This window comes from Anopheles marshallii, chromosome 3 (genome assembly GCF_943734725.1).
Source record: "Anopheles marshallii chromosome 3, idAnoMarsDA_429_01, whole genome shotgun sequence".
NCBI lineage: Eukaryota > Metazoa > Arthropoda > Insecta > Diptera > Culicidae > Anopheles > Anopheles marshallii.
In genome coordinates this window covers 27,762,213-27,906,391 of record NC_071327.1, presented here as the reverse complement: position 1 = coordinate 27,906,391, position 144,179 = coordinate 27,762,213, and the positions used below count along the sequence as shown (strand labels likewise).

Below are 144,179 nucleotides of genomic sequence, written 5' to 3'. Positions count from 1 at the left end.
ATGCTTCTCGTTAGTTATGAGCCGGGTTTAAGCGATTTAATCTTCCAATCTACCAAAGCCTCGTCCGAACGGGTCCCGTGCCACAAAATCGCGAAGCTCATCTCGTTCCGCGTTTTTCCAGCACGGTCGCGCAAAATGCTCGCGATTCTATAAGCGTTCCCCTTTGGCCCGTCTATGCACACGCTACTTAAATGGAGCAGCTCATTTCGAGCTACCCTTTGAAATCGAGCGTGTATTTAATCTCATCTCGAAATCGGTTGGCCCTCGGTTGGACCAGATTTTTTTTTGTTTGTGCCCTCATCTCTCTAAACCGCTTACGACCGGGTCACGAGCAATAGAAGTACTACTAGTTTTCGACAGGTCCTGTCATGGCAAAAAAAAAACCGAACTGACCAAATGGAAGCAATGCGGCACTGTACCTTCATTACCTGTGGTGGCTGAAAAATCGACCACAACGAATTCCGGCGGTTTGCAAATGTGTGCGTATGCTACACATTTTATTTCGAGGGTCTCTTACCACGATTAAGGATTGATCACAGCGCGGTTTTCCACCGGTGAATGGGTCATCATTCATTTACGGGAAATCTGAGCTGATTAGATTTGTTCGCACACTGGCCGCTTTTAAGCGGATTTGAGCTCTCGTCTGCAGCAAAGTGGTTTGGATGGTATGAAATGTAAATTTAACATTGTGATTCACTGGTAAATTGAACCAGCAGCATATAAATGCTGCAAAAAAAGTAATGCGTTTTACAGCAAAGTCCCATGATTCTACGGGAAATTCACGTATTGGGATACACTATTGTTCCGCAAGTGTGTTTGTCAATCAAATATCTGCACCAACGCTCTTTTCATTAGCTTGTCACAGTTTAACCTTTAGAAGCTCGTTTACAGAACATTATTAGCAATTGTGTGTGCGATTTTATAATTCCATCGCTAATGTATCCAAACACATTAAACATAACCAGCATGTTTGCATATAGTTCATAGCCATCATTATCCGATAATTATTTATTCTTCGTTCGAAGGGTTTACAAGCTCAAACTGTAATGATTGGATTTACTAATTAACAGAAATTTAAAACTAAATGCACAATACATCGCATACAAGAGCAAACGTATTATATTTCAATTTCAATTGCTATTGAACTACTGGAATTACTGCAACAATGTAACACTGTTGTACATCATGGGTAACGTGTATACATCGCAGCTAGGATTATTTTATTTTTCTATGTGCTGTGCAATTCACATGGAAAAAAATTAGCTCTCAAAATGGTAATTGTTTTAATTGATTAATACATTGAATAAATTGTATAACCTGAAAAGACATATTTTTACTATTCACATTTAACGGATATTACACTCATAGAACGAAATAGTAATAAAAAGATGTGAAAGTTATTTTTATAAAAGCACATAGTCACTCCAGCTTGGAATTCCCTCGAGAGTTGTTATGTAACAGTCAAGGTCAACTGCATCTAAACAATAAGCAATCACCGAGGAGAAGTTACTTAAGCTGCTGGTGAAATATTTATTTCATACGAATTGTGCTATCGAGTTCTTGACAGATGAAGCAGTCTATTAAATATCTATGCGACAAACAGACAGACCATGGGCTGTAAAAAAAAGATAAACACCGGAAGCTCCTTCACCATGTTCCACGCGAATGAACTTTAGTGATTAACGATCAACGAAAGAACGACCGCCGGAAATAGTTTCAATAAGAAGAATTCCCCAGAGAAGAGATCTTTTGAACTGACATGAGCTCACTCATCATTAAGGGAAATCGCTAAAGGAAGATGGGCGGGAGCAAATAAATTTTTTTATCAGGGTTCTTTATCCTCTCCAATGGTCCTCACATGCGACCAATAGCACTTTTAGGGACAAATCTCAGATGAAGAAACTTTTTATTTTCGAATGTTTACACGGCAATAATAGAAAAAATGCATTTATGGTATATTTATTTTAACACCTCGTTCATCATGACTGTTTTAACACGGCAAACTGCATCGTGTATGACCTTTAGTGATTGAGTGCTATTTCAAAACGAAAACATCGGGCGATGCAATAGCTGAGTGGTTTACCCGCTTTATGCTGTAAATACAGGAAAAAGGAAAAAGGAATCGTTTTCCTTAAAGGAAAACGATCAGGAAACATCTTCCCAAAAAAAAAACAAAAATAGACACTGTACGAATTCAGAATCACCCCCGTAAGCATGTTTTCGGTTTTGCATTCGAAACCACAATCCCAATTGTCGACGATCCACTGCAAACCGAATTGATTGGAATCAAAATCGCATTATTGTCAATTTACGGTTATTATCCCGAATCTGGAAACCCTTGCGTTCTTACTTTCCTGCAGGTGGCACCTACCGCGCTACCGGAATGCGTATATTTATGACCGTCGGTCACCTATATCTTCCCGAGTTTTCCTTGCATCTCGTAGCTTCCGATACCTGTTTGTGTCAATTTTTCACCAACTCGTACGAAACGGAAACCTTTCACCTTTCCACGTCTGTGATGCAACCCTAGCTGATCCAAGTAATGGCACACACCCACACAAACACACGGCCAAAGTGTCCGAGAAAAGGAAACAAAATATGCCTCCCGCATCACAACTATACGACCAGCATTCAATCCGATTTAGACCGTAAATGTAAAAATCCTCCCCGTACGTAAGCTTATTACCGGTTTCCGTCTGATGGAAACGCACACTGGAAACCGGACGTCCATCTTTCGCCCCACGCACAGCACCGAAATGGAACCCATTTTCGCCTTCCCCAGCCGTGCCTTCCTTACCGTCCGGCCCTTCCAAGTAACCAACATAACATGCCAACAATTCACCAAAGTAGCCCGTTCAATAGTGTCACGTTCGGCTGTGCGGCCGCGGTTGAACATTTTCATTTTAAATGTTTCATGGTACAGTTTCCGATCGGAAACTCTTCACCGCACTCGGAAACCAAACCACCTTCGAAGACATTGAGCACGGTTCAATCACGCTTGCCAGCACCCGAAAAAAAAAACCCGGCCAGTCCGTTTCACGTTTGATCGTTATCCTTTTTGCCGGTATTGAATTATTTAAATCCCATCACCCGGTGTAGCGGAATGAGCAGAGTAAAAAAGGAAACATATCCATTCATTCCTTCGACGAACACAGAAAAAATCCGAGGGTCACGAACAGACGGTGAAAACATTTCACGAAAGGTGTCGATTTTATGGACACTATTAAATTGGCATTGTTGAATTATTGAACGAACAAGTAGCCAACACCGTTCGGCCGGTCGTAAGGACGAGAATCGATCCGGGTGACCCGTCATGCCATTAAAAACGTAGGGGATGTTTCCGGGGTCAGCAAAGTATTGGGTGAAGATTATTCGATTAACTCTCTAGTTGGGTTTCCCTTTTTTCCGTAAGAAAGCATGGAAGTGTTAAGAAACATTTTTCAGTGAAGACATCGGTTCAACCTTTTAGTCCAATATGCATCCAATGAGCACTAATTGTCCACAACATATGACAAGGCCTATGAGATTAATTACTGATACTCGTAAAATTTGAGAGTAAATACAATTAACAAGTTGTAGTGTACATAGCGCCATCTGTGTGTCAAACGCAGGTATCAAACGCATATAAAAACGCACACTCACACATCGATAATGTTGATTAGAAAACGTAAGTTAGAGATGAGATAAGGTATCGGATCGGATGCACCGATCTGCTAGGACACTCACATTCCTGACCTGGAGCGATACACTACGGAACCGAATAAATTGTATAAGTATCGACACAACCAACAAGTGGTGACCCCGACGTGATCGGTACAAGTAAAATACAAAAGTGAACCGTTTTCATCGCCGGCACATGAACGAGTGCAACGCACCTTTATTCTATTCCGGGTGTTAATAAAAGAGCACAAACAATACCCGTGGGTACAAGCAGTAAAGACGGATAGTGAGACATGTGTGTGAAAGGGTGTATAACGTGAGTGCAATGTGAAAGCCGTCCGTAAAAAATCGCGAATACACGTCGGATTGACGCAACCACGAGGTCCGGCCATCGCGAATACACGTCGGATTGACGCTACCACGAGGTCCGGCCATCGCGAATACACGTCGGATTGACGCAACCACGAGGTCCGGCCATCGCGAATACACGTCGGATTGACGCTACCACGAGGTCCGGCCATCGCGAATACACGTCGGATTGACGCAACCACGAGGTCCGGCCATCGCGAATACACGTCGGACGGACGCTACTACGAGGTCCAGCCATCGCGAATACGTCGGAAGGACACACCCACAAGTATTCGGTTATTCCTCGGATATTCGTCGGACGGGCGAAAATCACGATCACCGCCGTCGCAGAGATACGTTGGACGGACGTAGCCTAGCGGGACAACAACCACGAGGTCTGGCTATCGCGAAAATACGTCGGACGGACGTAGTCACGCGAACGATCGTCGCAAATATACGTCGCACGGACGTTGGCACACGGGACCGCCATCGCAAAAACTCGTCGGATGGACGTTGCCATCCCGATCGGCTATCGCAAACATTCGTGGGGCGGACGTTACCACGCGGGACGGCCATCGCATTAATTCCGCAGCTAAGCAATTTTAATTTTTTTCACTTATCCTTAAAACATTTTTTTCCTTTGTCATTTTTTTCTTTTTCTCAAAATATTTAACACTCTTATTAGCAAGGGTTAGTTAGGTTTATTACTTCCATTCACATTCACACAATGAAAGATTCTCAATTAATCCTTCAATTATTAGATAATTAGATTATAAGATACAGTAAGAGTAGGTTTTATTTCAGTGAAGTGTGCATTTTGATTTCCGTTTGAAATTTTTTTTTATTCTCGTTATGACTGAAGAAAGTAGTAAAACTTCTGTAGCCGTCAGTGGGGAAACATCCAAAGCGCCGGGCGCTGGATGTTATGATGCATTTAAATCGTCTAACCCTCCACCAGCGATTGAAAAAATTTCAACAAAGCTTCCAGAATTCTGGGAGGATGCTCCGGACGTTTGGTTTGCCCAGGCAGAGGCGGAGTTTGAGGTTTCAAAAATTGTTCGAGAAAGAACGAAATACTCATATTTGTTGGGTGCCTTGCCTAAACAAATATTGGTGAAAGTGATTGACATTATTAAAAGTCCCGACACAGAACTGCCATATACCACTCTTAAAAATCACATCCTAAATAGAGTGACACAGAGTGAAGAAGCAAGATTAACCAAATTGCTTTATCATGTAGAAATTGGCGACAGAAAACCATCCGATTTATTTCGCCATATGGTGCAGTTAGCGGGAAATTCAGGGATGGTAGGATCAGCTCTCATACAGAAACTATGGAAATCAAGATTGCCAAAAGCAATTGAAACAACACTGATCGCAGTTGATACCAAAGAGCAAGAAGAACAACTGAGGATCGCGGATAGATTGTGGGAATGTTCCCAGTCTGGAGATGTGTCCGAAGTAAAAAATAGGGCTACCTCCGAAAACAATTCTGAAAATTCTACAGCTATTCTTAGAGCCGAGATCCGTGAACTTCGAGAGGCGGTAAAAAGACTAACAACCAGAGAACGAGGTAGAAGTACGTCACGATTTCATGATAATCGAACTAGGACACAGTCTAAACCTCCTCGGTCAAATTCACGGCCACGCATGTGTTGGTATCATTTCAGATTTGGTAAAGATGCCGAAAAGTGCACAGAACCGTGCACATTCAACAATGAAAATAAAAAAAACTAACCAACTCGCAGGAACTAGCGGATGTTCCGCGAGATCATGTTAACTTCTCGCCACGACTATTCGTCGAGGATGAAACGTCGAAGTTAACATTCCTGGTAGACACAGGAGCTGACGTGTCAGTTATTCCGCACACCTTGATAGGAAAAGCATTGCACAAAACTGAGGCATTGCTCACGGCAGCCAACGGAAGTTCCATCGCAACATATGGCACAATGCTGCTAAGAGTGAGCCTCGGACTACGACGTGTTTTCAACCATATTTTTATGGTAGCAGCAGTTAATCGCCCTATACTGGGAGCTGACTTTTTGTTTCGAAACGACTTATTGGTAGACCTTAAACGTCGCCGTCTAGTAGATTCATCCACTCAAATAACGGCGAGAGGTACAATTGCACAAGTCGATACGCCGACACCAAAACACTTTTCACATAAACAAACAGATTTCACAAAGGTATTGGAAGAATTTCCATCCTTACTTAAACCTCCCGATTATAACGAACCGGTCCGCCATTCGGTACAGCATTACATAGAAACCAAAGGAACCCTTCCTTTTGCGAAACCTCGGCGCCTAGACCCAAAGAAACTGAAGATCGCACAGGCAGAATTCCAACAAATGTTGGAACTAGGGATATGCCGTGTGTCATCATCTCCTGTTTCATCGCCACTACACATGGTGCCTAAACCAGATCAGGATTGGCGACCGTGTGGTGACTATCGGCGACTCAATGCAATCACTACTCCGGATCGCTATCCGATACCCCACGTTCAGGACTTTACAATGAACCTGAATGGTTGCAAATTTTTCTCAAAGCTGGACATCATCAGAGCATACCACCTGATTCCGGTTGCCGAAGAGGACATCCACAAAACGGCTATAACTACACCGTTTGGATTGTTCGAATTTGTTAGGATGCCTTTCGGGCTTAGGAACGCTGGACAGACTTTTCAACGTTTCATGAACACTATCTTCAGGGACCTAGAGTTCGTTTTTATCTATATAGACGACATTCTAATTGCCAGTCCATCAAAAGAAGAACATATGGAACATCTTCGGATAGTATTAAAACGTCTATCCACAAACGGAGTGAAAATAAAATCTAGTAAGTGCAGTCTCGGAGTAAACGAGATAGATTTTCTCAGCCACCGCATAACAGCTGAGGGAATCACTCCATGTCCGGGCAAGGTAATTGCAATTCGAAATTTTCCTACTCCGAATTCAGTTAAACAAGCTCAACGTATAGTCGGAATGGTGAACTATTACCATCGGTTTATTAAGAATGTTTCAGGAAAACTGCGTCCTATTCATCAACTAATAGCTGAGCACAGCAACAAGGAAAAGAAAAAGGATTTCGTATGGTCAGATGAATGCGAGCAAGCATTGCAATCAATAAAAAGCGACTTAGAAACCACAACATTGTTGGCCCATCCCAACAGTGATGCTGAGCTATCGGTCACAACGGATGCCTCAAACTATGCTGTGGGAGCAGTTTTGGAACAAACAGCTGATGGAAAAAGAGTGCCTTTAGCGTTTTTTTCAAAAACATTAACGCCAACGGAAACAAGGTACTCGACATTCGATCGCGAACTACTTGCGATAGTTCTTGCCATTAAACAATTTAAACATTTCCTTGAAGGACGCATTTTTACGGTATTTACGGATCATAAACCGTTGACTTCTGCTCTAACTTCAAAAACTGAGAAGTCACCGCGCCAAAGCCGGCAGCTAGATTTTATTTCTCAATACACTGCCGATATTCGGTACATTGCGGGGGATAGCAACGTAATAGCCGACGCGCTTTCGCGGATAGGAGAGACAGAAGCAATCACAAATACCTACGGAAATTTTTCGAAGGAGCAGGAAAAAGATGAGCAATTAGTGAAACTTATGAATAACACAGAAGACAAGAACACAAAATTCAGATTAGAACGACTAACCTTGCATAACACAGACTTAGTGTTCGAGTCTTCAACGGGGACTAACCGATTGTATGTTCCATCAACTCTTAGGAGACAAACTTTCGAGAGCCTCCATAATTTGGCACATCCGGGCATACGCGCCTCACGCAAGCTAGTAACGGATAGATTTTTCTGGCCGTCTATGAAAAAAGACATTGGAAATTGGACACGTTGCTGTCAAGGATGCCAAAAAGCTAAAGTAGTTCGACACATAAAATTTCCAATCGAAGAATTTAAAACAACAAAGGGAAGATTCGAGCATATACACATGGACCTCGTTGGACCATTGCCGCCGTCAGAAAACATGACATACCTGCTTACCATAGTCGATAGATTCACAAGGTGGCCAGAGTGTTACCCAATAAACGACATAACCGCATCTACAGTAGCTAGGAAATTCGTTGACGAATACATGTCACGTTTTGGCTGCCCAGCAGTTATTACCACCGACAGAGGAAGGCAATTCACATCGAAGCTATTCGACGAATTAACTCGTATATTGGGAGTACACCATATAAAAACAACGGCATACCACCCTCAATCTAACGGGATGGTAGAGCGTTTCCACCGACATCTGAAGGAAGCACTAAAGGCAAATGGAAATACCACACATTGGACGAAATGCTTGCCTTTGATTCTTTTAGGGATTAGAGTAGCTTTCAAAGAGGACCTTAAAGGTACACCAGCCGAAATGGTTTACGGCCAAAACCTTAGGTTACCTTCAGAAATATTTATCCCTTCTAAAGATGGAAACTTCACAGATCACACCGAATTCATTAAAGATTTGAAAGAGAGTTTCAAATCAATACAACCGAAGGCTCCAAGACATGATAATCAATCCAGGTTTTACGTTCCAAAGTCCATAGAGGATTGCAGACAGGTTTATGTACGGGTAGATAAAGTAAGAACAGGATTAACTGCACCATACGAGGGACCATATGATGTGATACGACGATTTCGAAAATATTACATCGTGAAAATCAATGAAAAAAATGAATCTATTTCTGTCGACCGCCTTAAACCAGCTTTCGAATCTGTAGAAAACTCAAACAACGCAACGCCACAAACCTCGGGTACGAAGGGTAATTCCAGAAAAAAGACAGTACGTTTCAGAGAATAACAAGAGTCCGCGTTTCGCGTTTGACTGCCTCATTCAAATCGTGACTGAGTCACTGGGGGAGGGTCATGTAGTGTACATAGCGCCATCTGTGTGTCAAACGCAGGTATCAAACGCATATAAAAACGCACACTCACACATCGATAATGTTGATTAGAAAACGTAAGTTAGAGATGAGATAAGGTATCGGATCGGATGCACCGATCTGCTAGGACACTCACATTCCTGACCTGGAGCGATACACTACGGAACCGAATAAATTGTATAAGTATCGACACAACCAACAAAGTATTCATAAAAAATATGTTCCTTACAATCTTACTGCTTTTTTAACAAGAAACTCCTATGTATAATTTTTCATAACACAAGTTTTAAGTTCTAATTATTTATTCTGTTTTATTCCATTCCTGTTATTTCGTAATTGTATAGCGAACTTTTAATTCTCTACCTGTACTTCAGCTTTTTGCAGCTTGACATGCAGCGGCTCCTCCGTTGTACTTCCACACACGCGTGCCTAATAATCCTTCTGAGCATCTTCCTCTCGAACGGTATCGAAACTTCATTAAGGCATGTCAAAAGTTTCTTGCGTTAAGTACCAGATTGATCGATCATTTAATATCTCTTAGTCCTGTTGTCTGCGTTTCGAATAGTCGGATAGAGTAAAGTTCTGTAAAAATTTTAATGATTCGTATAAAATTTCATTTAACTGGTCAAGTTTTGATGATACGCAATCGCATACGATGTTATGAAGTTATGTAGAAAATGGTTTATTTATTTGCTTTCCTCAGAAATCATTAAAAACTATTTAACGATCTATTTTTTATATTCTCAGTTCTGTATGAAGTCGATTTTAGAGATGATACAACATTAATTCTAGCACGATTTATGCCTACAACATGATCGGAATGTCATCTGAAGCTATAATTTAATAACACGACTCCGTGGTAAAATTAATTGAATAGTCCATTGCACTAATTAAAGTAATCCTTTACATTCTTTTTCGAAAAAGCACCTTAATTTTACCTAGAATTAAACATTGTAAATGTCGAATGCTTTTATGCTTTTATATTATAGAATAGATAAATTTTCAGACTATTTAAATTGAAATTTTGTTACAGCGCTATTCCCATTTCTGTGTATAAGCATTACATCATCGTCAGAAAACCCATAAGCTGCACTGAATGGCTATAAAATCAATTCAATGCATACGGCGTGTGCGTGTATGTTCACGTGATTGGTAAAACTATCGACATACCTGGCCCCAAAACCTCACGGATCCATGTTGTTCCATAAGCGAAATCCAATTATTCCCTCAACCGAATGATTGTGCGGGAGTAGGAATTTTGAGTGATTTATTCGACGAGTACGATTCGGCGAATTTATTACGCGCACGTGGCACACCGTAAGTCGTATATTAGTGCAGTCTACTTCCTTCCCGGCACGAACTAGGAAGTGAAAGCAGAGTACGACGCAATGTTCCTCCCAAACAGTGGGCAAAGCTTTTCCATTATTTTTCCAGCTGATTACAGAGCACAGGTTTTGCAATGGATTGTGGGGAGATGGGTTGCCATTTTTATCTCTCACCTTACAGCATAAACCCAAACCGCGTACTGAACGTACCGCTCGATAGATACGTTCAATCTGCCATAAGTAGTGCATGCAGATGCATCCCGAGTTCCAAAAAGGGGGAAATGCATAAGTGGGTGCATGTGTCTAGGAGGTGTAATGCTTGACTCGGGGACGCATCCTTTTCGAAACGACCGAAAACATATGCTCACAAGCGGCGATGCAGAACTAAATCTCTTTCCAAACCAAAGCACATAGGAGGCGGGAACACGGATGCTGATCGAGAGGCGTGTACCGAGAGGATAACAAATTGAGTTATTGTAATGCGGAATTGATATTACACCGATTTGAGGTGCATTTGGCTGGTCGCACAGTTCGGTGGTTAGGATCCGAAATTCTATCGATTTCGGCACAAGTTAGTGTTGCTGCATATGGCTGCTGAAGTACCGGGAAGCCCAACCAAAAGAAATGACGCAATTTTACAGTTCAGTTCGCGCTCCAGACATGATGCACTCGGCTTGCAGTTGCACGAGCCGGAAGCAAGCAGTAGCTCCCTTTCAAGGAACCGTCGTGCCCTGGGCAAACGCTTAAGAAAAAGACACTACGATGCTCATTAGATGCAAGCATCGCAATTGATTTACGATCTCGAAATGAAATTGTCTCATTCCGTGCGACTTTCGGTGGGTTTCGCTTCGCTGTGGCAACTGGTAAACCAAGCTTCCAAGGAGCTTCCTACTCGAGCCTGGTACCAAACGGCGGGCAACCGACCGGAAACTGATGTCGAAAGGCAACAACCAGCCAGGAAAACCACCACCCGATAGAAACAGAAACAACCGATCCGCAAATGATATTGACAACAGTGAATGCAATAGAAATTTTCCATTCGGTTTCGTCCAAATTGGAGCGACCCTATCTTGCAGTCGCGCGCGTTCTGCTGCCAGCGGAACCGAGTCGCATCGTATTCGAAGCTTTATTACGTACCATCGGTACGGACATGTAAACCGACAGCCGCTCCGATAAAGACACCAGCACCAGACTGCTGCTAGTGGGACTCAATTACAGAAATTGCATTACGGTGGGACCGAAGCTCAAAAGAAGAGAAGTGCCCGTTCGGAGCTTCCAACAGGAGCTCAAATCAGCGGAAAGCAATCAAACAGAAGCTAGACTTTATTACAGAAAAACCGAGCTAATTTGGCGTAGTTTCCAGTCAAGATACTGGTTGTTTGTACGATCGATCTAATGATGCGAATTTCATGTTTAACAATGACGCTAATTGCTACATTCCGAAATCCGAATGATATTCAGGTTGTTTGAAGCAAGCAGAAAATTCGTTTCATATTCAAATTATTGTAGACTGTTAAAAATTCGTCCACTTGAAAGCATCCATTTTCAGTATTAAAATTGATAAAAACCTAGTTTAACTGAGGTCAAAAAATCCATTTTGTCTTTCCCACAATTGCTATTCAGTAAATACTGTTTTCCAACCTGAATGTTTCGCCTAATGCAATGATTAAACTTTAAAAGCAAACGACAGCTTCACTCCTAAGCTGCATAGACACCATCTCTCAATAAAGCTTTCGTAAACTTCGTCTCCCACCGATGGTGCATTCGTTTCACCGAAGCATTGCACCATACGGGGTGAAAATCGTTTGTAAACGAGGAAAACTCCCAAACCATCCAATGTCCAATGCCGGACGTTGACCAACACTGAATGCGGTTTGTGATAGGAAGATCGCATGATTCAGGCGTAGGTATTTACATTCTCATGGAGAAATTTATTAATATTTGGTCTAGGAATGGCAATATAAGACGGTATAGCCGCCAACGAGCGTAGCCATGCGTATAAACATCAAATACAACTTTCGTTAAAGATTGAAACTTTCCAATTCGAGAAAAACAGAAAGGCAAATTGAACGATGCTGTGCAAAACTCCACCGTCCATTGCGGCGAGCTACCAACCCACACTACCGACAGAGGCCACTTGCCAGGTCTGCCCTTTTTATTCGGCTAGCTTACTTCAAACAAATACATCCCACTGCAAGCGATGGTGATGGTGATTTTCCGCCCGTTGACCATTCGAAGCTCCTACACGCAATCGGGTGGCGTTGGTGTGCTGAGGGGTTTGGGGAAATAAATTTGCAAGTACCCGAGTCTAATCGTACTTATCGATCAAAGGCAGTACCGACGATGAATCACTCAATCGGGAAAAGTTTTGCACCACAAAAGCGATGTACACGAATGCTGTGTTTCCGTGAAAAAGTGATACCGCCCGAGCGTGAAAGCTTTGCCCATTTTGGAGAGCAACTTCGTTCGGACAGTTCGTTACCATTCTGGTCAATTCAATTCCAATCAAATAATGTTATTAATTTCAATTTAAGGTGGGAGTTGAAGTTGAAATACCTTTGGACATTCATCGAACTGCACTTTTCCGTCGGCTGTGGGGATTTTGAATTTATTGATGTAATCATAATGGGAACTTGTTCTTAGTGTAGACAGGTTTTTATTCGCCCCGTTAAGCACTACGCATCACCGTCTGCGATACATTACCAAGCACAAAGATATCCTAAACGACATACCAAAAATCTCTGTTCATTTTATGACTGAAATGTGATATTTTAATTTGGAAGTTGCTCAATTTCTTCCTAAAATTCACTCACTAACTAAATTAAGTTATTGCAGCAGAGCTTCAACAATAAGCTAAAACTAGCCTTGTAAAATCTGAGCTTCATAACAATGTTGTTGATAAGTCTTGCATTGTTTTTCCTCTGTACAGATTTCGCCGTGGAAAATGATTTCGCTTCGCCCTCAACTCAATTAAATGATAAAGCAACCATTTTTGCCTAAAACAATGAGCATGTGATAAGATGTTCCACGTGAAATCCTCCTACCATGACCCGGTCCCATTCACTGCGGCCACATTTCACTTGACTTATGAACTCCCACTTACAAATTGCAGCACGCGACATTACGCAACGGCCTCGGTGGAAGGATGTGTTTTGTTTCCCTCATTTCAAACGACCGTACACCGAAACATGCGATCTTATTACGTGTAATCGCGCTCCATAAAGTACTGCCGGTACGGTGCGACTGCTCTAGCAGCATTCCGAAATCTGCTTCCCGGTCATTATCAAGCTACTTTAGCTCGTCGCCATGAGGGTAAAATGGAAGCTGAGCTTTCTCACAAGACGGCACACTCCGATTTCAAGCAGCCGTGGAGCTGAAAAGAATATGCCACCAAGCAAGAAGTACGTACACACACATTCCCACCAGACATGTACACATCCTGCCACGGCACGGTACGCTTCTTTATGCCATCCACAACCAAGGGCTTCGGTTCTTTTCATCCGTTTTCTTCGTTACCTTTTTAGTGCTATCCTGCCCCTTAAAGAGCCACCCGAGCAATGCGCAGGCACCCGTGAACGTAAACCCGCTCGGGCCTGTCCTCAAATTAAGGAAGTTTAATTTATAAAGCTTATTTAGAGGTTTATACTTTTATCTTGTTTATCAAGTTAAGCAACCGTTCCAGCAAGGGTCCCATGGCCGCAGCGCAAGCACCCGAGCGTAGAGAAACAGACAAACCCGGCCAATCGGTAAAATGCGCTACTTTGAACCGCGTAGAGGATCAGGAAGCTTTTTCGCCAGTTTCTGGAAGTGGCTTTAGAAGCTTGGGATTTGCTGCGAATGCGAGCGAATGCAAGACAACCGTAGCCAAACCGTAGGGGTGAGGAAGGAAAAAACTACATTACAACGATCAACAGAGTGGATACACTAACGAAGTAATCCTTCGATTGTCCCTCTTACCGGTCAAATGGTCGGTCGTTTGGAAAATACCTTCCTGCAATTGCACAAACTATTTTTCATCGTTTCAAACAGTCATAAAAACAAACACACACACACGAAAGCACTCGCACAGCAGTACCGCAGATGCAGCGGGAAATGTACAGCACCATAAACTCGTTGCAGTTGCATCCCATTTGGCCCCAGCGACACGTTCCACTTTCAATTATAAGTTTCTCGTCCCGGCTCCACGGTTGAGCTGCGTTCGCATAAAGGCAGGTGTGTGGTGTAGTAATCCGTGTCATTTTACTTCCTATCCCATTAGATGCAGCTGGTCAGTTGCACCGCTGGTAGCTTGGTACCGGAGCGTTACCGAGGCAATGATTGATTGATTTCGACCGTAGCTTAGCCGGCATCTGTAATCTTGACAGGAGGTTGTGGCTTAAGAAACTTGTTGTTAGGATCTTAAGAATTTATTTTATAACTTCGGTATGATATGATGCTACTATCTTATGAATAAATGTGCCTAACAAATGTTCTAACTATAGCAAATTGATGTAGACATTCTGACCTACAATATTTAGTGATCTTTCGTCATTCATCTTTCATCTCAAGAACTCTCATTTTTTTATCATAAATCTTATCCGTACATCTGTTAAATCAGGTTGGTGTTTAAGATATCTCTCTTACTAAATGTTCTGTGTCACCCAAAAGTACTGAAGTATGAATAAAATTTGCTCCTTGAAGTCTGTAACGATCGTGTCCACTACAATGTTAGACTACGTGTAATTGCAACTGAAAGTGGAATGGAGTTTCTCATTTATTTGCATCAAAAGCAGATGTTTTGCTGTTTGTTAGATGTTCGCTCAATTAACGATATACTTGTTGAGCTATCTGCCCCTAGCACTGTCCCAGAATTGTGAACTCATTCTTGTTGTCTCAACGATATTAACAAGATATCCAAATGTTTTCACGAAATTTTTATATCTAGCCGGGAAATGAGTATATTTTTCAACACGACAGGCAGATGGAATATTTTGTTTGCCAACGTCGTCTTCTGCTAAGAGTAATAACACAATAAGACTAATGATGTTATGACTAAGTAGATATATTTGAAATATTAAATTAGATAGTCTGGCCGCGTTAAAAATGGGCGAATCAAACGAAAAAATATCTTCTGATAACTATCTAATTAGGGAAAAAACATGGACCTAGCAGTTGATTAAAGAATTCAACGATTAGTTGAAAAATTACTACTTCCATGCAAAATTAGTAAACCAAAGATTTTTTGTTTGCCTTAAAAACAAGCCATCCTCCACATCCGAGCAGCTTTAGATATTTTCTATAATTAAACAATCACCTCGTTTTACTATACGCTTTCTTAAAAAAAAGAACTGTGAACCACTTGTCCAGTTGTGATTCACTCGCGTTGGCCAATCTTTTAAATAGCTACAACAGTTCAATAATATCCAAAACAAGAAACGCTTCATCTCTTATCTCTGCCGTGGCCATACTTACGAACATCTTAACACTCTCTTAAGCCACTTATCGTAAGTGCAGAATTAAATAAATACCTACCGCACTTGAACGATTTGTTTTAGCACTCTTGCTCGTATCACTGTGTATCTCACGGTTGGTTTCGCACGGAATGAAATTCCTTCAAACACGCAAATAGGCTCCGTTCGAAAAGCCTCGGCAAGTCGTGACGAGAATTGCAATCAGATACCGGATCGGTGTGCCACTCGCAAGAAGTGCCCTCTACGATATGTGATGGAACCGGGAAAAGGGGAAGGAGGGAAAGGGGAAAGAAGACAACAAACGCCTTCACGCTCTTACCAGGCACTTTCTACCCACGAGTTAGACATGCAATCGATACAAGTTGCAGAAAACTTTCTACCGGAAGCGTTCCCGTTGCAAACGAATTGAAGCAAAAGCTCTCTCTCTATCTCTCAACCCCTTTACACGTGCATACAGACACGGCCAAACGCTGGAGCTTTATTTTTCCTAGACAGGAGACGACACACATAGACACATAGCGCAAGACAAATAAACATACTGTTTGGAGGAATTTTCGCACTCAATTACCGACAACTTTCTCCTCGATATTTGTTTGCCACTTCGTCGGTGGAGCACAACATTAGAGCACGATGGTAAAAGGTGTAGGTGGATGGCAAAGAAGCGAGGAGCAGGGTATATCCTGCCGAAAAACGGCGCAACCAGATTTGGCCACAGCGAACGGTATGATTTTTCACTCCGCACGCAAATGTGCTGTGGCACGTTTGGCAAATGTTTATGCTTTTCTTCAGCTTGGCTCACCCCAAAATGCTTTGCTGTTCCGCCCCAGCATGCATGCGGCGTTTGAGCGAGCGCAAAAGGGAGTTGTATTGCTTTGGTTTCATTTTAAAAGGGGTGAAGCAGAGATATGTGCCCCGGTGTGGTGTGGGAAGGTGTGAAAAACTTTGGCGTCTAATATGCATTAAGCTCCCATTTCCAAGCGGAACGAATGTGAATGTTTTCGTGATCGTCAATAGGATACGCAACAGAGCAACAAGAGTGCGGCAAACGGCTGCGAACACGGTATAAGCATGAAACTGAAACCCTGCACTTCTCCAGGCAAGGACCTGGTGCTCCTAGGTTAGTTTTGCAGGCACGCAAACCACGCAATGCTTTGCAGTTTGACCGCACAATGCGCCGGAAAATCTGGCGATGAGATGGTGTTCGAGACGTTCTGCTAAAATCTGTTAAATAATGGAATTTTATTCCACGTAGAATCGATATTCCTCTCTCGCACATGCACGATGGGTGGTCATGCAACGCTTCAAACAAAAATGCATTACAAGATATTGGAGTACGAAGAGTCTTTCTAGAAATGTGATTGTGAGGGATTGCACTTCGACTCCCTATTAGTACCGAAAACACCCACAATAAGACGCATGGCATTAGTCAACTTCTGTAAATAACGTTCTGCCTTTCCATTTACAACCAATCGAAACCAAAACTGTCACAAACCGATTAAATATCCAGCAGTGAAGTGAAACCAAAACAGCACCAAACTCAATTTATTCCCATTTCACCACCATTCGTCCCCTTCGCTTACAACACCAGAAGGAATCCCGGTGTCCCGACGGTGTTGTTAAAATTTTATGAGAAAACTTATCCCTTTTTCATTATCGAGGCGCTTCCATCGGGGTCGGGGAACCGTGAATGGTGAGGTGAATTTGCATTCCATGAGAAAACTCCCTAAATATTTCGGCTCAACTTCACGTGTATGGGTAACATAATATACTGCAAGGAAATATTTAATTATCGAAAGCTTCAACATTCGGTGGAGCGTATAGCATACACACCTACTGGTGCCGACTCCCAGCAGGGCTGCTCAATAATTCTCTGCCAATGGTAGATGCGTGCAGATCCCTCAGGGCAAGGTAGATTTCTGGTAGATGGTTCAAAGGAAAAGACCCAGCGCTCCCATCGACACGCTTACAAACAAAAACCCGAAATATCCAGCTGGGATTTCCCCTTAAGAAGATTGAAAATTGGCAAATGGCATTAAGAGAAGAAGGCGTGTAAAAAAGTACACAAACGATCGAGCAAAGAAAACCTGTATAATGTGGTTGTGGCCCCCCATGCCACCGTTAAAATGAACGACGAAATGCTGTCCATTTCGAAAATGGAATGCAGCCGACACACACTCGGATTCGGATTCCCGTCTTTCGCGCGTTGGTTTTCACATTTTCCTTACCTTACCGTTCCCAATGTTGGTGATGCACCGTGCAGTTTTGCGCGAACAGCAGGGAACCACGATGGGAACCAATTCCTGAGCAAACCCCTCACGTTTCGCTGAGCATCCAATGCTCGTGTCTTAAATATTTTTAAGAGAAAAGTTTAAATTGAATTACTTAGAAAATTGACGCTGAAAACTTTCCATTCCCGTTCTGCCCCAACACATCCTCCTCCCCACCCCGTCTACCACCGAGAATGGTCGGATCGGTTCGGTTGTGTAGTATAGGTGTTTTTTTTGCCAACAGCACCAGCTCTCTGGCTAGTGTCGGGAATGAAGAAAGCTACATAATCAAGCGCTACCGGATGCGAGTTAGCTAAATGGAGAAAAGCTCAAAGAATTGCATGGCGTAGCGAAGGAAAGTAGTAAAAAAAGGCTACCCTTTCTTCGGCCCCCCCCCCTTTCAGTGCTGCCAATTTTTATGGCACCCGTGCACTATTCCTCCCGTTCATGCATACAGTACAACGGTGGGGAAAGTTTCAAAATAATCTATTACCGTGCAGGATGCGCTCGGTTGCATCCTTTCCGCCGGAGATGCATTTCGATGGAGCCATTTGGTGGCTAAATAAATACAGCCACCAAAACTATTCCGCCGGATGGGGAATGTTTTGAAAGTAAAAACGACGTGTATTTATTTCTATAAAATCCAACTAAACTCATGAATCTGGTGTGATGCAATTACACACCCATCCGTTCTGACCAGCTTGTATGGAGCTTCTTGTTTTTTTTTTGTGTACAGCGTTACACCAGTTGCAGCATATTACGAAACCAAATTACTTGCCATTCCCCCTTTTTTTTTTCTTTCACCCATCCTAAGCTGAACCTTAGCTTTCGGTTTAATTTATCACATCTTAATCCAGGATTGTGTGGCAGCGATTCGTTCTCTCTTTCTCGTTCGCTCCAGTAACCATGAAAAAGGGGAACGAAATCCCAAATACGGCAAAAAGGGATATGACCATCTTCTATGTACCACGGTTCACATTAATCATCTCGTTGAACAGTACTCGGAGGTTAAGCTCAAACTTCGGAAACGTAAAGAATTGTTTCTCAATTGCGCCCGTACTGGTCCGTTCCTGCCATTGCAAATGCTCCAACGCGGCTCGATGAACTACCGGGCGCCTCCATTTCGAAGCACCAAAACGCCTGCCCTTCAATTCCACTGATCCTGCCAAAACATCGAATTTCCGTTCAACCAGTAGCCTATCGGTTGTGTACTTGTGTGCATTGTTTCCCGTTTGTGTTTACCGAGAAGAATGCAAGAGCGAGAAAAACAAACCTTCAAATGTCTATTGCCTCGGAAGCCTTGTACCTTGTGGCATAAAACCTCGAAAGGATTTGTTCGACAGAATCGAAGCACACAAATCGTTTCAATTTTGCAAACTGTACTCACTGCTGTAAAGGAGGGAATGGAGTTTCTTGGCTGCCTGCAGCTTAATACGACAACAGTTTGCGTGGAAAGCACACGACAAACAAATCCCGGAAAATTCGCCCAAGCCTTGGACTAAGCACAGTGCTTGAGAGTAAACGAGAAAAATGGACTTAAGCTGTTCAGTGAATCCTTTCTTGTAGAAAAGAAATAAAACAATAGCTCACATAACGATTGGAAAAGGCATTTTTGTTAGAAACAGGAGGAGTTGAGAAAATAAGATATGGAACTGTTTCTGATAAATGATACAAAACTATCAACAAGTGATTTAAGGTTTTCGATTATAAAAGAAAACAATAAAACTATTCACTTTAATATAGCTTTTAATTCGTTCGAAAACGGTAAGATCATTTATCTAAAACGACAGAATATTTAAATTCAGACATTTTAAATTATTTATTCATTTCGTTTAGCAAAAGATCTATGTTTATACTACTTATTTAAAAATTGTTGATCCGAATTGTTCTGCAAAGCTATTTTTTCTTAACAATTACTGTAAACGAATCTTATTTGTTTGTGTAAAACTGTTATTGCTTTAGTCAAACTACACGGTCACGTAGAACAGTATTTTCTAAATGGCACGACAAATACACGCCGGCTAAACACAGTTCGTGACGCTAGGACACAGCTTGGGAACTCTGCCATGCCTAACTTCATACTGGTGCCGGGATAAAGAAGGAACCGAATCGTCCTGATTCATTTATTCCTTGGATGGTTTAGATTTCGACTTACGATTAGTGGCCAAACACGGGCCAACTAAACGTGCACACGACAACCTCGGCATGCATGTTGCGGTGTCTTGCACTGTCGTGCTCCCCTATACACCCCAAGATAGCTTAAAGGCGTTCCAGGAATGCTTCAAAGATCAACCCATGACCTTCGGACAAATGCTGCAAAGATAGTACGGCTTGAAACGAAAGTTCAATTGCAGGTTCACGGGACTATCACAAGACCCGAAATTCTGAACAGTTGCGAATTGGCCCGATGTGTACCGACTGCTGACCCGAGATGTTAGGCCAGTTTTGGTCAGGCTTAGGCTATTGGTATCATACCGGTGCAGCTATCGCCTCGTCTCGAAACCGAAATCCCGAACGAACAAACGGCCAAAAATGCAATCTTCCGAAAGAGGTAGCCTCTGAGCAGAAACAATGAAAGATTAAAGTATTAGGCAGGATTTTGTTCCATTTCGTGTCGCACCATATCTGTACGACAATGAGTGGAAAGTTGAGGATTACAGCCCGAACATTACATTTATCGATTCCGCTGTGCAACCGTTCCTGCTAATGCGATGGTTTTGTATTTGTTTCCTCCGACGGTTGTAGCACAACAGTTCCCAAAAACCCAAAGCACCCAAACCCAATGCGAATGCACAACCCTACACGCGCTAGAAGTTTCTTATTTCTTGCCCTGCCATGCCATCGATCGTGACGGGAGACTCGTTTAAGTGTGCGGAACACGTGTGCAAAACTTCTAAATCCTGCGGTGTAGGAAAGCGTCACCTGCAACCAGTGCGGTCGTCCAGGTGAGGTCTGTAGGTTGTAAGTGTAACTTTGCAAATTCCCGAATTGCACAACTAATTGGCACAAACACAGGCACCCCAATACTTCGAGCGTGAAAAAGACTTCTCATCTACCAGCGAGGAACTGTGCCAAGGGACTGAGTCGTTGGTCTTCAGAACTGACAAAGGTTAAATGTAAACTATTTTCACAAATTTCCAACAGATATAAAAATAATGTACATAACAATGATAGAAATATTCATTATTTCAATAACTTTGCATATAAATTTATTTTTATTTATTTTTATTGCATAGAAAATTATTAAATTACCTAATTATAAGACCTTTAATACATTAAACTAATTTACTTTTTTCATTGTTATCAAACAAATTCACTGTAAAAAAAGCTATCCATTTGTCTTATTACGATTATAATTACATGACAGAACGGTGGAAAACAAAAAAATAAAATGTTTGAATGAAAGTACAACAATGAATGAGGAAATTAGGCTTTAATTCGAGTTTATGGGCAATTATGCGGTTGAAAATGATAAGATTCAATTTAAGAACAATTTTAAAGCAGCTAATTGTTGTGCCAAATGTATAATTTGCTTATCTACTTCCAGAATCTATTGAAATTTATAGACATTTACAGATGTAACAAAGCAATTTACAGATTTAACGTTAAATTTACCTGTTTTCATAATGCTCATAGACATGGTGAGGTTAAATGTAATTAAGTGTAGAATATAACTAAAATGGTTGACTTTCCACAGTGCATATTCATGTATTTTCAGCAACAGCTAAAACCTTCCAACCAAAGGAATACAAAAGGCTACAAGAATTGGATTGTACCGTCACTTCGACCACCACCAATCAATAGAGTTGATAAATGTGTAACAAACTCAAACACACAGTGGAATATGTTTGAGGAGGGAAAAAAACCGGCCACCCATTTGTCTCTACGTCCGACAATAGATGATGGTGCTAAAATTCGATAAAATCACACAAAAACTCACCCAAAAGTGGTGTTTCTCTTCGTAGCTTTTTTTTAAATGGTAGACGCAACAGATTTTCTGCCAGACCGTCCGAGCAAAGTGTCGTGGAGTTGGATAAAACTCAATTAACACACTTCACATCATGTCGCGACCATTTGTAGTTGTCGATGTGCGGATTGTGAGCTTGCTGTGATCTGTTTTTGTTTTTTTTTTTTTTCATTCTGTTGTTGCTTTGCGTTGCCAAGGGAACCGATCTGTGAACAAATACCAAGGTTCAATCGACACTGGTCATTGATTTATCCTCGAGCACCGTCCGGGACCAGCGTGCTTGAGCAAAGATACACAATCAGACCCTGTTAGTCATTGCAAAACATTAGAACTGATAGATTGGCCGAACGAACAAATCCTGGATTGGATCCATAACAACAGTATTTCCGCAAAATCCATCCTCGGCCACGATTCCGGACGGTGGGGACCGACCGTTTCCGCTTGCTTTCCCAAGCGAATGGCAGGGAGCGGAGGATCAGCTTCAAATCTCAACAACATCCTTTTTCCAGCTACCTGTGAATGGAATCCTCGCCGGAAGCGTTTGGTACACAATTCCGGAAAATGCCATATGTTTCACTAAACTACTGCCATCCGTTGGTATACCGTGATGGTACACCAATTTACCGAACCAATGACCCTATGATATCAATGTATGCAAGGATGCATCGAGACAACAGCGATACCCATACGCATACCGCCAACCATCTGTAAAACAAAATTTAAAAAATTGGGTTTTATTGTTGTTTCCGTGAACAGTTTTTAAAAACGCACCTAAACGTTAGAGAAGTTAGAACAATATTAAATGTAAAATTATGTTTATATGTGTTACATGCTTATTTGATGTTTCTGTTGAGTGCATTTTAATGCACAAAGAATTAAAAAAACTAATTTTTTTTAATAAAATTGTTGATAAAATTCTTTAGAACCTAAAGTTGTTTATGTAAAACACAATTTTTATTGAGATGGCACAAAAATCAACCTCAAAGGCAATCATAACTTTTATTCACATTAAAACAAAATTGTTGGCTTAATATTGAAATTTTGTCAAATTCTGCGAATCAAATTTAATTACAAAAACCTTAAATTAAATCAAATACTTCACAAACCCCTTGACATCATATTTACTATGTAATATACCTTTAAAATTAACTTACTTATTGCTGAAATTATTAAAATTTTTGCAGTCGTTGACAGCTTTAAAATTTTAATTTGATCCCATTTTAAGGGTTTTGATTAAGCACACCAAAAAATAATAAAACAATACGTTAAAATATAATTCCACAATTGTAACATTCGTCGTACACACTCTCAAGCACGCAAAACTGCAAACCCAAAAACCGATCATTGACACTTCCGGCACATCATAAACGCCGAACAACAGATTCTGTCACAACAAAAAAAAAGTTCATTACCTTAATCGACATTCCTTTCAGGATTTTGTTTGCGGGACACGACTGAGTTCGCCCCGCCCTTTACTACAACCACGGTCACGATTAGGCGCCAGCTGGCTGTGAACAAGTCGCGTTGACACAAAATTCAGGAACAATCGACTTTAATTTGTCCCCAAAATAAGAAACTTTCCGCACTGGTGTACCGGCTGCTAACCCTGGTGGAAAAGTCAATCCTCCGCATAACGAATGCTGTAAAAAAAAGAAGCATATAAACTCCGGTATGTGGTGAAACGATTTTTCCGACCGCTTTTTTTTCTCCCTGCTACATGCCCTTTCCAGGAAGGGTGGATTGAGCGAAGAAAAAAAGAACACGGAAAAAGTGAAACAACTCCAACCTGAACCTCGTCAACATATGTTGCAAATTATGTTAAAATATACACATCCCATTAAGATTGTTATCGTTGATAAACTCTTCCTCCGGGCAGGGTTTTGTCAGCAGGCAAACCCCGAACACGATGAAACTGAAAATCTTTCCCCAAAGGCACAGTCCCAACCTACAGTCACATCGCGCTGTACGCCACCGGTAAATGTTTCGACGGAATTTCACCGGGAATTGGTAAAGTGTGGAAAGCCGGTGAAGGAAGACGCAGAGACCAAATTGTTTAAACTAAGTTAGATGGGGGAAAACAGTCGGCCTGATACAAGTTGCTTCGTGTGTTTTTTTTTTGTCTCGTATTACGTGTCGTAGGTTTTATTTTTGTGACATTGTACGTATTCGGCGCATTTTGTTAACCTTTCGCATTATGAATGGAACTTTTCAGGGAAAACGCACAGTCTATCTCACATATGCCATCAACAGCACGCTTTACCTGATCATACAATGCGTAAGATTACGCAGAAAAAAAGTTTCAAGTACAACACTGAATTTCAATTGAGCAAAAACGTGTCCGATGTTGGAGAGAATCTAGAGAACTAAATGATTTATCACTATTTGATGATTTTTGATCAAGTAGACCACTTGATGACTTGGTGATTTCAAACTACCACAGAAATCTTAGTGAAGGCGTAAACCTTTAACCAAGATGACCTAGTCTAGTTTAAGCATGCTAAGGGTATATAATAAAGGACTTGTCTATAACAACTTTAAATAGCTTCCATGGTGCAGAACACTTTTTACAGGGATTTATCATCACGTTGGAAAACCAATGTGATCTTGTCCTGGGTACTGCCGGAATCTTATCGTCGAAGACCACCTCGGACTTTTAACATATAACACAACGAGATTACCGACTAGGGTATTACTGAATTGTTGCGTAACCTTGTAAGTCAATAAAACGCGTCAAAAAGGCGCCGCACTATTACATCTTCAATAGGGCATTTGGAGTGTTAATACAATATCGTTTGCTGTACAAGCTAGTACCTCATTGATGACGTACTACCTCCAGCGGTACTACAGAGTTGTACCAGACAGGTCTTTACAGTATACTGCAGAGCACTCAAGTACTTCAGTTCCTGTTTTGTGAAAAGAATGCGTCATTTCTGAGGACGAACCACCTGATCTTGATGATCCCAATAGCCGGGATGTATCTTATGCCATTTCTAGAACGACAACTCCTATTCTATTGCCTTACGTTCTTAAAATCCTTGTATGATGGGTCGGCACTGAGCATGACACATTGCGCTTTCCAAACTCTGGATATGCTACTATCCTAGCAACCATACAACAAGAGTTTAACGAGGTCGTTTGAACAAAGGAAGGTCCTTCTAGGAAGGACTAAAGGACTCTCCGATGAACCTGTTGATCCATCAAGTATGTGAAGATGATTGCCTCTTATCACACTTTTGCGGCAACAATTTCATCGATTCTCCAACACATTCCTCAAGAATGCAACGAAAGTCGCACTCGTTGAATAACTAAACCAAACTACGTAAGAGTACTCTCTTTGTAGTTTATAATTGTGTCACCGGTGGCGATACTGCTCACCTACCTTACACAATGTGTGATGACCAGAATGTACTGAGTATTCTCGAGCTACGAGTCTCGAGTCTCGGATTTGCTACAAAATGGCGGTCTTTGTTACGGAGGTACGTTACGAATGAATTTTGATGCTGGTTCTGTTTTGTGAAACACTGATGCCGATACCAGCTACACCTCCCGACTGCTTTTTAGAGGATTAACTTTTTATAATGAAATTAATATCTCAATAATGGATTTCCCTTAGATTAAATCCTTTATTTCTTCTCTAAGCGCTATTTATCTACAGATGTTTTTATTCTTTCAGATGTTTCTTTTATTGTACATTCTAAGGTACATTAACGTACAACTTGTATTTACCAGCAAACTTTTACCATATGTATCACATTAAAGCAAACGCCTCTTTAATATTTCATTTCACGCTATTTACATTCGTACGCTCAACAGTTTCGGTTTATCTTATTTTCGCTTCCTTCTTTTCCTACCGACACTACCCGCTTCTCCACACCCGGATAAAAACGGGTTAACGTTCAACAGACAAACAGTTTACCAGCTAACCGAAACGCTTCCCAGTTCGACCACTTCCGTTTTTCGCTACTGTATCAGATGAATCTCCTTCCGTAACATACACACGCCGTGACGCATCTCCTCCGCAAAACGGAAGATTCATCTTTCGCGAATTTGGGAAGCAAGTTGTCAGCAGATTATGACAAGATTTTCCCTCCCCGAGTTCTTGCGAACAAACACCACCGCTGGAAATTCTGCGATTCCTCCCACACAGCTTTCCCGCAGACAAGCTTTGCCGTTAGAGGAAGGCAACAAGAGCCATGGGTGGAAATGGGGTGGAAAAAAAGAGGGATAAAATTGTAACCCATTTTCTTAGCCCAGCATTTTCCACGCAGAAAAGACGTTCGGTAAAAGTTGGCAACACCAGGAAAGCCATTTCCATCCACAGTCCACAGCCCCCTTAACACAGCCAGCGTACCAGCGAACGATGAGCAATTTGTCATGTAAAACGATATAAATAAATATTGTGAAAACCTGCTAAATTAAGTTTTGTCAAAATATTTTCAAATATCCATCCTTGTACACTTGCCGCGGTCGCTTGCTGTACATCGCGGGCTGTTTCTTTTTACCTCGCTTTCATAACGCAGTTTTCCCTTCGCTGGCCGGTGTTGAACGAAAGCAAAAGTGTCTTACACGCGAAGCCTCGAGCTGGAGAATCGTTTTTTATCTCCGGTTTTTTTTTCGATGCCGTTGAAATGTTTCTCCGTCAAACTAAATCCGGCCTTTGCCGTGGTGTGAACCAGGTGAAAGTTAACTAGTCTACGTTCGTTCGCCTTTTTCCTCCACCAGTGTGTACGGCAAGATAAATCATTTCTTCCGTGCTTCGTACTGTTTCCCAGAAGTGTTGGCTAGAATGTTGGCTTCCGGCAGCTTCCCGCGCTAGAGTTGTACTGTCTGTCTTCAAAATAATTTATTTGCTTCAGCCATGCTTTCTGGCTCGTATATGCCATGTAACCTTGTTATGGTGAAATCTTTACCGGTAGGACGGCGACGGTAAGCTTCCTTGGTTTTGTTAACATATCCACATGCGATGGTAAATCAGTTCGGTTCGGAGGTGATAACGGGAGGGGAATAGTGAGAAGCTTATTTTTATTACTGTCAGAATTTATTCAAAAGGGTTGGCAGCTAAATGTGAGGCTTCGTTTCGTGTTTTAAGCATAGGAAAATAACAATACAAAATTGGGTTCAGAGAACATTTCCAACAAGCAGCGTGGTTGAAACGATCTTGTTCCATGGTCTAGTATATCGTAGATCATGAATCGAACCTCGCCTAGAACGAACCCTGCTGAGCTACTACTAGATCAAGTAAGATATTGATACAGTGCGTAACACAACTATATGTTCAGATGTTGTCGAAAACATAAAAGATTTAAAACAACACAAACTTTAATATGAAATATTAAAAAATAAGAAAGTAGATAGACCGGGCTTGATCGGTCTTAAGTGTAGTAAATTAATATAAAGAGGTAGATGTGTTCCTGAATATGGCATTTTTCTGTTTGTTTTACATGTTGTTCATAAGTTCATGTATTCTCTTTACATTAAACCCCTACAGAGAACTTCGCAAGCAATTGCTATTTATGCTTAGTTAAATAGGGTCAAACTTTTTAGAACACCCATGAATAGTTAATTCGGTGGAAAATAACCACAAACGTGGCAAAATGTGACCCCATGAGTGCCATGCCAATCACTACAAAAAACTAAACTCAATACAGGTCACTAGCTTTTGCAAACAATCGCACGGTTTTTCTGTATACTACTTGCAACCGCACGCTGCTAAAACCACACGTTCGCTCAATTGTGTTAACCACTTCTAACCATAATCCATCCATCCAGCCCAAATTACACGGCTCATTAGAAGATTGATTACCACCGGCAGTGATGCATTCGGTAGCGGTTATTACCGTAAACAAATGCCCTCAATCGCTACAATTGGCACCCGTGTTCCCATGTGCCATGTTCCCAACGACCGGTAACGGTCGTTGTCGCATGCACAACACAAAGAAAACTCATCCTTTCCCGCTTGTCAAACCTGTTCAGCTGTAAGCCATTTTATGACACCAAATTAAGGCGTCCCCGGAAGGCAATGTGGGGACACGCCACGTACCTCTTTTACCGGGGAAGCTTTTTGTCATACGAAAAAATCACAACCAGCTGTGCCACGGTGAGATCTTCTGTAAACGATATCACCGTACGCACATGCATGCCTATATACGGGTAGATAAATTTTATTTCCAACCGAAATAGATAACATCCCGGTAAGTACGGCCGTTTTCGGAACCAAGCAAACCGTCGGCTCGGTTCGACCTTCAGCAATCCGATCTAAGCCGGTAGCAGTTGGGGCCGCAACGAAAAAAAAAATCGAACCGTTACCGTCCCCAGCGCAAATCTTTGCCCCAACACTGACTAAAATGAAACCTGCTGCCACCGGCCACGCCGGTTTTCGGTGAAAATGTAGCAAGTTCAGATTCGCTGTCATAAATTGGCACAACTACGTGCCAGGAATTGAAATCAGCCACCGGACGTCTTCCGGCAGCTTCAACGCTCGAACGCCTGTTCAGTATTCGGTCGGCTTCAACACTCAGCCCCCAGGACCTGGCCGATCAGTAAGCAAAATGAAACAAATGGACAACCCATAAGTCAGGACACAGGTTGGCTTTTCTTCCACTGTTTATCTACACACCCGGCCGAATGTCGAATGCGAAACGGGGAGGGAAAATAGCAGGACAAAAGGCACCAACGCTTTTCTACTTATTTTTGGAGCATTTATTTGTGCCGCCCCTGTCGAACGTTTTTTCCGGCGCCAATTATGAGAGCCACTTTGGCACGAGATTTTCACGGTGCAGCCGTGTACGGGGGTCGTGGCGTACTGGTATCAAATTGCCGTTCCAATTGATGGCTGGATAGGTTTTGGGAGGAGAAGGTGGTCGGGCCGGGAGATTGCCTTAGGAGGATGAATTTATTGAATCCTGTCGTCAAGCATCACTGCCTGTGACAGTTTCGAGCGAACGATTTCCTATCAATTGAATTTCTACCTATTCTATTGCTCAAGTTGTATGGTAATCATTAATAACGATCAAAGTGTCTGCTTTTTAATGAGGAATAGGTGGCTTGTTATCTAGCTTACTTGAGTTTTATAACTTTAGCTATAAAAATTTGTTATTTGATTTGTGTGCATAAAGAAGCATACATATTTTCATAAAGATATATATAAAAAATATAAGCGTGGTAAAACAACTTAAACACCATTGTAAAGTGTGTAGCAGAGTGCGAGATTAGCAAGGCGTTTTTGCCTTGACAACACCAGCGACTCCGCCAACACATCTCGATCTACGCATGGGTAATGTTTAGATAAGCTACCTTTGAAGCCGTCCTATCTTGGGTCTACTGTAGTATTTTTCTTTGTTCATTGCAATTGCAATACGGCCATTTTACAACTCTAATTCTAGGAATCTTCTCAACTGAAAATACCTCTCGCGACAGAAATAAGCAGGGTCTTCAAAGAATCTATATGCTCATATACGCCTTTGAAATATGGACGAGAAGCTAAGAAGAAGTTCTTTTAGGGACATCCACGCAGACAGAGTACGCGTGTTAGACCCTGTTGACTCCGTGACTGACCCTAAGTTCGTTAAAAAAAAAACCCTGCATTCGCCAAAGACCGAGCAGCGGATCTACAGCCGATTAAACAAAATGAGAAGTAAGTAAATAAGTAAATAAGTACTAAGTTGAGAATACTAAACTTTTTGTTCAACAAATGTAAAATAAAATAAAATAATAAACCTGTGTACCTTCACATTTTATAACACAGAATAAATAGCTCAATACCAAAATAAAACACATGAAGTCAAACAGAGAAATAAATCATCAAATCGAACCAAAATGAAAGGAAAATTTGTACACTTTGAATATTTATTTTGTCACTTTTAGAACTAACTTATAAGTCTAGGAGAAACAGAACAGAGACATGTTTATCGCAGCACAAGCTACTCAACTAAACACTAGTCCCAGTCGAAACAGTCATATTTTTTCATTAAACATAAAAGTCATTGCAGCCATTGGATAATTATCACTATTTTGAATAAAACCTTTTTAATTGGGTGTAGACGGACTATTCAACTACTCTATGAAAAAAAAACACAAACAGATGGTTCAGTTTTAAGCTGAAAATGGTTTAAAATCATCTGAAATAAATAATTAAACGGTATAGAACTATAAAACTCCCTCTATTATTTACAATCTAAAATATGTTTTATTGCATTTCTTTCTACATGCCAACCGTTCAAACAATTCTATCGCTCATAATTATTCACCGTACCAATTCAATGCACTGCACTGTTGTCTTAGCAACATCACTTTTCAATCGTATTTTTTCCACCCATCTCAACAAAGAAAAACAGGTGAGCAAAGTACACCTAATAAGCCGATGATAATGGTATTTAAATAATAACATTGCCACATCGCTATGATGCAGCTTTTCTTTACAAAAATTATGTTACGCTTTGCCGTTTGGCACGTGGTTTTGTATTGTTTTATTGAAAGCGGATGGACATGAACATGAAAAAATGGTAAACACACCATAACGCTTCGTAACTTCCTTTTTTCCTCTGCTTCGCTATTGTGTGAAGCTCTTTGCATTTGTGTGTGTTTTTTTTTTTTGCATGATCCGTGCCAATTTTATTTTGTTCTTGCACTTCCACTTGCAAAAAGCGGACAAAGGACAAGCTAATGGAGCAAAAAAAGCACATCAGAACACGCTCCAGACGCGCGCCATCCAAGCGCCCAAAGCCACGCACGTATTCGCGTGTTTATGTCGCTTTGCATTAACCCCAAACCGGAGCTGCCCGGCCAGGAATGATGGAGATTCTTTCGAGCTCGGTTCTGATTCTGTTCTGTGCATCGGCAAAAGTGTGGAGGATGCAAATAAACATAACAAAAAAACAAGATATATAACAGTGTTCTACTCACCCCGCCGTCGGGATGCAACCACAACCCCTGACGTGTTTCGACGTTCGAACCAGTTGAACGCTACCAAACAGTACAATCCCCCACGGGTTATGCCATGCCACCATGTCCACCTTCGGGCCTGGTGAAATGGAAACGCAAAGTAGCAATATTAAATAAATAATAACATCGGCAGCATGATTAAAAACAACAAAATCGTACAGCCAGCCGCACACAACGCGTGCGTTTCCAATTTTTCCACATCGTCGCCTTTGGGAAAACCGTCGGCACTAGACACGGGGTGAGACACAATGCAACAGAAAAAAAACAGGAACATCATGACGTAGTAGAAAATGGAACAGTTTCTAACGGAAATAACAGTGGACACCGCGAATGGAGTTGGGTTGGGTAAGGCAAATGAAACACGACAGTGTACAGCTCAGACAGGGGTTTTTGGGGGTCGTTTTTTGGAAAAGAGTTATCCCTTTTCGACTGTTACGGAGGGTGCGTGGACTTGGAAACTTCTGCGAGATTAATCGTTTATTGGACATACCTTACCAACACACTAGTGGTGGGAATAATGGGGATTTTTAAGGAATTCTACTAGAGTGGGGAGTTAGTTAGATCAATTTTCTCATTGACTAAAATTAACGTAAACTAATTGTTGAACTCATAAAATTCTGACAAAATTTCTAACAGTATGGCCACTCACAACAATTTCAATTATGAATGATTCATTCATTTGACTTGAGACCATGATGAGTTGAAATAAATACGATGAGTAATGATGGGAAGTGGAAACGGTTGATCTAATGCGATATAAACCTTAAAAATCTTATTCGATCCAATAATATGGGACCTTGTGCTCCAGAAACACCTTTGTACGGTGAAGCCGTTCCTTTGCGTCCCACAACCACAATCAATCAATTTTTCCTCAAATCAGAAATGCCAAGAATGATCTTAGTAGGTAGTTTCGCCAATAACTACGAAAAAGAAAAGGAAGAAGAAGAATATGAAGCAAAGAAACTGATGAAAAAAGAAGAAGAAAACAAGTAATGAAGAAGGTACAAAAGAGAAAATTAAAAACATGAAGAAGAAGAAAAGGAAGAAGAAGAAGAAAGGGGGGGGGGGAAACGAGTTGAATCAACCATTACACATTTTCAGTCACATTTACCTCAATCCCAGTCAGATGTATCGAGGAAACCTTCTAACACATTTAATTTGCACAAGAATTCCATAACTTACCAAAGGTTTAAAACCGTTGTCACAGTAAAATACCAACGTCAAATGGTCGTTGTTTAACTTATTTGAGTGAAATCGCAATGATATTCACTCAAATCTCCCTGATTCGTGGGTTAGATCAACTCGCATTTAAGTTACAAACGAGTCGCAATGTATCTCACGCTTTTTTGACGTATTCATGCGACATGGAACTCATACACGATTTAAATTTCATTTGTGAGCTTTCCAAAGTTTCGTATTTTACTCGCTTATTACTAGGATTTAGCCCATTGATTCATTCTTCTTCAATATGCACATCACTAAGCCGGAACCTGATTGTGTTCCCAAAAAAAATCCAACACCACTAATACACAGGCAAACGTCATAGATTGGCCGGGAAAAAGCTGATCATCGATGTTTCATAAAGGTGGCGAAAATGCGCAATGGAAATACGCTCATTTAAATTACGACCCTATGTTGCGAACATTCCTCCCATTCCTACCCCAGGGACCACTGGCCAGTAAGCGAAATGGGGGGGGGAAACGCATGAATGGTAAATAAAATATATTAAAATTCATCTGCTACGCAGAACATTGCTGCAAGTATTGAATAAAAAAAAACACCACTTCCACCCATTCCGGTGCAACATTACTCACGTCCACATCAAACGGGCAACATCCCCTAAAGGATCGATACAAAACCAGATTTTGTGTAGCAACCACACAACAAACGGTCCAAAAAAAACATGGATCCACACACACTCAAACACCTACCCGGTAATGCTATAACTATTTTACCAGCTTTATTTCCGAACTAAATTTTTTTGTTGCTGTACTTTTCCGCTTCGCTTCCGTTCCTGTCCCTTCGATTTTCCATCCATAGGGGAAAGGGAAAATCTGATCAGATTTTTAGCACTCATTTGGATCGGCTGGTTTCTTTTTTTTTTGTCTCATTGCCACCCAATCGCTGTTCATCATTTAATGCCATCATACGCCATGTCCGTACCGGGTAGGGTAGACGCCGGAGCCGAAACCTGCCCACTTTTCATTCCATGCGTCCGCTTAGAGTTCGCATCGATAAAAGTTAATTTTCCCGTTAGGTGACCGTGTTAATTCGATTTATGAGCTGGCTGGTTCGGTGGAGTGACAGGGTCGAGAGAGAAAGAGAGAGAATTTGCAATCTACCAGATGCAACCCGAATGTCGATACATGGGAAACACAGGAAAATGGATGAAAAATTCTATCAGAAACAACAAAAAAATCCATCATCACTTTACGCACTTTTGCTGCGCTTGGAAGAGAAGCAACAAAAACACGATAAGGCACCCATAGCTCATAAAGAACCTTTTGTGTGTGTGTGTGTGTGTTCTGCGCGTTCCGCCGTGCGTGAACCGGAAGTGCAACGATGCATCGATGGATGAAAATCATTATCAGCTTCATATGATCCTCTGCTCGCTTGTTGGTTGATGAAAATTATGGTTAGAGCATTATTTTTTTCTTGTTGCTACTAACGTTTGATAAAGAAGCACGAAGGACGAATGGCACATTAGCGCTCGACAACTGGACGTGCTGCTTTGTGATCCATTTCAATTCATTTGTTTCGTACTAACTTGATGAGGCGTTGGATAAACCATCTCGCTCTTGGCTGTTTAAATTCTATTTCTTGCTGATAACTTTTCAAAAATGAATACTAGCAATAGTAGAGGAATACTCTTCAGAAACAGAAAATTCTATTGATTTTATTGTTATCGACCTAGATAATTGAGACCGTAATACCACATCCTCAGAACACATCCTCCGTAATACCACAGATCCCAGCCGCAACGAGAAAAAAACTTAAAACCAAACCTGAAAAAGATTATAACAACTGTTTCGAAGATTGGAGGCGGAGGTGCATTGCATCAGGACTGGAATTACTTTGAAGCAGGCGAAATTGATTTGATAGAGTTAATAAATAGAAGTTTATTAGATATAAATAAATAGAGAGTTTTAAAATTAAGTGCAATGTCACCTTATTTTGAGGCACAGAAATATATTTTTTTGATACATTGCTATTATTGTTTAAATATATTTTAGTTTTACTATTTACATGTTGCGATAGTACTTTATGAACATACTTAAAATCCATTACTTTTCTCATTTTTTAAATAATTTTTAGGTTAAAGGAGGAATTTAAGACTCACATTTATTTCTCCGATTTCAAAAGTGATGTCGGGGATGCTAACTTTCTGGACATTCGGGAAATAGGACCAGCCGCCACATGTACACACTTATGCAATACTACTCAAATTGTGCGTTCTTTTGGGTATCGATGCGCAAATATCATAATCACCAATATCCGCAACCAATTTGCACGCGAGAATGAATTAAAAACTCTCATTTTCAAAATCGAAATCCTGTGATCTTTTATGTTAATCAATCAATGAACCAAAACAAAAAGAAGACGACGAATCTAAAGTGAGAGATAAATGGAACAGAAATGGTTCCAGCTTTAGTAAAACCGTTCGATTATAGTTTCTTTTTGAATGCACCGTCCGACCGCGTGTGTATTGCCATCACCAGCATCAGCACGTCAAACGGTAATGACTACACTCAGTGGCTACTTCGATCGCAAAAATGTGAAGTGCAATTGAAATGGAGCAATTTTCACCGAGCACCGTTACCATGCTGCCCGTCCTTTGCCTTGCACTTCTGCGCGCAAGGTGAACGCCAAATGCTGGTGCATTAAAATGAAAAGAAAGGAAAATCCCGTCCCGCTGACAGGTGATTGATAAATTTGTACGAATTTCGTCCCATCCGCCTGCGACTCGTCCGGTTTCCTTTCCTCCAGCGTAAGGATCATGCGACGCGATGGTTGACGGGGTATCGGGAAACGTAATAAAAATGTTGTTAAATATTTTATGAACCACCAAACGAGCGCATCTCATCGCCCACTCGTGCTCGACGTCCTCCCAGTGCTCGTGTGGGGCCGGCGATGGAAACATGAAAGTTTTGTCGTGCATGCCCGGACGCTTCGTTGCACATGCACCACGCTCTTCACGTGGCGGTGTTTTATTTTTAAGGCGATTTATTAAATTTTTCGCACACACTACCAATTTTTCCGCCAACCCATTCCCACACCATTTTTGCATTGCGTTTTGTACAAAATGTTTTTTTTTTTGCGCAACATGAGCTTTAATGAAAAATATATCATCAATCGGCTAGATGCGTTCACTGTGACAAAACCAAAAAAACAACTGAACGAGCAGAAGAGAAGCAAAAACCCTCGAATCGAATCATACCCAAACGTAGACGTAGTGCGGCGAAGTGGTGCGAAGGTGATGATCGTTGATTATGATTAATATTTTATCATTATCACAGTTGGTTGATTGGAACTCGGTTCTTCGGTTGGATGCTTATCACCTTCCATCATGTCGCTCATCAAAAAGCAACTTCAGCGCCACGCAGCTGCCGTGTTGGGAATCGGAAGAAGTGGCACACTGCACAAACCCATTTATTTGATCACCCGTGGGTACCGGGATGCAATCCATGATCAATAGACTGCACACGCTCAGCTGTAAAAATCGAATAAAGTACGGTTGGGGGTGTTTTGTTTTTGCATACAATAATAATTACCCTCATTTAAAGCCCTTTCGAACATTCTTTTTTTACAAGTCATAGTATTATTTTACAATTTAATGATAAAATGTAATAAATAATCCAACTTGTTTTAAATAGCTTTGTTTAAATGTTATATTTGGTTCTTATAAAATCGAAGAAATGTCCCTGAATCGTGAGCAAGTAAACATTATGGTTTGCTAATTATTGAGACCCTGGACCGGTCTCTCGTAGTAGGAAGTAGCTCCGAAGACTAGTGTGATCTAGCAACGATCTTAATGTCAGTGTCTTAACGTCGTATTGTCAAATCGATCATTAAGTTTTCGTTTCCTCCTGCCTTTGGCGCTATAACCTCAGCAGATTTAGGCCAGAATATCTCAAATAACCTCACGTTAACAATTGAACAAGAAGGCTCTTTCGCATAATGTACGCTTTATGAAGTCTTTCCCACAGAGGAAATTATATTTTGCACCTATTCGGGAGATTCCAGAGACCTTAGTAAATTTTAAGATATGATCCTTTAGCAGATAATCTCTACTAGATACTAGATACTAGAACTCTGGGAACAATAGCTACTCTGGATTTAGAGACTTCTAGAGGCAAGAGAACTTGCGGATTTCTAGATTCTAGAGAGGTCGAATTCTCTCACAACGCCATCCTCTGACAAATGGTTACTAGTCTTGTAAGTCTCTTCATTCTTATGTCTTTTGAGCTACTTGTTACTATCATATTTCCATCTGTTATTCCTGAATATTAGTCTTCTATGCAATTGCAGTCCTACTCTAGTTCTTCATCAAGACACTGCTGGAGCATAAATCGGAACAGAATACTATTTCTAAGAGAGAAACGAAGAACTAATATTAGCTCTGTGCCACGAATGAAAAATCTAGTGCAAAGTGCTACTGAACACCATTACAATAAACTATAAAATTGACACCAGACACCAGTTGGTAACCTTCTCCTTCGACCCAGATTGATGCTCGTCTTTGGGCCCCTATAGCTCGTGCATGCAAATCTCGGAAAGGAATACATCTGATTTAGTATTGAGGATGAATTCTTTTCCTGAACCTCGCCGATACATTCTACGATCTTTCTTTACCTACCTCATGATTTTTGCTCTTTAGCTGACAGATTGGTACCCAATATACATGATCCAGTGCCAGAGAAGTCTTCACCATTTCGTTAAACTAATCATCCAATCCAAAACGATTTTAATGACCACTTCTTCGTAAGTTCATGCAAGGAGAATAACACCAATTTGGAAAACTTTCAACACATACCTTAAATAATAAGAATACTCATTTTCTGTTAATGTTATCCACTCTTAGTAATTGACTTTCCTGCTGAGGACACTTGATGTGTATTCTGTTTGAACCATACATTTAATTGCAAGTTGTGTTGAATTTGATCGCTGTGAAAAATAATTGCCGCTAACAAATGCCTTTTTCACATCTACCAATTTGATCGCTCCTGGGCAAGATATAAATAGGTGTTAATGTCGAAACATTCGTCACCGTTCGATAACCATTATCATGAAGCTTTCAATTTACACAACAAAATCACAATTTCTTTCATCTCGTTTGCAGCTACCTCTAAAGGCCAACCTAGTCAGGTGTGTAGAAATAAATAGGACCTCACAATGCAAGCTGCCGGCCACGGTAATCAATTCCTGTTTGCCCATTGACGCGCATTAGTTTGGCGCCGTGGAAGAATCGAAGTGTCGTCTGACGGCTCCTTGTGCAACTCCAGCGACAGTCCCATTTTTGGACTGCCTTTCAAGAGCGCTTCGGTCGCGCACGGACATCCTAACGAACCGGCTCACAACGTCAGATAACAACGGAACGACCTATCACGGGTGTCCTCCTGACAGCCGGCGCAAAGACGAACACCGACATTAATGATCCTTGTGCGCTTGGAAAAGGCCCCTTCCAGCCGTTTGTCGTCACGTGGAACTGCGAGAATCTGGGTTTGAACTCTCCTACTCGTAAAGGCGAGATGCTAGGGAAAACACCGTCAGCTAGGCAAGGAAAAACACTCAAACCCACACACAAAAGGGAACCGGTGCGGTGAAGCGAACCGGAAAAGTGTTGAAGAACTGTGCCGGAAGTCAATCGCCTGTAGTCACCACACGTGCGAAACCATCACTGCGACCCACCTGTGACGGGCCGGTTCCCTCCCCGCCGGTTGGATGACGTGGGGGAAAGATTATCCTTCCGAACCGTGCCCCAAAAAAAAGGAAAGTGTGTGCAACTTTTTCAGGTGGACCAGCTGCTTCCAACTTCCAAACCAGAAGGATCATGCCGGGTGCATTTGACGAAATCTCGGGAAAAGTTTTTAACGACTTTTACTAATCTCCATTTTTTGTGTGCTCTTTTTGTGTTCTGGGAGGTTTTTTTTGCGGAGAACGGAACGAAACGAGCTCGAGAGGAATGTCGTCAGTAACGAACGCCAAGAGGATGTGTAGACGTTCGAATTTCCATCCGAGTGTCCGATCTAAAAAAAACGGATCCGACTTCGTGCAATCGTCATCATTTCTTGGCCTCAGTCATCGACAACCCGTCAGAGCATCTTACAAAATGATGCAATAAGAAATGAGACAACGCCATCGTACGGCTAAAACGGCACGTTTCTACCGTTTTCCGAGATCCACCTCAAGATCTTCCGCCTTTTGTCGTAATTAATTTCAATAATCGTTTGCTCATTATTTTATTTCCACACTTTACAGCTGCACCGTTGGCATTATTTGAGACGCTGTCCGGAGGGCTTTCAGATCGCCCGGCCTCATCTTTATCCGTTTTCCGTCGCCCGTCATAGGCGGGCCGACAGCACACAGCATTGAACTTGGGTTGGGTGGGAAATTTATTCAAGCCATCAGTTTTATTTCCAAGCATAAATTGGATGAAGTGCGAAGCGTGTAAATATTGTGCATAAAATGAGCAAATGTTTTTTTGCACAACTCAGCCCGAGCGTTTGAAGGTATTGAGTAATACACTGGGTTTGAGTTGAGTATCTTTAAAACAATTCTCTTCTTTCGATTCAACTAGTTAGTTAGCAGACCGCCTACAGCGTTATGCATTAAAGAAATAAGCACTTAGCCCTAGGCTTTTATAGTCTTGAACTTTTATCTTGCGCTACTTACTCTCCGAAGACTCCATCTCGTAAGGGATGTTCTCGCGATTAGTTCTCAGACAGTGCGTTCCCAAGTTCGGCTTCTTCTGTTGCAAAATAATCCACTAATAGGTGAGTTCGAAGTATCATCTATTAAATGGTGATCCAACATGATTTTGGTTGAGGAAGTACTCATCAGCAGGAAGGTTCCACGACGACCTCTGGTTCTTAAGTAAGACTACATTCGGAAGACTTGGAAATGACCTGAAAATGAATGGTGCCGCAAACCCCAAAACTTGTATAATAATCTAATCTTTATGCAATAACATCTCCAAGCAAAGAAAAGCAGATGCAATAACATCTCCAGTCTTGATATTTCTTAACAGATGTCTACTACGTATAAAAATCACGGAAAAGCATACCAGGCGTGTAGTTCCGCATATCCTTGAAACCTTTAAGATCATGTCAATAGACAAAGGCTTCCGAATTACTACCAACACTTTTTTAGATCACAATGGATTATTATAGATCCAATAAACTCCATTTATTATTCCACTCTCCATCGCAAGAAATCCACAATTAAACTAATAAACTAACCTCACCACACTTCAGCAAACAATCGGTTTTGTATTGTTCGTTCTTCAAACATTTCGGCTCTAGATGCAAAGCGTTCCTTAGCAATTTTAACTCCTTGTTGGTTTTTGCCACAATTCTTAAATAAAAAGTTCGGGCGCAGTACCCATTTCAAGGTAGGAAATATTCACAATATCCTCTCGTATGCTTCTATTTCTTGCGATCCAATCAAAACTTAGTGGTGGCAGAGCGATTGAAATTAATAGTGAGCGTACCCACATAACTTTCAAATTACATTACTTACACTAAATAGGTTAGTGAAAAGTTTGTTTTTTTTTATGAATTGCCTCGCTTGTTCCTGCAGCGCTGCTTCCCAAACTCCAAAACCTTACGATGAGTGGTTCAAAAGATTCTTCACGCATCCGCACACGTCTTGAAAATCCCGTAGTTTTGCAAAATTTGTTCCATTCAGCAAGACACACAAAGAATATATGGAGTAAATTGATCGTGGACTATAGATATGTTAAACAACAGCCACAACACTCTTACGTGTTCCTTTAGGCACATTTCTAGCCAACAACACTTTGGTCACAAAGACGGTACAACAATGCGGTACTCCGAAGAACTCACAGATACCCTCGTAAATTAGTTTTTGTAACACATCAATTTTATTACCATTTTAATTGCATTTCTTAGTGTTTCTACTTTTGTTCACAATTTGTGTTAGCATTTTAAGGCACTTGCACATTGTACACCAACGACGGTAGTGTCTAAGTTAATTAAATTAGTTTAACAAACTATCCGAACCGTACCTGCTACAACAATAAAAGAAAGACCGTCCCAATGGGACAGTGAGTCCGTGAAACGGGGCTTAGTAAGGCTTAGTTGTTGTTAGTTGGAACATGAAACAATGTCCAATGTTCACTTTCACATTTTACTGCATTTCCATTAGCACTGGGTTAAATAATCGATCCACAATACAGACGAAGTCCTTGTAGATAATGACAAAAGTTTAAGACTTTATGATCGTGCCCGGGACGCTTTTTTACTTTTGTCCGATTTCGGTGGAAGTTCACCAGCCGATTTGCCACCCGATTGCATATGACGATTGTAGAGACTGCAAATGGACGTTAAGAAAAGTATTTATCTACCGATAGTACCCGATTAGCGTACCGGGAAACTTACATTCTGTACGCCTCCGTCTTGATGTACTCCAGCACGTGACTGATGCCAACCAGGTACTGTTCGGCAATCGCTGTCACCCAAGGATTTTCTTCCATCTTTAGCACAGACTTTGGCCCCGGCATGTCCAGATTGGCAATCTCCGGTGGCAGCACACTGAGCCGATTGTTTTGTATGTGAAGTTCGCGAATCCTTGTCAGTTCACCGATTTCCCTTGGCAGTTCCAGCAAATCATTGTCCCGCAAACCGAGCTACAAAATTACAAGAACAACCTGTACCATTCTGATCTTTGTACACAACAATCATTTCGACGTAATCCTTACAATCTGAAGGTTTTTCAAGTTTTTAACCTCCTTCGGTAAGTACTCAAACTCGTTATCACCGAGATAGAGTGCTCGTAGGGAATCTGAAAAAAGATCAATAAATAAATCACAATTCTTATATCACAAATCCCAACAATCTCAACGTACCCATCATGAAGAAATTTCCAGGCAGCACCTGCTCGTTCAAATTGTTGTACGACAAATCCAGCACCTCTAGCACGGGAAATGCGCCAAATCCACGGGGCAGTGTGTTCAGGCGATTTATCGAGCAGTTTAGAATTCGCAACTTTGGCATCGACGAAAGCGACAGTGGCAGCTCCTCCAGAACGTTATTGGAAAGGTTTAATATTTCCAAATTGATTAAATTTGCAATGCCAGGTGGAACAGCTATTGAAAACCAGAAACATTTCAATGCATGTTAAGTCAGTTACAACACACATTTTGAGATAAATGATGCACTTTGAACATAACTCAAATAACGGCTACTTCAAATTATAACGAAGCTATCAAATTCGTATTATTTGACGAAACTTTTTTCGCACGGATAAAACAGTTCACCGGAGTACCGAGGCATACGCGGTTGCTTTATAAACAAACATTTCTTCTCAAAAAACGCCTACTTTTTATCAATTTAAAATTAACATTATAACGCACTTGGAAACAGTGGTTCTTATGAACTTTTGTAACTATTACGCATCATTTCTACATTTGTCACACGTTTGACTCGCTTTTTAACAGTGTTTCGACAGCCTGAACAGGCAAATGCCACACCAATCAACACCATCTGCTATTACTCACTCTTCAATTTGTTGTGGCTCAGCGTTATTCTGGTCACAAACAGCATATTAACTGCAAGGAAACAATAAAAAGTAATAATTACGAAAAAGTTTTAACATTTATAAACCCAAAAGTAACGCATATCATCGTCTATTTACAGCACGCGATGATTCAAAACAAATCCCACCCACCCGTTTTACCGCACCCAGTCACACTGGCATGGCCGAAAAAGTAGTTTTTACCAAAATAGGAAATTCTGGTTCGCTCTAACGAAATGTGCTCCGCACCGTGCTAATACTCACGCAATCCGGGCAACTCCTCGAAGGTGGAAATGTTCCGATCCACCAGGTCAATTTCGCGATTTTTGGTCTCGCGCGCCTCATCCAGCACCTTCTTCGCTTTCGACATTTTGTTCGCAGTGACAGGCAAACAACTGACGACGGGTTGGTTTGACATTTTTGCTCTGAATTGCCGTCCCGTGAAATGCACCTAATTTTTGCGGACAAAACACGTCAACGGGTGGAACCTGTTTATGAATGAACCGTTTCGTATGCTCTCGCGACCAGCACTGCCAACGCGAAATGGTGACCGATCGCAGGAGAAGATCGAGAGAATAGTTCATATAAAACAGAAAAAAGCGGTTTGAAACGGATCTCAAACTACCTGCACACATACAATGTCAACGTGCGCGCGCATATTGAAAAGGTGCAACATTATCGAGATGATCATTTTGCGCGTAGAAGAAGTGTTCAGGGAGCGAATGAGTTCGAGTAAAACACTAAAAAATGGGAAAATAAAAAAGATCGAAGCGCCCAACGTGGGGCTCGAACCCACGACCCTGAGATTAAGAGTCTCATGCTCTACCGACTGAGCTAGCCGGGCTGTCGGGTGCCTGGTGCTTAAACGCGTTCAGTATCTTTACACCATAACCCGAAGATCCTTTCCGATGAACGCCAACCCTACGCATCTTCTTTGGTTCATCTTCATCAACATCGAGTGAATCTTCTAGCGTGCAGCATCACAATTTGCTGTACTGTTGCGGGGTGCACAAACTTCTGCATGGGAGTTTCTGAATGGATTTAGGATGTTGGAGAGTCCTGGATTGAGCTCGACACGTTGATTACCTGTTAAACCCACATTTGAGACGTGCTGCTGGCATCAAGATTGGCTGTAAGGGTCGGGTGTTCATCAGGGGATGTAGCTCAGATGGTAGAGCGCTCGCTTAGCATGTGAGAGGTACCGGGATCGATACCCGGCATCTCCAGAAAACTCTTTTTTTCTCTTTTGTGTCTGTTTGTTGTGCCAGCGTATATAAACTGAGGAATATAATACAGAAGCAGTATTCGCTAACCTTGTTAATGAGTATTGTTGCCAATATGAGTCCACAGCGTAAATACAACATGTGAAATGTGTGTTACAAAAAAAGGCAGAGTGCAGACAAAAAGTGCTGGAAGCATTGATCAATCGAATCGCAAATCACTGTTTACAATGGTAAGCATGCAACGAAACAAAAATAAAATAATTTTGGAGATGCCGGGTATCGATCCCGGTACCTCTCACATGCTAAGCGAGCGCTCTACCATCTGAGCTACATCCCCTGATGAACACCCGACCCTTACAGCCAATGTTGATGCCAGCAGCACGTCTCAAATGTGGGTTTAACAGGTAATCAACGTGTCGAGCTCAATCCAGGACTCTCCAACATCCTAAATCCATTCAGAAACTCCCATGCAGAAGTTTGTGCACCCCGCAACAGTACAGCAAATTGTGATGCTGCACGCTAGAAGATTCACTCGATGTTGATGAAGATGAACCAAAGAAGATGCGTAGGGTTGGCGTTCATCGGAAAGGATCTTCGGGTTATGGTGTAAAGATACTGAACGCGTTTAAGCACCAGGCACCCGACAGCCCGGCTAGCTCAGTCGGTAGAGCATGAGACTCTTAATCTCAGGGTCGTGGGTTCGAGCCCCACGTTGGGCGCTCTGGATCACTTTTTTGATATATAGACTTCAGTCTCAAATGTGAAGTACTCTTTACTACCGACTCCTCTCCATTCTCTTCTACCTTTTTAGATACGCAATTGTACTTCAAATTATTCACAACGTTCTCAATGTCAAGTAGGGCACTCATATTTTGCAACTGGACAATTCATTTTTCAGCAGGATTTTTTATTCTCCTTTATTGTGTTATCACTAATGCAATCATTCAGACTTTCCCCTCAGATCATCCTCATCCAGGTCAGCGATCCTAGATCCTAGCAACCTGGCTCATCTATAATGTGATCCATGTACATTGTCCTATGCTTTTGCGCGAACGCTAGAACCGGGATTTCGTTTTGTTTTTCACATGTTACTGAATCGTCTCTACCTTATTATTCCATTCCAATTCTTTTCCCTCTCTCGCTTTGCTTCAAACGCTATTTACAAACATTTACAAATAGGTACAATAATAGAAACATACTATTCTTCTTACGCCCTTTCCTTTTCCTTGTCAATATTTTACTTGCTCCTTTTTTTTTTGTTTCAGTATCGCACAACGTTCCCATATCGGTTTTTATGGACTACCTTCTTTTGCTTGTATCTAGTTTTTCACAATTCTTCCGGGAGAGGTTTTCCCTTTTTTCTTCGAGCAAATACACACACGCCGACACGGCAGAGTGTTCTGTGTTGCGTTGAATATTGGCGGTGTTTGAATTAATTCTAACCCGTTCTCCACGTCCCCTTCTTATTATGCATGTGTGTATGTTTGGCTTGTTCTTGAGTTTCATTCGACTTTTTTGCGTTTTGCAGCCTGTTTTTAATTTTACATAATCGTCTCGTTTTGCTTTTGCTTACTACCCAATTGGAAGAATGGTTTTCTGTGTAAAGTGAACGATTGCAGCAACTCATTTCCCTATCATCATACATCTCGGTGTCTTGCTAGTTTCCCTTGATATACGCTTTTTTGAGAATTTCCACTGTTCCCCTTTGAAGAAGATATATTCTAATGTTGCTGTACCGTTTTTCCGTCACTTTAACATCGCTTAAATAGGAAGATTTCGCAAATGAACAACCAAAAAATATGAACTGCTTTCCCGGACAAGCTATCGGCACGACGCTCTACACTTGTTTGTAACAATCACATCCTTTTCCACAATACAATTTAGATACTATGGAATCGTAACGAATTTAAAATAAGCTTGTATCCATTGTTTCTGTTTACGCTAATCTTTCCGAAATCTCAATACCTCCAGATCATACTTTTATACTAGTTCATCGCACACACCCGTATCGCGCACTGAAATTACAATAAAATAAATGAGATTTGATTTTCAGTTTTCAGAGTTTGCACAGTGCTAATCTTTCCCCAAATATCGTTATACTGTTTTATGTTTGTTTTTAAAGAAATTTTAATCTAGAAAAGAAATTATTGATCAAACCATAGTAAGGAATTTCTATAGAAATGCTTTCAAGATTCAGTGTTTCAGTGGTTTATGAACTATTCGTTACTGAAATTTATACTGAGCAGTTTAGAGACTTTATACTGACGTGTTGCATAGAACTAAGAATTTAATATCGGTTCTTTGAAAACATCGTTCTCTGTACTGGATAATGAATGTAATGCGTAATAAAGTGTGTGTTTGTGTGTTTTATAAAAAGATTCAAGAATATAAACAATGAACACAAGTCATGTGGCTTAACCGGAGTCATTTTCGGAGCCAAATTCTTATAATACTCGGAATGGAAAGTAAGCTACTATTATAAAGTATTGAGATAGAATGTCCACATTTGTCCAAAAACATTTAAACATTAACCTGCACAACGACACCAAGAGGAAGTATTTTGAGCATGTTTTCATTCGACGGTTCTGCTATGGGTTCATTTCTATGCTGTTCGAGTGAATGCCGGTTGTCGGTGAAGCTTTATTTGATTCGTTATCCGGTTTTGCATTATTTCACTTGTGCAATTCAAATGGATGCACTTATTTTTTGTGTGGTTTTCGTTTGTATAGTTCTCGTATGGATTCTATGATATTGGCTCTCTTGCTGTAATGGGTACTTGCATGTGTTTCTTCTTTTCACGCTAGTGTGTCGGGGCTGTGTATTATTGAGCTTTCTTTGTATCTTTGATGCGCAGTACACATTTTGGTATTGGTTGATACTATTGACATTATTTTGATCTACATTTGCTTGTTTATTGTTACATTTCGGTTCTCCCTTGCATAGTGTAGTTATTATACTCTTGCTAATATGTGTGTGTGTTGTGTTGTGAGGGTTTTTATGTCCGCATTGGTTTCTGGTTCATGTTTCCCCCCATTCAGAGTTAGTAGGTTTTCATTCATTATTTTAGAAAAATATATATATCACATGTATCCGCTTTAAATATTGTTTGTTCTACTATTTACCTCACTTTTTTTCTTTTATTATTATTTAGATCGGCTCAAGTCGGGTTTTCCTTCGTTTGCATTCGTCCCCTTTGTTTTTCGTAACAAATCAATATTTTACTAAACTATTCCCACAACACAGTGCCACATTTTGCTGCTTCAAATTTTGATTTTAAAATAGAAAAGAAATAATACCATTCCTCGAAATGATGCTAACGTTTTGATATTCTGCATTTTACATGCGCTTCAGATATCCCCCTTTTTTACATTCTTATCCAGCCCAACCGAACGAAACGAGTAATAAAGCCAACATTTCAACTAGAGTTTCATCTTCAACTTTACAGATCAAAATATTTTGTGCGTTTCAAATGCAAATTGGGAGCAAGTTTTCTAAACAAAAACTTATAAGTGGCCAAAACTCACACACACGCAACGCGAAATGAGAGGAACTTCGTACTAATTAATTGCCCATGGGAGATTGGAAGTATAATTCTCTCCACAGAGCATGGAATCGTTCTTAAGATCGCTCCCTTCGTATTTTATGTAAGTGACATGTACATGATTCGTGCAAAGTAAATAAATCTTCCTAAAACGTGCATACACACACACGTAGCATACACTCGGTTTGCTTTACTTCTTCCTCGCCCTAACAATTCAGAAAAATTTTGCTAACTTTCTTGCACCACTTCTACCTCAATACCGACTCACATTCAATCCCTATTTTGCTCATCCGCCACGTGGCGGATTTTCCCGTTGGCATCGACAATATAAATACTCTGTATTTTCTCATCCGCAAACCGTATTTCCACGACTTCCGTTTTTAAAGGAGCTTTTTTCATACTATTTTTCTCTTGTTAAGCTACAAGTGATACTTTTGACCGGTTTTTTAATGTCCTTTTAATTTCTTCTATGTTTCCACTTTTTTCGGTGAGTGTGTTTGTTTCATACATTGTTTCGCTTTGCTTAACACCTTTGCTACCGTTGTCTTTTTACAAACCCATTCCCATTTTCTGTTATTGTATGTTTTCATTACGCTTTTCTCATACGTTTTTATTGCTGGACCCAGAGATGAATAACGTGTTCTGTGTGTAAATGTAGTTTTATATCTGTTCCGTTTGTTAAGGTTTTTCATGATTTCAGACTGAATGCCGCACTTTTGACGCATTGTCATACCTACAAGACTTGCGAAACATGCAATATTTTGCATACATTTCATTCATTTGATTTTCATTTGATCCCCTGCGCGGACTGACATCAACCGAACATATCTAACGACAACCCAAAATGGTGCTATAGTCTAATCCACTTTGTTTTGCACACACTTTTTAACCCTCAACTACAATCTTATACCATAGATGGCCTTTATATTCCGCTTAAAAAGATATATTCGATACAGTCTGAGAAAAGAAGGAAAAACAAATGCGAACCATGATAACAGCCAGGCAAAAGTCACTCTTCTCTTTGCAAATGGAAAACATAGATATAAAAATGCCAAATCTGTAAAACGTTAAATGTGACAACCAATCATCATCAGTGTATTATCTTTGTCTACTGCTTTCGACGAGAGGAAAAAGTATGAGAGGGTATAAAAAGCTATAGTTCCTCTTGTTACTCAACTATCTGGCTTTTACTATCACGGTAGCTTTATAGTCCTTTTGTAAAAATGTAATTTTCTTCAACAAGCACCAAGTACAAAAAAGGAGAAAATTACATTAAATTAATTTTTAAATCCATACATGGAAAGGGAAACTTTTTTGCGTTGCATTCATTCGCTTATCGCTTCACAATATTTTGAAATCTATTCGACATCTGCAATGTGTGACAATCATTGTAGTACGGAAACGTTAAAGTTTGTTTGGAAGTTACAATTGATACCAAAATAAGGAACTAGGTGGCGATACCTTCGTCCCCCGTAGCACTATCGTTAGATTTGTTTCACGCCCTTTACTATCCATCCGTCATGCTTTTCCGTTGGATGAAACTCTTTGGAAGGAGCATGTGTGAAATGAAATCTTCAAGCAAATCGACAGCAACGATTGGAAGAAAGGGAAGAAACCGAATGCCGAAATTGAAACTAATCACACGTTTACGACGTAGTCCAACAGTAGCGGTACTGTGGATTGCACCGACGATACTGGCGTCTGGATGTTTGCGATTTGTTACGGTGGTGGTCTCGTGTTTGGCGTCGATCTTGTCAAACCTTATTATTAGCATACGGGCGTCTCGGTGGTTCGTACATTCCCCGGTCCGGATAAGCTTCCGCGTATAGCTCTGCATTGCTCATCCGGCTATAGTTCTGAGTTGGTGGTGCTGTAAAACATTACCGTAGAGAAAAAAATGTGAGAAATAAATATGTTTGGTAATCATTTTTGTGTGAAAACTAATTGTTATGTTACTGTTATGTTTTGTTATAAAATAATCGACTAATGTACGAGTACGTGTAATTGATTGACACTGAAAGATATGTTCTGTCTATAAGGATCAATATGGATGTGATAGGGTGTAAGGGTGATATGTTTAAACCCAAGCGTAACAATGCTACATAAAGGGTAGCGCGATGGTTGAGCTTGTGATGAAAAGAAAAACTTACAATAACAAAAAAAAAATAATAATATGCTTACTGTTACTTTAAATTGGCCTGCGATTGACGAAGTGTCCTTGATTTTATGACAAAAAAAAATCAATAAAGAACAGGAACGATGCGACAGGATATTACTTTGTTTCTATTAATGGATAACGAAGATAGCTGGAGAAACACAACTGAAACTGAACAGAAATTGCGAGATTTTGGCTTCATGCTGCGAATTGTACTTTTTTGCACTAAATGGAAAAGGACACTCTAACGCACCAAGGTGCCAAGGTTCGATTTGCATGTCCTTTCGTCGCTTTAGTTAAGCGCAATCTGTTCACTCTACTTCTTGTACACCACTGTGGCACTCGTCTGATTGGCTCGAACCCCTTCACGGGGATTGGAATTCGCTTTGCGGGAATGTTGCTGCTTACTGTTGTGATGGCCTACGAAACAAAAAATGAAACCAAAACATACGAAATCATAAAAACAAAACTCATAAAAGCAACAAAGATCAAAGATAGAAGATTATGAAATTGAATTGAATTGTGCATTAAAGAAAAAATGTTGATTTGAACTTGAACGAAAACGGGTAAGAGCATGAAGTCGCCAAGAAAACAGAATCAAACTATACTGAGATAGCAAAGTAAAATACTAGATTGGGTCAAACAGAGAGAACACACCTTTCGGTGGGTAGTATTGTTGGCCACGACCTTCGCCATACCCATGTGCTGGCGGACGTGAACTATTTGACGGACGGCTATTGCCGGAGGACGAAGAGTTATGGCCTGCAGGGACACTGCCATTGCGCGTATCACCATGGCCGTCACCGCGCGTCCGGCTTCCACCACCACGTCCACCTCCGTTTCGTTCCCCGCCACCTCGTCCACCACCACCGCCCCCCCTGTCTCCCGCACTTCGGGAACGTTCGTTACGTGGGACGGGGACACTGCGCGGTCCTGCTCCGTTGTGATGGTGACGGCGCTGAAAACAAGAACAAAACCACCGGTTATAAATGGAAATTCTTATTTTTTCAACGGAACACACAACCGGATACGTACCATCATACGAAGCGTGTTCATTGGACGACGCAGCGTGTCCGAAATTCGATAGGCGGCCGCTTTCTTCGGATTGGAGCTGGGTGTATGTACTGCACAGCACTTGATAAAGATACCCATCATGATGATGAAGCAAATGCCGCCGATACAAACCAAATACCATCGCTCCGTCGCCCATTCGGCCACCGTTTGGAGCGTTTTCTTGTTGAATAACAGATTCTTCAGCCGCACCAGTGCACCTTCGGCATCAACTGCACGGCATTTCAGAAACACATCACAGTAACCCTGGAAATGAATTGGTTAGCATCGCAAATACATGGTTGCTGCTAAACGGGGCATTGTTGCCTTGACCGTGTCATCTTACTTGGAAGTTATCGCATGGTGAACCGGGTCGGAGACTGTAACCACCGTCCGGCAGGCCGTACTCGCGAGCGAATTCACTCGTACTCCGGCACGTATTGGTATCGTTGCCGTTTTGACAGGCCAGCTCACACAGTTTGCGTTTGTCAATGTTCGGAATGATGTTCGACGTTAGGAAACACTCCGTCATATTCCACAACAGACAAATCGATCCGGAACATTCACCCTTAATGCACAGTTGCGTACCTGGAATACAAAAGTGTGGCCCCAACCAGTCATTAGCAAGGACGATTACCCATACAGCACACACAACACAAAACCCTTACCGTTGTTACACTTCGTCTTGTCATCGCGTGGCTTCGGTTCCGGACATTCCGGAGTCGTACCGTTGCAAGTCGAACCCCACGAACATTCCGTCTCCTCCTTGCATGTCACCTTCGCATCCGATGGGATGAAGCGACAGGTATTGCTATCGCAACACGGTCCCTGCGATGGACTGCACTGTGTTCGGGCCCGCCGTCCACAACTTTGGGCCGTCGCATTCTCGATCTTCATCGCGTCGGTCATCTCGCGCGGATAGCAGCACTTGTCCATGCACTCCTCCTCGTTGAAACCACAGTCACACTCCTCGCCAATCTCGACAATTTTGTTGCCGCAGAATGCACCCTCCGAGGCTTGGAAACAGTTGCGCTTCTTGTTTTCGTCGATCGCGTCTAGCACGTTCGAAATGTTTCGCACCGAGCACGGCGAAAATTTACCATTGTTTAACCGGATTCCACTCGTGGCACTTGCAAACATTATGTAATTGCCATTGTTACCACCCGGGCGACATTCGGCCGGATAATCATGCTAGAAAAGACAAAGGCAGAAAAAGAAGTTTACATTAGAATTTGCAAGTATCCGCTACAAGCCATCTCAAGTTACACATACCGGTGAACCGAAGTTGTGTCCAATTTCGTGAGCAAGCGTCAGTTGTGACACCTTCGGAGGAACACGCGTGTTGTAGTTTACGAACGTAATGATGCCGGTATTGAGTGAACGCTTGGTGCTCTGGTACAGACCACCAACCGTTTCGGTATAGGTCTTGTACTTTTCGCAAATGCCGCCTGACGCACCGGAAGCCGACGCAACCCAGGCCAATCCAAGCGTACCTCCGGTGAAATCTCTGCACGATGATGAAATGCAAGCCAACCGTAATATACATTAAATTCTATTTCCAGTGCAATGTCTTCATCCACAGCTTCACTTTTCTGACTCTAGATATTCGCTCGCGACTTACCTGTAGGTAAACACGTACGCCAAACAGAACGCCTCATGGTTGCCGAGCGAGTGTAGGTTGAGAAAATTGGAAACGTCGATGTTTTCCAGACACAGTGGGTTCGTATCTTCATGATGGTTTTCACCACACGATGAATCGTCGTCTATCTTCAAACGTTGGACCTGTAAATGAGGAAAATTGGGCGACCCAGTTTGTTAGCACCGATACATGCCGAAAGCTTGCCCGCGATGGAACACTCACCTCAAACCGGATGTTCCGATGTTCTACCCGACCATCAAACTTAGTATTGCGGTAGATGTAGTTTACGGCAGTGATGTGATGTATGATCAGCGACAGGATCTCTTCGCGCGTTTTCTCCTCTAGCTCGGTACGCCGCGCTCTGTGCAGATGCTGCGGAAGGGGAGGAGATCAAGTATACTTAAATTGCAGTTCTCGGCAGCACAAACGCTTCATAGCTGTACAGTTCCTGCCTCTATTAATTTTCTTCATCGTCAATTCTAACCAAACTGCGTAGAAAGAGTCACAAATATCGATCGATTTTCAAACCCGAAAGACCACCAAACGTATCGTACGTCCTGACAGTGGTGTGATTGGCACCTTCGAGCTAAACTTGGCTAATTAGTCTTCCAGAGTGTGTATGTCCAGCCTAAAGTGATCCCGTGTCACAGCAGGAGATCCGCTTGGATTTAACCATGGCGTGATTTATGGTTTGTCTATTTCAGTGTTGTCAAAGCTGAAGCTGTTAACGAATTATCAACGATAAAAGTACGTTTTCACACTAGAAGCACAGATTGTGTTTTGCTAGCAAATGAAGGCTGTTAACGTCTTAGTCATTGTAGGTCTCCAGGGACATCTGATATTCTATTTTTTGATAAAGCGTCACACCTAAACCTGATACAAGAAATTATAATTCTCATCAAAATATTATAAAACTAATTTTTATGGTACTTATTCTTATACAAACACAATTAGATTTTCCTTATATTATCTATTCCATACGTTTCGTATGATCATAGGTTTGACATCACTGATTCAGTGCCCTTTCTAAAGCAGGCGCTTGGATCGTTAAGCGTTTCGGTTGCAGTTTGTCATTGTTGAAAACCTTCTTCTGCCCGTCTATCTAACGTTGCCCGTGGTCTTTACTGATAATGAACAGAAGGCACACACAGAAGCCTTTTCTTCATTAAAGCTGATAAACAAGAGTACGATAGAGTTGTCGGAAAGAGAGAATTGTTTTGTGATCGTTCCGCACCATACAATAGATTGGACAGGCTGTGCATACATGCACGAAAACCTTTCTGTAAAGGCAGCTTTGCGTTGCAACTGCTGCATAACCGACCCAGAAAGAAGCCCCCCTTAAAGTCTGTCTACGCCGAAGTAAGTTATGGCGGCAATCAGTAATGCATTGCATTCAAGGTAGACACAGATGGGCCAACAGCTCTTCCCCTTTGTGTACTGTGGTCAGCACATGCGGTAAACAAGCGATGGTGAAGCTATGGAAGCGAAGCGGATGTTGGATTGGCCCAAGATATACGTCCAACCAGCCAGCAATTGTCGACCTTCCTCTCTTACATTGCAAAAGATTCCTTCCGCTTGCGGTCGGTAAACGACAATGAGAAGTGACACGTTCAGTGGAGTGTGTAGCCGCCCAGGCCAGTTGCCAGCGTACCACCATTCGGGACACATGGCGTGAGGTGGGGCTTTTTACGTGCGGTGCCCTAGTTGTGGTTCTTTCCACACTACTTGCCACAGGACGATGAAAAGGTGTGGTTTTTATTCGCTCTTGCCAAAAGGTCGCACGGATCCTGGTAGAAACACGCCATCATCGGCTCTTTGATGATGTGACTTTCGGGAGGAAAACCGAACAGTAATGAAACTGTTGATTACTGAGATAGATGCTAGCCCACAATGTCAGGTTAGGACTTTTATTCGCAATGCACTACCTTTTTGACGCTATGGCTGAAAGAAATAACACCAGGACTGTGGACCTCTTCACCATACTTTCGAGATGTAATTTGATAAACAGCTTAGACAAAGTGTCACTTTAGTAGAAGTCAATATCTGTAAAACAAATACTCACACTAACGATGCTGTCACGTATGTGACTCCACAGCAATGGATCAGTCTGAATGTACAGCGAGCAAGTGTTGCGATAGTCTTCCTTCGGTCGGGCCGCTCGCCGGACCCGCTCGTGTGCTTTCCAGTGCCATTCCGAGTCGGTTGCGCTTTCGCCCGCGGCTCGCCAATTGGCTGCCTTTGAGTATTTTTCGTACGGATACTTAAACTCGTACCCAGTTTCGATGGGAATTTCGTTACCGCCGATATCGGGTCGCGTGTCCTTATCGAACGATGCCGACCGTCGCTTAGCTTTGGCATTTGATTTATGCTTGTTCTGAGCTGCTAAAGGTTCTTGTTGCTGTTGTTGGCTGGAACTGCTTACGTTATGTTGCTGTCGCTGTTGCTTATCTTCCTGCACCGTTTCCTCGTCTTGTTGTGTCTGTTCCTCCTCTTCGTCATCGGGTTCATCCTCATCAACAGCCGAATTCTGGACTCGATCCATCCACTCCGAAACCTCATCGTGCACACCACATCCGGACGGATGTCCTGCAAAAGAAGAAAACGCATGAAATCAAGCAATAACTTACAATGTTACATCGTCCCCAGTGTCAGCACGTTTGGGTAATTTGAACTTAAAAATGTAGAATGTTACGGCACTCCCAGCAAAACGTACCATCCTAATCGTAATTACGTAACAATCCCCCCGAGCACTACGTATCGATCCATTTCGTTAATGTATGTTTAATTGGATTTATATTTCAAACGATTACATTTTGACGTAACACGCCTGATGTTGGTAGTGACCCTTACAGCGTATGACGGCAAAGTAAAGTTTTCGTCACCAGCCACATCACATCACTGCACCTCCACCAACCCGGTTGGGTCAATTCGGCAACAAACCAGCAGATCTTCATCATGATGGATCCTGGAGTTTGACGCAACTCATTTACTTCCTGACACCCGCATTAAAATCTCGAAATTAGTTATTGGTCTACCCGGCATACGGAGCATTAAATTTCTTTCATCCCTTTACCGCTATTTGCACAGGCACGATGCAGGAAGTTCTCCGTGATGGAAAATTAGTTTCCTTTATCGGTAATCTTCTTTCCCCGAACGATGGAGCTCATATCCCAATTGGAATCATGATGGGTACTAACACACACGCACCGTCATCATGCTAAGTGATGGACATTTGAGAGGCAACATATTCACTTTAAGAGAATGAATGAAACAACCAAGAAGTCTAACTATAATTTGGTTTTGAATGAGTAGGATAACTTCCGGACGTTTGACCAAAGTTTTTACCATGGCGAAACAAACCTTTATCGCCAATATTTTGTATTTTTCCCTTTCTTCCATCAATGGTAAATGATTCATGACTGCGTCGTACGAGGAGCTTTTGTGCGTAATCACCATAGTTAATTGCCGGACCACAGGCACACATACACTAAGTCAATGCTCTGCCAAACCAGCATCGAACCTTCCAATAACGACAGTTGATTGATTTTGTGAAGTATTTCACCGGTTGCTCTATTCTGTTCGGACAGCTAGGAGAAGCGGCCGCCCAACACGTTCACCTTAACATCACTCAGAAGCTACCGTTGGTCAGAGTTGGAGTGTTGCTTTATTTCCCAGTCCGCGTGGCCCAATTCGCTTTCGCTGCTACATCACTTGCTGCCTTGATGCCACTTTCATTCCACGGGAAAAACTTTCTCCGTGCATGCGGGGCAGAGGGATTGCGTGCTTTGGAGGTCAGCAAACACGTATACGGCTCCCTTGAATTCGCACGCCCGAAATTGAGTCGATTGATTGACGGTTCGACTGGTATCGTGCAACTGCTGACAGCTGTTGACCCTATTTTCGGCTGCGTTATGCTGAGTTCGAACTCAAAAAAACATCTCGGTACGGATTTAGTCGAAAGGGATTTTTTTTGTTTTGTAAGTTTAGATGATTTAACAAATGGATATTTTCAAAAACACATAAAAAATTGAAAAATTCGCTGAAATCATTTTTTATACATCTCGTCTTCGACAAAGAAAATTTCAAATAATATAAGGCATTTTCATATAAAACGTAAAAAGTCCTTGTCCAAGGGAACACAACATGTAAAGCAATATTTCTTCATGTTAGTCCAAGGATTTCCCAACCTTTAACCCTTATCCATTCAATTAAGTCTCAGTTCAGTGCAGAAAGCAATGTTGCTTACTTGTCAGTTACGTCATTGCATCTAGCGTATCATATCGTGTGCAAATAATTCCACCCGCGTGCGCTTGGCAAAACTTATAAAATAACTTCTGTGCAACACATTAAGCATTCCCCAAAAGCCTCCCAGTTCGGTCGGAAAACAAGAAGTTATGCGGGAAAAACTGGTGTTTGTTTTTTGAATCAGTATTTTTAACAGCGAACCCCGTTAAAAAGACAACGAAACAATGGACCAAATAATTCTATGTGTGTATCATCTGAAGCATAAATGCTATCCTCTCTCGAATGGCTAAATATCTCCTACCTTTCCTCCGGTGCCGGTAAGGATCATCCACGTGCTGTTCCTTGTAGATCACCGAATGGAACGGTGGCTCATCGTCACCGATGTGATGCAATGGATGCGTATCCGGATTGGACGATTCGCGAAAGTAATGCTTCGCCCGTTCCACATAGTACTCGTCTTCCGAGGTGATTACCTTCCCCTCGAACACGCCATCGAATATCGAACCGAATACGTAGCTACCCGGATCGTCGATCACCTCGCCATGATAGATGTGGGACGAGTCAACCTGCGCCGGTCCCTTGTCGGTGTGTATCTGCAATATGAAAAACAAACACATTAATGACTGATACTTAGACGGAATCTATACCTTTTTCGTTGTTGTAAAACTCACCTCTAACTTATCACTTATTGTGCTGAGATCGCGTTTAAGTCTAATGTTAAAATCTCGATCGTGTGCGGTAAAGCTAAGACGTACGTAATGATCTTTGGTGACCGATCGTTTTGCCCGGCTGTGACTAGCATGCAGATGCTCATGATCGTAGCTTAACTTTTCGTAGTGCGATATGTACTCGTTGAGGGGTCGGGCTGTGGAAAAAAGGGCAGAAAAAAGACAAACCATTAGAAACCAATAAAACAGAGTCCTGAAATAGCATTAAACAGATAGCTAGATAGCATTAAATAGATTGTTAGAAAGTCTTGTGCGGGCAATTAATTGTCCTTGAAAATGTCAAAAAAATGTGCTTTTATATTGGCTTTTCAAGAGATAAGCAGTTAAGTAAACCATCTTTATGAATGACACCAACGCAATGCGTCGTGCTTCCCTTATCTTCTAAATATGATTGCATTAAGGTTGCGCACTCCAAAGAGGATACTGAAAGTGCAATAATCCATGAAATGTAATGATCCCGACTCGAGGTAGATTCGCGTGGGAAATGTTTTCCTTTTCACCCTCGGTGGTATGGGGTATCTCTTTCTAAAATGCAACGTAATACCCAGTGAGCATTGGTACAGGCGACTGACCAAGAGAACTGATACCGGAAACTGTGTTATTTTCCGCCAGATTGCTTGACATTCTGAAGCGCACAAATGGAGACAAACGGAAACATTGGAATATGGGACGGAAATGTGGCAAAAAAAAACAGAGAAACGAACGAAACGAGAATCATGATTACACTGGATTCACTCTACAGCAAAAGCCCCAGGAACTGAACCATTCCACGCTAAAGAGTGCATGTTTGCTTCACGGTTGTCAATCGCAACAGAAAAATGGCTCCGGATGTTGATAGCGTGCGCCGTGCGGGTGTGGACTCCCGGGCGACATGGATGGGTTGAGCAGCCGACTGCTCCGGTGGGAGTTGTAGTAAATGTCACCGTTACAGGGATTGAAGCAGCCGAATGGCAAGTGGTAATAATATTGTGGCACGCCCTGCACGCCGGAAACATACCGTGGAAGCAGAAATACGTAATGCTCCAAGCATCGAATAGAGAGCCCTCGGGCTGCACTAGACAAACGGCATCGAATCGGAAAAGGGATGTCATTGCACGAAAGGTGCAAGGATGCACCGGTGGGGTGAGATTGCAACAGACTTGAGTGACGGTAAGCTACCGCGCCCCGTAAGGACAAGACATATCATTGCCTTCGACCAACTTTACAACACGCAAACAGGAAAACGGAACTCGACCCACACGACCGGACGTTTTGCATATCATGGTATCGGGACGGTTTTTTTTTCTACCCTGTCCCCCTTTTTTATGCTTTTCAATGTGCTCTACGAATCTCCCATTGTATCCTCCATCGAATGCTCTATCAATCGAACGTCGCTAGCATCCTTTTGCAGCTTAAAGAAATTTGCCGGAAACAAAAAAAAAAAAGAATCAAGCATTGCAATTGAAATCATGCAGCTTACAAAAAGCAATACAATTATGTGAGGAATGGATATATGAAAATGCAATTTTCCCAGAAAATCTCAACCGAACCAATCAGTTTTTACCTCCCCCAAGGGATATCAAATCGAGGCAAGTCCCGGGCGTTACAGTTCCAGCTTGTAACGAGGGTTAATGTAAATTGATTGCGCCCCGAGTACATGCGGAAGTCCGGCTCGTTTACCTTTCGCCTGATCAGCCGTGCAATCGATCCTTCTGCCCCGGTGCCAACGGCAAACAGAAAAAAGGAGTTATTGAACGCGAAAAAGGTGCTTTTCAAACACTAATATAGTTCATTACGAAGACGAAGGAAGGTTCATTTCACTCTGCTAGGAGAATGTAGCATTTTGAGTTTTGGGACCCGGGCACGGTCGTCGCATGTGCCGGTTGAGCTGCCAACTTTGAAGCTGAAGCAGAAAGGTTACTTTGTAGCTGTCCAGTAAATGCAGTTGGGATCGTGTTTCGAGCAAATAAAATGGACTTTTTTTTGTTTTGGTTTTGCTTTTTGATGCAACAATGTAGTACGATTTTTCCTTACGCTCAGTGTTTCTACCATTCGTAGCCGTATGCAACCCGCATCGCAAATTACCACGCTGCCGGAGTGTGCAAGGGTAAATTCTATTTGCCATTTTTATTACTATTTGATGGACACTAATGCACCGGGCATTACGGTGCGGCTTTGGGTTTTTGCTTAGATATCCACGCCGCTATTGAGCGGGGAGCGGAGTCATGGAGGCACACATTGGACGAAGACATATGTGAAACCGACCGAAAGGTTCTTAACGCCGGGACATGATTACATATATGTCCAATGTTGGATCTATCGTATCGAAGTCGAGGTCGGCTGCTGCTAGGCCATAAATGGGGGTCCTACCCTTGTTAGGTCATGAGTGAAACACATTTATTTTGTCCCCACTACTAATAACGACCATGTTTAACAGCCAATTCAACAGAAGGGTCTAGTATACATCTAGTATACATACACCGAGGCGACACGGTGGTGTATTGGTAGCGGCACCAGTCATCGACAGGACAGGACCGGCCCAAAATCCCATCCGGGACTAGCTCCCGTACGCATGCCTTTGTGACTATATCCACCCAAAAGTAAAAAAATAATACTTTCTATTATTTAAAAAAAAATGAGAGGAATAATGATACAACACGAAATATACTAAACAAACAGGGAAAAAAATAAATGCTCCTAAAATGTTTGTCATTTTAACGATAAAATAAATAATAAAAACAGTAATTCCCAAAACACAATATTATATCCTATTCCACTTGACGAATGGGCGTCAATCATAAATAAGACAAATAAACAAATAAATAGTAAATAAAAAATACTCCAATATGGAAACACTTGCTGAAGAAGAGCTGTCACAATTTATGATTTATATTCCATAGCAATAAAAGCTAATTAGAACATTTGTCGTGTTGATTGTTTTCCCTGTTTAATTAACCCGATAACGCGATAACATTGTGTTTTAATGATCTCTGTTGTCTTTCCGAGCGAATGTTATATGGCCACGGGCCCTAACGATATTGGATACATTGCGTCACATCTAGCCTGTGCTCATTAAATCTGCCTAGAACCTTACAATGGTAACCGAAGGGGAAGTGTGTCTTCATTTTCCAGACAGCACAAAAGCGTCAGTCTTTTTCACGGAGTCTTCTACCGGGAAAAAAAGGTGTCGTGCAGAATGAATGTCGTCTGCAGGTTCGTAAGCAATTTTTCACTTTCTCATCATCGCCGACAGGACAGAGTCCATAGACAAAGGACAGCGAGAGTATGCTGGAGCATGATAAAGAGACAGCTGATTATGTTGCGGAAGGTTCGATAGGACAAAAAAAACATACTGCCCAGAAGGGTCCGGATGTAGGATGGATTGATGGGACGAGACAGCCGCGCCCGCACTGATGAGAATGCGTCAAACAGCGTGGAATTACTCCCAAGTGGCTCTTTGGGCGGATGGAAGCCAGCCATGGGGCTGGATAAATCAACCTAGACTGAAGCGTGTCGCTGTTTCTTATGCTGCACTATTTGTGTCTGTCAAACATTAACTACCAACCCGCGGCGGAAGTAGTTTGTTACACCAAACTTTCTATGTGTTATCTGCCGACTTGTCTGCCGATAAAACGGCAAACACATATCTACGCATTTATATACTCTCCCTGTGGACTGTATGCATAAGATCGACCATGGTGTTTAAGGTTGATTTTCACCATTTTAAAATATAGACCAACTTTATTACCGATTAGCTTAGAACATACACCTTTTGCAACTTCAGCAGTTGTTGCAGCGCCGTTCAATTACTGATGCAATATGGCTTTGTACGATGGCAACGAAGATAAAGCAAAAAAAATCTCACGCTAATCATGATTTTTAAGGTAATCAAAATTGCCCTTAACTATACCTAATACAATTACCTTCATTACAGCCACAAACAATAAGTATGATAATCATAAATGATACCATAACTGCAGCAAAAGAAAACGATCTCACAACTTTTCGCACTCGCAACTAAGCACCTATCGCGTAAGTGCCGTATCTAATACGATATTAAGAAGCGAAGCGTGCTCCATCTCAACCTTCCACCATAGGCGTGTGTGCTTATTGCGCACGCATGGAGATGTGCGTTGCGTTTAACAGCAACGATCGCATCGCGATTGCACAATATCCCACTTTGGCATCTTCATGGCCATGGCGTTCATCTCGCAGCGCCAGACACCCCCGTGTGGCCATGTAGCGTGCAAAGTTAGAGTTTTCTTTATTGCCTCAGAACATGCCAATTTCATAAGCAAGATGCAACCAGCTTATTGGATGCCACAGTTATGATACGTATAATCCGATTTAACGGACAACGAAAGCTTTTAAAAATGCTTTACTGGTAAAATTGTTCCTGTGTTCAATACAAATTATGTTCAGCGCTTGGAAATAGGAAAAGTTTTCTTTTATTCTTTGTTTCAACTAGAAGATGAATTATTGATAAATTTAATCATTGATAATTTTAATTTTTTTAAACTATTAGCATCATCTATTCATATTCATCAGCATATTAATCTACAATTGATCAACACATCCGCAAGTAAAAACCATTCCAACTCAAAAGCACACGTCTAAAACTGTATTCTTGAGAAGAATAAAATGATAATAAAAGAATAAATGAATAGAATGAATAAATAAAAGAATTTATTTGTCAGTCAGTCTAACGTTTCGCTCATTCGAAGTTTCAGTTCTGTTTTCCAAGCTCAAAACAAATGTAGAAATAAAAACCGTAGCGAAAAACTGCATCGAAATAATACACCTCGTCCTCGTTGCAATGTCCTCATAAACGCTTTACTGCAGCTGTGACAAGTTGCGGCACAACCCAAAGGATCACTCCACTGTAATTCATTTTCACATTTCGCTGCAAAAGAACAGAGCCCACCGAGCGAGGGGAATGCTTCTGCACAGCCATGTTCGGCAATGTCGTGCAAAGTGTAATTGCACTTTTTTTTTGCCCTGAGTGCATTCGCAGTCCACCTCCCTTGGGTCCCCTAGCGTCCATCACACTCCCTGCTGCTGTAAGTAACTTTTTCATTCACAACTTCGACAGGTAGGTCTCCAGCGAACGAACGGGCGTTATTCACAGGTTCATTTCAATGCCCTTACTTTGCGCTACAGTGTACAGCTGCACCATCTTGCGTAACACGATGCTTTGTTTTGTGTCTCACCGCTCCACTACGGTGCAGCGCATCTCGACCAAAGCAAATGCAGCACCAAACTGCAGCAAGATGATGCATTTTTACCTTTCAGTGTTGATGACTTTTTCATTGTTGAACTGGTTCTTATCATCTGTACATAAACCCTAACAAATGTACAACACGGACACGCGGAACGGAGCCGAGGTGAGGCGCTCCAACACGGAACCGGACGGGAAATATCAGGGTCAGTGTGTCACATAACAGGGCGCCGCATCTCGTGTGCAAACGTCTGTGCAGGTGTTGGACTTATCGCCCTGTGACCTTTTACAATTTCCTTTCATTAGAATGTGCAACGGGCTGTAAACATTTCCTTGACCCATTTCCCGTCGACCCACTCGGGCAGATTGCAGCCCGGGTCTTCCGAGGGCCCCGCGTCGTTGAAGTGGAGGTTGGAATATCATCGAACCCAACCGGGTGGGCTAGCAACCGAAAAACAAACAACCGTAATCACCGAAACTATTTATTCGGCAAATTGTTTTCCAAACTGCAACCCAACCCACGTTATCAGCGACTGGATGAGTACACAACTGCCTCGACTATTCTCCACCCCCATGCATACATAATGCATTCTCATCGCCGGCGAATGTTCCACAACATATGGAGCAATGACAACATAGTTTAAAGAGTTTTTGTTTTTTTATGGTTCGGGCTTTTTTTTGTCTGTGTTGCCTGATGCTGATCCCTAAAAAGAGCACAAACTGCACAACAGCCACCGGATCGGTGTACAAACCCCTTGCTAGTGCATATTACACGCGCGAATGCGAACTCATGCAACTTTATCTCGGTCAAAGGGCACGATAGTCCCAGATAGCTCGTGTCCCACCGGAAGGTAGGAAAAAGTTTTAATGAAATTATACGAATTTAAAAATTCACACACTTTCGTCCAGTGCTCTCGGGAGGCCGCTAGTGTTCAACTTTCGCTCTGTAGCAGGTTCCTCCTACTCGTTCATGTCGAAAACTAGACACACAATTGTGCTGTAGTTCTGTCCCGACTTTTATGGCATCAGTAAAATAGCAAAAAAAAAACAATAATAATTAAGAATACTTTTGGTTGGTTGGTTGGTTTCATTATTCTGTGATACTGGGAATTAAGAACGTTTTTTTGCCTAAGGATTGTAGCTACTTACTTTGAAAAAATCATCTTAAAAAGAGATTCTAAGACTAAAAAGTCTGCAAAGAGTTGAGAATTGGCATTTAAATGCTATATTATACATTTTTTATCTTTTCAAAGTTCAGAGCATAAAACATGTGCATATAGTCAAAGCCGTTTTCCAGTTTTCAAAGTAAAAGGAAAGAAAATTACCAGTGCGGAAGGATTAACATGTTTCACTGTTAGGTTTCTCCCGATCGATAACAGAAGAAAACAACGCTAAACCCTCCCTTCGTAACATACATGTTCAAGGGCTATAAGAAGGATTAAAGTATTTTTCCACCAGCGTACATGTTTTCCCCACCCACCCTGTAGAATAACACCGCGCATTGCATAATACATTTATCAACAAATTTGCGATTGTGCGAATATTTGCCTATGCGGATTGTTGTTTGCATTGTTGGAGGAATTCAGCTTCTTCTTTAACTTTAACGTGACTTTATTTTCACGGCAGCAACTTAATCGAAGTTTTTGTATATTGAGAGTTTAACACAGGGTCTTGTGACCCTGTCTTGTGATAAACTCGCATCACTACCACTAATCCATCAGGGAAGGTAATTGCAAAGCACTATATAGGCCATTTAAGCTGACTTTAAAATTATACACAAAAATTTTTGCAAGCCATTGAAGAAAATTAGATGAAAAACAGGACATGAAAGGAGTATCGATATATTTACAATAACATTATCAATTAAATCGATATTTTTAAACTATTATTCTTACACATATCAGAATTATTCTTTTTTACATTGACAGGAACTTCTCTGGTCAACTTCAATGTCGTACTGGTCAAGTGCAGTTTGGATGAAATTTTCAATTCAATGCCTTCGAAGCCGTGAGCCGCTAGCAAAGTGCGTCTACATGGAAAGTAATGTTGCCTTGGGCCACGGAAAAGGTCACGGTTCGTAAGTGAATTTAATTACTAAACGCAATAAGTTGCGCTGCTACCGTTACTGCAACTGTACTGCCGCTGCTTTTGTGTGCAACCGTGCACACGACGCCCTCACACGCGCGCGCGCGCGCTCTCACACACGAACGAATGTCATTAGCGTGAGCATTAGAATAATTGTTCCCCGGACCCGGACCCCCGGAGTGTACGGCAGAATCGCATTCTCTTATCATGAAGAAACGTTCGTGTGCACACAGATTCTTCTTACGGCCGGTCAAGCGTTGCACGCTGCTGTCTTCAGGGGAATTATGAAGAGTGCATTACTGCCGGCACAACCCCTTTGCATATTGTTCGCAGGGCCCTGAATGCAATCTCTGATAACAGAAGTGCAATAGTTAACAAGTGCGCCGTTGTTGTCTCAAGTTAATGCTGTGAACCGAGAGTGCACGTTTTGGAGCGCCTGCACGACCACTGCCACTGCTGCATGTGCTGCCGATGGTTGCTGAATTTTTGGAATGCGAAAGTTTCCTCTAGACTCTTTGTCATTCTCCACCGACAAGTTGTTGTGCTTTGAAGCGATTTCGACACTTTGGGAAATCTAGCAATACGGACGACTCTCTGTAGCAAGTTATCCAATTAGAGGGGAGATTTTCTTGAGGATTAAACTATTCCATGAAGTTATTTAAGCTATACACTTTTGCTCTCGTCCAGTATATACGAATTCATATTTGTTTGATAGTCTTTAAATACTAAAAAAGATAACCAAAGAGGGATGATAAGCTTTTTGTTATACACGAAGCAAATCAAGGTTTCTTTGTTGTATAAACCTTGTTCTGTCGACACCATTTGTTATGTTTCACATAGTTCAAGGATAGTAAACTTTAAGCGTAAACAGATACTTCTTGCGGAGCGTGATAAACAATGTTTTTCTTTTTTGTCTTCTACTAAACCATTCTACAGGCCGAATGGCAACAAGTCTTCGTTGCTGTGAGATTGTTACGGTGCTCGTCGACTAACCGAGGCGCTTAATTCATATTTCATTCAGTTCTTCCTGTAACATTGCTCTTTCAATTTTTCTTGCTTGAATGGCAAAATACAAACATATACTTAGTTGCTGAATGAATAAACTTATACATAGAAAAACCAGCATAATAAATTAATTTCTGCTCCAGTGGCGCTAGAGCCATTCCATTGGAGAGTAATAAAAAATAAGACTGCTCATTTATCTATATTGATATGTATGAGATATGTGTACTATTAACATTCGAACATCATTATAAAGTGAAGATAACTATCAAATACATTGTATTCATAATTCTTGGACTTCTCGATGTTCATTTACTCACAGGGATGTATGGATTGAACCAAATAGCAACGACATAAACTATATGATCCAAGTTTAAAATAGCAAAGAGGCAGAAAAACAGCAAAAGTTTTCATTTGTAAAGGATAAAGCAGTACTACGGTAGCAAGGCAAAATATTTGCAACAGGTCGGACGACGATGGACCGTTTTTCCTTCGGCAGAAATAACACGACGAAACACAAAAACTACAATCCCTACGCCAACGTTTGGGCATTACCTACGGATATTTATCGAGGGTTGCCGGAGTGCCTCCGCAAAAAGGTTTTTAAGTAAGTCCAGTAAAAACAGTACACAAAAATCAACACACCAAAGGCTCCCAAGGAACGTAAATACGAAAAGCCCCAAACGGAAGCATTCGGGTTTGTGTTTTCTTCTCACCGCTGCCAAACAAGATCCCATCGCATTTTGCCCCCCGGGGGCACCGATCGATAGGGAAAAGATCCATCTTCATGCCATTTCGGAACGGGAAGATATGCATCAGATCAGAAAGACTTCACATAGACAACAGCCGCACAAAAAAAGCAATTTAAATATTCATACCAAGAAAGAAGCCCCAACGGTTGGGGTGTTGGAAAATTTGAATAAAATTATATCATCGATACGCAGACCAGTGTCACACACGCCCGCAGGACAACCGTCGTTTGGCTCACTTTCTGCACTCTTCACGTGCTAAACAGAAGCCGAACAAGCGCTACCATATTTAAATCACAACCTACAGACCGTTAAGCGTACAGCCATCGTGGAAAGCAATTTAATTTTAAAAACCTTTTTGCATCATTAGTCTCATATGTATGTGCTCGATCGTAACATCAGCACTTACTTTGGATAGGCACGTTCAGTGAAGCATCTAACGAGCATAAACTCGATTGACTCCCACAACGATCAATGTTTTATTATGCCTTTTAACATCTTTTTATTTTTCACTACGAACAAACGTTTTTTTTTTTCATGCTCAAAGCAAAGCTCTCATGGGCGCCTCACCAATATAGCATATTAGTGCAATTATTTTAAATTGATTTCATTATACCCTTGAGTACTTTACAATAGAATCCCTTCCCGTTCATCAATCGAACACATTATACGTTATTGTGTATAATGAGTATCACTTAAAAATTCCCAATTGAGCAATATCCCTACATTTTCTGAATTTTTACATCGAATTTTATAATTTGGAACACGTTTAGGACATTTTTAATATCTCTCTTAATTTTATGTTTTAATCATGTCCAAATGTTTATACATACCTTTTCTTGATTCTCTTACGTAACCTGAAAAGGAGAAATAAAACAAACGATTAGAAGACAAGCCAAAATGGGGAAAAAACAAGATCTATAATTATATTCTTCGTTCTACCGATTATCTTCATTATTTTCTCTTCATCTCTTGCTCATGGTCCAAGGGTTTCAAATTTTGGAACTTCATTTAATATGCAGTAAGACCTTACCAGACGCTGACACCACAAATCTCCACATTACAACTTGCTGTCTCGTTGAGATGTCACATTGCAACATTCAAAAACCACACTACACACTCGAGTGTACTGGAGATATTAATGGATTCACAAAGGCAAGCACAAATGGGGTTTTGCAGAATTTCACATTCAGGATAGATGTTAGAGCAGGAAATGGGGTGCAGCTTTGCATGTCCCAACGCGCGTTGCATTTGTTCTCCTCCAGAGGTGTCTCACATAGAGGCAAAGATAGAGGTTAAGTGTAAATTTCACCAACAACCGGCTGGTGAAGTTGCTCGATATTTAAAACACAAAATCCCCCGACTAAGCGGCCTGGAACAAACATGGTCGGGAAAACGCTTTATGAAAGCCACATGAAGTATGTATTTCATAAAGAAGTTCCTGGTGCCAACGGTATGGGAATGGAAAGAGAGGACTAAAATGAAAAAAAGATCCAGAACCATATGAATATGCAACGACGATGATGGAAAATGGGTGGAAGGAGACTTATGTGGAAAACGAGTACAAGCGAAATGCAACAGAAAATTTATTAGACACTAAAATGACGTAACAATCATAAATTTTGTATAATTTAATCAAATAAAATATGTGACCATACACCGGATACACAGCAATAGCTTGATTTTGGTAAAAGAATTAATGACGAAAATATAACAATGAAATGTCTAAATAATGCTCAAGAAATCAGCAAAATGCAACAAAAACTAACTGTTAACTCAAATTTTGTGACATATTTTAATGACCACCCATTGGCGAATGCAACTAACCTTACGACAGCCACTTGATTACCACTACACAACCCGCACCGTTCGCTGCCTTCCATCATAAGGAAAGTTTGTGATGGAAACGCAACACACATCCACTGTTTCGCGCGCTGTTTTGATTAATGATTTCCCCTCGTCACATTACGGCTCTGCAGTAGTCCGCCATTCCTTCCGGTAATGCAATATTGCAGCATAAAGCACAGCTCCCAATGAAACTATTTCGAAGCCGGCATCTGACAGTAGAAGAAACAAAAGCAAAGCTCTCTTGCGAAAACAAACACATACACACTCATTCACAGTAGCGGCCATGGCGTTTCCTTTATCCACCGCGTACACACAGTGAGTGTGAGCTTTTTCTTTTCTGTCTTTTGTGCATTAACACCACCCCCCAAAGATGTTTGTCCTTGGAGCATGAAGACTTAGATGAAGTACTTCGTACCAAACGTTCGTACCTAGCCGCTGGTGGCCATGGACAGTGCTGACGAAGACATTAAGCACACTCCTGGACCGGTGGCTAGGAAACTTGCCACCGGAGGAGTTTGTGAGTTAAAGCCAAAAAAATAATAATAATAAAGTTCCACCAACAATCACAGGAGCGGGAGACAAAAAGTTGATGCTGATATGATGGGACCCACCAAAAAGCAGCAGTATCATAATATTTCACCCGCGAACTTGCTGCGAGTGAGATTGTTTCGTTACCTTCTCTAAGGACAGGACTGGGAGGTTTTAACTTTGGGAACGTAAAGCATAGTACCAAAAAGTTACTCGTCTTGATGTATGAAAGAGATTTAAGGGATTGTAAAAGAATTTTCTTTTGTACCATGAAAATAAAATGCATCACCGCTTATCACCGTGGATGCCTGTAACAATGTGAACGCCAAGTTTAGGTTTGTTTGAGAATTCACATATATTCTACTGTAGAACGAATCATGAAAAATTTAGCGTAAGAAGCTTTTAGAAAAAAATATACAGCGAAACATTATGAGCACGTTTGATGTACTCTTATGAGGTTTCAACGCAAGCTAAATCGAAGGCCCCAGTGGTGTAAGTGGTAGAGGCGCCTGTTTTACCCGACAGAAACGGTACCAAATCCCATTTGGACCCGCGTCCCCTGTGTCAAGGACTTTTGACTATCTTTCCAACTATAATTTAAAATCTAGTTAGTACGAGCCTTGTTATGGAGAGGCGGCTAGTTCTAATAAAAGGTCGTTTTGTTAAGAAGGGAACATACAGATGGGTAAAAACATCCTTTGTCAAGATATTGAACAATTAATGTTGGTTATACGTTTTACCATTCGTAATAATACTTATTTTTCCTTAAGTGAATACTTAATCTGTAATTGACGAGAGAATTTTAGTAAATATACTACTTTAGATAATGTTAAAAAAAACAAAATGATAAAAATCATACCGAGATGTATAGTGAATAATTTGGCAATTAGAAAATAAACAATGTTGTCCTATAGACACAACTGTAACTTCACCCTCGGCGCGTCTCGAGCGTTTTCGTTTTGCGGCATAATCGAACGTGAATCAAAAGCACCGGAAAAGCGCACCTCAAAACGCACACACTCCCACCCCACATTTGGTTGCCAAAGACCTTGACATGGAAAAACCCCGACCGAAGGTTCCTCGCCCACCGCCTTACCCATTACGAATTTTTCATTCGTTCTTTGCTTTCCACCCGGTCCGCAGTAGGCCAAACGCGGTGGGTAAAACTGATTATGTTTTGGGCTTCGTGCGGGCCAACCCCCGGGAAGCCACCCGGGGCTGTCCGTGTGCCCGGGTTTACGCTCGCGCTGTCTATCAAAACAATGTATGTGTGGGTCCGTATGCTTCATCATCATTTCTTAAGCTTTCGAACAAATTCAAACGAAACTTCCAGCAAAAAGAAACGAAACACGCTGCACTTCGGCATCGGGCGAGAGCGTACAAAAAAAGTACAACAGCAATGGGAGGGAAAAACCGTTCGTTTTGGATTTTCTTGCCATGAAATGAAAGTATCAAACAAAAACCCCCAACAATTCAGCGTGCCCGCATACAGAGCAGAAAGGAAAGGAAATAGACGGCAAGAAGACGGCCGCTTCTGAAGTATTCTGCCGGTGTGTCGGTCTTTGCTGGTAAAACAATGTTTGTGCTAAACCTTGGCAACCGAAGGAAGAAAGTTTAATCGTCGAATTTCCATGCGCCTACACAACATACGGACACTCCACGCGTGCTGTTTGCGTAACGATCTGGGAAGGTAATTTATGTTTGTTCAACCGTTGTATCTTACCGGCGGCGGATGAATCAATCTGTACAATTCTGTGACCGGCGAATCGTCAATACTTTTAATTGGCAAACGTCGATGTAAAAGGCAAATGATCGCATCGAATGATCATTTATTTTAATTATGTTTACTTCATTGATATCATGTGATATCTCAGCAAAAATACTACATTTCATAGTAAGTTCATAAATATCTTACACACATTTAAGAGCATTGCTGCTTAATTAATACACATACCAAATAAACAATAATTAAATATAAATGAGGCATTAGGGCATGAACTAGGATGGTAGTACAATGAATCATCGTAATTAATGGAAAAAAGAGAAACAATCTGGTACAGCTGAAATAGTTGCATTTATTATGTTATCTTAACCAATAGCTCTAGTTTTCTATTAATCATTTACCAGAGTTAGTATATGAAAATTCATGAACCTATGATTTTGAAAAAATAAGTTGATAAGTCAAACAATATTTAATTTTACTGCATACATAATTGAAATTTTGGGTGGGAAATATGCTGCAGTAATAAGATTAATATTTAATGTTACAAAAAAAGAAAAACTTTACTTTATTATTACAAAATATTCACTTTTCAAATTACTTTTGCCTTGCTATTGATTATTGTCATCTACCGCCTGTCAAACATCAATACAATGGCATATAATGCATATCAATTCCATACATTCAAGACGACGAAACGGTCTCAAAAATTGATAACTATATAAAACGCGTAATTAGTATAAGTACATTGTTTTAGGTTGTGTCCGTAAAAAAAGAACTTCTGCGCCCCCGGGTGGACTCGAACCACCAACCTTTCGGTTAACAGCCGAACGCGCTAACCGATTGCGCCACGAAGGCACTTATGCCTTGCCGCCTCTAATGCCGCTACTTAAGACGGCCGTGTCGTGCTAAGCATGTGTACACTCACTAACCTCGGCCATTCTTGAAAGACAGCGAAGAAAGACAAAAAGGATAGGAACAAACTTAAACCCCTGAGACAGTCGGCGAGTATCGCGATGTACTGCCATTTGAATTCTAACCGGCTGTAAACCCTTCGTATCTTTTGTATAATGCAGATCTGCAAATAAATTGTTCAATATATCTTCTAAAGGTGAAGAGCAAACATGAAGTGAATCAACTCTCATTCTGAGTGCTTAATGTTAAAGGCAATAACCTAGCAAAAGTTAAATACAACAAATGTTACTCTCAAATAGTTAAACACTCTGTCTAGCTTTTCGGGCACAATGCGTTAAAGTTATTTTTGTTACGGCCGTATCATGCATGAGCAAAATTAAAACCGGCGCTCGACAGCACACCACATGCCGCTAGAGAAAGATTGCCACAGCAAATTGTGGTTGTTTCGTTTGTTGATGATAACATAAACTTACTCGGGGGCTTCAAGCACATTCATCCACAACAGAACACACCAAACCGAGCGGGGCAGCGTGTAATGTTGGAAAAGTCTCGAAAAAAAACCATAAAGCAAATAAAACTTTAGGGGTTTTAATTAGCGATTTCCCTCTTACCCTGCAGATGAACAACACAGCCGGGTAGTCGCGTGGGACGTGCAGATATGGCAGGAGATGATGCTGTGCTTTTGCGTTCTTTCGCTTAGAATTCGCGTTACATTACACGGTCTGCATCTGCGTATCCACTTGTTAGGTGCGGTACTGCCCGAGGAAGTTTTGACTCGTCTACAAAAACATAACTCCGTGCAATGTGGAGCGGGAAAAGTATGGATGTACGTTTGCGTTTATGCTTGGGAGCAGCAGTTCAGTTCACTTTTTTTATTGGACAACTTGGACTGCTGTTTTGAAATTTTTCACGCAGAAGTGAGTACACGAATAAATCAAACCGTGCTTTGCCTAAGAATCTTTAAGTCCACTGTATGAAGAACATCGGTTTTCAGTTATATAAGCACTTACGATACCTACCAAACTTAACAAAAACAGAGTTAAAATTTGTTTTAGAATTATCAAGTATTTTACAGGTAATAACTTTTAACAGTTCAACTAGTCCGAACATTCTATTACCTTTCTCATCCAAAAACATCTATATTATACCATTAAATCATAATCATTACACCACACCCTTGTGTATTTATTCCAACATACCGATAGGATATCTTTGTGAAACAAAGAAACTCTCCAGAGATAAATTATTTACACCACCTCTTACCAAAAATGTGTCTTCTTTTACATACACATAGCTCCTTCTTTGTACCAAACGCATGGACACGTGGACCTAAGCCACACCAACCTGCTTTCAACGACGTATCAACATCCTAATCTGCGGATAACACAAATTATGGCAAAGAAAGCCTTAGGCCGAAAGGAATCTATTTTCTCGGCAAATGCGAAATAATAAGTTACGAAGCTTGTTTGCGTTCCTAGAACAGGATAGAAATGTCCAGAGCACATGCACTAGCGGAAATATCCATCATAAGCGAAAGGAAATAATTCCAATTAACCATTGCCCAAAAGGATAAGATCAGAAACGATACGTATGGGTTATTCGCATCATGATGAAATAAGTATACCTTTCACTTTCCCGTCTGTTTTTTTTTTCTTTTGGGGCATGGTCAGTCATATTGTACATTGAAGTAGCTTACTTTAGTTGGCGATAAACTATTCAAGACATTCAACTTTACCGACACTTTCTGTATTATTCCATACTTTCAAGTTCTCTCGACTTTAGTTTTAAAACACTCCATCCGTTGTGCGAATCCAAAGAAATGGACGTCATACACCCAATAAAGTACACTATTATGAAAATCTCAAAAGACACAATGCGCTACGATACAGCTTTACTGCAAGAAAACGATACGATAAATAACGTTTTTCCCAAATTTCACATTCTTATCGCCTTTTCATTCGGTTTTCACACCGGAAGCTGCACTACTTTTGAGCGGCAATTTATCAAAGTTACTCAGTTACTTTAAGTAAACGTGAAACAGGAGATAAATAAGAAAATGGTAAAAAAAACCGAAGCACAATACTCTAGATTCCGATTTACGATGCAAGAGGAAAATAAAATATTAATCTAATCAGTAAACACCCATCCACATCGGGATCGGTTTTCTAAAATATTTATAATGCAATTTTGCGGCATCTCATAATGGGATGTGCAGCAAACGGAGCAAAGATGGTTTAAGGTGAAAAATAAATTAAACCATAAAAAATGATTTTACCCACGGAATGGTGTTTTATTTTTTCACACAAAAATGCCTCTACAGCATAACTCCGCCATATTTTAACCACCAAGCTTTTTATAGCCCTCCTTGTGTGTGTGTATGTGTGTGTCGCTAAACGATGCGCGCCCTTTTTCGGCATGCATACGCTTCTGCTCATATTTTTCCACCCACAAAAAAAATTGCGATGCAAAGAACGGAGGTGCAACATAATTCATCGATTTTGTAATGCAACCGGAACGCCAGTGGGAAACGGTATGTTGGGAAAATGTGGGACGCAAGCGAAAAAAAAGGACGTTGTTGGTAAATTTGCATATTCCCAGTGACCGCATGTGTGTGCGCCACAAGTTTCAATTTTTGCAGTCCTTTTTGACCCTCGCTAGTGGAGAACATCGACTGGAAGGATTGCCGCCACTAGCGAGAGCTCCGTACGACCGTGCAATCGAACGATCGGTGGTGATTGGTGTGTGGAGGATGGTGGTCAAACTTATAACCCAGGGCCCAGGTTTTCTTAAGGGTTAAAATAAGGGCAAAATTTATGGCTGGTCAGTTCCGGGGGTGGGTTGTCCAGAAGCTTTGTAATGGCAGGAATAAGAGCGCTCTAACTGAATGACCTAAATAGGGAAGATGGTATTATGCGAAAGATTCCAACACACGGGAGCAAAGGCAAAAACATATGGATTGCAATGCATCAAAAAACCCCCCGACCTGTCCACGATATGCACCCACCAACCGCACACACCATACGGTTGTGCAATTTATTCGTAAATGGTAAGCAAAAAAAAACTTGGCTTTCAATATACACAAAAACACGGTGGTAAAGATGAATGAAGTGTTTCGGTTCCATTCGCCGGATGGGAACAAATGGGAGTGAGGATTTTCAGCCCGATCAATGTGTGGTAACATTTTCCCAGCTTAGTCCATTTCTCGTTTTCTTTTTCATCTTCACTCTCTCTCTCTCCCAAGTGCTATTGTCGCTGACAGGCTTAACGATATGGTGACACGCGAGGCTAATAAATTCGTTATCCTTCCTGGTGAGGTGAAAACGACCGGCAAGGGAAAACCGCGCATATATACGATGTTGGCATTCAGTAGAGAATTTCCTTTTTCCTTTTTTGTGTCCTCTCCTCGCTTTCTCATCATATTTTCCTATTTGTTGCCTTAACACATTCGCTTCTTCGATCGGCAAACGTCGCAAACGTGTACTTAATGTTTTATTTATTTATTTTTTTTATATGATAAAGTGTATTGTCTTTATCTAGTTTGGTTTTGTTTTTTTTTTTTCACGCATAACTTACACCCATAATCCCTAATCCGACTTACGTCGCTGATTAACGACAAAATAAGTGACCAATAAAACACCGGTAGACGAACTTTTGCGTTTTGTTTTCGGCTCTTTGTCGAAAGATAATGAACGTCGTTCGCTTCTTGGCGAAAAAATAGCGCAAACGATCAGCGGTTTTGGTCCAAGGTGTATAGAGTAGTGGTGAGTGTGGGAGGTAATTGAAGTACATTAAGTTATGATAGCAATTTTTGTGTGCGTTATCTTAATCGGTATCATAAAAAAGGAAAACGCTTTCAGACACACACGAAGGTGTTTGGGTCGATAGGTCTACGAATTTATTACGCGAGATCTTGTTGTTATTTCTTCTATTGAAGAACTCTAATAAAAAAGAGTTCAACTACTCCAAATAGCGTGCAGTGAAACATTTTTGTTCATTTAATTCTCAACACAATTATTATTGTGAATCTTCAAAACGTGTTACATGCATGTATCGATTGTTTGATAGCTCCACTTTGTTTTTCAACACTGTTGTGCTTTTCTTCATAGCGTCCCAACACGCAACAAATAACGGCCTGCATACGAAAAACAGGAGCAAATTTATGTAAAAAGCCTTTCAACAGACGTGTCGGTAATTATGATTTATTCTAGGAACGGGAGAGAAAACCCACAACACCTCGTTAGCGTTGACCGGCAATCTCATTGGTGGGACACATTTTTCCAACCCAATGAAGCAAAGCGTGCCGTAGTAGCAAAAACATGAGAGGGGGGTGAAAACATAATGAACAATGTTTGTATTGGAAGAAACAACACATTAGCAATGGAACTCGCCAGGCTTCCACACATCCCGGGCGGCTTTTGCCGATAACGGGCGGTAACACTTCCACTGTTCGACCGATCGATGATGTGTGTTTGATTGGTAACTGTGGTTCGATAGAACTCGCCGCTTGGTTCGTTGGTCAATTGAGCAATTTCCCTTTACAAGGCCACAGGTCGGCTCCGAGCGCCCTTACACTGTTGATGACGCTGCCTGAAAACCACGTGACAAACATCCTCAATGAGGACCGTCCCAAACACCGGCATCGAACGGAGCCATTTTTATCACTGATCATCAAAAGGCTTGTACACATAATGGCAAACAAGTGATCACCCCTCCGGGAGGCAGAAGTCTTACCGGCACTACGGCAAGGGTTGTAATATGTGTCCCGATTAAACCTTTTCACAATCGGAGCGCTTCACGATTAAATTAATACGCTCCGGCGATTGCGATGTGGTTGGTCGGACCGCGGCTATTTCTTGTTGTTTCGCATGCAGAAATAAATAGCAACACACTTCCAGGCACGTACACACTCAGAGCTAATGCTGGTTCACATAGCTATGCCAGGGGCAGCGGCGGAGGTGCTGGCAAATTGTTATATGAAACATAATACCCTTGCTGATGCATTCCGAAACGGAAATCAAATGCTTAAGAAGGGGGTTTATTCAACTAGATCTTATTTCATTCCGATCAGGGGTCACAGAAATGCATCTCCCCAATGAGCGAAGACACAGGATGAACCGATTCGTAAAGCAAGAATATGCACGCCTTATGTGTATGGTTCTGCTCAACACCACTACCTTATCTAAAGTGTATTTTCTCGCACTTCATGCGAGATCTTGTTTATGGTGTGGTCAAGCGATGTTTATAAATAAAACACGCTTAGCGGAACACTGTCGATCCATGGATCAGAGGTCGGACACTACGATCACTCGGTGTGTTTCAATCGGAACCACCTTTCCTCATCTAGCCCGGCTAGCTCAGTCGGTAGAGCATGAGACTCTTAATCTCAGGGTCGTGGGTTCGAGCCCCACGTTGGGCGCTACAAAAGCTTTTTTTGGACCATCTAATAATTTTAACTTGAGCTGCCAAGTCTTTTGCGTTCCTTGACCTGCTAATTTCCAACTGTAGTTGAATTGTCTGATAGCAATTGAGTTTAGGGAAACGGTCTCGACGAGTTAGCAAATACGCATTACTTATATTTAATAACACAATTACGACAGCAGTCAATGTAATGTTGTAAATGTTTGACAAATATCCTTTAAGTTCATAGCTCTTATATAATGTATAACATTATTTAGGAAAGAGTTAATACCCAAACAATCACCTCAACCTAATGAGAATTTCATCAGTATCAACTCATCCATAATGACAAAACTGACAAAACGTCCAAACAGCTTCGATGTTTCATGTAATAACAACCATAATACACACTCCTGGCTCATAACCGACTGATAAACCTAGCTCCACTCATTGTCATTATAATGTTGCCGCTAGTTTGCTGCAGAAATAACACGAATGTGGTTAGTACCGTGTGGGCCACAAACAACCGCAATGAGCACGAGGCACGAGTTACGCATACCGGTGACCGTTAGTCTATTTCCTGTCGAGCATAGTGTTGCATACACTTCGCTTAGCAAATACCCGAGAGAATTTGAACGTGATTTGTTGTTTTATTGGTGGTTTTTTTATTAAGGAGTGGGAATGGCGGTTTGGTTTACTACAAAATCATACCCTTCATTTAAATCAACTCTAACCTTGGAATAACCATTTTGTATGATATGTTAGCATAGATTTGTGATTTGATGCATGTTGCCTGTTTGCATCATTCAATTCTGTGGTCTGCATCAGGTTAAACGCAACAAAAGGCGAATTGTAGTGGTAAACAGATATGATGTGTATCGTCCAACAGGAAGACATTCACAAGAAGTTTCTGAAAGTTAAACTGACAAGCAACGATGTGAAACAACTTGTCATAGTGCCACACTACAATCCATGCCACCTACCGAACACCGACATCCACACCATTCGCACATAAAGTTCACGCCCGTCTGATTTAGGTCAATTAGTTTAGTTTCTGGTTTATTTATTTTTCCATTTCACACACGGTTACTTTCACGGCTCCCTGTTGACAAGGTTTTGTATCATTCGCTCGTTTTCCAATGACCTTTGGTCACCGTGTATCAAAAAAAAAAAAGCGAAGAAAATTATACCTATTCGACCGAGACAAACGGTACGGAATGGTGGTAAACACAGACACAGATGTAGCAGATTGGCGACTGTGACACCCTATAGTGATTTTGTATAAAACCTCATCTGTTCGTTTAAGTTTAAAATAGAAAGAATCTAAACCAACAGACCAATTACTCTTAAGCAATTATTGGGAATAGATTCAATATGGATCTTCAATGTTGTACAAGCAAGTAATGGTAATGTTTCTTGCCCTATGTTTACATTTTAACCAGGATATAGAACAGTTAAACATCGATCCTTTGCGGTATCATCCAGAGTTCCTACCGATAAACGACTAGGGCACCGGATCAAAATATACCAAAATAAGCAACATAAAACCTCACATTGAAGATAAATTGAAATTGAAATTGAAAAATAAAATCGCGTGATTTGTCTTTCATGACAATGAAAAACCGAGACGAAAGTGAAGAAGAACAGGGGAGAGAGGCCTGTTATGAATTATTTGCTACATGACCGTGGCTACATATTACAAGTTCACTTGGAGCATTGGAGCACCGCCCAATGGTTATGCTTGTTTTACATCATATTATGCGTATGAGCAATTTCCATGTGGCGTATGTGTTCGAATATACCATAAACAAAAATTAGTGCTTACTCTTGTTTGCTTCTCCACATTACACATTACTTGCAATTGGAAAGTAGAAACTCGGTTTTTTTCCTCTCTTGCTATCGTTTCACTGAACTTGAATCATTCATTTGTTTGTTACATTGTTTACAAGTAAATAATAAAATAATGCGTGCATATTTCATACCTCCAGAGTTCATACTAACACGCCAGTTCAGCAAACAAAACCAATCATCAAAGGATATTGGCCTCCACGTCTAGACGTCTAGAGCCACTTCAAAGAAAATGGGTGCTGTTTCTCCCTTACCGTGGTGCAGACATCGCATATCACGAAAACATTTGATCAGGACCCTAATTGCTATTACTCCTTAGGTGACAAAGGTATCGCACACAGTTTCAGCTGGGGTCTTTTTTTCGAAATGGTCAATTACAGATGCTTTTCGTAACCTGAACCTGAATGCTTCCAATATTTCGTGGCATCGAAAACCAGAACAAAGGGTCATGAAATATTATTGCGAGTATCACCATCGTGCGAACTCGTGCTTTGCGAAGCAACGAATTCGGCGAAGTTACGCGTATTGCCTCCCCTGTGTTTCGCATTTCTGGTGCTTGGCTGGAAGTTTGATTTATTCTGGGTACTATTTTTCCTTTATGACTTCCGAAAATCGTTGCGCTGGAATTATTAATATCATGAACAATATTCCAATCCCGAATCTATTACGTGCTCTCCACGACCGTAGCATTAAAACATGAACTTCACATTCGTTGCGATAGTGCTGCTTAGGATGAAATATTACGTACAATAACATAATTGGGCTGACAGTAGAATTGAAGTCAGTTGTAAAATATTTCCTGTGCGCACCACGCTAGTGGGTGCAGTTAGACACTAGCAGAAAACGAATGTTGAAACCAATTCGTAAATAGAACTCGGCCGCAGAAATCGTGGAAAAGAATAATGCGTGGGTCTATAGAAACCTGAAGTATTAAAACTTTTTTCTACCGATATTCTGTGCCCTTAGGTTACAAAAATAAGACTGCTTGTTTCAGTTGCTCATTAAAAGTTTTCTACAGAACGACTCAAACCGCCAAGGCTTAGCAGACCCGTTGAGAAACAGTGAAATGTCGGTTCATTAAAGTTATTGTAATACGTGGAAACTATGCAACTGTTATTTTTAATGAAAGAAAAACATTCGTACAAATTCTGGTTAGAAATCAAAACGAAGGTAATAATATCAGCTTGTAATAGTTTGTGTACAAAATCCATCAATCAGTTCAATAGAAAAACACAACCGAATAATATAAAATATTTTACTGATCCCCATTTACTACCCCATTTTATTGCATTGATGCTAAGAAATCACAAGCATGTGATTAAACAGTATGCTGTTTAATACTTTAAGTTTATTACCCTGCAATAGCTCTATTAACATTATCGGCAATTTATAAAAGAATACTCCGAGAAATGAGTTTCGAGAATCACAAGATAGTATGACAATTTCTGGAACAAAAAAAATCACGAAATTAACAATCAAATGGTACCCCCGGAACAGTAAAAACGAATCGAAAGCCATTGCTCCCGGGGAGAGAGAAAAAAAGTCATATAAAATGGTGTAGAATAGAGCATAGATAGAAATCAGGAAAGCGAGATGACATTCGTAGAATACAAACGAGATTCAAATGATGATTAATGGCGAATGCTTTGGGCACCCAGATTATTCTCTGATGCTCCCGATCTCTCCCTCGATCGCCCAGCCATCCCCGCGCGGCACGCTTGAAAGTCCCCCGCACTGTTTGGGTTCTCCGTGTCTTTGACGGTGGTGTGCCCTCGAAAACAGTCAGACCCGAGCTCTATCGCCCAGCCGAGGGCGGTGGGTGGTAAGGAAAATTCAAAAACCGGAACATGAATCATTGCCCTCAGTCGGAACCCGCGCGCGCGTTGGTTTGTGGAACCACGGTCCGGGGAATAATTCGCATCAGTTGGTTTGTCTCATCATCACACGTCCGTACTTGGCAAAGGCCATCATCAAGCCACGAGGAAAGCACTAGTGTGTGTGTGTGTGTGTGTGTTTTGTGGAGTTGTGAGAGAGACAGAGAAAGAGACAAGACAGACAACCAAAGCGATGTTTCGCGGATGTTACTGACCTCTAACCGCGCTAGTGCGTCGTCGTTCGAGAATTCGCGAGATACGCGCGTATCGATGTGTTTGCCGGGAATCCCATTGGCTAATGTTTACCGGTTCACTTTACATTGAGGCGAGTTTTGCTTACTAGCAAGTTTACAATGCCCTTTCGTGACTAGCGAGCAAAGCAAGCAGATTTAATCATTTGCTACCGAAAAGTCAATATTTGTTGATGTACAAATTTGTATTTCTTGATAATATAAATTTAATACATGTTCGTACTTTTAGCGAATGATTCACAGCAACTTCCTAAACTATCTCCGCTGATACTGGTACTACACACCACGTCATACGGCCACTCTTCATCGATGTGATGTTTGCCGAAGGAAGCAACTCATCAACAAACCAACCGCTTCGTTCCGTCTGCTGCGTAATGCATTCGCGCAAACGTACCAGCGCGCGGGGTACACCATTAGTATTGGTGGCGGCAGTAGAAAACATTGCCGCGAAATCATGGCAAGAGACAACAAAAAAAAAGCGCATCCACAAGCTACGGGAGGGTGCTTGAATTTGTGCAAAAATATTAGCATTATTAGCACCAACGTGCCAATCCCCGGCACGGGTGTGTGTGCTGCTTGAGTCACTTGCTGATAGTAGTACAAGTAGGGTTATGTTTTATGAATGGAAAAGAGTGTCCGTTTGCACAAATGATATTGAGCCGAGAGCTCTTCCAGCTGCTATCAGTATCGTGGAAGTGGCAGCATTAAACCGCGATTGTCTCGTTACGATGAATCATTGCTACGATGATGATGATCATGTACGAACGCGACAAAAACCCTTAAACATGTTTCGTAACAGTGTACTAACTGTGTAATAAAGAAAAGATAACACTTCCAACAACGAAGGCAAACCATTCGTTGCACTAATAGTCTTATTTTTAAATCCGCCAGGCACAACTTTTCCAATTTCTCAACCATTGCTTTCGGGCAAGAAAACACGACTTATACGAACTGCAAAGCATGCTACTTCCAACAAGTTTTGATACGCTCGAAATGATGCTCAGAACCTGACAGCTGCACAAAGGCTATGTCCTATTGCTCTGCTGCACTTGCAACAGACATCTCCGGCAGAGGAAACTCAGCGATGCTGACCGGGTGCTGCAGAATAAGCTGACTCAAATATTCAGTACGCTTGTTGTGAAGATTCGTTCACATTTCATAAACAGTGTAAAACATTTCAATTGCGGCGTTTTTTTTACATATTTGACTTCGTTCCACTTTTAACTGTAACGAAACTTCAAAGAAATACATAACATTGAGTGTAAAATACGTATAAACGTTTGCTTTCTCTCGATTTGATGTTTCGCTATCTAATTAAATCGCTCAACGTTGAATATTTTAAACTTTTTTGCATTTTTCTCACTCATTGTTCACGTACACGTGGTATGCAAATGGAAACATATTTTTCATTGCAACTATTTAAAAACATAAAACACCTTGGCATTTTTTTCCTTCAACCAGTCTGATGTTCCTTGAACACACATTGAACAGACGCTCGAGATTCGTCAATAGTAATCAACTCCAGAATGGTACTACTACAGACAGTGATTTACAGGGTTTAATAAGCCACCTTGCAATGTGATTGGCATACTTCGCTGGTTTTGAAATGTCTTACGGTTCCTATGAAGCATTTCTTACCGTGTAAACCCTGTATACAACAATGGTTCTATGATTACTAACCCACACATGCACTTCGGCATCTTCGAAATGTAAAATCTGATGGAATATACTAGGGGTGCCTCATCTACCCAACACATATACCTATCCACCAACATAATTGATTTACCATGACATGTTTTACCGAATTCTTGTGCTGATTTTGTCGGGTCTAGATGAGAATTTATGACCGGTTCTGTCTTACGTAGATTGACTCTGCTACCATTAAACCGCCAATACCACCTGCAAATTCATTGTTACAAAACCAATTTTTTTGTACTGGCTAGAATAAAAACTAACTTGAACAACCCCCTAAAAGCATTCGACAGATAGCAAAATATCTAAAAGCGTTGTATTTTTACAATATTTGTTCCATGAACGAGTTCCAATGTAGGGTTTCAAAATGAATCAAATAGATGGACTTCTACGCCATGCCATTTCCTACCAGCGCCTAAACCTTGATTGCTTCGACCGGAAGGACAGTCTCCGTTCACTGTAACAAACGAAAACATCTTCACGTTCAAGGCAAACATTTAATAGCCAATTTTTATGTGATGGTCCTCCCGTCTTGCCATACCACCGAATCAGCAATAACTCGCCATCGACATCATTTGCAGCGCTTGAATTAATTTTTGGGACATTTTAAACGCACTGAGTGTTAACTGGTTTATGTTTTATCCATCCTCCCCGTTACGTCCGAATGCCATTCGAAGGACACCACTTCCGAAAGACGGACCAAAGACACAATCAAACCTGTCTGCACAAACAGTCACGTACGGTCGCAATGGTAGGGAACAAATTTTCGCCAAGAGCTTCCACTTCGTTTCAGACGAAAATACACACACACACACACACCAAATGCTAAAATGCTTTCAAATTACTACATTACGAACCATCCACCCGGCGAGGTGCCGCGTCTTTCAACGAAATTCGTTTCGGCTTCAAGTGTCCTTCAAAGACGCATTTGGAGGTTATGTATTTTCAGTGTGACTCGTGAAAATGAGCCCCAAATAGGAATGATTGTGGTGGTGTGTGGCAAAACTTAGACATAATTGAGGTGAAACGAACGAAAAAAAAAACATTACCCAATGCATAGCTTGTTCTCAGTTGCGAAAGAAAGCATATACAAATGGTGCCAAAGAAGAAAAAAATAACAAATGAAAACCTCCGCGTTTTCTTAGCAAAGCTTTACTTTTATGTAACTAAAATGTACTCTTAAGAACGAACAAAGAAATGCTTGAATTGATCATGCTCCATTGTGCCCCATTGCGTAGATTTTTATCACATAATATTTTTTCCATTTGGTCGTTCTACATCGTATTAAAATTTAATTACAAAAGCTTTGATCCGACCCACTATTAATCTCCGTCATGCAACAGGTATTGCGCATGTAGAACATCATAAAAAATGTCGATAGCATAAGTCCTTCCTAATAACAAATAAATCCAAAACCTTCTAAAGCAACAGGATCTTTGAATGAAGGTCGAGAGCAGATATTAAGTTGTTCTGCCTTTCATCCCTGTACATAAGGATCTTGCAAAAACATGCTAAAAAAGGTTGATTCGTCCACACAAAAAAGCCACCTGTCTAATCCGCAAAGAAGTCCGTCCGTTCTTATGATGCTTTATCCAGGGAAATAACCTTTCCAAGCTGAAAGACCCAACAATCCAAAATCCAAAAAAGGAGCAGGGACAAATCACTCTTCGTCGTACGGTGAAATATTTTAAAACGAAATCATATTTTCGAGCATTTTTTACATAAATTCTGCAATTCTTAATGCCTTTTGTTGCGAATTTCAATAAATTCTCGGCAAGATTTTTTTCTCTTCTTTGTGTGTATCACCTGTCTTACGGTTTTCATATTTAACTTCGGGATATTTGTTGAATATTTTAGTACAGTAAATATGTCGAAACCACATAAATCGTCTCGTGGTACAACCCGCATCCAAGCATCAACTTCAGTAGCAAACAAACCTACATTTTCTAACTTGTGGCACTCGTGCGTACAAGTTACAACGGGCGATGTTTTCCCGACCCACCACCAGCAGTGTCGTTCCATCGCAGTGTTGATAAAACTCAAACAAAAGTACAAACTGGAGCACCACGTTCATAATCCGGAATGACGTGTAAATAAAACCTCAACAATCACCCCAAGTGGAACTGTTGGAAGATAATTAAAAGAACCACATACACCCAAAAATAATAATCCAAATGGCAACACAACGCAACCCACCGAGAACAACAAGCTTGCATCATATACAGTCAAGTTTCTCTAAGGTAGTATCTTTCATAGATAGCAAGTCTCTCTAAGATCAACATTCTTGACAGTCCTTTCATATTCAATATATTTTATGTTTCTCAAAGCTGCAAGGTTTCCATTAGTTTCTCTAATCTGCTCATGATGTTTGTAGAAACGGGGGATTTAATTCTTTTCAAGGATTTAAATCCGAGTTAAAGGAGTTACAATGATGATTTAACTCTTATACTCACTCTTAAAGATTTCAATAATTTCATATAAGCAACGAGGGAATCGGGGGTTTTAAAATCGCGATTCAAATCGTGAGTTGAAGGTCACCGTGAAGCATTAAATCGCGTGTTCACTCCCACACGAGTTAATTCATGTTTTAAATCGTGAGTTGAAGGTTGCCGTGAAGAATGAAATCTTAATTATTTTGAATGATTTAATTATTTATGAATGAATTAAATCACAAAGAGTTATGAACATTCTTCTTCGAGGTAAGAATTAACTCACTCTTTAGAAAGATTTAAATAATTCATTCTGAATCATTGTGCATATCACTAGATGTTTGTACGCCAATGCCTCAAAGGGAGGAGCCGTGTTTTTGGGTTTGACTGCTCGTGATGGCTGCGTTTACAGGATATGGTTAAAGCCTTTTGCCATACAGATATAGTATACCATCCAAGTGTTTTTGTTTCTCAAAGCCGCAAGACTCTCTAAGATAGCGATCCCTTCAGCTTGCCATTTAGAGAGACTTGACTCTATTTACAAACATCATGTCCAGAGCTTAAGACTTTCGTTTTATAGAAGAGAAAGGCATGTCTCGTAGTAGTAGTCTTAAGTCCTAGTCCGAGTCAATAACTTAATTGCTTCAACAAAATGAGATAAAGTGTAATACGAATCAAAATCTGTACAAGTAATTGTGTAACGCTGATTAAATTCGACCTTTACAGTCAATTTGGATCCCATTGCAATGTCGCACTCTCAGCCATTCGATTAAAATACGCGGCAAAACTGCATCACGCTATTGCGTCAGACAAATGATGGTCACGTTCCGTTCTGACTAGTCGTGAAAATCACACTTGTGTAGCTTTTAATTGCTTTTGGATTGCCAACAACACGACGAGGCGTCAACTGGCATCTACTAAAACATGTCAAATGTTAAATGCCGAAACGTGATCAACCGACGTGCGTTCTTTGTAGTGGTACACGAGGGAAACACTCTTATCCTGGAGCATATTAATATTGCCAATGAGCAATTCTTCCAACACCAGCACGTAATTTCTATATTTGAATGCCAGTTTTATAAAATTACCGAACAATATTAACCATCTCGCAACAACCCTTTTCAGAGAACCAATTTTGGTGAAGTTATTTAAAGCTAATGTTGGTATCTTCTTCGAACCATATCAGCAAGACGTTCATAAGTATTGCTTGCACAGCAAATACCGAAGCGAGAGGAAGTAATCTCCTCTGATGGTAATTTAACATGATTTGCATTCAACATGCTGCTCTCGGGACTTAGGAAACGATTTCAAATATCTTTCAATTCTACGAACGTTTCCGTAATCCCACTACCGGGTCCTCCGTGTTCCTCAATCTCACACTGAGCCTGCCCTGTAGGAAGCGCCACGTGCCATTCTAAAGGTGGGAGATAAAAAAAAGGGACGGGACCAACTCAACCCATCCCAGGTCGGAGCAAAGGATTAGAGACGAAGTCAAACAACGCCACAGGATTAGGGGGAGAATTCATAAGCCAAAACGGGAGCTCATTCCGGAACGTTTGTCTAACCCAAATCATCATCTTCCCCCGGTGTGTTGGTTATTTCGGGTGAATACAAATGTTGCCTTACTATGTGATAGTTTAACACTGTTAAAAACGTCAATAGCATATCTCCACCAATCCATTTTCGTCTACATACCACTTTCGATGTCGTTGAGGAGCAGCAGCGTAAAAAGTAGCAGTAATCCACATTTCAGATGCATTTTTTCACCCGATCAGCCGGAACCGGATGGCCGCCGCCGATCGTGCCGTGATCTGAAGCGCGAATGTGCCGTCGTCGTCGTTGGCCACGTCGTCTTGGCGGAGAACACGGAAGAAAGCAGCTAAACAATACTACGGATGATCGGGTTAGCGTTTCCACCGATTTTTCGTAAGTTGCCTCCTTCTGTTCACTGCTTCCCGTAGGTATTTACTTCACAATTTCCGCACAATTCTTTCCTCTAGCCCGCAATAACTCACACGAATGATTGGATTTTTCATCGGCATGGAAAACAAACGGAATTGATCAAATATCGCTGCACACCTCAGGATCACGATCCTTTTTTTTATCTTCATGCACATTCACACATACACACGAACACGTTGATAACACCGTTGCAGATCGATCATACCACCGTACCGCACTCACGCACAATACACACTAGAGCGATTCTTTGCACTTACCCTTCACAAGGGGAGAGGGGTTTTCAGACATCCATACAGATAATCGATTTTGAACCACGCTTTGCCACAATATTACCTTCATTCACCTTTTTTTCAATCACGATCTTTCACTCACACATTAATTTTTGGGGCCAATGCACACGCACCTACAAGAAATGCCAAATGAATTTAAGATTTGAATAAAAACAACTATTTAAAAAAAAATCACATATATCAATCTGTTTAATCAATTAAGGGTGTAAAACAGAGGTATTTCAACAACATGTGTAATTTTTTTCCGATTTCTTCAAATCACTAAAAAGCGATGAACTTCAATGTCTTCAGTTGTCCAGAGCTCCTGCAACGAAATAGAGAAATAACGAAAATAAAATTAATACACAGTGGCACAAAAGTTGCATGGCAGAAATAAACATCCTTAAGTTACAGTTCGATTCCGAATCCGAACATTGAAGATAGCTGGGAAATATCATGTCGTTGCTACTATTTCAACAAAGAATGCCAAACAACCACAACACATATCGCCCGGAGCGAGATATGGCTGGTTCGGTTGCACATTCGAATAGATTTATCCAGCCATTTGGCCGTCTCACGTCGCTAGAATGGTGGCAGTATTGTAGCAATCCTATCCCCAAATGTACATGATCCTACCATTTCGATACACACAAAGGGGCGCTTCGCTTTATCTCACTCTCCCAGATTTCCATACAAGTTTTCCGCCAGTGGTGTGTGTGTGTGTGTGTTTTTTTTTTTGCTAACAGCAGCAAAACTTATGTTTCTTTGTTTCCTAACTACGCGGTGCACACGATCGGAACGTGCAAAATTATGCGTACGGAACAGTGTTCACCATTTACCAACGAGGTTTTTGTTAGTGTGTTTTTCGTGGGCTGGATACAGAATATATCGACGCAAGGATTGCCAAAAGCAGGAATGGTGAACGGCGGTTTTCCTCAAGCAGTATAAATAATTTCCCATTCTTTACCAATCAATCGCAAACTTTACGCACAGATAGTCTTGGATGTTTTCACAAAATTAAAGAAAATCAAGCTAAAAGGAAAATAATTGTTTGAAAACGTTATCTAATTTGATCGATTAAATTTGATTTAGATGTTTGTACACTGTTTCTTAGCTTGAAATACTTTCAAATAAACGAAAATTCGACATTAAACAATCCGCATCAGTAGTATATCTCGAAGACTACCTGTACACGTGTACAGAAAAAAAAGAAATCCCAAAGACTATCATTTGCGCTCGAATATTCCACCCTTTGCAACACAGCAGCTCGGTGTAGAGAAATGCTTTAGGGTCCTTCGAAAGTGGCAATAACAACAGAGTAACCCCTCTCTTAAGGGTTTCGTTCGAACCCTACTAGTAACTCCGAACCGTACTTTAGGAGTCCATCACTACTGCCAACAGCGCACAGAAAGTTCGCGACAAAACAAAAGGTCAGCTGTTTTTTTTATTCTTTCTTTTTCCTCTCTCATTTTTTTTTCAATTTTCTTCCCTTCTCAGCACACACACACATTAAAGCGAGCAGCATGGCGAATGGTTCACGAGATGTATCTCGGATTCATGAATAAGATTTAATTCACGCCGTTTCATTCACACCAACGATCTGCTCACTCGTTTCTGCACTCTCCTGTTCTCGGCTGGAAAATTCATCTCCGTCGTGTTCAGCTCATGGTTGTTGTTGCTTTTTTTTTATTGTTACTTAGTCCTCGCACCAAGCACGCAGTCTCGCAATGTGAAAAACAACTCCCGATCAACAACAGCGCGAAAAACCCCTCAACTACACACACGCACACACGCAAGCGAGGAATGTGTTGTTGCTGTTCTGTGTCGGAAACACAAAGAGCTTTCGCTACAGATCGTAATGGATGCTGATGTTTGCTTTTCTGCAAAGACAATTGTTTTGATTGAGTTTGTATAATTATTGAAACCTACTCAATTCATTTGATGAGAGTTGATTAATTTTTTTATTAAGAAACAGTACAGACTGCTTCAACACTATTATAAATAAACTGCAAAATATCCTCGACTTTAGGACTTTTTAGCACCTGCCTTCTAAAGAAACATGGTAATCCTAGCGTCAAAATTTTCTACAGCCAAGTACAACGAACAACATATTTCACATTGTTTATTTTTGCTCTGACAACTACTTACACGCATACACATTGTGGTACGGACACAGGACTCAGCTTCTCCATAAGCACTTCAAAACAGATAAGGCTTGGAAAAATGGTTTTCCATCAGGAAGATGAATACTTTAATCTTCAATCACCATTAATGCATCAGCACGATAAAGCACGCACAGCTAATAAAACTCCCACCAGATAGACAAGAATGGTTCGAAGACTTTGATAGCAGATTTTCACGCATGTTTTACCACGCCATTGGGAATGCACTTTTCCATGGGCCACATGGTAGCGAAAGTTCACCACACCACTAACATGCCAACAAACCCAACACAAAGAAGTTTGGGCAGCGCAACAACTCACAACAACGCAATACTCGCACACTGTACAAACACTCGCCATTAATCCTCCGCCAGCAACTCCATTTTCGGACGTACTTCACCAAGCGTTTGCAGACAATCAGTTATCTCAAACCACCCAGATGCAGATCACCTTTCCACGTCCCAGATTAATATGCAACATTGGCGAAACGAAACACCAATTGCTACCTTTTGCGTTGACAGTTTTTGGCGTTTCGCGTTCGCTGTACTTCCGAACTTCGAACCGAGTGTCTTTGTTATCCCTGGCACGGAGGGTCACTCACGCATAAAATGAATGCTCCCGCCAGTGGAGGACTGGGCGCAAGATACAGCACGGGCAGCGACACTGGAATGTAGCAACAAAAAAAACCATACACATAACAAACCACAGGAAAAATCACAAGAGAGAACATGGTGCCGAAAACGAGGAGTCCAAAGGAGTACTCAACTGCCGCCATGGTTTTAGTGGCAATGAGTAAGCAGTGCGCAGGTCCAGGAGCACCAGAGTTCAGGTGTTCATTTCTCTGACTGCTCGGTTTTGGGACGAGAGCAACAACCATTGGTCTATTTAGATGTTTGCCCGAGTACAACACTGGTTGTGAGCTGTCCTTTCATAAGGATACACCATGCCTTGGGTTTCCCCCGTTCACTACGAGAGAGTATGCTCGAATGGCCCAAGGTTTTTACTCCATCGTCCGTTTTGCTGGAAAGGTTTCTTATCACATTACTCTCCTGCCGGAGATCGTAACGCTCTGCGGCTCTCTGTTCGTTTTGGTATCACTCCCACGCACGTTTTTACATGCAACTCCTCTGGCTCCTTGTCACCTCGGCCACAGAATCCCAGTAGCATCCAATAACCCTTGATTCACAGTTCAAACTGTTGTTGTGCGCTAAAAGTTTGTCATCCTCTGCACCGTAAACGACACAAAACGAATAACAAAAATCAGTATGATGGTTCAAACATTGGAAAATAACATAACAGTTAATAAGTTTGATAATCTCGAACAGACTTTCTGAATGTGGAAGAAAAACTAAACCCACGCACAACAACAAAAAATCATCATCATTAACAACCTTTTAAAGACTCCCAAAGGCACGCAAGTGCCACCACGAAGTGCATCGACGAAGAGTGCACTTACTCACACCGCATATTTCGCAATCGTGTGGTACTATAAATAAATCCTTTTAGATACTGAACAGAGGACTAGAGCTGGATGCTGGGCATGATGCGTTCTCCATTTAAACATTACACACAATCATCTGGTTGTGGCGTAGCACTTAAAGCAAAAAGCTATTAGACAATCAAACAAAAGCTACGCACAAAATACATTTGCAGTATACTAACTGCCACTAACCCTAAAAATGTTAACTATTGGATAACTTTATACAAATATTCTACCAAATTATGGCAAGACCAAGAGCTTGCAAAGTCACATTTAGCAGAAATCTCCATGTATAAATTAAGATGATTACTGCTTGTTTACTAATTAGACGATATAACAAACCTGATGCGGGGTATTGACGAGATTTGAACCAGGACGTTCGGTGTACTAAGACCAAAAACCGAGGCACACGACCACGGTTCCGCTCTGTTAATATCAAGTTAAAGCTTACTAATATTATATCAGGCAGAAGCGACTATTCACCTATTGGTAAATCAATTGACAGAGCTTCGACAATTAGCAGGAATAGTCAGACCAATACCGACAATAGTTTTAGAATCAAATTAAAGAAACAAGTATAAAATAACAGTCTGTGAAATGTAGTACTTAAAATATATTTCACAGCAATATACGAACTTTAATAGAAGGACTGTCTCAAACACCAATTAATGTAGCGTGGCGTGGCACAAAACCGTGCGTTAATTAAATTGTCGCAAACTCGTCGAGGCAATCCCGCACACCAAGAAGCGAAAACGCACAATATGCAATTTAGTTTCTAAATTCGAAATCGCCGGGACCAGATGGTAGAAGGTAATCACTATTTGTTGACTGCTTCCGGTGGTTCGCAAAATGCAATCTTCTGAACATGACAGTGTGTTGCCAGGCATCTGGGAGGATGTCTCTTTCGGTGGTAGAGTACAGTAAACATTAAATTGACAAAGTACCAACATTTTTGGTAGAAAATTAATTTAAAAAAAATACAACAACTGAAGCATATGTAGTAGTAAAACAAAAAAAAACAAAATGGAAGTTTTTAAATAATTTTTACGACGAAGAATTAATAGAATCGATTAATTACATAGCGTATGGAACAAAAAAAATTAATACTTAAATTTATGGAGGCGTCTTAGCTATCAACATTTAAATGCATAACGATATGAAGTTGTGGCAAATGCTTTTATTTGAAAGCAATTGTTAGATGAATACGATTGAACAAAAAAATAGAAGGTTCAACTGTACAATGCAAATGCGTTTGGGCGAAGCAAATCGTACAAGGTCTTCCCGGCAACGGCGTTTAGACATCGATTGAAAGCATTGATTTTAAACCCCGCGGTTAAGTTGTGACGGCGGGGGCTGTACTATTGGGAAGGGAGGGGAGGGGGATGAAATGATTTTCAATAGGAAAATTGAACAAAACAAAACAACCAACTCATGAACCATTTCGGTCTCGTTCATTTCAACTCATCTCATCCTGTTTTCCCCCAATAGTAGCAATACTAACAAGTGGGAAATGTGCTGACTGTGTAGTAGAGTGAAAGGAAGAGACGAACGCGCACACACACACACACATACACCGTTTGATCGACAGGGTCGACGAACACACAGAAAGGACGTCAAAGTCAGCCAGGATAGAGTCAGCGAACTTTCGTTCTCATCCGGCCTGTTATGCTGTGTGAAGTGTGCGGTGGTAGATGGATGTTAAAAGGATCGTACAGCGCGCAATCAACACAAACACATCCACAGGCGTTATGTAGCAGCGACGTCCTACGAGTGCGTGGTACGGAGTAAACCGAGAAATTTTAAACTCTTACTCACCCACACACGCTTTCCCGCTCGATAGTACTAATGCTTACTGCGCACCCATACCCGAACAAGTGTACTTGTGCGTTTCGTAGTCGATTGGGGGAGGACTGATGCTGTTCTTTGTTTGGGGCTAGCGGTCATCCCATTGCCGTGTAGTCGAATCTCTTGCTTACGGTTGCAAAGGGTGAGTTTACAATTGTACTTATCTCCCTATGCCACGCGGTAGTCCAGTGTTTTCAGTAGCTGGAATGGCAAAGAGTTAAAACCAAGCAAATTAGACTGCCGTTCAGATAGTTTTAACTCGTCCTTGACACATCGCCTATGTACATATCAATAAAGGATGCAACAACGCATAGATAAACACTCCGCAATCAACCAACTAACCAGGAGGCTGGAGCAGATATCTGAAAAACAATTTATCCTAATGATATTTCGATCAAAATTCCAAAGAAATTCTCAATTTTTTAGCTTATCTCCAATTCCCCTCGCGTCAACAGTTCTCGAGAGACGGCTGGTGTTTCTTTCCGTCCAACGGATAGCACTCGTAAGGCTCCCAATTGTGTGTGTTTTTTTCGTCCTCTAGGACGTCCGTTCTCAAAAAACTTTCCCCCCGGAGACGATGACCTACGACCGGCGGCGCTGGATGGAAACAACCTTCCGAAGGGCATGATTGCTATTATCGAATTCGGGGTTGTTCGCCCTGCCCCCGGTTGGGATCAGAAGCGCACTAGCGCTTTTGCTTCACAAGCAAGCACCATCACAGTTCCTGGGCGAAGGACTAGAAAAACGAACAAAAGAGCGCCCGTTTCCTTCCGAAGATAAAGTGCGCTGGAAGTCACGAAAATTATGACAAACAGCCGCCACCGCTGCGTGCAAAACCTTTTTCGCTTGCCGGGTGATGTCGCGCTATAAATGGAAAGATCAACCGCAAAGGGTATAACTCCCACCGTGGAAGAAGCTTATCCGTTGAGTGGGACAAATTCTTTTCAGCTGGAAAGCAAAGAAGAAAAAAAAAAAGCGTTGGTGCTTCTAGCTCAAATTAATGGTCGGTTGCTTCCGATAGCAAATATGCCAATAATGTTCTTGCCTTGTGCGTTTCACCGCTCGTCACCATGGAGGATCAGGGTGATTTTAATAATGGGGTTGGCAAGAGAGATGATTTGTTAAGACATTTTTCTTACTTCAAACATTGTAAATAATTGGTAGGACAAATGAACTATTTTGATTTGCAAAGCATAAATGCTAAATGTTAACAACTACTCAAGATTACCAATATAAGGTAACAAAAATAACATACAAATGGAATTAATTCACCAAGTAGAAAGTTTGATGATGTCGTTACAGTCAAAGAGATAAAAATGGTAGTTATGATTGCTTGAATTTTATATCTCTTATGCTTAATTAAAATGTTTTAAATTATCTCTTGGATACAATTAATTATCTTTTGAAGAAGAAAACATCTAGTTCAAGTTTAACACGAAATCGAGCTAATAAAACCGAACAAAGATTGTCCGTGATGTCTGCCGTTGAGTGTTTCTACCAAAGCGCTGTTTAGCGCATCATTTTGTCTGAGACACGACAGACCCTACTTACTCGAGCATGGGGTAATAGAAGTACCTCCCAGCGGTAAGTGCATCTCAACCGCAGCGCTCAACCTTAAATTACACCACACACAACAATACCGACGCCGATTACGAAACCATTTAGGACCGAAACCACCCGAACCGCCACTGGCATAACGCAGAATGGGTGGAAACTGGTCGTGGTCTGGAATAAATAATTAAATAACACCAGCAGCCAAAACAGCAGGCCTGCACCGGTCGGACGGACAACCGTCATTCCATTTTCCAGCCGATTTTTCTCTACCACCAGCGATTCAAAACTGGATCATGCTCATGGACTGCTTGCCAGTGATATGCACCGAAGCCTTTCGCACCGGGCTGTGCCGAGCTCGGCCGGTTTTATATCTTCGTGTGCTTGGAAGGCGGACACAAATATCGCACGGGAACGAGTTTCTGTGTTCTCACAGAGAATTTGGATATTTGCCACCGACAAAATGTCCCCACCTTCACATGCAGCAGCGCTTTCGTGCTCCCACAGCAGGCCTTTTGCGGGGTAGAAGAGCTTTCCATTTCAACATAATGAAAACTTCCAAGCAACAAAGCGATGGAAATTTATCATAAAACCATGCCTGGCAAATCGTAGCCAGGAAAACGAAACGACGGTATACCCACACACACACACATCCATATTCTGGTGACGAAAGAAAATGTGCAACAAGTTTACGCTTAAAAAATGGAAAACTAACACCGTGGAAAATCGATCGATCGAGCCAACCAACAAAACAAAATATTTCAATCCGTTCCGAATTTTCCGGGGTCATGACGAATTGGGTGGAAGGCGATGGGTTTTGGCAATGATATACCGAGCCCATCCACTACATTTTGGTACATTGTACGTATTAGGGTCAACTGTAAACAACGATTTAATTTCAAATTTTTAACAAACTTTTTGGAAATTTGAACGAATTCTACACGTCGAGTTTTTCGCGATTTGAGATGTTCTACATTATTGATAGATAAAATTCACATGTTTCTGGAGTAGGTTGAATCGAACTCTGGGACATTCTTCTGAAATTATCTCCGGATTAATGCAGAATAATTACTGACTGGGGAGCTCCAGCCTTCTCTAACTCGACTCCGAATTGAGCTTCAAACGTGATTCAGAATGCAAAACCGAATTTAACTCTGGGTTTGAATGCAATATCAACACCGGAATTATCGAAGTATTCCTGAACACCACTTTCGACTTCGGATTATTTTTGGAGTCGAAACTGAATTTTCTATGAAGTTCCCAAACGAATAGCAAACTTGGTTTTGCTGTGAATTGGCAAACATTGCGTTCTTTGAGAGACAAAAGTAAAGTAAATTAACAAAATAACCTTGCAACCAACACCAAACGCCACACAAACACGTTACGTGGCGTTACGCTTGGCGATCATTCGCTTTTTCCCGACAAATTTAATGTGGCCCCTCACGCTAATTGCTCATGTGCAGGGCCACCAGCCCTTTTCGTACGAGTAATTGTTGTGATTATTGGTTCTCCGTTTCTGTCCCATCCTTCCAGTTCCTCCCATCACCCCGCTGGCCGGAGCGTTCTACCAATTATAACGGCAAATCGTTGAACCGGTGGTCCATCATTTCCGATCCGGTCTGTCATCGGGGATTTTGTAAATGTCCACCAAAACGAAAAACAGAAACAAACAGTCAAGAACGCCGGATAGAACAAAAAAAAAGAGTAAAAAAGTATAGAAAACACTCCGATTCACTTCAACTCCAATTTTCAGTGGCATTGAAAAGCGACTGACTTAATTAATGAAAACAAAAACTATGCCCGGGTTGGTTTGGACGCTGTAGGATGTATGTTTTTACAGGTTTTCGGCTTCGGAAGGTTCTATTATTGGCCATAGAGTCCAAAAGCTGGAAACAATTTAGTCCCACAAACAAACGGCACCATCATCCAAACCAAATGGCGACAGGGTTTTCGGTGAGTACTACCTTTTAGTAGAAACAATAAGCAAACAAACCGCGCTCGGATGAAAGCCAACAGTCGCATTCACCTGAAAATCTTCCGATTGCCATTGGATGAGTTCTGATGTACAAATTGAAATGCTCGGTGCAATTAAACGGCAATTAAGCAAACAAATAGCAGGTAGGTGATAAGCAAAAATACTTGAAAATGGTTTCGATTGCTTCATTAGGATTTCTTTTTATAGCATAACAATTCGGTAATTGATCGGTAAGGATTTATTCGTTGTAAGGTAATTTATAGAATCATCTGACCATTTCAATCAATTATGGTTCAACCAAACTTTGGTATAACACGAAAGCAATTATTTATTGTAATTCTACTGAAACTTTCTTTAAATTTCTTCGAAGTTTTATATTTTTATGTTAATCGAAAAAACATAAATTAACGAAAGCGTCCTAACAATATTTTTGCGCTCTTCCATTCAAAGCATCCCACCCTCGAAGCAAATCGCCATGCATGTAAGAGCGATGCCCATATTTCTGTAGTCCCCCACTGTGAATGCACCACCGGTGCACTAAAATGCAGCGAAGAAGAAATCTTGCCGCTCTTCATTTCCTGTTTCATTGCGCTACACCCCGAAGGAAATAGAAACAGTTTCGGCGCCACGTTAGAGAAGTTTTCATTTCTAAAGCATAAATAACCTGAAGCATTGGACCGGAAACCGATCGAGAAGCTCTTTTTCGACTCTATTCTTTTCCTGCCGGAGCTCTTCGTGCTGGCAGGCAAATAGTTTGAATGCAAAACGAAATCGATTGCAGAAATGTTATTTTCACTTAAGAAGAGCGAGCAATTCAACAATACTACACACAAACGGCTGCGATAAAATACAATTGATTTCATACAATCGTTCGGAGCGTCATTGTCAATTCCAAACATTGAAGATCGAGTATGAGATTAACGATACAGTTGGTGGGATTTAAACACTAAACATGTCCGATCTATTTATAAACACTTCGAAATCGATTCACTCTCGATTGTTTAAACACACTTTCTCCGATTTGTCTTTACAATATGTCTATTATATTCGTTACTTCGTGAATAAACATTGGCGAGATAAACAAATATCGAAAGAGCTCCCAATACCGGCTGGAAGCCATGTGTCAAATGTATACAATGCTCGGGCAGTAACGATTAGGCGCCTATGTAATAAATGCAGGACGAAATTAATGTTTTAAATGTAGAAACCCATTCGTGGATGATTGAAACTCAATAAATCCTCATGAATGGTTGTATATTTCAGAAGTTGCCCAATTTTGCCGAAACAGTGTCCAGGGAAATTTAAAAACATTCACCACTGAATAGGTATCAGAGTAAAAATAATAAATTATGAAGCATTATCAAAGATTTTGAATGAAGTTTGCTTTACTGAGAAACGCAAGTTACCATGTCCAACAAAGTGTTAGAGAGACGAAAGAATTCCTCAGGAATCGAAGTCTCTTTAAGCCATTTTCTACCATCATAATCTAAATGTTGGAGCTGGATTCAAAACATCCATCATTCGAAAACCTGCAAACGATCCTGCGAGCAATCATTGTTTTCTTCCTTCAGTTATTCTTGAAGATCATGTAAGGAACAATGATCATACTTGCCCTAAGGAATTTCCCTTTGCATGAAACGAAGAACATCAAGAACATAACAGCACCCTTTGGATCAACTTCATGTTGAAGGGCTTGTGATCCACGCACTACTCCAACAGAACAAAAAAACAAGAGCCTAAAGGGTTTTTTTGGACAACAAAAAAACACACAAATATCTCCCGCAGAGATGGGAAGGGTTAAGCCTCGAACAGCCAAATACCAAACACACGTACACACAAACACACACGCGCACAATGAATGGAAGAAAGAAGAGCAACCGCATGATAGGCAGCGTACGATCGAAGTTGGCCATCGTGTCGTCATGCAGTACAGGCAGTATCCACAACCACACACAACTACATCGCACTCGTTTTTGGAGCAGCAACAGCAGCAGCGTGACCATCGTTGTGTGTGTCGCGGTAAATTCTTGTGTGAATCATTCGATGCTGTACGACCGGGCCCCCTCGGGGAAAGGAAATGAAGGTGAGCGAGACAAATCATCTGGCAAAGGCGAAGTGCCCGAGCAAAACGATCGCGTCAAAGGGAAGCACAAACAGTGAAGAGACGCAAACTCGATTCAAACAAACCGTTTTTCGCTTTTGTTTTCTGCTCTGTTCAGTTTCTGGACCTTCCTTGTGTGCCTTTGCCTGGTGCTGGCCGCCCTTTCTCCACAATGCCTCTTGCTGCCACACTAACACACGCACACGCTTGCTTTCGTTTCATGCACACACACACTGCTATCCATGCGGATGACGCGGGGGGACATTAGCTTTAAAGCGGTTTGGTTCACGCACAATGGAGTTACATTATTCGGGGCATTTTTTACAACCAAGCGCACCCAAAAAGGTGACAACCAACATATAGAGATGAATGAATCACAGAAATTCAACTGCAGACTGGTGGGTCGTTGTGTGTTTATCTAGGTGTGTTGTGTACAAAACATATAAATACCATCTTTGCGAGACAGAACTCACTAGCCAGCACCTTTTATGTTGGGGCTATAGTAAAAACCAGTTCTTTGATTTGTGCCGATGCTTTATCGCTACTAGGGCACTCTCGCGTAGGGAGGTAACAACAGAGAGAATGATCAATCCCTTTTTCAACTTCTTCAGTAAGACCAACCAAACCAGAAGCTGTGGTAACGCGATCGTGTACATGACTCGTTTTTTTCTCTATTGGGCTTGTACCCACAGTAACCACATTAGCAACCACACAGACACATACACACGCAACGAAGGGAAACAACACAGCAACCCTTTTTTTTCCTTTCCAGTTTTCCCTTCGTAGTTTGTATTACTTTCTTTCTGTGTCACTCGGCGAAGGGAAACACACTTTCTGGACACGGATACAACGGACCCACGGAAGCACTTGGTCCGAAGCCACCCGTTGATCGATGTACATTAAAGGTGAATGCATACAAACTTTGCAAACTTCCATCGAGCGACATTTACTTGTGGAATGCATAAACATCAGCTCCAGATTTTCACTCACCTTTCTTTCTTTTGTAGCAAGAATTTCCACACATACAAATACACACACTTCGTCTCAGTAACAGGAAGGTTGATTTCACTTCGTTCTATAGCTTACTTTTTCGATTATTGCCACAACAACGAACAATTAGCAAACCTAGAGGACTTATCACTTTACATCAGCTGTTAAACTTCTCATTCGCATCGGAGGCTCGCCATGGTGACATTGAATGGAGGGCTTGAACACATATTCCAGAAACACAAGACACAAACCACTGACTCACTGTCGCAACAGCATCCTTCGTTCGAAACGCAAGCACCAAACTGTTTCTCCTAATTCTCTGGAGCTGTCGTAATCACAAATCCCCACAGAAATAGAAATATTCTGCTTACACGCTTTATTCAACAAACTGCAGTGAACCGGAAATTGCTAAGTCGACTACCATACCGAGATTAGACTGTTTTTGCAAGTTATTCTTGTATGCGGCCGCAGCACCAACCATCATGACGGCAAACAATGAATTAAATGACAGCAGCGACGGATCAATTGATGCTGCCAGTTCGCTGTCACGGTACTTGTCAAATGTTGACCAATCCGAAAGCCCATAGTGCGAGGGTTTTTAACCAGTTGTAGAGAAATATTTTTCCCATTTGCGCAATGTTGTACGAACGGAAGTAAAGAGGAATGTAAAACGATTGTAAATGACTAGGAACAGACAGATATGTGATGTCAAGTACCGGGACGCATGCCTTTGCCTAGACTATTTCAAATTGTTCGTTTTTATGTTAAGTGCAGTGTATTCATAAACATTCGCATATTTTTGGGGTTTTGTAATGCCAGTACATTACTACGCACTTTTTATCGAATTTAACTTCTTCTTGTCATCTTATTGAATGCAGCGATGAAATAAATCTGGTTATTTTTTAAATTTTTATTTATTTACTTTCAAGCCACTATGATAAGAACAAACACTTCCTTTTAAGCTGTAGTTTGTGTATTGGTATAATAGTATTTACATACAACAAACGTGATTACACTATGCAGTATGCTTTATCAATAAACCCTATTCACAATTCACCTACATTTGCATGCTGTTTATAGTTCGTAATATAAGCCTTATCTTGCACAACATTTTGAAGTCATGTTTTAACTAATTCAATAAAAAGAAACGAAGTTTAAGTTTCCACATTAATAACCGTTTCTTATTGTATCTTTTCAATCGGTCTTATTTTCTCTATATATCCGTTACGGTAGAAGAGGTACACAATTCTTCCCTAAATTAACTGTCCAAGAACAAAACAATTCATTATGATCTATGTATGTTACAACAAAACATAAAAAAAAATGTTTCGAAAACATATTTTTTTGTCGAACGCGATTCGTAGCGCTTTCTTTGATTGCTTTCTTGTTATCATTTCACTTTCGGTAATAAAAGTAAACTGACAAACAAGATAGTGTGCAGTAGCTGTGATTGACTCGAATCTGCATCCATTGGTGACCTAACAGCTATTTTAAATGCTTTGCTTCCGTAAGCACCGCAATCTTCTATACACCCAAAGCTAGCGGAGACACACACTATTTCAATTATTTAGTTCCTTAGTTTATGTTCTGCACAATATATACACGATAAGTGGTTCATTCTATCGCACCAATCGACTGATGTACTAAGTGCCCCATCATGGCCACTGTTTGCACTCCATCCTGGTGCTTGCTAGTGCTACTGCTTACTATTACTACTACCACTATTGTTATACGGCACATTAAATATAATTCCATAAAACAAGTTAACCAGAGCAGATGAAATCATTCTACGAAACATCTACAAAAACAAAGTATAGGCGTGCGAGATCGATTTGAAACAGAGGTGGTTTTCTAGATTACTTCCGGTACGGAGAGAGTTTCGGGACGTCCACTACTACGGGCTGTCGTCGCTGTCCGGGTTTGAGTCCCTCCGGTGCTACCACTTTCGTCCACCACCGCCCCGATTGTGACCTCGGTTGTTCTGCAACCAATGGCCACGATAGTTTCCACGACCATCGTCACCCATCCGACCACGATCTCCTCCTCCACCACCGTTTCGATTTCCATTGTTACCATTATTGCGATTGTTCCAGTTGCCGCCGATTGCTGGTCCTCCACGGTTTCCAAAGCCGGCACCACCACGCGGTGGATTATTGCCACCGACAAATGGTCGATTGCCTGTGACCCACTGCTGTGGTGGCGGAGGACCGTTGCGGAAATCGACCCCTCCCGGTCCGGGCGGTCCCCTTCGACCACCCATATCCGGGCCACCACCCTGCATCAGTCCCAACTCGGGCGGTGGTGCGTTAAAATTCGTCGCGCCCGGGAACATTCCCGGCGGAGGCACATTCGGTGACATGTTTAGTGGCATGTTCATCATGTTTGGACTACCACCCGGACCACCGCCACCCCCCGTTGGTCCCATACCGGGTGGTGGTTGATTGAGCGGAAACATACCCGGCGGAAGAACGCCTGGCCGTGGTCCACCCGCTCCACCCGGTGGTCCTCCCATATTCCAAGGGCCGGGCCCAATCGTAGCCGCGGCACCGGGTGCAAACGGTGGAGGGAACCCGCCCGGACCAAATCCAGCCCCTGGCGGTAAATCGGAGGGAAAGAACGGTGAGTTAAACGCGCCCGATTCGTGCGGCGGTGTCGATTTGGGATCCGGCCACGGTACGCTGGTAAAATCGTTCACCGAATCCGGATTGCCGGTAACGTCCTCCAGTGGAATGTGTACCGGATCAGCGGTCTGGTATATGTCGGCCGGATCCGGTTCGATCGGCGAATCGGGAATCATGTGCTTGTTGAAGTAAAGGGCCTGCAGACAACCGCGCTCACGCTGCCTTTGCACATTACGCTCCAAACTTTGGTTGCCATCGGGTGACGGTGGTACATTGTCCACCTGCACTAACGAGCGCCACGTTGTCCGTTCCACCATGATGTCCTCGGAACCAACTTTCCGTGACAGCATAAACTTTTGCCGTTCGTCCACCCGTTCCATCTGCTTCATGTCCGTGAACGACTTCGTCACATTGCAGCGCTCCGTTACGTCTAGCTCGAAGTAACGCACCTCTTCCAGCTCGTCGGCCGTTCTCCAGCGCAGCTGCTTTTTAGGACCCTTGCGACGATGGATCACGAGCACACCGGGTGGTCCATCCGGTCCACAGCCCGGACCGGGTGGTTTCTTACCATCGATCGGGGAATCTTCCTCCTTATCCGAATCTTCCTTCTTTACCACACCTTCCGCTTCTTCCGCGATCTTTTTCTCCACATCGTTCATAACTTCGTCCATCAATTCAGTCTTTTCCTCATCATTGCCTTCGCCACCTTCGGCCGGTTCCTTTTTCACCGACTTCTCCCCACTGTTTTCTGAATCCTTTTCCTCATCATCATCCTCGTTCAGTTCACATTTGACTCGTTTGGGCTTCTTCAATATTGGCCCTTCATCATCCGCTTCCGTTTCATCATCTGCATTTATTTTTTTACCATCTTCTCCATTACTTTCCGCTTCAGCTTGTTCCTTCTTCGCGCCATCCTCGGTTGACTCGGTACCATTTTCCTCTTCCTGTTCCGCTAGTGTGTCCCGGTAGAAGGACATCGGTGCAATAGTTGGGACTTTCGGTGAGGTAGGTGTCGTTGGAGTGGTCGCTTCCGAGGCAGAATCGTCCGCTGTTGCTGTCGTCGGTGTGGGACTGCCCGGTGCAGTCACCTTGGGCGTACCGGTGTCCGCACTCGTCGGTTTATTGGTGGTCGTTGTTTCGCCTGTCTTGCTGTTCGCAACGGTGGTAGAAGCAGCAGCAGCAGCACCCTCCGAACCACTCGTGCGCCTTTTACGCTTCTTCACGTCCTTGCGCAGCGTGGCCGACAGTGCGTCCATGAACATATCCGATTCTACCAAGGCATCTAAAAATAGAATGGTAAAAGAGAATAATATAAGCGATCAGTTAATAAATCGGTTGCCGGAGTGTTGGGGAGGCAATAAAATGTCATTGCTTTCAATACACATGTATCGTAATACGGAATGCATATCAAGCAACAATTTATGTACAACTTCGCCGTTTTGGGTGGTGCTGTGCTGGTTGGTTTTGCAGAGCGGCTGATGATGATGTTTTCTGTGAAGTAAATGCGGAACGTTTTGACCCTAGTATGACCCTCTGTGGATTCTGGACTGTCTTGTCATTTAGAACACTCCTTACAGTCATTGCGTTTAGCAGAATAATCGTATTCCTACAGTCGCTCAATACACTCTGCACGAAGATCACATACAGCTTAAAGTGATAATTAAAATATTAACAGTTTAAGTAATATTAAACGAAACAAAGAAAGCTCAGACCCAGTTCTGCTCCATGATTCTCTCCATGAATATCATAATGAAAGCCAATTAAAAATGCGTATGATTTATACATTAAAAGGGGAAAACCATTTCACAACGACGTGAAATCATTCTGTTCAATAAACAAAGGAAATCTTTTCATCGAAACGTGAGTGGGTCAATTGGCGCCAACATACTGTATTGGCTCGTATTGTTGGAGAGTTTGGTTGTTCCACATGTTTGGAACAACAACGTGGTCAGTTACATGGTTTACAACTTTTAAATGCGTCATGCGTCTTTCTATGCATTTTACTGTCTAGTTCAGTCAAACATACGTTTTGGCATTGAGCCAATTGTATTGTAAAGCTGCCCAAGTCACAAAAAAACTATTGACTTCAAATTTATATAAAAATAGTACCCTTAATCGTCCATGGAAGTTGTGCGTGTCGTATGCAAATAGTAGGATGCTTCCGGGAAAGCGTCCTTCAACATGTTCGACACGGTGGTTATTTACGGTCTGCCCTCACTTAGTTCGTTACAGTATGGGTCTGTTGGGAATGCTTGAATTCATGAATTAATAAAACTGCCTCGATTGCCTTTAAAGCATTTGGTGCGTTGATACAAATTCATCAATGGAAATTCGAATGAAAAACCGTCTGCCCTTGAACAGTGCCCCCCAATGCCTTTGACAAGAGTGTGCAATATCAATTCCAAAAGAGATTTCATTTAATCTCGATTATTTTTTAAGATGCTCAACGTCCGAATAATTTATCAATAGTAATAAAACAGATTTACTATCAAGCCGAGAATGCCGTTAAGAGATTTAATAATTGCTAAATATTTCTAATCAAATTTCAAACCAATTTAGCGCGACAACGTGGGGCAAATTGTACATTCTTCAATTTACAGGCATGCGCTCTGCGGATATGCATGGCCTTGAATATAAAATCGTTGATATTTGAAATCTAAACGCGTCATTTACATATACTAAAAGCAAATACGAGACGTGAAATACTTCAATTCCGAGTGTGATACGAAAGTATTTGTAATAAAATTAAAGGAAATATAGAGTACTCGAGCTCCCTAACGTAGACGATCGGATATTAACGTATACTGACAACGAATGCACTGAGCAGGCGCAATGCGTCGCTTTCAATCCATTTCTAGGCTTAATTCGCGGGCGATAGTAAAGATCGATCATCTTTGGATATAGGAAAAAGGCAAAATTAAGTGATAAACAACGGTGAGTCATTGCAATCTTCATACAAAATTTTCTGTTCTGTTTTTTTGATATTTAACTATTCTATATATGTAGGGCTTCATCACACGGTAATACTTTTTTTATAATTTGTTAGTATTGGAAAACCCCCACTTAAAAAAAGGACTCCACATATACGCCATTTTACAGAGATTCAACTACTAATGGCTTCTCTCGTAAAGGACATAGAAAGGCATTGTTCGATTTATGCAGCAGTAATTCATCGCACATTATATTGCAAACGCTCCATTTAATGACGAGAAGACGAATATAACGGCAAATATATATGGATTTATATAGGTTTCCACGCGTTAAGCAGATGATAAGGAATATCTTTGGTTTGATTATTTGGGAAATATTTATTGTGCACGCTGCTAGTCGCACTGTACATATATTTTCGTCTTTTGTTTTTTACTTGATAAAATGTAATAGATATAGCATCGATCTTACACACCAGGTGGTAAGAGATTGCTAGTACATAGTTTCATTTATTTTACGTTAGGGTGATGATAGAGCAATTTTAAAATTAACGGTCAATATGCGATATCAGACTGGACCAAGATTTACGGTAACAATGTGAACATCTCATAAACTGGCTGTGTATAGTGCAGTTCCAAAAGCGGCAAAATTAAGAACCATAATAAATGGTTCTCCAAAAAAAAAAATACATTTAACGTATGTAGACCGAATTCGGTACTGTAAGAAAGAATTAAGCAACGAACAATCACGCACCGCACATCGAACTTGTTACCGATTGTTCATCGTTTTCCTCTACATCGACGGCCGATTCCTTCGCAAGCGGCTCTACAAAAAAACTTGTTCTTTTTCCAGTCAATAGCAGTCCGATTGCAAGGAAACGGTGCATGAGGGTTCTTTTTTCTGTGTGCGGCTGACAAGTTATGGATAAAATAATAGAAAAACACATTTCATTAACACTGTAAATAACCTCCATGTGTGGTCACGAAACATTTTTGCTTAAAGTTACGTCCACTACACGAACGTTATATAATGCAGGAACTAATGTTTTGTCATAGGGGAGAAAAGTGCATGGAAGACGAACACCCATTACCAAAAATATCCGCACGACGATATGTATTATTGATCGTGATAATCCGCACTTGGTGATGTACACCCGCGCCGATTCATCCTTCTGGGACAGCAGCTTCCTGGCTGATTCCTCAAATTCCATTCGGCGTTATTTTCTCATTCGACTCACTCTCAAAAACGCAAATGAAATAGTCATATGACATACATCCGGGCCGGTATCCTGTGTCCACCACCTACCAGAGTAGCACAGTCTTTCCCACCAAACCGCCAACACAGCTGCTAGCCACCCACGGCACTAAGAGCTGAAATGAAATGTAAAACAAAGAGAGACCTCCCATTAAGCAGGGTAAATTTTGAACTGCACTTACGTTGACGCTTCGGTGGTATGAGCTTGATGGAACCGGGCCGCTCCAGTGGGTCTTCCCTCGGCTTCTTCTCAACCGGCGATCCCGCCAACGTTGCTTCCCGACCCGACGATATGGGTGAGCTGCGCTTTACCGTACCAATGGCGGTCGATCCGATCGTAGTGGGGGAGGAGGTGGTGTTCGATGATGCTGTTGAAGGGGTAGTTGACGATGGTTTCTTCAAGCCTTTCCGCGATGGTGGCGGAGGAGCCTCTTCAATGAGACCGTGTGAACGAAACTGCGAATTGTACGTTTTAACCGTCTTGGGGCGATTTTCTGGATTGCGAACCTCGATTGAAATCGACGGTTTCTTGTTGGGAAGGGCTGAGGCCGAAGCGGACTTACTCGTCCTTGCACCATTCGCGCTAGTATTAGTAGTGCTACTCGATTCCGAACCACTGTCGTTCGAGACACCTCCAGCACCATCGTCACGCGAATTTTTGCGTGAAAGCTTAGGTGACGAAAATGACTGTGACTGGTTCTTGGTATCCCGAGTGCCGCTATTACTACTACTAGTGGAATGGCTTGATTTGTCTTTGTGATCTCGATGTTTATCGCTACTGCTGCTGCTACTCTTCGAGCCGCTGCTATTTGACTTAGACGATGAAGACGACGAGGAGCTTTTGTGTTTGCTACTACTGCTGTGGCGGTCTTTATCCTTACTGCGACTAGAGCTGGAACTACTGCTTTTGCTACTACTACTGTTTGAAGATTTGTGTTTGCTGCTGCTGCTACTGCTGCTGGACGATTTCGAAGAGGAAGATCGACTAACGCTACTACTACTACCCTTGCGATCCTTCTCCCGATCACGGTGCGAATGATGATGTCGATCCTTGTCTTTCGACGATGAAGTATTTCTTTCTTTGCTACTTTCTACACCATTTTGCATGTCTAATTTTTTCACATCCGTCACCTGCTGATCGTCCTTCTCGTTTGTGGCTACCGGTTCGTCGGTAGATTTGCCCGATTCGATGTTAACCACCACCTCTTCTTGGTCATCTTCCTCGTCATCCTCATCCCGATCGTCATTTTCATCGGTTGCTGCGTCGTTTGCACCCAGCAGCGCAGAAGCACGTTGCTGCTTTCTGTTCGGTTTTATCACCTTCGCCACAACCTGCTTGCCATTCTTTGTCGTAATCTTCAATACCAGAGAGGTTTTCTTAGACGAAACAACCGGTAACGCCGGTTCTCCCCCAGCCGTTTGGAATGTTTTTTTACCACCATCTACATCATCCCTGCCAACGTCAGATTGCTGTACATTTGGCACCACCTCATTATTGTTGGCGTTATGCACTATGTAACCATTTTGCTGGTAGTGGTTACTCGTCGTTCCGCTTCCGGAATCTCCACCCTGTTTTCCTAACACCCCACCGATCGCTAGAGCACTGTTCATTCCTTCGGAATTCAATTGTTTTCCGTCAGTTAACCCCGCCAAGCCAGTGACGGCTGGCAATTCTGACTGATTTATTGGAACCATAGGCGACAATTGTTTCGGGGCTTTCACAATATACAACCACTGTTCGACCAGCTTCGTTGCAAGAACTTTCACACCTGTGTCCAAGTAGAATGCAAAACAGAAATTAACCAATGGCTCCTATGATCTCCACACACTGTGCAACTACATTCAATTCGATACTTCACAATGTCAAACAATGGAAAACTGAAATCTTATATGCTGTGAAAAGCAACACTTACTTTCGTGCGCACTGTCCGTCGACAACGATTTGACCAGCCTGGGAGTACTATTTATTTTCAATCTCTCCACATCCACCGGACAGCAGAGAAGTAACTCCAACAGTTCCTGAATTAGTGGCCAATTTTTAGACGCAATGCCATCGACCAGCCACGTGTGTACCAGAGTCCAGCCCCCAGTTTGCATGAATTGACCCAGCAGCTCGGTTTCTGTGCACTTTAGTATCTGTATGTAAATGGCTTTGGAGACTAATTTTTTCGAAAACTTGGCCATCAAACTGGTAAGAGAATAGGAAGAAAAAACACAATATTTTAACGTCATGCTACAGTTGCAACGTGTACACCTCCCTCGTTAACGATTCTGTTGCTGGACACACACTTACTTTGCTAGCCGTCTCACTTCTCCCGCATTACGTATGCCACCATTTGGTGCGAGCAGCACGCTCAGACACACCAACAGTTTCATCGGATCGATACGCGGCTATTATAAATATGAAAATAGGTTTTAAATTTCTTTTTTACACGTAACACACACACATCGGGGGTAGAACATTCCACTTACCATTTTGAAGCCGTAGATTTGCTATTGCAATTGTATGGTTTTGTACGATATATCAAAGGTCTCGGATCGGATTTTTGATACTTATGGTATTTGCTAAAGAAAACTCCCTTTCCGTTTATTATTCATCAATATCACCTACTGCTAATAGCATTCCTGAACTTTCCGGCGAGGTATGGTATTGAGACCACAATGCATCCTACACGGGCCGCACCGGATAAGTTTTACGACGTTGTTTATGTTTATTTGCTGTAAAAATACAGAAAATCGTTCATTAATACACACTTTCTGCAGACATCAGCAATAAAGGCAATCACTTTGGTGTCTGGTTCTTCGCGTGACTAAGTTTCCACCATTTGTGGTGAGAGACGTTCAAGTTTAGTTGCGGTGTAAAAAAAAAAACTACGATAGACGCATACAACACCACCCGATGATACCGTGGATTTAACGGGCAGGCACTGTGTTGTAGCAGCGCCACCAAGCGTCTTTTTCGCGAAACTAAACGTACGTACGTTCCCGAAGGGGATCAATGACGGCAGGCACATGACATTTGGTGTTTCACATTGAAAGCTGTGGGGTAGCAAATTAAGGGGCGTTTCCGCTAGCGCTACCGATTGGGGCCGACGCGTGGCTCATCAGCCAACCACACAGGCAGGCAGCCCGTTAATGCGTAGTATTATTTCACCATCAATTTTGTCCTTGCGGTTGCATTCGACCGACAAGTGCATGCTCGAATAATGTAAAACTTTCACTTTTTCAACTAAATCATTACGGTAACTGGCAATCCTAGCTTATCCTACTCACTTATAATCATCGGGAACGTTGTACGGCGGGTGGCACATGTAGCGCCCAACAAAACCATTGATTATGATGATGAAAATAACTTAGGTGGTTCCGCTCGCCCCGTATCGCACCACTTTCATTGAACGCTTGCACGTACGACCTTCTCTCTACGGGTACGGGGCGACCTTCGCCATCGGTAACAAAGGGAAACCACTCTATGGCAACAATAATATATTTGCAATTATGAATTTCTCTCCAAATAATGTCTATAGCTTAGTACTGGCGTGCACGTTAATCGACTGTGTGACAGTCAATTATATTAACCAGCTGCGGGCGTTCGTTTTTCGTTTGAACCAATTAGCAGCCCCCAAGGCAACAGACCGTCGATTATTGCTTTATTCTTTCCTCAGAGCTCGACAAGATGGCGGACCTATCCAAGTATGGCCCCCTTACGTGGTGACTGCTAAATTTACCCTCTATTTCAGCGCCTCTTTCCCAAACGTCTGGGCAAGGACGGTTACAAATCGCACTCTTCGCGTAAGGACGAATCGAATATCCGTTTTTCCTTCTACTTCAAATCAAGAAAAAGTGTTGAAGAACCAGAGATCACCGGAGCAACGAAAAAACACGTCATGACTCACCGAGAATTTGTACCCTAGGTGAGGCGAATTTTTCACCCTATTCCCACGAAACATTCCACCAAGGTTTATCGAACCATTCCATGGAAACGAAACCCAAGGTGTTTCCATTTCCGACAATTTGACAACTGGAACGTTATGGCGGAAAATAACAACTGACAATTGGGATCAACATTGGGATCAAACAAAAACTATGCTTTATTTAAGCAAACGCTGAATGAAAAATGTCAAAAAGAAGATTTTGTAATGCAATACAATTAGTTTTGTTAAGATTGCTGTAATAGGGATTACAATACGAAACTTGCACTATTTAGTTCGTTTCAATCATGCACCTATAAATAACAATTGTTAAGGTTACTTGCCCAGCGAACCTATACACCAGGTACCGGACGGATATTTGTCTACCACAAATAACACGTACGTTGGGAGCTTCCCTCGATTTGTGGGAGACCAAAATGACAGGTACGTTGACCAGCGTACCTTGGAAGTCCGCTAGGTGTAGATGTACGGTTAGCGTACCTAGTCAATGTTGCCATGGTAACTGCATCCAATAATCAGGTGTCTCTCTGTATTGTTTTACTATCTTGCCTATTCTTTCGATGACGTGTTATAAATTACCATTTCCTCGAAATTCTAGAAGGTACGATGGGTAATACCCACGATTTGCTGGAAATATAAACCCGCCCGAATAGTACAGGTACGAGGGCTTGACAAACCTTGATTTGCAGAAATACGGTTTACCCCTGCGAATGAAGATTTTGATACCCTGCCGTAGGGTCCATCTAACTTCAACGACCAAAATTATTCTCGAAACCATTATTCTCGTGTGAGAAATTAGATGGGTACAGGGTCATCTAATTCCCTCTGCAGGAGAGTGATCTTACAGCTGTTAAATCAATTCCTCATTTTCTTCTTAGTATCAATCAGTCTTGCAGCATTATCCTGCCATTCATATTCTTGAGTTTTTGTTAGATTATATTGATAAGGACGGACTGACTACCCAGCTACGGGTAAATAAAGTCAAAGAAAACCAGAAATTGCCGTTGTTGTTGGTTGTTGTGCTGAAAAAGAAGATATTGATCAGAAATAATGAAATGGAAATGTGTATAAGTAAAATATGCTTCTGGTCTGATCTGTGAATCTGAATCTGATCTGTAATATCTTCTTCGTAAATAAAGTAAGTACTTGCCGAATCGAGTTCTTTTTGTTTGTATTTTATTCCTTGACGGCAGAATTTCACTTGTACTCAGACCAAGGTAAAGACTATCGAACTAGTTTCCATGCACCAAATTGATCCATCCAAACGCAATAGCGCTACAATAGAACTCACATGCGTGTCGTAACTTTTCGGTTTTGCTGCCAGGGAACTCAACTTCCGACACCACGCTACCGATTTGAGACTGTACTAACCTCGGCAATGATGCTGTCCAACCCGCCCAGTTCTATGTCAATGATGTAATGACGCAAGAAAGTCAAAAACGCAGAAAGCAGTGACGCCTCGAATCAAAATACAATTTTTAACCTACAATCGATTCCCCAAAATGTCTGCTGAATGTTCTAGTGAGTTTGGAACTGTGTTTTCGACATTTCACGGTACGATTCAATATGTTTTGCGTCGTTTCAGGTTCAACCAGCAATCCAAAGCTGCTGTTGTACCGAGATTTGTTCTGTCGCATTTGTCTACAGTACAGCAAAGGCGCGTTGATTCCGATCGATGCGGAAATTAAGAAGACTACACTGTTGGATATGTTTATTCAACTCACCACTTTTGAGGTAAGCGATAAGAAGCGCTGGATTTGTACTGTACTCATTATCATTTTGTTTTTGGATTCAGCATGAAAATAATGAGGCATTGCCACGGTTTATGTGCGAACAGTGCGTCAGCAAGTTGACGCTGGCGTTTAGCATCCGGGAGGAGTTTATAAATCAAACGGAGCTGCTGCTGAAATTGGTCGTGCAGAAGCAACTGATCAAATACTACGAGCAGTTCCCACTGGAGCTAAATTTGTCAGCTAATGCGAAGATTAAAGCACCAGCGAAAGAATCACTATCGCCATCGTCAAGCCAAAATTATGCACGAGACGAGTTGAAAGCATGCGAAAAGATGGTTGCAAAGGTGGTAAACCCCAAACGAAGGGGAGTACCGACCACAAATCCGGCCGTACCACAGAAACCCGAACAGATGGTCATCGCGGACGTTGTGAAAGAGGAGATCACAACTGTCACAGTGGACGAAGCAGAAGAAATCATGCATGATCCGATCACAACACAAGAGGACACTAGTTTTGGCGATATACCAAACGATTGGGACTCGTCCAGCACGGGCACGTCGGTCGATGAGGACGATTGGAGCTACAGTCTCAATCCACTCACGCCGCAAAAGCTGGCTGAGCTCAAACCGGTACGGTTCCGGCGAAAGTATCCGAGCGCCTCACGCAAACGCCCCAAACCGGACGAAGACAAACATGGCAAAAAGATAAAACAGAACCAGTTTTCCACAACCACCTGCTACATCTGTGATACGAAGCATGATTCTATCGCACTTCGTGACGACCACTTTCGGCATCATATTCACATGCTACCGTACGAATGTACGGAATGTATCGCGGATCCACCGGTGGAAGATGAACCGGAAAAAGACCGGACGGAACAGTCGGAACAGTCGACAGCCGCCAAGCATATTGTGTTGCGGAGCGTTATCCAGCTGAACACACACATGATGATGCATACGATGCCGCACAAATGTGACCACTGTTACAGACGGTTTATGTCGACGTATCTGCTCAATCACCATCTGTGGAACTATCACGAGCATTCGAAGGAAGGGCTGACGTGCGAATGGTGCGGCAAGCGGTACTACACGCGACGTCCCTTCCAGGAGCACGTAAGACGTCACAAGCACTCTACGACCGAACGGTTCAAGTGCGACACGTGCGGTCGTACGTTCGGTTCGAATGCGTTGCTCAAGCGTCACTTGACGGTACACACCGGTGAAAGGAACCACAAATGCACGTACTGCCCTCGGCGCTTTAGCCGAAGGTGTAATCTACTCGACCACTTGCGGCTGCACACGGGCGAACGATGTCACAAGTGCGACAAATGTTCTCAAACATTCAACAGCAAAGCGTCGCTCGAGAAGCATCAGCAAAACTATCACAGTGAGACGGCGTTGTTACCGCCCAAGGGTGATCGTAACATTTACACGCTACAGTCCGATGGTTCCAGACTGTATCGCTGCAAAACGGAGGATTGTGCGTTTACGAGCGTTTCCAGTACGATTATGACACAGCACCGACAACGCCACAATAAGCCGTTCGTATGTGAAGAGTGCGGTCAGCGGTTTGTGGCACCGAAGTATGTCCGCAAACACATGAGTGTGATGCATTCGGGGAAACCGAGGAAACCGTACCAAAGGTCCGCTAGTACAATGAAGAAGCCAAAAGAAGAACTTATAGACGAGTCAACCGCTGATCTTAGCGTGGACGAAGGTTTGATCCAGGAGGTAAAACTGGAAGAGGAGATGCAGGTGGAGGATGACACGTGGCCAAAGGTGAAGGATAACATCATACGCACCGAGTGGAATGCAGGCGAACTGAACGTTGTGCGGGAGTACGTGGTCGAGTTTGTGGAAGATTCGAAGGAGATTGAAATTTAAGTTCTCATCAGCTAAACAATAAAATAAGAATGTTATATACCTTTACACCGCCGACACAAACACACACACACACAGGTGCATGGCATTCCGGTGATTCTCCTCTATTCGGTAGCGAGTTGGGTTTGCAAAACAGTTGTAAAACAATAGGACAAAATTAATAAACAGATATTCACTATCCTTAGCTACGGTTGTATCGGTTTCCTTCACCACGGCGATGTTCGTCCTTGAACTCATCCTTTGCCCGCTGGCGCGCCAGATACTCCTCATCGTCACGCTCGATCAGCTGCTCCTGTGCCTCATCTTCACGATCCTGCTCGGCCGCATTATCCATGTGCACCTTGTTCATGAGTGAGTTTTTGTTCACTTCCTTCATCTTTTCCGGATCCGGGAAAATACCTTCCGCCACACGTTGCTCGTAAAATTCGGCCACCGTCATCGTCGGCAGGCTCGGATAGCCCCTGCCATAAACGGCTTTCTGCACTGCATCCCGGGTGATGATGATGGGCTTCAGAGGTTTTACTGGTCGTTTTTTCATGCCAGAGCTCAAAGCACCGTCCTCAAACTCATTATCGCCACTTTGTTTAGCGGCCGCAACGTACTGTAACATTTGTTTTTCTCTGGCGATACTTTCCAGCTCGTCTTGCGATTCTATGATGGCCGATTTCAATAGGGATAGAAAGAAATCCCGCTTCATCTCATCGTCTATTTTCGCCTCGGACTGTTCGACCACGTAACGCAGTTGTTTAATCTTTTCGTCCAGCTCTTTCTTCTCCTGAAATTTGCGTATCTTCTCATTCCTCTGCTGTCCCATACGTTGCAGTTCGCGTATCTTATCGCTCGATGCACCAGGTACCAAAGCCAATTCGTTCAGCGCAGCCTCACTGTCCTTATCGGGTGTTTCGTATAATTTGTAATTTTCACACCGTGCTAAAAAATCCCTACAAATGTATCGGTACAGAGAGAGGGGGAATCGTTTGCTTAGGAATTTGTAGAAATATCGCAATTAAATGAAAGATTCTTACTTAAAGTAAACTTCCGCCACTTCTACAACTTCCGCCCGATTAACGTTGCACAACCGCAGCGTCATGCTGCCGAGAAAATACGGTAGCAGAAAGTAGCGCAGGTTTTCCGTCGGAACTTCCTCATACGATTCGTTCGTGCTAAACATTCCGACCAGACTGACGAGCCTGGTGGCATCTTCAAACAGGCCAATCGCTTTCTTTACTGCTAGCTAAAACGATTAAACGAAGCTATTGTTAAATAAGCCGAAGGAGATTTGTTCGAAAAGCCGCAACAACTCGCCTGAAATTCGTTTGCATTGGTAGGAACGTTCGTGTTTTCATCCAGGCGGTTCATGGCGCTGTATCCTTCGTCGAAAATCTCGGTCAACTTGCGGTCCAGTGGTATTTCGTTCGTCGCTTCCGACATTATGATGTTTTGTTGGAAGTATCACTTTAGCAGCGCTTAGAACAATTGTGTTGTTTTGGGAACTAATAATTTTCACTTTCTACAAGGAACAGAAACAGTACGACGCCGAACAAACGTAATCGGGAAAAATTGTTTTGATAGGTTCTACCAAGCTGCACTCACGCACGGTTGCTGCAATATGTTGTGAGAATGTTTTCATACACTTGTAGCTGTACATCTTGTGCGTGATTGACAACTCGATGCGTTGTGTTGATAGTTCGCTTTTCTCGAAACGATGGAGGTTCTACGTGAGGGTAACTAATGTGTTTGTCCTACAATTTACACCGTTTATCTTCTACCAATCCATCTCTGTTGATTTTTAGACATAAATAGTACATCTTATCCGATGGATAAGACATCTTCCTCCACATCGGCACAGAAAGCTGTTTTACGACGGTTCTGCCGGCTGTGCATGCGAGAATATCCTTTTCTGTTGCCTTTCGATGCGCTGCTGAAAGATGTTACGCTGGCCGGAATGCTGGAACGACTATTAGGTGCATTCAAGCTGAAACAAACACAATACCTTCCGGACGGAGTTTGTTCACACTGCGTGACCAAGTTGGACTATGCGTACAATATACAGAAAGAGTTTGTTCGTAACGAGCATCGGTTAAGACACTACCACCAGGAGGGCACACTGTTGACGAAGTTGTTTGAATATCAAACACAAATCACTGTCTCGAAAAGCAGTTATACGGACCGGATGGTGGCAGAACACGGAGCAAGTTTGCTGACGGAAAGAATCGAAGTTAATCCAGAGGGTGATGCGCCCAACATTTCTGAAGCGGAAGCAGATGCAGCTAAATTGTACAAATCTCGCCATCCACCAGCCGAGTGGACTGTTGTAGATTGTGATTGCTCTTCGAAATCAGAACAATCTACGAAGGACGTACCTGAACGCGCTTCAAAGCGAACACTGCGGAATCGCCACATCCTGCGACAGGCAATTGATGCGGAAAATCCAACCGGTCTAAACGAAACTACTATCAATCCCTGTAAATGTTACATATGTGATACTGTGCTAGAAACAGAAGAAGCTTACCGGGACCATCTAGTCAGCCATGTAGATATGCTACCGCACAGATGTCCACATTGCATAAGGGCCGGTGGATTGGATGATTCAATAGATGCCACGCTGATTACCTCGTTAGCAATGATGCAGCGCCATTATCGAATGCATTCGTACCCACTGAAATGTCCACACTGTCCACAGCGTTTTCGCAAACACACCACCGCATACTCACACATACGCTATCGGCACGAATTGTTCGATAATCCGGAAGGTTACACGTGTGACATATGTGGCGTCACAATGCAATATCGTCCCTCATTCCGGTATCACATGCGTATCCACTATCACGAACAGATGGGAACATTCAAATGTCAGTACTGCGATCGTGTTTTTGGTACTCGGGCCCGCCTAGATCATCACGAACGGACACACACCGGCGAACGACCGTTTGCATGCCATCTGTGCCCGAAAACATTTACCCATTCGGGACAGCTAAAGACACACGTGTCGCGACATAATAATGAGCGCGGCCACAAGTGCACTCAGTGTGGAAAAGCGTTCTTTAACAAGGCAATGTTGCGACAGCATCTGGTGTCCCATGGAACGGTCGAACAAAGAAAAGTAACCAGCTCCGGTGCGGTTAAAATCCGGCAACGACCCTGTTCGTACCCTGGCTGTTCGCACGTGGCACTAACGTATCAGTCATACTACTTACATCGTCTCCGGCACGAAATGGCCCACCGGTGCGAGGAATGCGGTCGACGGTTTGCTAGACTTAGTGAGTTGCGGCGACATCGTCATATTTCCCATTCACAGGACAATCCGTTGAAATGTGAACTGTGCAGCAAAACGTTCATGAGCTCGCAAAGCCACCGGGAGCATATGGATTCGCACGCGAACGTCCGGCGATTCGAGTGCGATGTGTGCGATAAGAAGTTTGTGCGCCGTCGCAATTTGGTTACCCACCGTATGTCCCACACTAACATTCGACCGTACCGGTGCGAAGACTGTGATAGCGCGACGTTCAAGTACAAGTGCGACTTAAACCGGCATCGGAAAGAAAAGCATGGACCGCTTGAACAGCCGGATGGTGGAACTGTAAACGACCAGATTATTCTGATAAATGATGATCCTGAAATGGATGGAATGCTTGTAGAAAGTGTTCCAGAGGGAATGCTGGTGAATGAGGGCATTGTGCTAGATGGAACGTACGGTGAAGTAATTGAGACGGTGGAAGAATCTATTGTCGTTGAGCAGCCTATAGTTAGCATTGGGATAGATGAGACCACCAAGGAGGAGTATATTATAGAGTACATTAATCACGTGTGAGAGGGCGGTTTTGTATTTTTATGTAATTTTGCATGCTATATTTATTAAAACATAAATGCTCTCTTCAAATTTGCGTTACATTCAAATTCAATCAAACGAAATGCTGGCAACACTGCATCGCCATGACGCCGTAACTGTCAAATCATCAATGGCGTCAACGTCAAGATCGATAGAAGATGCTTGTGTGTCGTAAATGGTGAAAAAAGTTGTGTGGAAACGCAGTGTTTTCTATTAATGTGAGCAAAATTTACTTCATTTACTACTGTTGATCAAAACATCGGTAAATCTTTTAAGCTTACGACGCCAAAATGGAAGCAGTCAGTGGAGCAAGGCAAGGCAGCCCGCCGAGCGCATCATCCGCCACAGAGCGTAGTAAGCCTTTTGACGAAAAACTGGTTGCAGAAGGTAGGACGCGTTTCGGGTTTATGGTCATAGCTTAGCTCACGCGGATTGTAAAACCTTATTTCATTTGTTTACCGTTTAATTCACGTGTGTTTTCAATTCGGTTTCTGAAAACAGTGTCGTCCGACGACTTTTGCCGAATATGTTTGCTAAAATCCTCCCAGCTCAAACCCCTGATGGAACGTGTGGATGGGGTTATGATACCGGAAATGCTGTACAAGCTGTGCGGTCGCCAGATTGAGGTCCAGGAAGGTTACCCGCGCAGCATCTGTGAACGGTGCTTCTGCAAGCTAGATTGTGCGTTCCGGTTTCTGAGCGAGTTTCAAAAGCAGGACGAACGTTTGCGCAGCTTTTACTGGAGCGGTTCCGTATCGGAAAGGCTGTATGAGTATCAGACGGAGGGTAATGCAACTGCTCGCAAGCGAATGGATGAGCTGACCAACCGGCACAAGCATCTTTTCACACAACCCGCAAAGGAGATGTGCCACAAGGAGACCAACACGGTGAAACCGCGACAGCCCAAAATGGTGGATGCTGGTACGGTTACGGATAAGGAGATGCTTAATCTTCAACTTGTGAAAACGGAAGAAGAGTCGGAAAATGATATGTTGCTGGAACATTACGTTATGGAGGATGACAACGAGGTAACGTACCTCGACTACAACAGCATGGATAGCGATGGATCAACGCTGAAGGACGAGCAGATGGTGGAGATGAAGATAGATGTGATCCAGTCGGCGGACGAAGCAGAATCGTACAGCGATGAAAAGCCTACTAGGTCGAAAGTTTCCAAAGTCGCACGGAGTCAGCCGCAACCTGAGCGGCGCAAAATGACGCGGGTTAAGTTAGCTTCATTCGATACGATTGATGAAAGCATGCAGACTGATACAGATGATCAGACATCGGAACAGTTAATATATTACGAGGACAGTGCGACCGAGGTGGAGGAAGAGGAGGAAGTGTTCGATCCTCTCCACTGTTACATTTGCGACGCAAACGAACAATCGGAAGAGCTGCTGGAGAATCATCTCGATCTGCACAGCACGATGCTCCCGTACGAGTGTAAGTCATGCGTTGCGCACAATTTGACAGGGCGTACGATCAAAACGGTTTCCTCGCTGCACAACCACTTTCGCTCGCACCATTACCCCTACTGGTGCGACATCTGTGGCAAGCGGTTCCTGCGCAAAGTGCAGCTATCAAAGCACAAGGAAAACCACACCAACAGTGTGTTCGTGTGTGACGAATGTGGCCGTGGATTTACACATAAAAAAACGTGGCAAAATCATCTCAAGCGCCATAAAGCGCTTCGGGCGGAGATCTATAAATGCACCACGTGCAGTAAGGTGTTTGGCAGCAAGGCACGATTGGAACGGCACGTGCGCCTGCATACGGGCGATCGGCCATATCAGTGTAAGTACTGCAGCAAGCGCTATTACGATCGCCACCAGCTGCAGTGCCACACGGAAAAGCACTTCCGGAACACGGAATGTTCGTGCGAGTACTGTGGCGAAACGTTCGGTGGCATTAAGTTGCTGGACGCACACAAGCTGGCTAAGCATCTGACCGGCCAGGAGCGTGAAGATTTTTTGGCCAACCGTGCGAAACGCGTAAAGCGACCGGCCATCCTGAAGGAGGAGCACCAAACGTGCCCATACCCGGACTGTAACTACAAAGCCAAGACGTACGGTGCGATGTATGTGCACAAGCGCACCAAACACAAGCCGGTGCATCGTTGCGAAATGTGCAACAAATCGTTCGCCTTCCTGAACCAGTTCCAGACCCACATGAAGCTGCACACGGGCGAGAAACCGTTCCAGTGCGAAATCTGTGGTCGCAGCTTCCGGCGCGGGTTTAGCTACAAGGAGCATATGGAGATGCACACGTCCGAAGCGAACTACAACTGTCCGACGTGTAACAAAAGCTTCAAGCGGCCCCGGTATCTGCAGGCGCACATGCTTACGCACACGGCGGAGCGTAAGTTTTCGTGTGAGATGTGTGGTAACAGCTACAAGACGAATGGGGAGCTGAAGAAGCACAACAAAAACAAGCACGGGCTCGACATTTTGGAGCAGGATGTGGTCATCGAAACAGAGGAACAATCGTTCATTGTGGAGTACGTAAACTAAGCATATGAATGCAATGTTGCAGCAATGACAACTGTATGCAGGAAAAACGTATAAGATCAGTAAGCCTAATGCGTCCATAACACGGTGTGAGTTGTTGAAGACACAAGCTCTGAACCGTTACCGCACTAACGGCACCACAAAACGAGGCAGATATTTAGCGGACCATTTGGTCTATTAACACATCGAATTAATAACGCCAAAAATTGCCGCAATCAATGCTTACTTATTGCACATCACCCGCATTCGGGTTGCGATACGCCCAGTCGGTAACCAGTAGCATCGCCCGAATTCGGGTGTTCGAGGCGTTGAACGTGTTAAGAAGATAGACGATAAGCGATGGCGCATTGAAAATTAAAATGTGTTATTTTGATTGTAGTACACAGATTCAATAAATCATTTATCCATACGATTATGCAGAGCGCTTCGTTTAGTGTGTTTTTGATGTTTTCGAATTCGATCGGTCCTATTTCGGTATTGCGTACAAGCGGGCAAGCGAGTGTCTTAACAAAAATTGCAATTATGGATTTTTGTTGTTATTTTGTTGTCCCCACTTACAGGTATATTCCAACCACATGGAAATACCGTGTATCAAACAAAAGCCATTTCTAATTCTAACGAACCAAGTTTTGGAAAATTGAAATTTTACAAATATGTAATGTAGAGGTTATTTTTTTATTTGAGGACAACATGTCCACAAACGAATGCATCGCTGTGAGGTTAACATGTGGGCCACCGTCAACACTGTCCTCAATCACACCCGACCACCTCACACGTGCTGCACACGGGCAAGGGCAATGTAAGATTTCTTCGTCTCCAAATCGTGATATCCAATCGGACCAAGTTCGCAATCCGCACAGGTGAGATATTTACGATTGTCGACCGTGTTGCTGAAGCCAATGTTTTCGAACGTGTACATATTCTCCACCATCCAGAAGTCTTTCAACGTTTCGCTCGTAAACTCGTCCACCTTGTCCGTGGTTTGGCGTTTTTGCTTTGCCAGCGGGAGTTGGAACTGCAAGAAATAAGGACACACATTAGGCAAGGGAAATTCCCGGAGGAGTAAGTGCCTTACCTCTGTACCATCGAAATCACTGTTGGCCGCTTTCAGGATTAAGGATCCGCAGTGAACACACTTTACGTTTGTTTTGTTCTTTCCATCCTCGGCAATTAGTGCCGAATAGTCGGCCGGTGTCGGATTTTCGCTGGTCATTATGTGTGTTCTTATCGAGCTTAATATCTTTGCATAATAGTTTGACGAAACGGTTCGTTCCCCAACCCTTACAACAAACTGCACTTAGTTATGCGGCAGGTGGTGGCACACCGATGGAATTGTGTGAATCTTTTTTTTGGGAGCAAAACTTGCTGTAAACAGTATTGTTGTTTTGTTTTCCCATTCGTTTCGATCTGTCAAAGTGTGGGTCCGATTTTCCATCTGTTCCATCTCTTTCTAGAAACAGTCGAGGGGTAGGAATGTTACAACTTGGTATTGGTTTTGATTTGAACGATGCGTTTGATCCGCGTTTAAGCTTCTGTTCATGAGACGAATCAAGTTTAACTTCAAAGCCTTTCATGATTTTAAAACGAATGCTTTGTTTCAGTGCTACTTCGGCAGCGTTACTCAACCCCACAACGTATAATAAAAATGCCAGTTGTTGAATTTGAGAAATCCATCCTCTTGGGAGGACAAGTGGTACGATTAGATAGCGAAGAGGAACCAAACCAACGTCCGTACTTCATGTTGGGAATATCTGAGATCTACGATGAGATAGGAAGTCTAGGCGAAAAGCTACGTAAACCATTATAGACTAAGGTCCATACTTTGGCATTAAATGGTGGCAAATGGTGGTTGAGGCTTACATTGTCATTGTTCTGAGAAGGAGATATGACTCTCCAAATCCAAAAGGATTTTATTTTAGTGGCATTATACATGTGTGTGGACAACGATATCTAGCTAAGTGGTGTTTTAGACACACCACCGGTGACACTGGAGATGGAAGTTTGGCACACATTAATGGTTCTGGCATCTTTGACACATTTGTTTTCGGATTATTTCACTAAAAGGTACTATTGAATGCATCAAAAATGGTGCTACACTACTACGTTTTGCACTAGGAAGTCTGACGCTATTGGTAATAGTCCACAAAGTCATCCGTCCTTCAAGACTTCCATAAGTGCGGCAGGGAGTTTTCGGACCCGAAAGGAGCTGCATTTTACTCCACCGTCGTTGAAATTTCCACACCCGATTGATTTGAACAAACAGTTCAAAAGCTTTATTCACATGTTACAATGATTTTTTGTTTTTTTAGTTCAAACGAATTCGTTCTTTCTCCTCTTTCCACTCAACACCATCGACCCCCGACCGTTGTGAAAAGGGTTTGAATGGCAAGCGTTTTGCAAGTGTGTATCGCGTGCGTTATCGCGTCTGCCGCTAACGTGTATCATTAGAACGTTGACTATTTTTACTTCTTGGAATTGGCAATGCTAGTTTTGTAACGATGTAGAGAGTTAGGAAACTTTGTAACGCGTTTCAACACACAAACTAAGATACGGCTCCGCGGCTGATGTGTGCTGTGCAACAGGGTTAATAATACGTTTAATCGTGGTGAGGAAGCGGCCCTTCCTCTAGATTACAACCCAATAGTATTCCGTTTTGGCCATCGAATTGCTGGCCTTTTAATGTACATATGTCTGGTAGCTTTTATGCAACCTGTTTTGTAACTCTTTCGCCCAAGCCATTTTACCGCCGGTTGGTGTGTTGGGGTTAAATTTTACATTGACACAATTTAATGTTGACGTGCCGGTATGCCGGTTAAGGGACGAATTGGCACACACGATTGTACCGTACAATATTCTATTCGATTTGCAGCCTTGCTTGTTATAAAAAAAAAAAAACGGACGAACAAACCCGGTTACATATGAATGCATAATTATCATTTTTTGTGGTTAGTTTAAACTTCAACACACATATTTTGTTTTCTTGTTGTGTCAGCTTTATCAATAACAAAACCTCCAATTCATCTAAAGGTGGGCCACCTCAACAAGATGTTGCCATGAGCCGGGAGTATAAGGGAGTAGTCACCATTACGCTACTGCTGTGTACTGTATTCTGATTAATATTAATTGACGCCGCACTAAAGCGCTACTAAATCGTTTTGTTTAGAAAAGTACGCATGTGCACAGGGGAAATATGAGTTATAATTTGAAAATAATAAAAAAAAACAGCTCTATCCTAGTTCGAAACTAGCTAGCGTTGAATTGCAGCGTGAGACAAAAAAAAGTACTACTTTCGGAAGACAGTTGAATTGTAAAGAAGTAAAATATCCGCACAGAAGAAAGGGGAGGTGTGCGCTTGTCCGCATATGTGCTTCCCGTACTTAAGCCTAACCGAATAACTTATCGAAACACTGATGACAGTAGGGCTTATCGTTTTGCTCCTTAAAGGTGCCCTTGTTCAGCTGCTTCAGGCAGAAGGCGCACACGAAATGCTCCGGGTGGAATTTCTTAAACATCGCCGTAATGCACCGGCCGGTGATCGGTTTCGAGCAACCGGCACACAGCGATCCCCTTTTGGCGTGATAGTGCGTCTCGCAGTACGGCAATCCTTCGTGGTCGAAGAACGAACCACCGTGGAACGGTTCGCGGCAATCCTGGAAGGGAAATGATAAGAAAGAAAGGAATGCATTATAGAGGGTGGGTTATGATGGATGGTGATGGGCAAAGTAAAATAGTAATGCAATAGTGGGCGAGTGGACAACACTGGAACGCTGCAGCTGGTTCACTTTTTAAGCGGAAGAGACAATTCCCTATCGTTTAAGTTCCTACTTGTATGTGTCTTTGTTAAGTTCCAACAAAGTGTAACGTTTGTTGTGAGCCGAGAAAAACTCTTTTCAAACTCACTGTAACTAACTGGTACTGAGCATAAGACAGCCAAAAAGGATAACAGATCTGGAATATCGGAAAACTTGAAGGATATACTTCGCATTAAATTTTGCATAGAGACCTCTTTCAATGGGAATAGATATGCCAAAAAAATATTCATTAAATTATTGTTTATAATGTCTCTATGAAGATAAGATATATAGATAGAAGTCCCCTGCACTGTATTGTATGTGAAATTGCCTCGCTGCTTAAAGGGATCGCTTTAAACAATACGTTTAACAGTTTAGCAGCCGATCGTTCCCTTCAAGGAACGGAACGAACCTGAAATGCCCTTCAAAACACCGCAAGTCCCGTCAAGTATGGTAATTATTAATAACCCCATTTATTGTAGCCCCCATTCTACGCTAATTTAAATTTGTTTTCAATTGACCATTGAAATGATTGGCAGATGCACGAAGTGGACGCAAACTGCAACTTTGTTTCAATAAAACCGTCCTCAATTTCTGGTTTGCATTATAAAAAAACTATAGAGGAAAAAAAATCTTTTGGATTAAGGCTTTTAAAGCCATATTATCAACAATTTCTTATTAAAGTTAATATTTTTTAAAAGTTCCCTGAGAACAATACCTTGAAGTTCCTTCACAATTCCTTGAGAATCTTAAAAGTCGGTTTATATATAGAATGACTCCTTATTGGCGAATCTTATGAAGGATTCTCCATTGGAGATTCACCAGAATGACTCTTCTCGACCGATTCATTAAGCATAACACCAATAAATGTGTGATCGTCTACGAAATTGGTACTTGAATTGCTAAGAGGAATTGATGCAAAAAAGATAAAAAAGATACAAAAAAGCATAAAACTTTTAGCTATTTCTGGTCAAGAGAATGATCAAGTAGTAAACGTTTCGTCTCATAAAAATGAATCTTATTATAGTTTATAGATTAACTGATTTTAATTGATTGATTGATTGATAATCTAACAAATTAGTCATCTCGTCTTGTCTTTGATTAAATTGTCCAATTAATTGTCTAATTGGTTTAATTAAGTTCAACACAGTATAGCCGGTCCGGTAAACACCCTAATGGAGAGAGACACTCCACTCAGTTAAAATGTTATAAGATCCGGTAAGCAAAAAGGCGTCCAAAAAATTACTTTAAAAGTTCCAGATTATCCTATATCTCGATGGTCACCCTTGAACCTCCAAATCAAGGACACCGCGAAATATCACACAGGTTAACGAGGGTCTGACCCACCAAACCTTCTACATTGGGGAGGGAAACATATTAAGCGTCCGTACAGTTTTCGGAACCGGAAAGTGACATCTTCTGGATTAAATCACATGAAAATGATCAATGTTACGAACGGTGAAGAACACCGAACCAGAGGTTTTACCAAACCAAACGGTGCGCTGCACGCCGTGGAACCGAACTTTGTATATTTAAGTGTGGGGCTTGTACAACTTGTACCGAGCACCAGGCGACTAATGCCAAATAAGTGAATGAGAGGGGCATTGAAAACAAAATCTTTCGCTTCATTCGTCTATAAATATCTACCCAGCGCCGAAGGGGATTTCAATCTTTTTCCATCCTCCATTCGAGCGGGGTTTTTTTTTTGGGGGGGGGGGTCAAAAATGTGTTTTTACTGTTTGTATTCCTAAGCCACACTTACACACCCGACTGAGAGGGGAGGCGTCGGTTTAATTTACGCTCCAATATCAGATCAGATTGGATGGGAGGTGAGCGATTTTCCCACCCGCAACTCGGTGGGAGCAAGCGGGGGGGAGGGGGGGGGGGGGGGGGGTGGGGCTGCCAGTTCCGGGCACGAAATCTGGTTTCCGTCCTGGCAGACGTGTGCGTTTTCGTCTTCGTTTTATTTTTTTTTCACTCTACGACTGCCACTCTCTTGGCCACACTTCAAAAGTCGGAAGTTGTCAACACCGAAGATCTTCTGCTTCAAAGTGATCGCTAGCGTGGGTGGGTGTTTCTGCTACAAACTGGCAAACCGTATTTTTAGGACCCCATACGACTAGAGCAGCTTCAAACCGTTGCCAAACGCTGTTCGAGATCAATAGGAAAATTGTCCATGCGTGGTAATAGTGGTGGTACGTGCGAAAGGTAACTACTACCCTTTGGTTGTTTTAATGTCCGAAGGTCATTTTACAGTTTTTGTTCTATTACTACGAAGGTAAATATTGTCTTTAAAGTCAGCACAATTGTATAGTCTTGATGTGTGATGTCCCGGTAGCTCGGTGACGGAATAAGATTCCCCTATAGTAAACAAATCTTTTCAATCCTCACACTGCAACTGTTTGATCAATAGACGTGAAGGTAAAATTGGCCACTTGCAAATTATTGCACACACTTGCGGTGAGGTGTGAAAAATAACTCAAAAATACGGGCCTTACAGGAACTCACTAACATGTGCACATAGGTGACCCGCCATCGCACACCCTCGCGCATCGAGATACAATCAATGTGTGTGGCCGATAAACGAAGACAAAAAAAAACATAAACAATATGATAAGAAACGCTACACGACTTTGGTTCCGGCTGGTCCAATTACTGTTGCCGCTTCCAGTTCTAGTGATGACATAATTGCGCTGCGTATGAGTTTATCGATACCAGCGCCCGGCGTGTTACACACAGGGGGTTTGACCTGAACTGGCAAAGTCATAGTCTTTTCGGGATTCCGGTTGCTGGAAGTCTTCAAAAATAGACCACTCTCCAGATGACGGATGGTTAAACACTGGTCCGAGCTGTACATTTCATCCTTCAATAGGGTCATTTTGTAATTAGTTTACCGCCTGGTTAGGGCCACAATCAGTTCCTGTTCGCATGGCGCACATTACATCATTCACGTCTGGGAATATAACATCGAGCAAAGGGAGTGACCGTCTCCTTTCTCTGCATGGGTCCGGTTCGTGAGAGTAAACAAAAACGTCCGATAGGCAGAGGCACATCAAATGGAGACGTCTGGTGGCTCGTACAATTCTATCCGATCACCGATACAGAACTCACACCACGGCAAGACGCGTGGGTGTGTTCGCATCTTTGTCTAGGGCAACTCCATGACGTCACCCACCCATGGCACAGGATGATGTCAACCGTGACCTGGCATGACCAAAAAAAAAAAACCAAAACAACAAAAAACGAAAAAAAAGCATAAAAATGTGCCACACGCATGCCAAACATACGCGTCCGGCCAAGGCCACACACGCGTGATAACGCACCACAGTGCGTTAACGTGTTTTCAAAGTAGTTTTTGTTTTGGTTTTGTTGTTTTGTTTGTGTGTTTTTTTTTTGGTTTATTATCGTCTTGTTTTATATCGCTCTTTATTTACAATATACATTTAACAATATATTAGAATCAAAAGATAAAAAAGGGGACCGCTTGTGAAGTTCTTCCCTAACGTAAAGCCATTCTGTTTTGTGTTAGCTAAAGTAGCAAAGAGTAAGCGCCAGCTTGTTGGTTGTTTGGTTTCGTTTTTCTTTCGAAAAGTCCAACAGTGCTTATGGTCAGTCGCTAATAGTCGCATCCGTACATCCCAACCATCTTCTAGATGGTTGAGTTGGGCGTCATTCTGTCTGCAGGGCGCCATTTGTCTTGTCATGATGAGTAAAGGACCTCCGTTTTCTAGGTTGCGTGTAACTACTTAGTAACATGACCTTCAGGGCGGAAGAAAAATGCTACAGCTGTGAGATACTGAGTAGGGGGTAGCCGGCGGGGAGGGTAACGACACGTTCCGAAACCACACACACGCGCATGGTGTGTGAATAGTGTCTGAAAATAGTTGCAAACTTGCTGCCGTGTTTTGAAGTATGTTTGTTCGTGCGTGCGTGCGTGTGTGTGTGTGTGTACAGGAGGCAGAACAAATGTAGGTCATCTCGGGGGGTTTTCAGCATCGCAGGACGGATGATTCGGTGGTCGAGCGCTTTGTAGACACGCCGCTGGTCGATTGATTTGGCCGAGGACGCACGATCGGTCGCGTTGTTGAGTACATGGGCCGAGACAGATGGGCAGTGGTAGGCGTCTAATGTTGATGGAGTTTCGACTGGCCACCAAATCAAACCGGCTGACGAGGGTTCGGAATTCTATTTTTAAACCCCCGATGCCAATCATCGCCGGATCATCCGGACTAGCCACTTCTCTGCCTGTTTAGCCCGGATATTGCATCAGTGCGCGTTTCGGCGGTGCCCGTATCATCGGTGCGAACTTTCATCCTTTCATGTCTACTTGCAACAACGTGTCCGTTCCGCTGCGGACCAACGAAGCGTTCCTTCGGACATATCGCATCGACCAACGTGTGCACGTATTCGTTCGCCAATGGAGAGAGGATGATCGTGCGATGCTACTATATATGCTATTGGTCGCTTAGTTTACTCGTCCTCATCAGCGCCAACACACCCGGGACAGACGGGTTTGCCTTCCATCGCGTAGAACGACTTGCCGGTGACCGGTTTCGAGCAGTCCTATAAATAAAATCAATTACTGATCTACATACGAACAACGCTACACACACACAAAAACGGTGTCTATGCTGGAGCTGCTCAACAAACACCGCGTCCTAATGACGCTCTCACCCACCGGGTGACTCCAATACGGGGCGAAAGAAAGATAATTCGTTAAAATGGGATTCCTTCACACGTGCCGCACTTACCCGACAAACGAAACAATCTGGATGCCATTGGCTGTTCAGCGCGGAGATGTAGTTCTCCATGATGGCCCGGTTGCAACCGTTACACTTCGGGGCGAACATGTCGAAGTAGTCGTTGCGGCAGTACGGTTTGCCGTCGCGCTCGTGGAATCCATCCTCGCCGAACTGTTGACCGCACTGGGCACAGAAGAAGTGTTCCGTGTGCCACGTTTTCTCCAGCGCTGTGACACATTTCTGTGTTGTTGGTGGAAGCGGGAAGATACAAGCAGAAAGAACGATTTGTTTGAGGTGTTTACGGATCGACGCCACCACCAAAGTACGTACATCCAGGATCGGTCCGTTGCAGTACGCGCACCGTGGGCTGAAGAGGTTGTGATAGTCCGGCTCACAGTACGGGTTGCCGTCGCGCTCGAAGAAGTTCCGCGTGCCGAGCTCCTGGTTGCAGTGGCTGCAGGTAAAGTGCTCCGGATGCCATGTTTTACCGAGTGCCGTTATCACCTGCCCGACGATCGGTTTGTCACAGGCGTTGCAGCATCCCTTCTGCGTTGTGTTCACACCCTGGCGGCTCATATCGGCGGTCAGATTGCCGAGCATAGAATCGAGCTGATCGGACGACGGTGGCAAATGTTCGGTGGTCGAAACCGTCGTCAGCGTGCTCTGGTAGTGCGAGGTGCCCTGGTTTGGCTTCGCGTAATCCGTCACCGACTGGTGCTGATGCGACGTCCCGGCACTGATCTGTGTGATTGCGGAAAAGAAGGAACATTCAGTAAAACTTGCAACATAATTACCTCGGCATTTCGGAGCAATTTGTAGATTTAATGTGTAAAATTCCCCGCGTCGTTTGGACACCGAAAAGGACGAACCTTTGTGAGGGTGAACGCTAAAAAAAATCCCTCCGAAGCGACTGGACGAAAGTTAACGCTGTGAAGTATTCCTCGTCAGCTAGGTGTTGCCGCGATGCGGTCTCAATGTGAACTGAGCAGTGCCGTCCATTCGATCTACTACTATTACCACCCTGGTAGGTCAGTACTGGGCGTGTACCGGGGGGTTTGGCGTGCGAGATGGCGTCGATGATGATGATGATGGTGGTATTTTGCACCCCATCACCCCCACAAACACACACACACACATGCAACGGGGAGGAGTTCGTGCGTTCTCGCTTCCACTCGAAGCGTTTTGTTTTCCATTAGAAGTCGAACATGGCGTCGAACAAGCGGATCAGCGAGTGTGGGGAACCCTCAACGTTTACAGTCGCTTTTTAAAAACCACCGTTTGGAGCACAACCGCGCATACACACGGACACGTTAAGGGGTGTTCAATTTCATGGTATGGCGCTTATTCCCTGTGTGTGTTGCTTAGCCGCACTGTTAGACGAAGCCAATCGAATGGTTATAATAGAAGATGACGCTCCGTACAATATAGAGAACGCAGCAGTAAAGGACAGAGGAACCGTCCCCCGGGGGTTGGGAGACACAGTGGGTGGGGATTGTTTTTACACGCATTTGCGAATTGGAGAAGAGCTAGAATGATGGTTTTACGTTCAAGGGCAGCACATTTGGAAAGGAAATGCACAACCACAGACAGGACAGGATTGGGCGGTTCGTGTCAGCCGCGATGCCGGGAGAAAGATTCAACTTTTGGAAGATTCAATATCCGTACACACACAACCACAACACTTCCTAAAGAACGTACGATCGATCGATCTAGCGATCGTGCAACTTTAAGATACGATCAAGCGATGGGTTAAATTGTTGTTCCCCCCTCGGTTTTTTTTTCGGCTAATTGTTAAACATTTCGGGATCTTCTGTTTATTGTTTTGCGTTGAAACACAGCTTAACCCTCCGCTTTTTTTTTTTGCTTTAGCCCGATGCAATCGCTTCACTCATCACATCGCGAATGCGGGGGTGCGGTGCGATAAAGATTTTAAACAGATTTTCCCCATTCGAGTGTTTAAGTGCTGCCGGTAAAGAGCAAACTGGGGCCGTTGTTAGCCCCGAAACACACCGATTTCGGTAGAATTATAATCTTCTAAGCTGTTTCATTAGTGGGCGGAACAGAAGTTAATGGTTCTATTTAGCACTTGAACTATATTTCGCTGGGGTCGTTTATTTGTTGTAGTTGATGAGCGGCCCCAAGACCTTACGCTTACGTCAGCAGCTCTGGTGCTCTGGTGCTGGTGCTCTGGTGGAGGCAGGGATATGAAGTGCAATTCAATACCCTTTACCGGTTATCATACACTAAGCGTGCAGGTGATAATATCAAGCCCGCGTCCGATAGAGTTCGCCGCAAGTTCACATCGACACACTTGTTGTTTGTAGAACGTGGTTGGCTCATGTGAAAGCAATTTAAATGATAAGCCCGTGTGTAGATGATGCTGCTTTGGTTTGTCCGTCTTGTTGCTGATTACTGTTTGCGTTAGTCAATAGGTCCATCAATGTGCAGTGGGCCTGGTACAAGGGGCAAAGAACCACCAGCGTATGGAAACCATAACAAAAATGATTTAACAACACAACGCTTTATTTAGAACGGTGCTGACGAAGGTGTCCTATTTTTAAAATCCAACGCTCAAAAATCGAAACCCCGCAAACCGAAATCCTTCGGTAAATTGTCACATTTAGTGCGTGGTGGTGGTCATCTTTGGAGGGAGGTTTCCGTTCTTTTTTCTTTATTGGAAGTTGAGATCTGATTCGATCTATCGTTAATAACAACGTCACGGGACTAGTTCTTTTAATGGCATTTTGATTAATATATGTGTAATGTTTAATTGATTTTTGTACTTTTATTTATGTAGCAATCTTTTTTTTTCTATGTTTCCTATGTTATTTCATTATTTAATTTTCATAATATTTTTATTTCATTATTTAATTTTCTATGTTAATTTCCTCTTTTGAAGGGTGTATTTATCTTTTAATGATTTTTTAGGTGTCTTTGTTAATTTTCGCAACAACAAAAAACAATCCAAAATAAAAAATACAAAAGTGACATTTTTGCCTCGTTTTTCCAACCTTTCAGCCAAGATATCTTTTGCACTCAGATCGACACGGTTCGGGTTTGCCCCTGGGTAGCAGGAAAAAAAAATAATGGTAACGCGCCGTGTGCAGCAACCGCTCCAACGGCGATCCGAAACGTGTGCTCTAGCGCGCGCCGAAAACAAACCGCCCGCCGTGTATTTGTGTGTGACGCGGTGCGCTACTACTACGCAACGCGTGCCTCTGTCTCACTCTGTCTCACATGGCGGAAAATACACTACTCAGCTCAGTACTTTTGCACCGTACTAAGGTTTGGGTGTATAACATCGAGTAAACGAGAAGCGAGAACCGGAGCAGCAGAACGAAACGCTCATTCATCAGCGAATTGAGACGATTCGGGTTCGAATTCGGAATGCTTTTATGATGGGGAATGTTTGGCGTGCTATTATTGCTTAAAATTGAAAAACAGACATCCGATTTGCACGGTTGGAATTTATTGGAATTAGTTCCAATAGAATCCTTTCGAACAAAATGGCGGCTAGTCACAGGTGCACCGTTTGAATTTGTCGGAAATATAAGTTCGGGAAATCATGTCTAACGCTTCACACAGCGTTAAGAGTCCGGTGAAATTGTAACTTAATCCAGATGTCCAGATGATCAAGTTGTACTTTAATGATATGTCATTAATCGTACTATTTCTCACTTTAACTAGCTCATCAGTAAGTAGATCCAGTAGAAGCAAAGGCTCAATTTGTCTATCTTCTCTTAAGCTATAAAAAAACAGACATAGGATTAAGTCCATAATTGCGTCGTCTAGAGGTTGATGCTCTACAAAAAAAAATATCTGATGATCGATTTCGTACCATCCATCAATAGAATTGCGCGAGAGGAGCGTTGGCGTTGAAGCAGACCAGATCAACCATGTGCTTTTATGGCGTTCGTATAATTTGGGAACCATTCGTCTAGTCTAGACGAGTTGTGGAGTAGTCCCGGTGGCACATACCAGTCGCCCAAAAATGATTGATGTCAGACGAGGGTCCTCATGTGCGGTGCAAAGTTGTGGCATCGACGCTAAATCCAATCCTATTGACCCATTCAGCCATGTTAGGATCTCGTGGGTGGTTCGCTCAAGCGGTTATGGTCATTGCGATCAACATAATAATTTGGATGAGAAACAATAAAAAAAAACACTTGGCACATGCTAATGTTTAACAAACGCCTCTCTCTTTTTAATCCAATATTTGACACTTTTCGCAGCACAATTTATCCGTTTTATGATGTTTCTTATTAAACATGTATTGTAACATGTAAACAGGTAAACAACACACTTCTTGCCAAACTATTTATCTTTACTTTAAGCAACACACCCTTTCTTCTAATTGTTCGAAACAAACAAGCGAAACCTACTGAGCGAAATACAGTGCTGATGAGTCATTCAACACACAAACACGCACAAGCGGGTTCCATCTATAAATTGTGTCATATAAAACCCATTACAAACGTATCGTATGACGGATGCTCTCTATCGCGCTGTGTCTCTGGGTGGTATTTGCATTCACGCGAGACGCCACGGGCGTGGTTGGTCAGGTTTTCGATGCGCAAAATATAGTAATTTACAGTGCACTTGCACCTTTACGCACATTGCGGAACCCTTGCGTGTCACCGTGCGGATCTCTAACACGTGTGTGAAGTGGAAATTTACAAATAGAAACTATGGTGTGTCGTTAATAAAAAAATGGTGTTCTTCATTAAAAAAAATATAACTAAAAATGTATGACAAAAATTGAATAAATTTTAATGCATTTTTGCAACATTGCTCATACAAGAAATATTTTTTGGCCTTCATTAGGTCTCTCTGATCGCAGTCAATACCCGAGTTACGCTGTTCTCGACGTACGCGGATTTTTAATATTTAACATTTCACGGGGTTTTTTAGGCAGAATTCAATTTTTAAATGATAAGTTTTTAAAAATACGTTACATTTCTTAATTATAAAAAATAACTTTCATAATATTTTACTGTAATTCTTGAAATATCAATTTTGAATGGGCTTCGTAATGTGGAAATAAGTATTGGATCCCTTAATACAACTTACAAACAATGTTGTAGAAGAAACTCGAGATACGAGGATTTCTCTAGAACACATTAACCGCGTATCTCGGGTATCGACTGTATTCAATAGCAACTTTCTGATCGGCGGAGATCGTAGATTTGACATGGTAGAAGTAAGAGCAAAATTTAAATTTTCCCCTAAATTAAATTAATGAATTAATTTTTTAAATTTCCTGTCATCGTATGTATTATCGTACGATTTTATTAATTTGATGAAAAATGACAAATTGACAGCCTTTTTTTCAAAAAAAAAAAACATAAATTCAGGATCGAAAATGAACATAAAAAAATGCACCGAAGAATGATTTTAAGAATAATAGAAAAACAAACCGCTACGTACGATGATAGGAAGAAATGTGTAGAATTTGAAGATCAATTACTTTAAATTGCAATTAGGAGTATAAATAAATCCTTTTTTTAATCGTTTTATTTTTCCTCAAGGGTTAGAAGGGGGGATCCGCAGACCGACAAAACCCATCCGCCATTGGACTAACCGCAGTTTTGACCCTGTCACAATGAGACAACGTGCCGCCACACAGCACCGGCCCACTCGAAAAACGTCTCCGCTAATCAAGCGGAGACGATGCGCAAAATGATACGCTCCTCGGTGCGGCTCCGTATCATCGTCATCATCATCACCATCATGATTGCATTCATTTATCGATTCGCACTAGAGCTTGTTCCGCACGGGCACGTATTCGCTAAAAACTCTTGTTTACGAAGGTACTTAGTGGCCCTTTTTCGTCTTACAAGCGCGCCATCGTTTCAGGGTCGTCCAGGCACGGTTAGCCACAGCGGGCAGTAACAAATCGATCACCAACAGTGTTGCAAGCGCTCGCATTTATCCGGGTTAGCAAAGGCGCAGGTAGCGGGTTTAATCGATTGCACAATCGCCCTTCACAAGGGAAAAAAGGATAAACGCACACGTCCGTGATTCCTGTGTGGTTCCTTAAACGGGTTGACCATCCGAGCCGAAAAAGGGGGTTGCCACCCATCGGATTGCATGCCAAACAACAATTGTTTCCGACCCGCACCAATGGTACGATCACGATTCGCACTTTCTTTGGGGAGGGTGGTATTATTTGCACTGGATTGCCACGTGCTCGGACGCATTGTAACGTACCGCGGGTCGTAAAGAACAATACCAACTTACAATGCCAACTGAAGTGTGCATGACATCATGCAACGTTGAGGAAACGAACAGTAGGTCTCACACAAATGCAGTACGGGTGAATAACGAAACCGTTCTACACCTTTAAACATTAGAATATCTCGCATTCGCTTGCGATCGTTTGAAGCATTTCTGCCCACTGGTGTATGTGTGTCTTAATACCAACGAACCGACCCGCTTTGTGGCGAATCATTTCACATTTCAACAAGGCGTCACCTGCGGACTTTACGGTTGGTTTTCGAAATTGAAAGAAGCCAGAACTAGTTTATGCGCGTGACACTACCCGTGCTATGGCCAACTGTTTAACTTTCGCGACTCTTTCGAGAGATTGTTGACATATTTAATTTAATAGCCGCAATAATTAGCGGCGTGCTGCGCAGCTAGTGAGGTGGTAGTAGCGTAAATTAGTTTGAGACATTGTTGAAAGATTTTCAACAGTGTGGAGGGAAAATAGTTCAAAAAATGTCCTGAATTCTAATAAAAAATAATTAATTAAATTAAGCAAAAACATAATTAATTTGAAGAGGTAAATTCAAATTCAAACGTTTTTAAACTACAAGACTACTACAGATGTATAGTTTTAGGGACAAGTTTCATTTAGGATTTCCCCCAAGCACAGCTTCATCCCGTCAACTATAATGATGGCATGGTTAATAAAATTAATATTACAACCACGTGAATTAGACCACAGCGAAATGACGGCGCGAGTCTGCCGGTTGCGTTTGCACATTTGGCTCCTGCTAATTAATGTGTGGAGTGGTACCGCTTTCGTTGCGAGACTTGGGACCGAGAAGAAAGACACATAAAACACCGCCAAACAACGGCCATAATAAATGAGTATCTAAACGACGACAGCACACAACGGCGGATTCATTCCTTTGCTTGTCTCTGGGTGACTAGGCCAACGTTTTAAACCCGGTAGCCGACGCTCCGTAGCACACTGGCTGCCGGAGAGTTGTGCTCCGCCGCTGCTTTAACAGACAGATTTACAAACTACAAATGATATATCGGACCCATTTCAATTGATGTCTATTAAGATGTCCACACGCAAGTTCGAGGTTGTGCGAGGTTCGTTCTTCGTGCCGGTTCCGGTTTTCAGTCAAGGTTTCTGCATTAATTCAATGATTTTTCATCTCTCAACCAAATGCTGTCGTCTGTCATTTGGGCCGCATAGCTTCTAGCGCTCTTGATCCGGATGTTTATTATAGTTTCAAAAAATCCTTAGCATACTGTAAGAATTTGTGTACTTTTAATGTTTTTTCATCATTTTTGCTTCGTTCAATCATCAGTATGATTGAAAACTGATCACAGAAAACGTGCTTACTCACACCACAAAATTAGATGCAGTGTTTGCACGCTTGCTGATGCAATTCAGCTCAAGTACAAATGGTTTATAAAAGCAACGAAAGAAAAAAACCGTGGCGAAATTATTTCCCTCCTGCCATGAAAATGTACGGTGGGTCGTTGCTTGGAAAATGGGAAATCTGTTCGGCTGGGCCCTAAGCGGAACTGCTTTACACCGTGGGAATGATTTATTTACATTCGATAGTAGTATGAAAATATGTTTTCGTTTGCATTTCGTTCGCACGGAAATGACCAACCCAACAAGAGAGGGTTGTAGAAAAGTAAAAAATACAAAATTGGAAGAAAGAAAGAGACAACGGGAACAGCACCGAAGGATATATTTTAAGACTAGTGATGTGAAATGGCAGACCAGAAGGAATTTATGGAAAATTACGTGAATTGCAAAAGGACAAACCCAAATGTACGTAAATTCACCGAGCTTAAGGGAATTGGAACTGTGTGCAATAATGTGAAAACATTATTTAATACGAATATACTATCGCTGGCCAAGGGTACAATATATTACATATTTGAGAATAAGCTCAAAAGATGGAGAGATTAAGGTCAAAGACGTTGCAATCGCCTTGAAGATTAGTATTGTTTGTGTTTACAATCTGCATCAGCTTAAGTAAGAAAATTATGGCGATTGCGTTTACAAAACTGAATTATTTACTTTACAAAGATGTTTCTTTGTGAACATGAGATATTTTTTTTACATTTTCCAAATTTATTATTAATGTTTTGTGAAATAAATTCCAATGTATCAGCAACGAAACACTGTGATCATCCTTCATCGTCGCTCGTGTTAGCCGACTGTCAAACAAAAGTCGTTCTAAACGAACGATAAAATGTTTCGTGAAACAGATCATTATAAACAAACCTCTGCAAGTCGATCGTTGCACGCTTCATTCACTACGAAAAGTGTGCAGAATGCTTATTTGCCCATTTTATCGAAACCGACAACTACTCTGACAACACCTTCACCATCGCCGACATTTAGTGCAATCATTAACGTCAAGTTAGCAACGGTCTGTGATCGTGATAAATTTCGCCTCACAAACAGATGTGGCTAACAAAACACTACTTGGCAGTGGATTTGTCGTTTTGCATTTGGAAGAAACCACACACACATACACACAGTAAGGAAACCCATCGCTCCCATCGTTCCTTCTGATCCTCCGATCGATCGTGACCTTCTTCACGAGCACCCTATTCTACCATTCATGGTCGGGGTTTATTCTTCCCATGCGCCTTGTGGTGGGGAACAAGGAACCACAGGGCAGCGCCAACGTAAATAAATCGAAAATAATTATGACCGCACATCATCCGGCGCACTAAACGACAACGGGTAAACCTTCAACGGGAGGTTGCGTTTTCGCAAAATAAAGTCTTTCGAGACTCCTGGCTCGAACCGGTCACGGTTCCGTATAACGAACGTTTAATGCTTCATGTGAGGAACAGAAAACACGTTAAAATTAGAAACAATAATTTATCGCTAATGCAACAGTTATATTTGAAATGGTCGTCGAGTATGCCAACAGAATCCATTTCATGTCCAAAACCGCCTGCTCGAAACATCATTGTGAGGCGTATCTAATTAAAATCATGAGAAATTAGAAAAGAGTACATGAAACACCTACGAGCATCAAAGAAAAACGTTAGTTTGAAGGTATAGTAAGAAGTAACAGATTGTCGAGTGGGTCAATTGCAGCTAACTCTTTAATTACAGTATGCCGAATCAATCACGGTATCTCCAAATGCTACGTTGGAATGAATACCATTCAAAAGCGCTGATTGGATGTACGCTGATGTACCGAACCATTGCAAGATTAAGTGGTTGAGCGCTTTGGCAGCAGGCCCTAACCATCGAACTGTTTTACGAACAGGGACACCATCACAAAATGATGTCAAATATCAAACGTCAAGTACAACTGCCAAAGGGCGGTTTTATTTACTGAAAATTTGTTCGTGCACTAACCCTGCACACTTCCGTTCCGGTAACCGGAGGGCCGTAACAGTTTTGCTAATGAACCGAGGCACAGATTAACAGGTGAAATTTGCGATTGGAATTTCCGTCCCACCTTGGCGAATGTAACGAATTCATAGAACTGAAACCGTCGACAGGCAACTGTCATAAAACTGTCACTACATGGAGGCGCATGGTGTTTTAGCACACCCGCCCACTGAACTTGACCCTGGGTCCAAAGTGTGCGCCTTTGTAAATCTACCTGAATGCCAAGATGGAACGCGACTCATTCAACTATAAACCCTCGAAAGATATTCGCCACGTATTCGGGTGCAACTGTGTGTTCAACAAGAAAACACCCACAAAAGACACCACACTTCCAATTGGTATAATTAATCATAACATGATGAAAAACTGCCTCCCACTTTCGGCTTGATAGAACATGGCAATGCAATAAGGGGCAAAACCATCCACCCGGTATATGCCTCCCGAATGGCTTTTGAATGTGTGCAATTTTTTTTTCTGCTTGAACTACTTTACAAATATGACCCGCGAGGCGGGAGAGGAGGCAAAGAAAATTAAACATAAACAAAGCGCAACACAATTTACCTTGAAATCCGACAGTGACGCCATCAAATCATCCAATTCCTTCGTGGCCGACGAAGTGTGCGATTCGTTCTGGGCCAGCTGTTGTTGGTACACTGAACGAGAGAGAAAAAACAAAACGACAAAAAATAGAGAGAAATTAAATTCATTGGCGGCGACAATTTGCACGAAAGCGTGTATCGTGCTGTGAGCATTGCATACATTGCAGGCGTTTTCAAATGTTTCGTTAAGTTACGTTGTGTGTGAGCGATGCAATTTTACAAACGTAATACAGTGTAAGTGAAACGAATGAATATGCATTCTAACAAAACGAAAGATAATATTTTTGCATTCGTCCACACTACCATAACCTATATATGTAAATAATTCAAGTATTAGAAGAAAACTGGGAAGTTCTTTTCGTCTAACAATTAATTTTCGAGTGTGAAATGTTCTGGATTATTTTTAATAACCAATTTTAGCTTTACCTTCATAGGATATACATTTATCAGTGAAATCTAACGGATCTTGTCACAGTTATTCTTTTTAGTTATTTTATCTCTCTATCTGAAATTTAACTAAACTAAATCAATTGGCATTAGATATGTTTAAGAAATTGCTAATTGAGGTGACAACTTTCTTAATTAAAAAAAATATTAATTTTTGTTAACCAATTGTACTTACACTGATTTTGATACTGAGCACTTGGAGTACCGGTAAGTTTTTCTGTGGTCGTTTCACGAACCGTTATCGTGACTTGCCGACCCGGTTGGTTTGCATTTTGATTCCTAGAATGACAGGTAAAATGTAGAACCGTTCCGGTTAGACCCTGAATGTGCGGTAATGCTCTAAACCCAGACGACATGCGTCACATCCAATTCACTCACCCGTGGGGAACCGCATAGATCGGGTTTGAGTGCGCATTGCTCAGCTCCTCCAGCAAGCTGTCTACCGATGGTCGCTTAATGCTATCATTAATGGCATACGGAGATGGACTAGTGACGATGGCGTTGTTGGGTTCTGCAATTAGAAACAATCAATTAGTGGTCGAGTAAGGAACGAAAAAGCGGACAGCTGAGTGGCTTACGTTTTTCGACGACATTGCCGTATCGAGCGCTGCTCAAATCTTGCAGCAGTGAGTCCAGTTCGGAAAGGTTGCCGGAAGCGGAGGTTTGCAACTTCTGCGGTGTGCTTGATCGTGGCAAGGAGTTGTGCGGTGTCGTCGACCTAGGTAGCGAACCATTGTAACCGTTTGTGGCCCGCGTTTCATTCACCGTTTTTGATGATGTGTTTTGATATGTTTGCTGCAAATTATAAAATAAGAAAGGATCACATTATTGAATGGGACTTCGTTTGATAGACACATCTCATCCTAAAACTACGGTGCGAAAGATAAAATCAATTAATTTAGCGGTTTCTTCAAAGCGAAGGGGACGCCATTGGAACACATCCAAGCTGTCCCGCGTCATTCGGTGACAGATTTATTCACCACAGCTAATCCATCGTACGTACACGAAACTTGCAAATGTCTGTCATCCATTTCCTATCTTTTTTCGTTTCTTTTGCGCTTGTTTCAACGAAATGCGTTCACTGTGAGCCAAACATACAAATATTGGCAAGTGTCTTTGGTGTTAAGGCACGTGTGCACGTCTAGACGGAACGTTCTACTTCGCTAATTATCTCAGTTACTGAGAAGGCAACCGGGGTGATTCACGCAACTACAAGTAACACCGTTTCATGGAAGTTTTCATTGCTTGTAATTTATCACTTATCTTCAAGCGGTTTATCAACCGAGCTGCGGACACCCGCATTGTACTATTTGGCGTTTAAATATTTTCATAAACCAGCAACAATGTTTTAAATTACTAGTGCAAACATACAGTTTATTGAACCGAAAATCGATTCTTCTAGTTATTACTGCAAAATTTAGACTCAGCTGTAGAAATTAATTGTCAAGTCGTTAAATACCAAGTAGCCAATTAACCACGCATCTTTATGAAAAACGAAAATTATTCCGCAAATTCACTGTCCACCACTGCCTTTTACACCACGCGCGATGGTTTGTCCATGTGTGTAACGGTTTTTTGCATTTTTCCTACTTCCAATCGACCACTATTGCTGACTCGATGTAAGTCCGGCACCAGGAGCGCACGTTTCGAAGAGACCGAACAGCACCAAGCTGTACACACATCCATTCATGCACGTTGCACCACGCATACTTTCTGTTGCAATTGACTCACACACGAGTGGACTGAGCGGCCTGCGGGAGAAAGAGACCGGCCGAATGTGACTGAGCGAGTCGCAGAGGGCGTTCGCCATAAGAAAACATTTGCTGTAACTGCACCGAGCCGAAGTCGGTGTGCAAGTGGGGACTGGATGCGGGATCTCCTCTTTCGTCATGCGCGCGCATTCGAGAATTGCATCGTTTGCAGTGTTTGTTTGTCGCGAACATGCACTTGGGCACCACACGTTCAACAAAGTGAGCACCAAACGTCGCCTGACGCCGATTAACGGGAGCATCACACTCAATGAACCACCGCCAACCTTAAAGGTTTTGGCTTTTTTTGTTTTTTTGCTTATGACGCTTATCGCCCCCCGATCGGGCTGCCGCTTCCACCTACCGGAATGGGACTGGTCTGTTGCTTGTTCCGGACCCCATTCAGACTACCATATCCGGGAACAGATGAACCACCTCCACCACCACCACCACCGCCATGCTGCTGCTGATTGTGGCCGGGAACCGTGTTCTGAAGGTCGGCAAGTAGTGCGTCTGGAAGATGCGAAGAAAAGAAAGGGTATTAGAAAAAAGAAAGATGGAATGAATAATGCAAAAAGTAAAACTGGAGCATTTGAAAGCAGTGTCAACATTCAGTCACACGGGTGTGTGTTTTTTTTTGTTCCTCCCGACCGGATCAATCGGATCTACACCATGCCACCCCGTATAGACACACTTTTCCCCTTTCTCCAAGACATACCGAGAAAATCTTGACAGTTTTCCTCCACACTTTCGTACGTTATTTCTTCCATCTTTGGATCACGCATCGGTGTGCGATTAGGACACCCGGTGGCGGCAGTGGTTCGGTAAAGTGACACGTTTTGCTGATGAGTAAGCGAAAACTTCAATACACTGGGCTCTGGGCTCTGGGCTCTGGGACAGCGCACCGGCTTTCACTGCGACCAGCTACAAGACAAGTGGCCGGAATGCGTTTGTTTAAGAATTCCAGGCTCCCCCGGTGACGACCGTAGCTCAACTGGCGCATCGCGAAACCTTCACAAGCAGCGCACACAGAACGCGATCTTCCCGTTCGTGGTTGTCTCGGTATTTTTTTCTGCCTCCTTTTAGAAACACCCTGGAGAGAGAACGACGACGCTATATGGTTGTCTCCTCCCAACACAACACAATCAACATAGATACGGGGAGTTGTACAATCGGTCCGATTACTACTACTGTGTGTTGGGGGTGCTTGGTAGGGTCGGTTTCTTTTCCCCTTTTTTTACTCCGAGACGAACGATAAACCGCAAAACGGAAGATGACCCAACCAACCGAGCGCTGATGACGAACTTTTGCGGAATGTCTCCAAAGAACGCACGCGGGGTGGCTGGTGGTTCGTTTTTTTTTTGCACGTGGAAGAAGGTTTTTGTTAATGAAACTGTATGTTACGGGCGTCGTTTCCATAACGTTGGTTCGTGTTAGTAAGCACAACCGTTTCAATGTTGCTGCTGTTGAGTGAGTTAAGTTCTTATTTTTTGTTATTCTCGAATTTCCTTCGTGGCGGAGTGTGAAGGGCGCTCTACGCTAGACGATAAGATACTGTGCGCACCGATAAAGTGTTGACACGTTTGTTTTTATTGACATATTAGCACCTGATTGGGTTGAACAAAAAAAAAAAGATCTCCAAGGTAGTACAAGAAATCAATTTTTGAAATATTTGAATTGATTTAGTGTTGTGAACTACTGATTTGTAGAAAACTTTTTTTTTAATAAATTGGGTACAAATGTAAGTTTTTACATAACGATGCGCATGTGGCACATAATGGGATATGAATTGTTTGGGCATTTGTTTATGTCCAGATGTATTGCATCATTCTTCTATAATATTTCTATTCTATAAAGAAACTCCAGTCTAAGTCAATCAATCTGAATGAATAATCCAGGAAAATTAATTGGCAGAATTTAGCATAACCCATCCCAGTGATCGAGACAATGATGACATCAGAAGGTTATCATTTATTACGAATTTCTTCCGACCGATCAAACCGTTACTGAGCAATGCGGATGCGGAACACTCATAAAGCAATACGATCCTGTTTAATAAATCAAATAAAAAATTAGTTCGATTCGTTTTAGAGCTCCAACGGAATTTGTAATTCTACCGCAAACTTGGAGATAGTAATTTTTTTAAATAATTTTAGATAGAGTTATTTTTGATAAATAATTCATGGAACTATCTAAAAAAATTAATACCGTTTACAATTGTTTTTGTGCTTTTTGGTCAAATAACGCTCGAAACTTATTTGTACACCTAATAGGAAACACAAATTTTGCAAAGCATCCGAATATTTCAGGTTAATTACAGACCTAGAAGAACAGACCCAATTGAAGAAAGACGATAAAGATTGAAGAAAACGACACATTATTAACACTCCAATTGTATCGTTTAAGGAAAAATTTGCACACTACTGCGTCAACGATGCACTTTGATTGCAAAACCCTCAATTGGTGGTTGCACATTAGTAAATGAGCTCAGCAACGTGCGTCCCTGCGCGCTATAAATATCAAAACCCGATCGACAGAGAGTGCAATTTAAAACCCATCACGACCCAGTTACGGGATGCCATCAGATCAATTTGATACGCATACGGAGGTGGGCTCGAGCAGATGCAAAAATATTGATTCCCCGATGGCCTTGCTGAGGGGGGGTCGATGCTGGAGTACGCGGCAACGCTGCACTCGCCCGGGTCACTTGTGGCAAAGTGCGCCGGAAAAGTGGAGCAAGTCACGAAACCGTTGATGCGTTGCACACATTTGGTTGGTGTGTGTGTGTTTTTTTATCGATGGTGTAGAATGGAAAAGCGCAGGTGAGAGATATCTTTACTGTTATTAGGGCAAGACATTTCTTCATAGCAGGACATCATTTAATTTCCGAATGGACAAAAACTATAAATAACACTTTCAAAATGGTTCCGTTTGGTTTCGCCGTGCCGCCGCCACCCACGGGTGTTGCATACTGCAGCGAAGAAGCGCACAAATTGGGCAATCGTCTTAAAGGTATACACGCGTAAGTCACACTCACCCAAATAATCTTCGAAACCTTCCGACCGACCTGCGACGATTCCCTTCGTTGGGGTGTTGCGAGACATTTTAGACGCCATGCTGTGTTGCACACTAAGCCGCGTGTTGGAAGTGTCTGATAAAGTTTGTCTTCGCAGGATTTAGAAGTTTAACGTCCAATCGTTTCACTGTTTTTAATTTACTTTTGTTTGTAATGTCCACAACTGGATCTTCACTATCGGCATTGCTGTATTACGGATTCTATTTAATAATTCACAATCTTGGTCCGAACAGTAGCTTATTCGTCGTTTTCAACGTGATCGTGAGTTAACGAGAAGATTAACTAACCAATGACAATAACAACCGCACCCGAACAACTCCAAGCGGAGCTCTTCGTTGGTTGAATTTCATTATTGATCGCGCCGTTTTTATGACACCATGAGGTCTCTCGCGGTCACCGCCATAATTACATTGCACATCTCTCGAATGCAAGCGCAAAAAGAAACTAAAATGACATCCCGCAACGTGAAAAGGCGCGAGCAACAGTATTGGTGAAGTCGTAATTTAAACTTCCATACAAAAAAACATGCGCGATTTTTAGCGTTCTCAGCCACTTTCAGACCACAATTGATTGGGGTGATGGTGGAACATTCGGCGACAACAACATGGAGTTCTCGAATATTGGCAGCACGGAGAAAATATTGAGTATTGAATTTAAATGTTCTAAAATTTGCCGCTAGTGAAATCGCACAAACCCTAAGCAGATCGTTATGCAGAAAACTGAGTACGCGTGCTGCGGAAATTACTTCCAATCGGTGTGTACCTTAACACACCTTGGCGCGGACTTTATTTTTAGATCCAAAAGACGGGAAAAAAACCCACGCCGATTGGGATGGAAATTGAAACAAAGAAAAAGTGCACCAAGCAAACAAGCACCATGCGATCTTTGAACAGGGAAGATCGACGAATTATGCAAATGGAAACAATGTTGTGATTCTTCGCTTCTTCGTCTTACGATCGTCATAATTATCGTCTATCTGTGTGTATCAATTACCGCAATATTGAGTAACCCCTGGGAAGCAGGGTGCAGAATGCTCATAACAAAGTTAACTTCCTTCTTATTCAGCTGGCCAACTTTTCACCATTTCCATGAGCTAGCTCAAAAATTCGTTGGCTCAAAAATAGCTCCAACTCACTGTGACTCACAATGGGTCGTGCGCAGTCGGGACAAATTTTCCATTTCCCTGCCCACCAACATAGTGAACGCTGCTGATCGGAAACATCTTTCGCCCAAACCGATTATTCCACCGTGTTGTGCCCTCCTCCGTACGGGGCGATTTCTCGAGCACGCGACGAACGAGACCAAGGTCAAGACCTGCGCTACACCTCGCGCGCTTTGCGCCACTGAGCAATGTTTATGCGGAGGAACGCATCATGCTCAGTGCTGCCTCGTACTATACACGGCACACGCACGGCCCGCG

General features: G+C 42.1%; 9 protein-coding genes and 6 non-coding genes across 15 annotated transcripts; 5 read left to right on the top strand and 10 right to left on the bottom strand.

The window, feature by feature from the left end:
- Positions 1–40,305: 40,305 nt before the first annotated feature.
- Positions 40,306–42,032, bottom strand: LOC128711360 (ras suppressor protein 1). The gene is made up of 6 exons (XM_053806228.1): positions 41,870–42,032; positions 41,589–41,639; positions 40,938–41,177; positions 40,791–40,873; positions 40,471–40,718; positions 40,306–40,402 (listed from the first exon to the last, which is right to left on the bottom strand). Exons 1-6 carry the CDS (start codon positions 42,021–42,023, stop codon positions 40,306–40,308), a joined length of 873 nt encoding a protein of 290 aa, XP_053662203.1. The 5' UTR covers positions 42,024–42,032.
- A 344-nt stretch (positions 42,033–42,376) lies between these two features.
- Positions 42,377–42,449, bottom strand: Trnak-cuu (transfer RNA lysine (anticodon CUU)). The gene has a single exon. It is a non-coding gene; the product is annotated as a tRNA-Lys (tRNA).
- A 309-nt stretch (positions 42,450–42,758) lies between these two features.
- Trnaa-agc (transfer RNA alanine (anticodon AGC)) lies at positions 42,759–42,831 on the top strand. Its single transcript has one exon. It is a non-coding gene; the product is annotated as a tRNA-Ala (tRNA).
- A 261-nt stretch (positions 42,832–43,092) lies between these two features.
- Positions 43,093–43,165, bottom strand: Trnaa-agc (transfer RNA alanine (anticodon AGC)). The gene has a single exon. It is a non-coding gene; the product is annotated as a tRNA-Ala (tRNA).
- Positions 43,166–43,474: 309 nt separating this feature from the next.
- On the top strand, positions 43,475–43,547 carry Trnak-cuu (transfer RNA lysine (anticodon CUU)). Its single transcript has one exon. It is a non-coding gene; the product is annotated as a tRNA-Lys (tRNA).
- Positions 43,548–48,123: 4,576 nt separating this feature from the next.
- On the bottom strand, positions 48,124–85,480 carry LOC128715872 (disintegrin and metalloproteinase domain-containing protein 10 homolog). The gene is made up of 13 exons (XM_053810788.1): positions 85,417–85,480; positions 66,053–66,076; positions 56,130–56,323; positions 55,760–56,051; positions 53,276–53,799; positions 51,436–51,585; positions 51,196–51,356; positions 50,847–51,081; positions 50,243–50,765; positions 49,921–50,162; positions 49,560–49,841; positions 49,182–49,482; positions 48,124–48,239 (listed from the first exon to the last, which is right to left on the bottom strand). Exons 1-13 carry the CDS (start codon positions 85,478–85,480, stop codon positions 48,124–48,126), a joined length of 3,108 nt encoding a protein of 1,035 aa, XP_053666763.1.
- Trnan-guu (transfer RNA asparagine (anticodon GUU)) lies at positions 70,100–70,173 on the bottom strand. The gene has a single exon. It is a non-coding gene; the product is annotated as a tRNA-Asn (tRNA).
- On the top strand, positions 75,574–75,646 carry Trnak-cuu (transfer RNA lysine (anticodon CUU)). The gene has a single exon. It is a non-coding gene; the product is annotated as a tRNA-Lys (tRNA).
- A 14,512-nt stretch (positions 85,481–99,992) lies between the features above and the next one.
- On the bottom strand, positions 99,993–107,482 carry LOC128712442 (serine-rich adhesin for platelets). Its single transcript, XM_053807335.1, has 5 exons — positions 107,471–107,482; positions 107,153–107,250; positions 106,773–107,047; positions 105,042–106,628; positions 99,993–101,959 (listed from the first exon to the last, which is right to left on the bottom strand). Exons 1-5 carry the CDS (start codon positions 107,480–107,482, stop codon positions 99,993–99,995), a joined length of 3,939 nt encoding a protein of 1,312 aa, XP_053663310.1.
- Positions 107,483–109,204: 1,722 nt separating this feature from the next.
- On the top strand, positions 109,205–116,212 carry LOC128712441 (uncharacterized). Its single transcript, XM_053807334.1, has 5 exons — positions 109,205–109,211; positions 110,374–110,522; positions 110,584–112,370; positions 112,661–112,752; positions 114,195–116,212. Exons 1-5 carry the CDS (start codon positions 109,205–109,207, stop codon positions 116,210–116,212), a joined length of 4,053 nt encoding a protein of 1,350 aa, XP_053663309.1.
- LOC128716418 (immunoglobulin-binding protein 1) lies at positions 112,583–113,832 on the bottom strand. The gene is made up of 3 exons (XM_053811337.1): positions 113,707–113,832; positions 113,427–113,635; positions 112,583–113,342 (listed from the first exon to the last, which is right to left on the bottom strand). The coding sequence occupies exons 1-3, from the start codon at positions 113,830–113,832 to the stop codon at positions 112,583–112,585; spliced, it is 1,095 nt and encodes a 364-aa protein (XP_053667312.1).
- Positions 116,213–116,520: 308 nt separating the features above from the next.
- LOC128712440 (zinc finger protein 2-like) lies at positions 116,521–118,743 on the top strand. Its single transcript, XM_053807333.1, has 3 exons — positions 116,521–116,617; positions 116,732–118,030; positions 118,355–118,743. Exons 1-3 carry the CDS (start codon positions 116,521–116,523, stop codon positions 118,741–118,743), a joined length of 1,785 nt encoding a protein of 594 aa, XP_053663308.1.
- Positions 118,744–119,509: 766 nt separating this feature from the next.
- Positions 119,510–119,953, bottom strand: LOC128713636 (guanine nucleotide exchange factor MSS4 homolog). Its single transcript, XM_053808498.1, has 2 exons — positions 119,816–119,953; positions 119,510–119,755 (listed from the first exon to the last, which is right to left on the bottom strand). The coding sequence occupies exons 1-2, from the start codon at positions 119,951–119,953 to the stop codon at positions 119,510–119,512; spliced, it is 384 nt and encodes a 127-aa protein (XP_053664473.1).
- A 7,048-nt stretch (positions 119,954–127,001) lies between these two features.
- LOC128713638 (paxillin-like) lies at positions 127,002–128,010 on the bottom strand. Its single transcript, XM_053808499.1, has 3 exons — positions 127,604–128,010; positions 127,283–127,513; positions 127,002–127,094 (listed from the first exon to the last, which is right to left on the bottom strand). Exons 1-3 carry the CDS (start codon positions 127,871–127,873, stop codon positions 127,002–127,004), a joined length of 594 nt encoding a protein of 197 aa, XP_053664474.1. The 5' UTR covers positions 127,874–128,010.
- A 6,430-nt stretch (positions 128,011–134,440) lies between these two features.
- LOC128712439 (paxillin-like) lies at positions 134,441–140,453 on the bottom strand. Its single transcript, XM_053807331.1, has 7 exons — positions 140,402–140,453; positions 140,048–140,196; positions 138,514–138,730; positions 138,314–138,446; positions 138,111–138,214; positions 137,451–137,542; positions 134,441–134,524 (listed from the first exon to the last, which is right to left on the bottom strand). Exons 1-7 carry the CDS (start codon positions 140,451–140,453, stop codon positions 134,441–134,443), a joined length of 831 nt encoding a protein of 276 aa, XP_053663306.1.
- Positions 140,454–144,179: the final 3,726 nt, after the last annotated feature.

What these genes read in the sequence shown, in the direction of transcription:
- LOC128711360 (XM_053806228.1), bottom strand. Translation starts at nt 42,023, where the DNA reads ATGTCAAACCAACCCGTCGTCAGTTGTTTGCCTGTCACTGCGAACAAA. An exon ending in ACTTGAAAAACCTTCAGATT is followed by an intron (nt 40,719 to 40,790) that starts GTAAGGATTACG and finishes GTAATTTTGTAG; the next exon opens with CTCGGTTTGCGGGACAATGA. An exon ending in AAGACGGAGGCGTACAGAAT is followed by an intron (nt 40,403 to 40,470) that starts GTAAGTTTCCCG and finishes GTCCATTTGCAG; the next exon opens with TCTCTACAATCGTCATATGC.
- LOC128715872 (XM_053810788.1), bottom strand. Translation starts at nt 85,480, where the DNA reads ATGCATCTGAAATGTGGATTACTGCTACTTTTTACGCTGCTGCTCCTC. An exon ending in CCTCAACGACATCGAAAGTG is followed by an intron (nt 66,077 to 85,416) that starts GTATGTAGACGA and finishes TCTCCTTTTCAG; the next exon opens with GTTACGTAAGAGAATCAAGA. An exon ending in ACAATACTACCCACCGAAAG is followed by an intron (nt 48,240 to 49,181) that starts GTGTGTTCTCTC and finishes AATGTTTTACAG; the next exon opens with CACCACCAACTCAGAACTAT.
- LOC128712442 (XM_053807335.1), bottom strand. An exon ending in GAAGTGAGACGGCTAGCAAA is followed by an intron (nt 107,048 to 107,152) that starts GTAAGTGTGTGT and finishes TTCTCTTACCAG; the next exon opens with TTTGATGGCCAAGTTTTCGA. An exon ending in CATACCACCGAAGCGTCAAC is followed by an intron (nt 101,960 to 105,041) that starts GTAAGTGCAGTT and finishes TTCTATTTTTAG; the next exon opens with ATGCCTTGGTAGAATCGGAT.
- LOC128712441 (XM_053807334.1), top strand. An exon ending in GTGCGGGAGTACGTGGTCGA is followed by an intron (nt 112,371 to 112,660) that starts GTTTGTGGAAGA and finishes CTGGCGCGCCAG; the next exon opens with ATACTCCTCATCGTCACGCT. An exon ending in CATGTGCACCTTGTTCATGA is followed by an intron (nt 112,753 to 114,194) that starts GTGAGTTTTTGT and finishes GTTGATTTTTAG; the next exon opens with ACATAAATAGTACATCTTAT.
- LOC128716418 (XM_053811337.1), bottom strand. Translation starts at nt 113,832, where the DNA reads ATGTCGGAAGCGACGAACGAAATACCACTGGACCGCAAGTTGACCGAG. An exon ending in CCAATGCAAACGAATTTCAG is followed by an intron (nt 113,636 to 113,706) that starts GCGAGTTGTTGC and finishes TAATCGTTTTAG; the next exon opens with CTAGCAGTAAAGAAAGCGAT. An exon ending in GTGGCGGAAGTTTACTTTAA is followed by an intron (nt 113,343 to 113,426) that starts GTAAGAATCTTT and finishes ATACATTTGTAG; the next exon opens with GGATTTTTTAGCACGGTGTG.
- LOC128712440 (XM_053807333.1), top strand. Translation starts at nt 116,521, where the DNA reads ATGGAAGCAGTCAGTGGAGCAAGGCAAGGCAGCCCGCCGAGCGCATCA. An exon ending in CGAAAAACTGGTTGCAGAAG is followed by an intron (nt 116,618 to 116,731) that starts GTAGGACGCGTT and finishes TTCTGAAAACAG; the next exon opens with TGTCGTCCGACGACTTTTGC. An exon ending in CGATCGGCCATATCAGTGTA is followed by an intron (nt 118,031 to 118,354) that starts AGTACTGCAGCA and finishes TGCATCGTTGCG; the next exon opens with AAATGTGCAACAAATCGTTC.
- LOC128713636 (XM_053808498.1), bottom strand. Translation starts at nt 119,953, where the DNA reads ATGACCAGCGAAAATCCGACACCGGCCGACTATTCGGCACTAATTGCC. An exon ending in GTGATTTCGATGGTACAGAG is followed by an intron (nt 119,756 to 119,815) that starts GTAAGGCACTTA and finishes TATTTCTTGCAG; the next exon opens with TTCCAACTCCCGCTGGCAAA.
- LOC128713638 (XM_053808499.1), bottom strand. Translation starts at nt 127,873, where the DNA reads ATGCTCGGCAATCTGACCGCCGATATGAGCCGCCAGGGTGTGAACACA. An exon ending in GCAACGGACCGATCCTGGAT is followed by an intron (nt 127,514 to 127,603) that starts GTACGTACTTTG and finishes CCAACAACACAG; the next exon opens with AAATGTGTCACAGCGCTGGA. An exon ending in CAGATTGTTTCGTTTGTCGG is followed by an intron (nt 127,095 to 127,282) that starts GTAAGTGCGGCA and finishes TTTTATTTATAG; the next exon opens with GACTGCTCGAAACCGGTCAC.
- LOC128712439 (XM_053807331.1), bottom strand. Translation starts at nt 140,453, where the DNA reads ATGGAAGAAATAACGTACGAAAGTGTGGAGGAAAACTGTCAAGATTTT. An exon ending in TGCTCAGTATCAAAATCAGT is followed by an intron (nt 137,543 to 138,110) that starts GTAAGTACAATT and finishes TCTCTCGTTCAG; the next exon opens with TGTACCAACAACAGCTGGCC. An exon ending in CGTCACTGTCGGATTTCAAG is followed by an intron (nt 134,525 to 137,450) that starts GTAAATTGTGTT and finishes TATCATTTGTAG; the next exon opens with TTTGTAAATCTGTCTGTTAA.